The sequence below is a fragment of the Neofelis nebulosa genome, chromosome 17 (assembly GCF_028018385.1).
Source record: "Neofelis nebulosa isolate mNeoNeb1 chromosome 17, mNeoNeb1.pri, whole genome shotgun sequence".
Lineage (NCBI taxonomy): Eukaryota > Metazoa > Chordata > Mammalia > Carnivora > Felidae > Neofelis > Neofelis nebulosa.
In genome coordinates, this window is record NC_080798.1 from 59,397,642 (window position 1) to 59,537,389 (window position 139,748).

At 57.8% G+C, this 139,748-nt stretch overlaps 4 protein-coding genes and 1 long non-coding RNA gene across 8 annotated transcripts; 3 read left to right on the top strand and 2 right to left on the bottom strand.

Annotated features, from left to right (window-relative positions):
- Nucleotides 1-20,646: 20,646 nt before the first annotated feature.
- Nucleotides 20,647-67,000, bottom strand: LOC131499279 (uncharacterized). The gene is made up of 3 exons (XR_009255789.1): nt 65,907-67,000; nt 21,502-21,645; nt 20,647-20,965 (listed from the first exon to the last, which is right to left on the bottom strand). It is a non-coding gene; the product is annotated as an uncharacterized LOC131499279 (long non-coding RNA).
- Nucleotides 67,001-69,600: 2,600 nt separating this feature from the next.
- Nucleotides 69,601-72,653, top strand: FOXF1 (forkhead box F1). The gene is made up of 2 exons (XM_058707147.1): nt 69,601-70,883; nt 72,321-72,653. The coding sequence occupies exons 1-2, from the start codon at nt 69,728-69,730 to the stop codon at nt 72,479-72,481; spliced, it is 1,317 nt and encodes a 438-aa protein (XP_058563130.1). The 5' UTR covers nt 69,601-69,727; the 3' UTR covers nt 72,482-72,653.
- Nucleotides 72,654-84,610: 11,957 nt separating this feature from the next.
- MTHFSD (methenyltetrahydrofolate synthetase domain containing) lies at nt 84,611-110,057 on the bottom strand. Of its 4 annotated transcripts, none has more exons than XM_058707149.1 (8): nt 109,432-110,057; nt 105,433-105,536; nt 103,861-103,974; nt 100,843-100,956; nt 98,565-98,655; nt 96,113-96,225; nt 95,723-95,848; nt 84,611-86,427 (listed from the first exon to the last, which is right to left on the bottom strand). In XM_058707149.1, exons 1-8 carry the CDS (start codon nt 109,445-109,447, stop codon nt 85,918-85,920), a joined length of 1,188 nt encoding a protein of 395 aa, XP_058563132.1. In that variant the 5' UTR covers nt 109,448-110,057; the 3' UTR covers nt 84,611-85,917. The 4 variants fall into 4 exon arrangements, with proteins under 4 accessions (XP_058563132.1, XP_058563133.1, XP_058563131.1 ...); XM_058707150.1 differs by lacking the exon at nt 103,861-103,974 and adding an exon at nt 103,715-103,828 and having other exon boundaries at nt 105,433-105,642; nt 109,432-110,039; XM_058707148.1 differs by lacking the exon at nt 103,861-103,974 and adding an exon at nt 103,715-103,828 and having other exon boundaries at nt 109,432-110,037.
- Nucleotides 110,058-121,582: 11,525 nt separating this feature from the next.
- Nucleotides 121,583-123,343, top strand: FOXC2 (forkhead box C2). Its single transcript, XM_058707431.1, has one exon. It carries the CDS (start codon nt 121,702-121,704, stop codon nt 123,238-123,240), a length of 1,539 nt encoding a protein of 512 aa, XP_058563414.1. The 5' UTR covers nt 121,583-121,701; the 3' UTR covers nt 123,241-123,343.
- An 8,632-nt stretch (nt 123,344-131,975) lies between these two features.
- Nucleotides 131,976-134,945, top strand: FOXL1 (forkhead box L1). Its single transcript, XM_058707426.1, has one exon. It carries the CDS (start codon nt 132,596-132,598, stop codon nt 133,688-133,690), a length of 1,095 nt encoding a protein of 364 aa, XP_058563409.1. The 5' UTR covers nt 131,976-132,595; the 3' UTR covers nt 133,691-134,945.
- The last annotated feature ends 4,803 nt before the right edge of the window (nt 134,946-139,748 follow it).

The following is a 139,748-nucleotide window of genomic DNA, read 5'->3' on the forward strand; positions in this document are numbered from 1 at the left end:
AGAAGGCGCACGGGGCTGGGCGCTCGGCCCGGGGCAGGGTCTCACCAGCACCCACCCGGCCCGGGGCCTGAAGGCTGAAAGGAAGCGTAAGAGATCGTCCCCAGGCAGCGTTTATGGGACACGGCGCACCGGGGCCCTCTCAGTCAGCGCTCACGGTCTCAGAAGGGAGCGGTGGGGGTGGGGGTGGGGGCGGCTGTCCGGATTGGCGGCCGGCTGGGGGCCGCTGCACCCCAGCACATGGAAGAGGTACCAGCCTCTCCGGGCAGAATCCTGGACGGCTTATCTCCGGGCTCCTGACGGGAAAGGGAGGTATTTACAAGGGGCGAAGTCCAGCGGCTGGCCGCGGGCCAGCTCACATCCTCCGCACAAGGCAGGTTTTTTCAGACTTCCATGTTCTGTTGAGCTGAAGAAAAGCACTTCTTACACACAAACGTAAATAAATAAATAAATAAATGCGAGTAAGAACAGTGACTTTAAGAATCAGGTTAGCGGGGTTCGCGGGACCGGCCCGACCTCCTCACAGGAGGGGGAGTTAAAAACACCACCCCGCACACACATGAGCCCTGAGTCCGTAGGTCTGGAGGCCCTTCTACACCTGTGAGATCGGCCACCATCTCAGGCACGAACACCCAGGGCCGGCGTGGCTGCTGAGGCCCGTGGCCTGCCGCGTGGCTGACGGGGCCGTCGGGGGTCACGGTCCACTGGGAAAGGGCTGACACGCAGGTAGGAAGAACTACATTGATCCGGGAAACCCTTACTTCTGGAGATGTTTTCTGAAGAAATAAGCGAATGAGGAGAGAAAAGTTTGCAGGGGTGAAGACGTCCGTGCCCACTGCTGTGTAATAGAGAAAACAGAGAAACCTAAAAATCTCCAGCAGCGAAGGTGCAAAGCCCTCGACCGGATGAGATGCTAACTTGCTTCGAAAGCAGAAAATAAAGAGCCGCGCAACGCCTACCATCTGATAAGAGACGAAAAGCATTAAAACATGGTAAGAGCAAAGGACGTAAGGAAACAAGGTCGCATCCAGGACGCTGGTTCTGGAGCCAGCGCGGTCAGGAGTCGACGATCAGCTGTGGTATGAGGTCATCGACATGGCTTACGGATACCGAGTGAACGAAGTTAGGCGAGGGCCGTCGCACGCACGGGCAGAGGACTGTTAGAGGAGCAGGCCCCCAGGCCAGCAGGCATTCGCTGGCACCTCCTGGTCCACGGTCGGCATCGGTCGTGCGCGTGTGTGCACGGCTCAGTCCTCACAACACCGGCCCTGAGGTGGCCGGGCCTGGGCTCACATCGCGCTCAGCCCGTTGCCAGCCGCACGACCTTGGGCACTCACCGCCTTCTCGGCTTCTCCACCTCCCTATGCTTAACAGCCCCTTTCCCATGGTAGCCAATCCCGCTGCCCAAATGTGTTACCCATGACTCGAGACCTTTGCAAAAAAAAAAAAAAAAGGTCCAATATCAACTCTCCACCTGACATACCACTGTGCTTTTGAGAAAAATTAGAAATAAAAAAAAAAAAAAACCCTCCATTTCGGATGGGAGGCGATCTACTTGCCGGGAGGCGGGTGCTGGATGTCACGCCCCCCCCCCCCAGGTGCCACAGGGGCTCCGCACATCCCGGAAGCCAAGGCCGAGGGTCTGCTAGCTTTTCCACACAAAATCCCTTCAATTGTGTGTCTGGCTTGAATGCAAAAGCATATGGCCTTCCCACTTGCAGTTTAACAACTTGTGGGCATTGTCTGGCTTTCAGCCCTCCATCCTCCAAAATCTCATGTTGGGTGCCCATAAAAATGCATAGGCACTAACTTTCCTGTTTTTCCAGGCACAGGCTCTCTCAGGAAATGCATCACTGAGTGGGTTTTCACTGCGGTTCCCAGGCATATGATGGAAGCTCCCATCGTGTCTGAGTTTGCAGCCCCAGCTCACTGGGCCCAGACCTTTATTCTCTGGGGGGGCCGGACCTTGACCCATGGGGCTGCCCAGGAAATTACCTGAGGGCAGGGCTAGCGAACCATCCATGTGTCCATCCAGGTGCCCAGACACCACACGTTTACTAGACACACACCAAGGGCCAAGGATTCTGGCCTCCAAGGAGATCCCACTTTGTGGGAGAATATTCCAGCCAGCTGGTGTTATGTCGCAAATCAGCCCAAAACCTCATGGCTGGAACAGCAAGCATTTCATTTTCTCCTACATTCGCTGCGGTGACAGAGTGCTGCCAGCTGAGGGACTTGAACGACAGAAATACACTGTCCCACATCTCCGAGATGTGGGCAGGTGGGGGCTCCTGCTGAGGCCGTGAGGGAGGCTGTGCTCCAGGCCTCCCCTGGCTTCTGGTGGTCTGTTGATGATTTCTGATATTCTTTGCCTTGAAGAAGCATCACCCCGAACTCTGGGGTGGCTCAGTGGGTTAAGCGTCCGACTCCCGCTCAGGTCATGCATGATCTCACGGTTCGTGAGTTCGAGCCCCGCGTCGGGCTCTGTGCTGACAGCTCAGAGCCTGGAGCCTGCTTCGGATTCTGTGTCCCCCACCTCCCCTTCTCTCTGCCCTTCTCCCACTCATTTTCTCTCTTTCTCTCAAAAATAAATAAATTGAAACAAAATTAAAACAAAAAAGAAGTTTCGCCCTAATCCCTGCCTTCGGGTTCACACGGCTTTCTCCCTGTGTCTGAGTTTCCCTCCCTTACAGGGACACCGGTCACGTCATTTCACGTGGATTACTTCCATAAAGCCCGGTGTCTGAGTAAGGTCATACTCTGAGCCGGCGGGGGTTGGGTCTCCCGTGTATCTTCCGTGGGAGGACGCAGGTGGGTCAGCGGCGACTCTCCCCGGTGGGGCTGCCCAAGGGGTGTGGCTGGCCCAGCCCACGTGCTCCGCGCGGCCTCCCCGTGGGGGTGGGCTTGGGCTTCCCCACAGCGTGGCCGCCAGACGCTTCGGGAGCGGCCACCCCAGTGAGCAACAGAGAAGCCGCCTTGCCTTTCGTGACCCAGCTCTGGAAGCCACGTAGCGTCACTTCTGCCATCCTCTGGGGGCCCCCTCGGGCACCGACACACGCCGAGTTTCAGGGGACAGGGAGGCAGGCCCCGCCTGTCGAAGGAGGGAGGGTGGAAGGCACGTGTGGGACGGGGATACTGGCACCGCGCTCTCAGCACTGTTGGCGGCCACAGGGGCACTGGAGCAGTGAACGCGCACGGCGGGTGCCGGTCGCTGCTTCCAGGCAGATGTGGCTGCCATGGAAACACGGCGCCTGGCCACGGGGCCCACGTGAGCAGCCCAGAGGGCTTCCCAAGGAGGTTACACTGAGGTCCGAAGCGGGGTGAGCACTAATCAGCTCGACAGGGTGGGGGGCAGAGGAACCCGTCTGTGCCAAGGCCAGGAGGCGGGGGACGGCGTGGGCCGTCTGCAAGAAGCTGAAATTCCAGGGGCACGCGTGCCCCCCCAGGGCCCCCCAACAATTTCCCAAGATCCCAGTTTCTTGCACGGAAACCCAGAAGACCTACGTTTTCTCCGGACTGGTAAGTGGGTCCCGAGACACTTGGGGCCCCTGATCCGTTCATGTGATTCTGTGGCAGAGTCACTGTTTTGAAACTGATCGTGTCTTCGTCTCCGTCAGGGCTCAGTCAACTTTTTCCATAGGAGACCAGATGGCAATATTTTAGGCTTTGGAAGGCACATGGTGACTGTCACGGCTGTTCACCTCTGCCACTGCAGTGCAAAAGCAGCCCTAGGCGATACACCAATGGGCGGGCCTGGCGGCGTTCCAATAAAACTTTATTTATAAAAACAGGTGGCGGGCTATTGTTTGCTGGCTTCTGGTCTAGACTGAAGTTTGCTCTGGTCAGAATGTGAGTCCCAGCTTCCAGCTCTCACCGGATGTGACTCTGACTGCGTCATTCAGCCTCTCTGAAGCTGCTCTACCTCCTCTGAAACATTTTAGGGTTAACAGGCGATGCTGTCTCGATCCCAGCGGCTCAACTCCGCTGCCGTGGAGCAGCAAGGAACCCCTCTGTCACCCCCCGGAGGAAAGGAGACAAAGCTCGCGAATGTATGTGGCCGGAGGTGCAGCCCTGGGGTCAGACTCGGATGTTGCCAGAGCAACCCTGACCCGCGCCTCCTCGCTGGGGCCTTGGGCTGTTGGGGCTGCCTGAGCCTCAGGTCGCCTCTTGTGGGACAGGAACAAGTGTGGGCCACCCAGTTAGGAGAGCACGGGTGTGAGTTCTCTAAAGCTGCACATTCAGGGTCCGAGCGGACATCCCGTTTGGGGCAGCTGGCTACGCGGCCGGAAACCCCACGCGAGGGTGCGGCAGCCGCCTCGCTGAGTGGGGGCCCGGGGGGGCTGCGTTCGAGGCAGCCCCTCGGGGCAGATCTAGAATCCTCTGAGCGCTCAGCCTCCCGGTGTCCGACTTCCTCAGTTCTAAGATGCACAGTGATCACGTTTCCACATTCCCGAGACGTTCAGTCCACACTGACACTTGCTGAGGCGGCCGCCGAAGAAAGGTGGATCTCGTGGCCGGTGGTATTCGGGGACGGAGGCATGAGGATACAGAGACACGTCGCTCCCAAATCCGCTCAGGGATGCCTCCCTCCGGGCAGCCTCGGGCAGCGGCCGGCTGGAGGGGGACGGGGCCCCGAGGCCCTCGGAGCCGGAGTTGGGGAGCAGGGATCGCACACCAGACACCTACTTCCTCCGCGGGTCGGGCGCTTCCTAGCTCTCAGCGCAGAGGCCGGCCCCTCCCGCGATAAGGAAAACAGGGTGCCAGCCCCCGCGTGCAGAATGTGACATTCTTTCCAAACAAGCCAGTTGTTTTACAGCCCTGCCTTGGAAGACTTCAAAAACATACAGGGGCCAAAATCAAAGGCTTCCTGTTATAAATTCATTTCTGCACCTCAGGTACTCGGTGGGTGGGGGAGGGAAAAAAATGAGATTCAATGAAAAGTGGTTGAAAATGCTCTAAAAATACCCTGCTTGGGGAGGAGAATGGCCCGGCCTGTCTCCACGGCAGGCGGACAACCACTTCAGGTTTGCCTGCGGTTTTTGAAGGCATTTCACGCGCTCAGAAGTTAATATATCTGTTGTTCTAAAACCTTTGGTGTCTTAAAAAAATTTTTTTTTTTTTTTAATTTCCAAGACTTGAAAAAAATATTAAGATGCAGAACGGATCTTTGCAGCCGGACCTCTTCGCCGTCAAGATGAGAAAATGCAGGCCAGACGCTGAGGGGCTGGCCGCGGTCGCAGGCTGGTTCCAGACAGGACGGGGCGAGCCCTCGGTGCTCCTGGAAGGTTCCAGGAGGTGAAACTGGACCCGTGGACACCACAGGACAGACTTCTCTTGCTCTTAAAGTAAAAATCCTGATCACAGAAGCGATGTGTGTTTATGTGAGAAAATCCAGAACATTCCTAAAAGCCAAAGAGGACACTTGAGATGGCCTGTGACCTGACACCCACAGACAGCCCCTATGGGGTTGTTTCCAGGAGTAGCGGCCCGTCCACCCAGCGCCCAGCCCGGACCCCGGCTCTCTCCGAACCGCCCCTGGGCGCCCATGAGGGAGGCTGGGAGAGGGAAACAGGCCCTTCCAGCCTCGACAGCAGAGGCCGGCATGCGGGACAGGCATGGGGCAGTGACAGTGCCACGGGCTTTTGGCAAGGGTGGCGCTGGGATGAGAGCCGGCTTCGGAGAGACCCCCAAACCGTGACGGTGGGGCCCCATCCTGGGGTCCCCTCCCCTGCTTGTGTTTTGCTGACACCTTGCGGGCTCAGCTCTAGCCAAGCTCCCAGACTGGGCGCAGGTGCCTTGTCTTTCCCAGGCCCAAGGGCCACGTCCCCAGGAGCACTAGTCACCCTGCCCTGGGCCTGCCCCCCCCCCCGCCCCTCCTCCTTCGCCAACACTGGCTATCCTTGTCGACGTCTTCATTGTCTCCATCCTGGCACGCGTGTGGTGTGACGTCTTTGCTGACGGAGTCTGCCCGGCCCCGCTTTGGGGAAGCGTCGGTCTGGGCCTACCCCGTACTTGGCTCGCGGTGACACAGACCCGGGACGACATCAGGTCGTGCTCTCGTTCGCAGCGCGAATATTTCCCATCACTCTCTTGCTGTTCACACGCCTGTGCGCAGGAGCTGAGACTGTGCTCCGAGGACCGTGAAGCAGAGTGTATACAATCGCAAGGAAGATCACATCCGCGACCATCTTTCCGCTGCCCCTCCCAGGCCGTGAGCCCGTGCCCGACAACCGGACCCGAGATCCAGGTGAAACCTGAACGTTGCCGACAACCCTCCCGTCTGCAAAGGGCCGGATGTCTGGCCTCAGGTGTCCCAACCTCTCTGTGCCGGGCTGGATGTCTTGCTCGTCAGTGTCAGGTTTCGTGTCACGGAGACAGGAGCTCCGGGGAGGACACGCCACACCTCACACGTGCTCCCGAACGGCCGTCCCCACAGCGGCGCGCCTCCCTGGGTCATCGGACCCCGACGGGAGCAGAGAACACGGCAAGCAGGGACGAGGCTGGGCGGGTGGGAACTTGTACCCGCTTTCACAACCTTCTGCTCATCGTCTGGGGACCGTGCACGATTCGGGCAGTAAAGCAACAGTCTCACACACGATCGGGGTAAGTAACGTACAGATGTCCAGCGTGGGGAACAGAGTCGACAGCATCGTGTTAACTCTGCAGGTGACCCATGGTGACTGGGCTGCCGGGGTGACCGTTTCCCAGCGTGTGCAAATGTCAAATCGCTGCCTCGGGCTCCCGCAGCTGATAGGGTGCTGGTCAACGGTGCCTTAATACATTTTTACAAATAAAAGAAATAACACACGAGCAGAGTCTGTCCACGGCCAGACGCGCAGGCAGCACATACATATGGTTTCAAAATACAGTTGGAGCCGCGGCGAATAAATGGAATTTTGGAATGATTTGCTTTACAGTTCCCTTAAGTAACATTATCTTGTTAAAGACATTAACCTCGGGCCTTTGCTGTTATATATTTGCTTTTATTGTTTTCATCCTGGGAGCAACCTGTAGGAGAGACACTCGTCAGGGAAAGAGGGGTCAAGGGTCGTGAAAACATTGATTTTCAAGGTGGCTGAATGGCCGTCTGGGGAACGCTCGCCAATTATGGAAAACAGACATCAATTTTCAGAACCTCTTTTACGATTTGAAAAAAAAAAAATTTTACGAAATCTCAAACATTAATAACTATTTCATTGTTTGTCTGGCCTGAGGGAGGCTTGAGGAAATGCCTCCTCTCATACGACTTTTCTTGGGAGAAAAGGCGACAGGCAGGCGTTCGGCACCAGGGGCCGAGGCTGCCCCCCCCACCCCCCACCCAACAGCGCGGTCGCATCTGGGGGCTGAGCCGCAGAGCTGCCCACACCCCCCCAGCCCCGCCCCCCTCCCCCCCCCACCCCCCCACCCCACCCCGTGCCCTGGGCAAAGGTGCAGCCCCAGTGCCAAGACTTGCAAAACACATCTCCGGTTCCTTCTGCGGGTTTGCTGGGTGGCCCTCCCGACAGAGCAGGGGTTGGGGTTCCAGCTGACCCCTGTTCGGAACCACCAGACCCCCGTGTCCCCATCTGTGAGGCGGGGTATTCGGTGAGACCGCCTTGCCAGGCAGATGCCGGATGGCAGGACGAAGGGGCCGTCTGCCACTGAAGTCATCATCACCTGCGGCCGGCTTGGGGCCACGCCTCTGTTCTGGGCCCCATCCTTTCCCTTCTCGACCTCGGACCAAACGCTGGCACAGGGACCATCTGTGAGCACCTGGGGTCCAGGCACCGGGAGATCAGGTCCCTCCGGTGTCACAGCCCTGCAAAGAGCAGCTGAGCTCCCAACAAGGGAGTTGAGAGGTGAGAGCCCTGGGCGGGGTGGGAGGGGGCAAGGCAGTCCCACCCCCCAAATCCAGGGTCCCCTCACTGCCCCTCGCTGCCCTCCACTCACCTATTCCAGTGAGCTACTGGCTCTTGGAAAACCCCCTCTATCTGGGGCCCAAGTTGTCAGCAAGCCTCCGGGGGTCCCTGGATGAAAAGCCCAGGGAAGTGCGAATGGTGGTGGAACCGTGGGACCCTCTGGGCTGCCAGGTCGCGGCCAAATGCAGGGGTGTGGGGGGGAAGGTGCATTCCGTTCAGCGTCCTTTGCCCGCCCTGCCCCCTGTCCCCACCAGGTCTTTTCCACGCCCCTCCTTGCAATCCCCTCCGAGGCTTTAACACAGGCTTTGTGGCTGCTGACCAACAATCCTTTCCCAGCAGCCACAGAGCAAACCCTCCCCCTTCCTTATAAAGGCTCGTCTTGGGCAGGACCAGTCTGGAGGACAAAATACGTGGCAAATGAAGTCTAAGGGAAGGGACTTTCTCAAGAAATCTGTGCAGGATGGAGCTTCCCATCCTGCTTCCCTCCCCGGCCTTCCTTTCCTGCGTCACGGATTCACGGCCCAGCTTCCTAGGTGACTGGACTACTCCTCCTTGGAACACAGCTGAGGTCTTGGTGGCCAAAAAAGCCTCTAAGACACCAGAGCCCTCGTTAAAGAACGATTTTCAAAACCTCGTTGACCGTGCTCAGATACAGAGCAAATGTGTTCAGCTTTTCTGGAAGACGAGTGGGAAGTATGTACCCGAACTGCAAGTATGAATGAACAGTGACCTGAATCCCCCACTGTTCGGGACTTACGGACAGGAAATAATTAAGGACGTGTGCAAAGACATTTAAGTCTAGGACGTTCGCTGCGGCCGTATTTTCTAGATACCCAGCACCGAGAGACCGAGTGAGGAGGCCGGGCCCCAAGGCGCAGGGAGTTCTGTTAGTGAAACAGAAGTACACCCCCCTCCTGTTACTACAGAAGATTCTCGAAGCTGCGTTCAGCTTCACCTCCTAGCGTACGTGTGTGAGTGAGTGTGTGGGCACGTGTAGGTGTGTGCACGAGTGTGAGCGAGCATGTGTGTCAGTGTGAGCGTGTGTGTGTGGATACGAGGGCGTATGTGAGCACGCGTGCGTGTGTGGGTGTGTGAGCACGTGGAGGGGTGGGACTGCGCATGTGTGAGTGCGTGTGCACGAGCGTGGGCGTGTGAGTCTGAGTACACACGAGTGTGCGCGCGGGTAGGTGTGAGCACCGTGAGAGCGTGTGGGTGCACGTGAGCGTGCATACATGTTTGAGTGCACGCGTGCGAATGTGTGTGTGCAAGAGTGTGCGCACAGGTGAGCACGCGGGCTCGCCAGCGGCTAGCTGCGTCTGAGTCACGGCCCATCGCTTGCCGCGTGTGGCTCAACGATTCCCGTCTTGGTCCGGCGCACGGGGACCGTAATCATGCCCAGAAGCACGTGGTAAAGGACGGGATGAGGTGGCAGGGGTTCCTCTACTGCAAAACATGTTTCTGAGACACAGCAAAGGCAGGAGAAGGACACTGAACTATTCTAAGCAGTTATCTCTGAACGGCGGATGGCCCGCAACCTTCTTCGTGCTTCTCTGATTTTCCTGCTGAGAAGCCTTACCCTTAGGTACCAGGAAGAGTAAGCACTCCTATCCGTCTGTGCACCCAAGTCCGTGAGCAGAGTAGGGCAGGTAGCGGTCAGTGTGGGGTGAGAATGGCGGGTGTGTGTGGCGGGTGAGTCGGGCTGGCCAGCGTGGCTTGTGGATGACATCAGAGTGCGGTCACCGGCCTCCCAGGCCCCGCGCTGGTAATCGGCAGGGCCGGGGTCAGGCACAGTGGCAAGCCTCCCCGCCCCCCACTCCCTAGCCACTAGGCTGCACTGCCCCTCAACAGAGCACGGGGCTCCGGGCAGGGCCTTGGGACTCCAATCCGAGTGTGGGTTGGGTAAATGTCCTGACATCTCTGGGCTTTGGCTTCATCATCTGAAAGATGGGGAGACAGGCAAGCCGCCCACGGAGGTGACGTGAGGGTTGAACGAGCCAGGTGAGGCAGGAAACAAAGCCAGAAGGCGCCCCGCCCTCAAGGAGCGTGGATTCGAGCATCCAAGGCCACAGGCCATCACGTGATCACCCAAATCCACGTAAACATCAGGCTCATCTGTTTCAGAAAAATTCGCTAGTGCCTGCCCTGTGCCAGGCATCACGCCTGCGTTGGGCACACAGTTGCGAGTAAGAGAATCAAAGTCCCTGCCTCAAACCTGACGGCGGGGGAACTTGTGTTTGTAAGCATATATCCAGAAAAAAAACTGACGTCAAGAAATCCCCACCTTTCCAAATGTTCCTAACTGGCGAGTTTGCATAAAGGGCCCATGAGTGTTCACGGGAGTAATCTCTCAACCGGAGGGTTGAAATGTTTTCGAAATTCCATGTTGATTACATCTGCAAAGACCCTATTTCCAAATACTGTCACCTGCACGGGATGAGAACTTCAACACTTGTTTTTGGGGGAACACAACTGACTCATAACATTTCTTAAATCAGTCGACACACTCAAATCCTTGTCTGAAGGTCCAGTTCTCGGGGGGTCCAAACTAAGACAATGTTCCTCCTTCTTGTGTTAAAAGCACGAAGCCCTCACCCAACAAGAACCCAGAGAGGAACAACTGGGACATGTGTTGATATGAAAACACACACTCATGCTCTTGACCCCACGGTCCACACAAAGGGCGCCGGGAAAGTTCTGGAAGGGCCATCTCACAGCAAGGTCAGCAGCGAGGCAAAGAGCCCTTCCGTCTACACTCTGGCCAAGCGCCCCGCGACCACGCCCGCAACCTCATGTGTGCGGGGCTCGGAACGTTACTTCAGATACAGAACGTGTCAGGACACGTTCCTGACAGCACAGGCTGTCGGCAAATATTTGCAGAGCCCAGCACGGCGTGCCAAGGCCAACCTGCCGCCATGACTCCGGGTGGGAAGCATCGCGAACAAAGCCTTTCAAAGAAGTCACACACACACCAATCAGGTAAAAACAACCACACGAAGAAGATCTTCCTTCACGAGCTCACAGAAGGGCTGTTCACTTCCAAAGCCCTACAGTCAAATCGTTTAGGGGGACCACATCTGTACCGAGGTCCACTTGTGGGTGTCTTCTCCAAGCAGGCGAGAGCGACCCTCGCACACTTCCAAACAGCAGGTGCCAATGCACGCTTTCGCACCTCCAAGAGCTGGCCTGTACGTGGTCACAGTTCTCCGGCCCCGGGGACAGACGGACTTCACTCCACAGAACCGCTGAGAAGAATAGTCCTGAAGTCAACACCACCGCCACCAAAGCTACAGGCCCACGGCTTCCACGGTTTCTGCACACACAGTACAGCTGTGCCTAGCACGTAACTCCCATGCCTAGCATACAGTCGGTGCTTAATAAATGTTTCCTGAATGTGTTTTCTCACGTTAGTAAGTAATTCATATTAATTTATATCAAATACAGAGGTGCCTCTATGATAGTTAATGAATAAACCGATCAATGGATGGATGAACGGGCAAATGCTAAGCCTCCCTTCTCAGCCACCGTGCGGCGGGGAAGTGCAAACAGCCCAATGGCGGGGCCACGCGGACAGGAGCCAAGACCGCCGCTGACGGCTCCCGCCGAGTTCTGTGCGGACGGTGAGCGGGTCCAGTCGCCGCCTCAGGGAGCACACGCTCTTGGATCTTCTGACCCCCGGCTGAGCCGACCCAACGGACGCCACGCGGAGCAGAGCCTCCCCCACCAAACGCAGCGCAGATTCCAAACCTATGCAAGATAAACAATCAGCTTCAAGCCACTAGAACTCGGAGGGGTCTGTCCTGCAGCAGTAAATAACCGGACGGCTTGCTGCCACGGCATCTCCAGAGCTCACTGGGACGGCGGCCCACGGCAGTTTGGAGAGTCCAGCACGGGGGCTCCTCCAACAGACCGCGGCCTGCGTGGGTGCGCTCCCGGCGGGATGAAACCTACCGCGTTCGCTGTGCCATCCTAGAGAGACGAGGGAAAGCGGGTGCACATCTCACTGTGCGATGTGCACTCCTGTCGCCAGAAAGTGTGCTTTAGCTTGTAAACGCAGAAGATTTTTCTGGAAAGCTGGCAAAAGCAAAAACAGAACAAAACCAAAACCCCAAACAAACCAAAAAAACACGTAACAATGGTTTCCAGAGGGAGGATTAGAGAGAAGCATAGGGTCTGCAGGGGAAGGGAGGTCACAACCTTTCATACTCTTTTTGGGAAAAAAAAAAATCCATTTCTTACAGTTTGTTTCCTATTTACATTATTGTACAGGTGGGAGAAGCTGGGGCCAGAGGTTCGGGCCCATGGGTTCTGGTCCTGATGCAGTGCTGTGTGACTCACAGAGGTCACTGCGGCTGGCGAACCTCAGTTTCCCCACGTGTCTGAGAGCATGAAGACATCACCTACTTTACCGGCTGCTTGTGGAGATCGGGTGAGCTTCTGGCACTCGGCTTTGGGCTCATGCCCCTCCCCGGGACACACAGGGCAGTGTGCTGGCAGGCCAGGGAACCTCAGCACCACGTGTGACACTGGGCAGATGGGAAGGCCACTCTTCAGATCCACGTCTGGACCGGGCTCTCGGGAAGCAGGCTCGGATGACCCGGCTCCAGCCCAGCTCAGAACTGAATCAGGCAGCGGGACCCAGGGAGGCCGGGAGACCAGAACTGGGAGACCCAGGCCCTACCATGAGCAAGGTGTCCAGGGGCAGGGTGGCATGGTGGTTAGGCACCCTCTGATCCCCGCCTAGGTGGCCTCTGTCCCAGCAACCTTCCTTACGGCGTGGTCGTGAGGTTCAGGAGAACTTTCTCCATGGAAAGTTCTCCTTAAACAGGAGTTATTCCTACTGTCCCAGGTCTCCAGACCCCCTCACGGCCCTCTCCCTTCCCCTAGCCAGGCCCGAGATGCCAGGACGGTTCGTTCAGTGTGGCCCAGCATGGTGGTGGGCCAAGGCTCCTGGGCTCTCTCACTCTTCCTAAATGCGTGAGCATTTAGGACACGCATCGCATGTGTGATGTGCACCCTGTAAGAGGCTGGGGACACGAGGAGGAAAAATGCAGCCCAGTCGAGGCCTCGGTGGGTTCACTTCTGGCAGTAAGGACGCCAGGGCCAGGCCCTGCTGGGGGTGTAAGAACACAGTCGGAGCAGGGTGGAGGAAGTCGGGAGGGCTTCCTGGAGGAAGAGGCATCAGAGCTGAATCCCTCAAGGTTCCTGGGAACCAGCCAGGCATGGTGGAGGAATACAGGGCCTCACGATGCCAGGAGAAGGAAGAGTAACCCCAGGCCATTCACTCTGAGACATTTTCCCCATCACGCTGAAATATGTCCAGTGTGGACAGGAGAACGTTCCAGCTGGAGGATGTCCCTGCACACCCTGGTGAGTCAAGGCCACCTGGAGTGGGCAGCGATTCATCACCCCCAGTCCTAGCTCCAGGGCACTCATGCCAAGGGAGCTGCCCCAAGTGACGGAACAGTAGCGCTGTGACACCAGGCTGGCAGGTGCAGGAATGGGGCTGGGCTGGGGCGGGAGGGGACAGGGCTGCAAAGCATCAGCGACAGCAAGAGCTGCAGTGAGGGCAGGAGATGTGTCTCCTGGCTGTGCAGCTTCCAACAAGTGGCTTTGTATCTCTGAGCCTTGGATTCCACTTCTGTAAAATGCAGACAAGTTGGGGGCGCCCGGGTGGCTCAGTCGGTTGAGCGTCTGAATTCTGCTCAGGTCATGATCTCACTGTTGGTGGGTCCAGGCCCCGTGTCGGGCTCTGTGCTAACAGCTTGGAGCCTGGAGCCTGCTTTGGAGTCTGTGTCTCTGCCCCTCCCCTGCTCATGCGCGCACGTGTGCTCTCTCTCTCTCTCTCTCAAAAATAAACATTTAAAAATTTTTTAAAATAAAAAAGTAAAATAAAATGAAGACAAGATTAATTACAGGGCGGGGGGGGGGGGGGCTGCTGCACAAAATCAAACAAGATACTGTGTTACTCGGGAGTAGAGCATGATGGAAAGACCCCAAAGAACAGTGTAGACGTTTTCCTCTCACATAATGACCTGGAGACAGGTGGCTCTTCCCAGCTGACCGTGGTGCTCCCTGCGGACTCTGGTCTCCAAGGCGGTGGCATAATCACCAGCCATCAAATGAATGTCCAGGAAACACAGGGAAGAGAGAGACCGACTTGGGGGTCCTCGGAGAGCAGACTCTGACGGGAGGTTGGTTGATGACTGCCCATTGGGTCCACCCGTGGGGACGGAGAGGTCGGGCTGGGTGCAGCTGATCCCATTTCGGGGGGGGGGGGGGGCTCTGGAGCTGGGACAGCCCCTCTGGAGCTTGCGCTGTCCTGAGTTGAGGCCAGGGGACCGAACTCTGTCCCATCGCTGGATCAGTCATTTAATGGGGACCGCCCACGGAAGAGGCGCAGGTGTGGCCCACAGCAGTGCCCACAGAGGAACTCAGCTGGGAGGCGACGTCCGTCGGCTGCCCCGGCACCAGGGAGGAGCGTCTCCTGCTGAAGGGAAGCCCCCGCCGGCCCCCGCGGGACACTCTGTTGCAGGGACGTGGCTGCAGAGTCCTGTCTATTCCAGGTGCTTGGGCGGGGGGGGCGGGTTCCCCCAAATGAAAGACGGGAATGTGGGTGCACAGGCTGGCCAGCACGGGCCAGCCTTGTCAGCGCTGAGGCTGAGCCCGGCACTGGTGAGAGCGACCCGGGGCGACGGGCGAACCAACCCGTATTTGGTGGTCGTGGGGCTGGCTGCACAAGCGTGGTGAACACACCATGCCCGGCACTCGCAGGGTGTCACGGTCAGTGGAGGAGCGTTCACACCACAAGGTGTCCGGGAGAGGCACGGGCCAGGCCGGAGGGGACGTCAGAGGCGGCACCGATCCCGGCACCCTCGTGCGGGCTCGAGCCGGGGGTGTTTACCTGACGGTTGCCGCCCTGGACCTTCTCCAGGCCTGAGGCTCTGGGAGGGCACCCACTTCGCACACCGGGCGCAGCTCGCGAGACCAGCCGGCCTGCGAAATGGGCCCGGGAGGATGGGCAGGTGTCCTGGGGTGGAGGCCGCTCGGGGGGTGGGGGGGGAGGGGAGGCCTCGGCAGAAGCAAGGCTCTGGCAGGAGGCCCGAGCGGGGTCTGCGGGGGACCTCCAGGCGTGTGGCCGGATTCTTGAGGAGGAGCGGACGCACGGGGGCAACATCCAGGTGGGGGCCGCACGGAGGAGGGCCACGCGCGTTGGCCTGAACCTGGGAGAGTGGAGCCCGCTGGCCGCTGATCCCGTCGGTGGTTCTGGAGTCAGACACCGCGGGTTAGAGACCCAGCTCCTGCGCTTCCTGGCCACACGCTCACGGGCAGGTAGCTTAACCTGCCCGAGTCTCAGCTTCTTCCTCCTCATTCAAAAAGGGGCCGACCACAGCCCCCGCCCTTTGGGGCGGTAGAGGGGCTTAAATGAGATGGGACATGCCGCGAGCACGCCAAGCCTGCGTCACCCTGACGGGTGCAGCCTCAGCGGAAACACCTGCACTCTGTGTAACAAATCACCCCAAAACCCAGCGGCTTCGAACAGCAAACGTGTATCTTAGCTCACACGTCTGTCGTTGGGGCAGGGCTCTCCAAGCAGGCTCGTGGTCCCTGCTCCACGAGGAGGCAGCTGGGGCAGCCAGACCCCACACTGAAGGGTCCACATCCAAGACGGCGCGACGCAGGGCTGGCTGGCAACTGGGAGTTCAGCCCGGCTGGCGGCTGCCGGCCTTGGTGCCTCGCCACGTGGGCCTGTGGGCTTCCCCACATCATGGTGGCCAAGTTCCAGGCACGAATGTCCCAACAGGACTGTGCAGAAGCTGTACCTCCCCGTAGGGCGTGCTCTGGGGACTCACAGCGCCTTGCTTCTGCGATAGTCACACGCCCACTGAGGCTCAAGTGAAGGCCAACACAGACCCTCCCCTACGAGGCGGGGTGCCTTCGGAAAAGCATGTGGGCGGGAGATCTCGTTGCCGCCACTTGGGAAAAGACGATCCGCCGGATGCTTAAAGGAGAATCTGAAAACGAAGACAGTGGTGTTGGACACACCATAAAGCCACCACCCTGCCTTCTCTCCAGCGTGGCTTGGGCTGAGCCGGGAGTCGAAATCACTCTCAGCTTCCAAGTCGGTGCCCGTTGGGAAAACGGTGAGAACAGAAGCACCCCCGAGGGGGGTTCAGCCAGACATACCCAAACCATTAATAGGGAACTTCCATTAAACAGATCCTACAGGTCGTCCAAAGACTCGGGTGGCTGACCTCCTGTTTCCAGAACGGCTCATCTTATGTGACACGATATACCCAGACCCAAAGATAGAAGACCAGCCTCTGAAGATTAACATTTCCGGGTTGAGTCTCCCGCTCAAAGTCATCAAGGACGGGGTAAAACAGAAACACAAAAACTAATGAGGGATGAGTTACTCTCGATTTTTTTTTTTTTTTTTTTTCCTGCACGGACTTCCTGCTCTCCCACTGCCTGTAATCCGAATGTATATGGTCTGTTTTTAAACAGAGAGGACACCCAGGGTAGTCGTGAAGTAAGAGCTATAGACGCAGGCAGCCGCCTCGGGGTCCAAGGCCGTGTGTGCATCCTGACCTGTGCGGATGCGGGGAAGGAGTGCCCAAGGAAGGGCTCTCTGCCCTCCCCAGCAGCCCCCGGGCTTGATGAAGGCCGTGTCACTTCAAACTGGTCATGAGTCAACGGAGGGCTCCATTTCTCCTGACGTCCCTCCATTTGGCCCCTAGAACAGGTGTTTGCCGAGCTCAAGGTCTCTCTGCTTACATAACCCTTGTTCCATTTGGAAGGATGAAAAATCTCCCTGGGGTTTATTGTAAACAGGCTTATGTTCACCCAAACACGGAGAGGAAAGGTCATTGGATTATTCATGCGCCCTCTCTCTCCCCGCCTGGAGCTCTCCGCCCCCACCAACCGCAGGCACATCTCCCCACCCCAACATCTGGGCAGTGGCCGGGACCTGTGCCCAACCTCTCCACCAGGCCATCCGGGGCCCCGTGACGCCGACCAGGGCCAATTTGGCAGCCCTGACGTTTTAATGGGCCCTGCTTTGGTAAGCATCTCAAACGGAGGCCAGGGGGAGTGGGGGAAGGGAGCGGGAGAAATTTCTTGACAAGCCGCCATGAGTAGAGGCTTGCTCATGGAAAGACAATCTTTTATGATGACAGAAATGAAGCCAGGAACTCCTGGTGAGGGGCCAGCATGCTTCACGCAGGGGAGGGGGGGACCCATCTGCCAACTGGCCACTATAATGCCAGTAACACCCATGCCCTAGCTTGATCGTGCACAGTGTATGTGGGGTATGTTATACACGTGACCTCATCCGAGGTGGCACTATGAGGCCATTTCACAGAGGAGAAGCTGAGGGTCGGCTCAGCAAGGAAGACTAGTCTTAGCTCCACATGGCCTCAGCTGGGGCAGCCTGACCCAACTCCAAGATGGCACAGGGCTGGCATGTTGGTGCTGGCTGTTGGCTAGGGGCTCGGCCCGGGTGAAGTCCGGGAGCCCTAGATGGTTCCTCAGTTGGGGCCTTATGTGACAGCCCCACTCAGAAATCACTTTGTTTTGGGGACGCCCGGGTGGCTCGGTCAGTTAAGCATCCAACTCTTGGTTTCGGCTCAGGTCATGGTCTCACTCACTGTTGTGAGATCGGGTCCTGCGTCAGGCTCTGTGCTGATAGCGCGGGGCCTGCCTGGGATTCTCTCTCCCTCTCTCTCTCTCTAATAAATAAACGTTTTGAAAAAATGGTTTTGTTTGCCCAGTGGTTGGGGGCCCAAGTTAGATACGCTGGGCACCTTACAGGCAGGGCCGTCTGGCCCAAAACACCGTTAAGAAAGTCTGGTGGGCCAGTTACTGGGTGGGTGGCTCTCAAGGTCTGGCCCCTAGGCCTACAGCAACGGGGTCACTTGGGAACCTCTTGGATAGCCCATTCTTAAATGACCCTCCCCTTGTGAAACTCCAGGGATGGGGGCAGGAGGGGCGGTGCAGGCCCGACCACCTGTGTCTCAACACCCCTTCTGGTGCTCCTGAGGCCACAGATCAAGTCTGCGAGGCACCGCCTCGGGCCAGGCCTGCCAGCTCCTACCCCACAGACCAGGCCAACAGCCTGAGGCCCAGGAGGGTTGGGCGGACCCGGGCGCCTCCTCCAACAACCGGAGGGGGCAGACGAGCAAGCCCACCCCCCACCTTGGTCCTGGGGGTCTCTGGGTTTAGTTCCCATCCTGCCCAGACACGCACAGGGGTCAGGCGACGTTCTGAGGCTCCTCGCAGTTTCTGGCTGCACCAGAGGGACAGCGCGGTGGGGCTCAGAACCCCACGTGGGCATCCCGAGGGCACCCAGCGGACCCGAGGCTAATGCAGGTGGGAGCCACGGCGGGTGGGAGGGCCCAGACAGCTTGTGGGTGTGGGCATCCGGATCACGAGGGTGGCTTGGGGGTCATGGGAAAGGGCAGAGGCGGGATCTTGGGAGGGCTGCCCACGCTCTCCCCACCGCTGGCAGCTGGGGGCAGATTAGCAAACGTCCCCCAACCACGGTGTCCCCACCTGTGAAATGGGGGGACCAGCCCTTATTGGGCACATGAAACAATTCATCCAGAGAGAGGCTTTACTGAACGCTTCCCTGTGTATCACTTTCCTTTTGTTTCTTTGCTTTTTGGAGTGAAGATGCCCTGACCTCCCACTGGCTTCCAAGGGAAGCACAGAACAAGGAAGCATGATACACCTGGGGGCACCCACCCCGGTCACCATGGAGACGGGGCCTGGGGCGCCTGGGGGTGCGGTGCGCAGGGAAGGCAGGGACAGCTGAGGTAGTTGCTTGATCTACATCATTATGACGCCTACTGTCCCCAGCAGGCAGGCAGGCACCTGGGGCTGCCCATGGATGCCCTGCTCCAGGCAGGCTGGGCCCGGCCAGAGGAGGGGGGCTAGGAGGGTTGCTACCCACAGACTCAGCTGAAGAGGGTGCAGGGAGGTTGCCCGGCTCAATGTTTTGTTTTACTTGTTCTCTTGGGGGGAAGAGAGAAGGTGCAAAACCATCCAAGTGGCTGAACACGCCCCACCCCTTACCACCTACTCAGACGAGAGCTGGGCAGTCTGCTCGCTCTCCCCAGCCTCGGTTTCCCCATCTGTTCGTGCGATTTACGAGCCTTCACCAATGGAGTGAGCCCCGCCTGGGATTTAGCAGCTGAGATATTTAGATCCAGACAGCCCCTGGTTCCGGCGCAGGCTCCGCCCCTTACCCCGTGGCCGGCACATGACTTGGGGAAAAGTCATTCAGTTCTGCAAGCCTCAGTTTCCCTGTCACTGCAGTGAGGATGACAATGACCCCTGCCTCAGAGAGAGACGACCAAGTGCTTGGCCACCGAAGTTACTCAAACAGCAGCAGTCGCTGTTGTCTCCATGGCTCCGATGATGGGTGATGGGCCTCACCCTAGTAACCGAGTGCCCACCCCGAGGGGTCCCCAGCCAGGCTCAGTCCCATCACAGAGCAGGCTCCTCAACTCCTAAAGGACTCGCCTCCATTATCTCAGATGGCCAGTCCCTCCAGGTCCTAGGGCGCCCCCCACACAGCCACGGCCCAGCACCTGCCCCTGTGCCCTCTGCCTCACCCTGACTTACTTCCTGGGGTGGCTGGTCCCCTTGGAATGTGCCTGAGTAGGGGTGACCTGGGTCTCCACTCATCCTACACAACATCTTTGGTAAACACAGGAAATGCGGTTTTGTTCCCAGACACGGCTGCACGAGACTGGTTAATGGGGCTTTTTCCAGGAAAAGGCCCTAAATGCAGTCTCAGACCTGACCCTCCCTGGATTCTAGATGCAAGCAAGGCCAAACCCCAGCTCCCCAGGAGGGAAACTTCCTGGCTTGGGGGATTCTCTAAAAACTTGGGGGGCAGTGATGTCACACTCTGAGGTGGTAATTACACAAACAAGGAAGCCATCGCCCACCTCCATTCTTGCCCATTCAGAACTGCCAGGTCCCTACGGGGGCATGGGGGTGGCAGTCAGTCCCAGGCACTATCGTGGGCAGGTCAAATCCCAGCACTGCCTGTGAGAGCTCTGTGACGTTGGACAAGTTGCTGTGCATCAGTTTCCTCATGTGTCCAAAGGAGATAATAACAGTTGTCATGGGATTAAATGAGGGTCATGTGACTAACGATGATACTCTGGGTGAATGCTTTTTGCAGAGATAGATGTTTGGATGGATAGGTGGGTGGATGGGTGGATGGAGGGATAGATGGATAGCTGGATGGATGGATGGGTGGTTGGGTGGTTGGGTGGTTGGATGGATAAATAGAGAGATGGATGGACGGATAGATGGACAGATACATGGATGGATGGATGGATGGACGGACGGACGGACGGACGGACGGATGGACGGACGGACGGACGGATGGATGGATGGATGGACAGACGGGTGGGTGGGTGGATGGATGGATGGATGGATGGACAGATGGGTGGGTGGGTGGATGGATGGATGGATGGATGGATGTGTGGATGGGTGGTTGGATGGTTGGATGGTTGGATGGATAAATAGAGAGATGGATGGGCGGATAGATGGACAGATACATGGATGGATGGATGGATGGAGGGAGGGATGGATGGATGGAGGGAGGGATGGATGGATGGACAGATGGACAGATGGATGGGTGGGTGGGTGGGTGGGTGGATGGATGGATGTGTGGATGGGTGGGTGGATGGGTGGAGGGATGGAGGGACGGACGGACAGATGGGTGTGTGGGTGGATGGATTAATAATATTACAAAAGGGTAATAAAAACCTGCTCAGAGTTTTTTTTTTACTTTTTGTTTTATTTTCATGCTTGAGAAAATGTAGTTTTAATTCTTGGAGGAGACAAAGAGGTGCAGACAGTTGGAGGCACTGGCAGTCCCTGCAGAGCCGCTGTCCCTAGGAACTGCCTAACCGCTCATGGGCGTGCGTTTTTATGAGAGAGTTAGATCAAGAAGAGCCATTTGCATTTCTGTACGGGCTCCACCTTACCGAACCCTTGAAGAGAGACGTTACGGTAAAATAAGTCAGCCTCAGAAGAAAGCCATCTGATGTCTGCATAAAAAAATAAAATGGGATGAAAGTTGATCTATGAGTGGTGGACAAAGGGACAGACAGATGGACAGGTACCAGAGAAAGCAAGAATAGCAAGGCGTAAGCTGGAGAATGGGGTGGGGGGGTGGCTATGGGTGTCGGTGTGGTGTTCGCTCCTTTCAGCCTCCCAGTTTGAACATTTCCATAATAAAAGCTGGGGAACACAATGACTCCCCACCCCCACCCCCCTGCCGCTGGAATCCACGGCCTATCTTTTTCACAAAGAGCAAAGACTAATTTCCCCACAAGTCCTCTGGATCCTGGTGAGGGGAGTTGCGGACAATAGCACCCAGGAAGGGGCCAAGGACGGCACCCAGGGGACAGCACAGCCTCGGCCCCGCTCAGGGGCTCCAGTGAGCCCACTTGGTGCCAGACCCTGCAGAGGGGAGGGCAGGGTGAGTGGGATTCAGCTTCTCCCCGGGCAAGTCCAGGCCTTTGTGGGGCAGCTCTGCTCCTGTACCTCCCTCTCCCTGGAGACCCCCAGGGTCCCTCTTTACCTGCCTAGAAATTTCTGGACTCTGACTCTGCCCATCAGGTTACCAAGGCAAGGCCAGCTGCGTTTCTGTAGGTGCGTTGCTAAAACCTTGAACGGAGGCATTTGGCTTAACAACTAGACGGACCCCAGAGGTGAAATCTAATGTCTGCAAAAGAAGTTAAAATTAAACAAGCTGTTTAGAAAGGTGGCTAGAGGGATGGCCAGATGAACACAGGCCGGTTAAATTAGCCTCCTGGGCACTCACTGCTTTAGGGCTGCTCTCTCTGGCTGAGTCCACTTTAGATTTAAAACAACCCATGTGGCGTCATGGTGAGGATTCCCTTTCAACACGTGGGGAAACTGAGGCACGGTGAGAAGGTTTTGTTTGTTCTCTTGGTGGTGGTGGTGGTGGTGGTGGTTTTCAGCAACATGTGAGGATGACCAGTGGGTCTGGGCTGGAGCGGGGATTTGAACCTGGGCAGTCTTGCCCCCCGCTCCAGATGCCTAGCTTCGCCCAGTATTTGAGGCTAACTCAACTTCTCTTGCTGAGGCTTATGGCTGAGCAAAGGGCACAGTCTGGCCAAAAGGCCTGCTCGGTTTCGGCCAGAAGCAGTGGCCCCAGGTGACGTCAGCTCCCTCCAGAGCTTGGTCGCCCCTCCCCCCTCCTGCCTAGCACTGAGCTAAGCTCACCAGAGAGGCTGACACCATGCTCCCTGCATGAAAAATCAAGACCCCGGGGGATGGCGGTAGGCCGGGCCTCCAAGCGGCCTGAGCCCAGGGACCATGTCCCCGGGGAGACCCGAGGTCCGCAACCACCCTGACAAATCTTAGTGGCAACACAGACGTCAGGGAGACTTCCTCCTCAGGCAGCGAGAGGAAGGCTCAAATGTGGGAGGTGAGTCACCATAAAAACCCATAGCAATAATAATGCCAGGCATGAACTCTCCTCTCTGCCAAGCCAAACAAGTGGCAGGGGTGGGGCGGGGGGGGCGTGCTGTTATTTCAATTTATGGGTCTCTCAGCCCGTTTATGAGGCCGCGTGGTCTGTACCCTAAGTGGGCAATATGGTCAATTCTATTATATCTGGGTCCCTTCCAGGCCTCAGTGGTTTGAAGGAAAAGACAACCTTACAGAACAGTGGTGCCCTGCCCAACGTCCTCACATACAATTTTCTTCGATGACTCCCGATCTACCCGCTTTTCTGATGGCCGTCCGCCCCAGGGCTGTCCATCAGCTACGGCCTTCCGCTCGGCCGCTGCGTGGACACGACTCAGCATCCCTCTTAGCGCTGTTGGGGTCTCTGCTCGGGGATGGCCCTTCAGCTCACACCTTCTCGAGCCTGGCGGTACATCAGCATCCTCCAGGGAGCTCTAGGAGCTGGCGACATGCCTGCACTGACTGGCGGGGGTGTTGAACTCCAATGCTGCGGGGCTGGGTGCAGGGACGGGGATTTAAAAATAACCCCTCCCAAGCGGTACTAAGTGGAGGGGGCGGGGAGCGGTCCTGACTCATGGGCCACAGAGTCTCCCGGGAGGGGGGGAGGACCAATATCCCCACCCCTGGCCGACCCCTGATCCAGCAGGTCTGTGGTGGGGCCTGGAAATCGACACCTTTTAGAGCAGCGTCCGTGCAGGTGCAGGCACAGCGTTCGGGAAACACCGCCTGACCAGCGCGCCCTTCCCCGGCACTAGGAGCATCCCCTGCAAAGGAGGGGACATAGTCTGGTACCAGCTTCCTTGCTCTCACCCTAGGCCTCCCCCGTCGCCCTCAGAGGAGGGTTTCCAAACGAGGTCCCTGACTGCAGCATCGGGGGCACCGGGGAACTTGCTAGAAAGGCCGGTTCGTGGGCCCCCCCAGAACCTACCAAACCAGAAACTTTGGGGGTGGGAGGCAGCCTTCCGTTTTGGCAAGCAAGCCACCCCACTACCACCAGTATATCCGGAGGCAGGCCCCAGTTGGTGAAGACCAAAACCTGGATTTTCTGAAGACGCGTCCCCACCACCAGCTGTGTGATCGTGGATAGGACGTTTACTGTCTCTGACCCCATTTCTGTAAGAGAACATTGCGCTTTGGTGGGTGTATGTAGCCCTTCAGAGCTGGTTCCTTCACCACTTTGACTCAAGGTTTAAGAAGCTGAAATCCAGGGACGGGGCAATGTGGGTTTTCTTATCCCCTGTCGACTTCAGTGAGGAAACTGAGGCTCAGGGAACAGCAACGTGACCTTTCCGGCCTCACCATGCCCCAGGCCACAGGAAGTGGGTGGAGACGTCCGAGGTCCCCTGACACCAGTGGCTAACGTGCTTGCAGCCCCCGAGCTACGCCTGGAGGTAGGGCGGGAATTTGGGCTTTTGCCTTCAGTGGTTTTCGCTAGGATGTTCACGGCAGTGGATCAAACAGGGGTGGCTGACCTTTGGGATGGGGCCAGGCTCTCCTACAGGGGCTGTTCGTTCCCACCACATCCACCGTGGGCACGGGATTCCAAGCGCAGTCGCCTCACGGGGACCCTGGCAGAAAGGCCACCGTGTCGTCCTGCTGGGGGATGTGGGTGGGAGCGCACCTCCATAATTATTTCCCTGGCCCGGGCGGCGGCCGGGTAAGGCAAGTGGGGCCTCAGGTCCAAAATTTAAATGGATGCTCCAGAACTCAAAAATAATACCCCCAAAATCCACGACGAACAAAATACCGAATTTCAAGTGAAGGCAGCATCTGGTCCTGAACTTGTGCAACACTGCTTCACTCACCCCACCCTAATCTTGGCCCCTGGTTCCAATAAAACTTTATTTATAAAAACAGGCCAGGCAGCAGGCAGTAGTCTGCTGGCTTTTTTTTTTTTTTTTTTTTTTTAATATTATACTAAAATATTAGCTTACCTGGCTGGATTACCCAGAGTTTTGGCATTCCCTGAAGTTTCGCACCCAGACCTGCCCCTGCCGCGCACGCTCCGATGAACCTGCCCTGGCCTGAAACGTCCCACTGAGACACGCTCCTGAGCCCATGAGCCAGAGTCTCAAGGCGCTGGGCGCCCCTGCAGCCCCAGGGAGCCCGGCTGCCCTGGGAGGCTCCCCATTTTCCCCTCACTTGGAGGGACTGCACACTCACATTGCTGCTGACGGGGCAGGGACTCTGCCAAGGTTATTTGCATCAAGGTCTTTTCAACTTTAATGGTGTATGACATTTTTGAGACAAAATACGGTTCAGCTAATCACATTTTAATAGTTCTACCTTTATAAGCAGCCTGACTTGGAGTGCATACAGTAATATTTTAATTTCTGAGCCCTGATGAACATCATTCTAACCAGGTATTCAATTTCCCCACTTATAAATTTTGCTCTCAGATGCTGGATGCCAGGGAACTCTACGGAACAACTATACAAATATAATATTTAATATTGGATGTCAGTTTGGGTGTTCCACTCAATTTCCTGGAAAGAGCTCGAAACTCCTCTCATTTTGGGCACAATATCCAATCAGTTCCATACTCCGAGACCCGGCCCGGGCTGCCATGTAATACCACATAACTAAGTTCTCTAATTTCTGAAATGCAAATTTGGAGCAGATGTAGGGAAAGTGTGTCATTTTTTTCCAAACGCAACAGTTATCAGGCCGAGCAACCAGGAGGGATAATTAGCAGGGGCCGGGTTCAAGAGCCAGCCCCCCCTCGACCAGGGTACTTGCTGGGCGAGGCACCCTGTCCCAGCGGGAAGGCATATGGGGGCCGCGGGCTTGTGCCTCGTGGGCAGGTGGGCAGCACGCGGCCCCACCCCTCGTCTCAAACACGAGTCCTCTGAAGCTCAGAGTGGGTCTGCGGTTACCCACGTGGCCGTCCCGGCTGCAGCCCTGCCTCACCCGCTCCCTCGGTCCAGCTCGCTCAGCTTGGGGACCACTCGGTCCTTGGAGACCCCAGGGTGACGCCTTCTTAGCGGCCCTGACGTGTGCAGGCAGCTGAGAAAGAGCTCCAGGGACGCGGAGGCCGTGCGGAAGCAACGCCACGGGCAGTGAGTGCCCAGGAGCAGCCTCGGTGGTGCCAGGGGAGGGACCTCTCTGGGCCGGGGGGCGTCTTTTCCGCGATGACCCTCACGGACTCCCCACCCCCCACGATGATGTCAACAGGGAGGAAGTTACGAGACAAGGTACTTCGGGCCTCCCGTGCCTGACACCGGGGCACGTGCCATTTTTGGGGCAGGCGTAAAGGAGGCAAAAGGACAGGCCCTTCTGGGGGACCTAGTAAGGACACCAGGGACGTGGAAGGCAGGAGGCCTCGGTCTCGACCCAGCAGTCCTGGGACTACTGGCAATGCGTGCCCCCGCCCCCAGCCTCCGTTTCCCCTTCTGTTGGGGCAGGAGGTTGGACACTGTCGCTGCTAAGTCCTTCCAGCTCTCAGGGGAGTTCTCTCTGGGCTACCAGGGCGCGTTTGGAGGTGCAGACACAGCGGGGGGCGGTGAGGGGGGGTGGGGGCGGCGCGGGTCCTTTGCGTTCTTGGGCCCCAAGTAGAGCTGAAGGGACGCCATATGGGGGGAGCGTGTGGGTGGTTCCAGCCTTTCCTGCCTCTCCCGTTCCCCGTCCGGCCAAGTACAGGAGCATCTTCCCTCTCCCTCTGCCGCAGAGTGCCAAACCCCTCCCACTCTGCCCTTGCCTCCTTCCAGACGCCCAGCAGCCAGACCTCCACTACACGGAGCCTCGCTGTGGGAAGCAAGCCGGCCCAAGTGCCCCTGCCGCCTGGGGGGTCTTCCGCTAACTGAGTTGTAGGAGATGATCCTGCCACACAGCCGGCTGCAAGGCTGGGCCCCAGGGACACGGGATCGACGAAATGCAGACGGCCAGGCGGGGTTACCTGCTGAAACTCGGCCAGCCCGGACCCGGACCCAGACCCAGAAGTGGGAGAGGGCCTCGGGCACCTAGAGGGGCGGAGGGCAGGACAGGCAATCGGGGAAGCCCCCCGGACCCCTGGTGGGCTCCCGGGACCCTGCCTCCCCCGCAGGCCTCCTCACGCCCCGGCCCCCGTGCGGCCCTGAGGGCAAAGCTGCCAGACCCTCTTTGCCCTTCCGTTGTGAAGAACGCTGCTCGCCAGCAGCTCGGCGGCAAGGCCCGGCGGGGGGGCCCCACCAGAGGTGCACCTCGCATCCAGGCCCCGCGGCCGGCGTGCACTCACTCACTCACTCCAACATACCTACTTACTGAGGACCTCTGACAATCCTGGCTCTGAACTGAGCATTAGGAGAGCACAGACCCCCTCCGGTCCCCCATGTCTGCCATCCCCCCCCCCCCCCACCGTGGGAACACGACCCATGTTCACTCGGGTGTGTGACCGCCCAGGATTAAAACCCCACCCCCAGCCTCCCTTGCAGCTAGCGGTGGCCATGTGATTACGATCTAAGCAGAGTGTGGTGGACCCTCTGCCCTTTCCTCTCACAGGTCTTCTTTTCTGCTGGCTGGAATGCAGATGTGATGGCTGGTGCTGAAGTGGCCATCCTGAGCAAAGGTGGCTTTGGGCCATGAGGCAACACGCGGTGGATTAGAGAGAAGAAGCCATGTCCTGAAGACATTTTGGAGGAGACGCACTGCTACTTCCCTGACCTGCCTTCCCCCAGACTTTGTCGTGAAAAAGAAAAAAACAAAACAAAACCTAGGTTTCTCTTGCTTTCACCTGAACATAATCCAAACCCACACAACAGGTAGTGACACGACATCGGGGAACATACAGGACTGGCTGTGCAGAGGGGCCCCATGGCCTGGTCTGGGAGGGGGACCAGAGGAGGCCTTGCCCAGGAGGCTGCTCGTGTGTCGGCCTGGGGAAGGCAGGTGGCGGTGGCATTTCAGAGAGAAGGAAGGCCGGAGGAAGCGCGTCATGTTTGGGAAGCACTGGGTCCTTCGGGGAGGTGGGGGACCTCCGCACGGAACATGTGAAACCCAAGGGAGGCCTTAAAAAGATGTCCTCCTCCACTCAGGGAGAGAGGCTCATCGCTCGTAACACCACGCAAGGTCACGTGGCCTCCAGGGCTGAAGCTCCGCCTTCTGATTTTGAAGACGGCAAACACGTGACAAGGGCTCACGGGCAAAGTCACAGCTGTCGAGGTCAGCCTCCGGGAGCGCCTCTCGGGTCGGTTCACGTCGACTTGCCTCCTGCCCCCTTAGCCCTGTGGTCCAGTGTCCCACGGCCGGATGGATGGTCAGCACCTCCTGTCCTTAGGTTCGGACAACCCCACTGCCCAGCTGCGTGATGCAGACGGGAGTCCTCAGGCACCAGATGTGCTGTCTAAGGGGAGCGGTCCAGCCCGCGGGGCCGGCGAGCCAGCTGTGGAGCGGCAGCAGACTTCCCGGCCCGTGTGGTCACCCTGTGTCCTGTGGCCATGCCACCTTTCTGAGCAGACAGCACTCCCAGAGGCTGCCTGCGTTCTCAAAGAAACGCGGGTGGGGTCCGCTCGCGTGGGAAGGCTCGCTCCCAAGTCTGTGGCGCGGGGTGAATATGAAAACCTGGGCTGGGGCGCGGCCACCCCTGGGGGCTGAGGTGGGCATGGTCATCGTTTCACAGATAAGAGGCTGCCTCACGGCCACCACGGGCCACAGGCAGACGCTGTGGGACTGAGACCCAGGCCACTACCTGCTGTGCCAGAGCGGGACTCTACATCACCCTGTGCATTTAAACACGGGGATGACTTGGGGCGCCCGGGTGGCTCAGTCGGTTATGCGGCCGACTTCAGCTCAGGCCATGCTCTCGCGGTCTGTGGGTTCGAGCCCCGCGTCGGGCTCTGTGCTGGCAGCTCGGAATCTGGAGCCCGTTTCCGATTCTGCGTCTCCCTCTCTCTCTGCCCCTCCCCTGCTTACTCTCTGTCTCCTTCTCAAACAGTAAACATTAAAAAACATTTTTTTAAGTGGGGATGACAATGGCCGGTGCATGCTGACTCTCACCGCCAACGCGAAGGTGCCGCCGGGGGCTCGCCAAGCCTTGCTGCTCTGTGAAATGCCTCTGGAGCCCACGGCCTGGGAGCAAGCAGTGGGGGCTGTGTCCTCTGCGGCGTATCACGCCCTCCCGCTGGAACGAGGAGATGTGATGTGCAGCTCCCCTCGCCGGGACCCGATCTCACACATGCAGGGAAGCTCTCACAGGGGACGTGGCGCCCAGGGAACAAGTAGCTGAAATCTGGAGACACAGATGGCTCTGTGACACCACCCGGCACCTGGCACCCACCCATCCGGCGACATCACCGGCTGCTGGCACGCATTCCGTCACTCAGACAGAAGAGAAGCTCCCTGCATACAGGACTCTCTGGTGCCGCCTGGTTTCCCGTCGCGCGTTCTGGTTCTTGCCAGAGAGCAGAGCTCAGCACGGGTAGGACTGGAACGGTCACTCGCGTGAAGATGGGCGGGAGCTCCCACGAGTTCGCCCAGGCCAGCAGGCAGTGGCCAAGCGCCCCGAGGCTCCCGCACCGAGGAGGCCCAGAGGGCTCAAGACGACCGCTGCCCCTGAAGCCCTCCCTGGCCAGAGCGCAGCTCCGCGGGCGGCCGCCCCAAGACCCTCTCCGGTGAAGACGTGATCCGGCACCGTCGAGAAGCAGGGACGCATGGCTGAGCTCAGGCCACGAAGGATGCATTTTTCCTTTCGTGGATCATTAAATTACACGCATGTTTAACCAAAGACGATGATCTCCTCGGCTGGTTTTGGACGACGTATTTAGGAGAGGTATTTCAGTTCCGCTGACAGTTCACAACGAAAAATCCAAACATCATTTTTGATGTTCAGGCGGTTTCTTCCGCAGAAGAAACACACTGTGGTGTGTGACAATCATTTCTCTGCCATTTGTGCTTTCGATGTACTTATAGGTGGGTTTATTTGGTTTTCGAGTACTTTTTTTTTTTTTTTTTTGCTGAAAAATCAGGATCACATGCATAATCTCCAAGGGCGGGATAATCCCAGCTGGGATGTAACTTTGGCAAACGTTCCAACTGGTTTAACATCAACAGATGTGGCATCCATGGTGGGGGGGGGGGGGGGGGGAGCGAGGGCGGTTCGCAATTTTATACTTTGCAAAAGATAGCTTTTTGTTGTCCCCCATATTGTTAGAAACAAACTACTTTTTTATTTGAAAAAAAAAAAAAAAAGAAAAAAAAAAGCCGTGTCCTTTTATGGGAAAACTAGCTCAGCTCTGTGTATATGACTCCACATGAAAGCAGTTTGGCCTTCATTTGCGGCTGCCTGATTACAAAGACAAGATCTTTAATTAAAATTGGTTTGGTTTGTGTATTTCTTTCAAAGGAAACCATCGAAATAGCATTTGTGACTCATTACCTTCTTAACAGGGATGTTATCCTATTTGCCTCATTACTTAGCCAGTTTTGATGGAGACGCTGACCTTGAAATACAAGGAGATGTGCCAAGAAGGAGCCTGGTCCGCACCCTGACGCGGGCTCGGGGGCCCTGGGACCTCAACCTGGGGAGCGGGTCTTGGTGAGATCATTTTCCGAGGGCATGTGAACCTCTGGGTCTTACCCGAGTGCAGGAGGACTGGGCTGACGTTTCGGCAGACCAGCCGGCATGTTTTGGGTGGGCCCGGGGCTGAGGCATCGGGGCTGCTGCCGCTGGGCCTGGCTGCAAGGCGACAGAACGCAGCAGCGGATTTCCTCATTACCCCACAAGTCCGGGGTGTGTTTGGGATCACAGGGCTTTCGGGAACTGTTTCCAGCCGAGGAACAAGACTGCCTAGATCCGAAAGGCTGTCTAACATGTTAGCAAAATTAGTGCTTAGCAATATTCTTGAGAATTCTGTGGTTTGGGCATTTTGCGTTTTTCCCTCTGCCAAAACAAGCTTGCTAACTCCTCTGCTTTGCTCTCTGCTTCAGAGAAAAGCAAAGGGACTCCAAGCCGTTCGCACATCTCATGCTGGCGGCGTCCTGTGTCAGCACGATCCCGGAGGCACGCGGGTAGGAAGCCAGGCTGCACCTCGGCTTTTGTTAACAGGGTGACCCAGCCTCCCTCCTCTCTCGGCGTTTCCCGCCTGATCCAGCACCTGCCTCTCCCACGGACCCAGCCCGTTTGCAAATTGCACAGGGTGAAACGGAATCTCTGATCTTTCTGAGTGTGCACGGTATTTTCCGCCTAGGCAAGGCTAGCTGCACTGCAGTTCCAGAGACAGGTAATGACGGCACCTAGGCTAACACCTGGTGAGCACATACCAGGTCCCTGTCTGAATACGCCGCGTTCACGGATGGGTTTAATCTTCACGATAACCTGGAGCCAGACTGATTGCTGGGATTGAACGCCGGCTCCCCTGGGCTGTGTGACCTTGGCCAAGTTACTTAACCTCTCTGTGCCTCAGAAAGATTTACCACGGGGAACATAATGCGACCGATCGCGTCCCGATGTCAAGCAAAGGGGATTAAACGTGCAGAGCTCTTACGAGTTGTGCTGAGGACAGAATACGCACCAGCTTGACACGTCAGCTGTCACCACCCTGACGCCCTAAACCACAGTCGTCACCCAAAGGCGCACAGTGAAGCAGTAGAGCTGGGAGCCCAGGCGGCGTCTCGCTAGACCGCGGGGCCCAGCACAGAAGCCGCAGCTGCCTAACGCCACCGCCGTTCGCAGGGTATTTGCGCAAAAGGCCTCCTCGCGCCCATGTTGGCTGCCGGGCGGCTGGGGGAGGCCGCATGCGAGCGTCGCGAATCCTGAATCTCCCGGAGGGCAGGACCCGCGTCGGAGGCCGGTGCCTGCAGCAGGGGGACAACGTGAAGTGAGGAGTGTTCGTGGTCTAGCCCCCCCCCCCCCCCGCCCCGCGCAGGGAGAGGCAGCACTTTGTAACGGCCGATGGGGGCGCCGGCCCAGCATCCCCAACGGGGCTGGCTGACCTCACAGGCGCGCCCCGCGGCCGTCCCAGGGGAGCCCGGCCGCGCTGGCAAGAACACAGCACCGAGACAGTGTCGTGGGGGACGGTGACATTGCACAAGAGTGTACGTCAGGCGCTACCCTAGTGCGGGGGCGGGGGGGAAGGAGAGGGAACAGAAACATGTATTTGCACTTTCTCTTATGTGCACACAGAAGCCCTGGAGGAATAAAAGGGGCTCTCTTGGGGGGGGGGGAGGTGATACAAATTGGACAGACGGGGCACAGAAATGGGAGCAAGCCGTGCGTACACATGTCGTGTTGGTATTTATACCTGCGGCACACAGGCAGTACGTACGCATTGCATGTTGCATATGCAGTAATTAATATATATACACACATTTATTTTAATCTTTGTGAACGCAGAAATGTGTCCACACCGGATAACAGTGCTTCAAAACATCGCGAGGCAGAATTTTATAGTTTAAAAAAAAAAGGAGTGGAGGAACGGGAAGCCTCTTGCACTGTTGGTGGGAATGCAAACTGGTGCAGCCGCTCTGGAAAACAGTGTGGAGGTTCCTCAAAAAATTAAAAATAGACCTACCCTATGACCCAGCAGTAGCACTGCTAGGAATTTACCCAAGGGAGACAGGAGTGCTGATGCAGAGGGGCACTTGGACCCCAATGTTTATAGCAGCACTTTCAACAATAGCCAAATTAGGGAAGAGCCTAAATGTCCACCAACTGATGAATGGATAAAGAAGTTGTGGTTTACATACACAACGGAATACTACGTGGCAATGAGAAAGAATGAAATCTGGCCTTTTGTAGCAACGTGGATGGAACTGGAGAGTGTTAAGTGAAGTAAGTCATGCAGAGAAAGACAGATACCATATGTTTTCACTCTTATGTGGATCCTGAGAAACTTAAGTCTATGGGGGAGGGGAAGAAAAAAAAAAAAAAAGAGGTTAGAGAGGGAGACAGCCAAAGTATGAGACTCTTAAAAACTGAGAACAGGGGCGCCTGGATGGCTCAGTCGGTTAAGCATCTGACTTCAGCTCAGGTCACGATCTCGCGGTCCGTGAGTTCGAGCCCCGCGTCGGGCTCTGGGCTGACGGCTCGGAGCCTGGAGCCTGCTTCCGATTCTGTGTCTCCCTCTCTCTCTGCCCCTCCCCCGTTCATGCTCTGTCTCTGTCTCAAAAATAAATAAACATTCAAAAAAATTAAAAAAAAAATATTTGAAAAAAAACCTGAGAACAAACTGAGGGTTGATGGGGGATGGGAGGGGGAGGAGGGGGGGTGATGGGTATCGAGGAGGGCACCTTTTGGAATGAGCAGTGGGTGTTGTGTGGAAACCAATTTGACAATAAATTTCATATTGGAAAAAAAGAAAAGGAGTAACAGAAAGTCCATTGTCTTAGTTGGAGATTCAAGAATCCCACTCTCAGATAGAATGAGTAGGCAAAAGAAATGAGTAAAAACATAAAAGGTCAGAGCAAACCCGCCACCAACTTGACCTAGCCGACCCTGTAGCATACTCAGCAGCAGGGCGCACTGCCTACTTCTGGGCGCACAGGAAATACCACCCAGAAAGACCACGCGCCGTGCCACGAGAGGAGCCACAACAGCACACCGTGGGGAGCTCAGCGTGCAGACGCTGCTCCCTGTGTCAGTGGGATTTGAGTAGAAACAAACCACAGGAAGATGCCTGGGGAACAATCACAACCCACTTGGAACTCAAGCTCAAGGAACACGCTTCCAAATGATCCAAGGGTCACAGGAGTCACAGGGGGGATTACAAAATTGTTTGCAATGGAGGGCGATGAAGGTGAGCATGGTACGATCGGCAGTGTGCAGCCAAAGCGACCCTTAGAGAGAAATTCATAGCTTCGGTGCCACAGTCTGAAGTTACTGGCCTCAGCATCCATGTTAGAGGGCTAGATAATGAGAGGCGCCTGGGTGGCTCAGTCGGTTAAGCATCTGACTCTTGATCCGAGCTCAGGACATGATCTTATGGTTTCGTGAGTTCAAGCCCCACATCGGGTTCCATGCTGACAGAGCCTGTTTGGAATTCTCTGTCTCTCCCAATCTTTCTCCCCCTCCCCTGCTCATGCTGTCTCTGTCTCTCTCTCAAACAATAAACTTAAAAAAAAAAAACAAAACTAAAAACAAAGACAGCTAGAAAACGAGTAAGTTAAACACAAAGTTAGAAGATGAAAATATAAATGAGAACAGAAATCAAGAAAATGAAACCAAGTAACGTAAAAAAAAAAATCAAAACCAGAAGTCTTTTCTTTGAAAAGATAAATACAATTGATAAGCCTCTAGCTCAGTGATCAGGCAGAAAACAGACAACGCAGAAACAATTGATATCAATTATTAGTAGTAAATAATGATTATTAATTCAGTGGGGGAAGAACGGTTGTCCTAACAAATGCCGCTGGAACTGGATGTCCTTAGGGAGAAACAAGTGACTCTTGACATCTGTGTGACCTCAGACACGGATTGTATCTGAGATGGACCGTACACCTGAACGTAGGCAAGTTCTGCACACGGCGTAATTTGGTAGAGAGGACACACAGTGTCCCGACGAGGGATTTATTTTTGTTATTTTTTTATTTTTTTAATTTTTTTTTCCATTTGTTTATTTTTTGAGAGACATAGAGAGACAGAGCACAAGTTGGGGAGGGGCAGAGAGAGAAGGAGACACAGAATCCGAAGCAGGCTCCGGGCTCCGAGGCGTCAGCACAGAACCCGATGCGGGGCTCGAACTCACAAAGTGTGAGATCATGATCTGAGCCGAAGTCAGACGCTTCACTGACTGGGCCACCCAGGCGCCCCTCAACGGGGGATTCAAACATTGCTAAAGTACAACTTACAACTTTTGCTCACCCAGAGACACCATTACGAAAACAAAAAGGCAAGTTCCAGATTGTGAGAAAATGAAGGACTCACCCCCGGGACACAGAACTGTTACCACTCCATAATTAAAAGGGCAGACTACTCCAGTTTTAAGATGGGCAAGCGATTGGAACAGGCATTTCATAAAGGATGGCACGCAAGTGGCCACTTACCACGTGAAAAGATGCTCAACGTAACTGGTCACCGAGGAAGTACAAACAGATGCCATCCTGGGATAGGAACGCGCACACCAGAAAAGCTACAATCTATACGACCAGGCGCCAGCAGTGTCTTCTTGAATTAAAGCACACGCTCGCCCTTCAGCCCCGATCTTCCGCTCCCGGGCATGCACCCAAAGGAACAGAAAACAGATGTCGCTAAAAAGACTAGCACTGCAATGTTCGTAACCGCTCTCTTCGTAGCAGCCGAGTGTCCTCAACGGGTGAGCAGACACGCACCACGTGCCAACAACATGAGTTGTTGAGGAGGGCACCTTTTGGGATGAGCACTGGGTGTTGTGTGGAAACCAACAAGAGTTCTCAACAACAAGAACGAGAGGCAATTAAAAAAACAAACAAAAAAAAGACTATTGATGTGCACCATTTGATGGATGACATTCGAGAGCATGTTGACCTCTGTTACACGGAGCCCAAGGACACACACGCTAAACTAAACACTGCCTTCGTGGGGGCCGAGGGGGTCCGACCACACAGAGGCACGGATGAGCTCTCTGGAACCACGGGGAACCACGTGGCTATATAACTCGTCACACTCACTGACCTGTACATGTAAAATCTGTACATTCTGTTGTATGCAAAGTCTATCTCAATAGAAAAAAATACGAGTAACGAAAAGACTCCTGGCGAAACCCTTCACTCCGTATTTTCCAGCGGGTAGGGACCAGGGACGAGGTTGGGAGGGAGGCGAGTGTGGTTATAAAAGGGCAACACCCCAGACCCCTCCGTTGCTGGGACCGTTCTGTATCGTGACCGTGCTTGGATGCCCAAACCTACACAGGTGACTAAACGACACAGGAAATACACCCGCATGGAGTGCAAGTCAAGCTGCAGAAATCTGAACTATTGGCGGATCGTGACAAATGTCAGCGTCCTGGTGGCGATGCTCTACTGTTGTTTCCCAAGGCGCTGCCATCGGGGGAAGAATGGGTAACAGGTACACAGAATCTTTTCTTCTCACACCTGCCTGTGAATTTATAAAAAGTTTAAAATTAAAAAAAAAAAAAAAACACCCCTTTGTCCCTCTTCATCCTTTTCTCTCCTACTAACTGGAATATCAGTGAGATGGCTGGAGTTGACACAGCCATTTGGGGCCACCACCTGGACCTTGGGGATAGAGGCTGCTCCCAGTAGAGCAACAGGACGGGAGGGGTCAGGTCCCTCCCTGAAGGCTTCACGACACAGAGCGTACCAGGACCAGACCATCTCTCACTGCTTCCATGAAAGAGACATTGTTAATTCACTTAAGCTCTTCCTGCTCAAAATGTGGTCCACAGACCTGCAGCCTTGACATCACCTGGGAGCTGGCTAGAAATGCAGCTATCGAGAAATGGCTAGAAATCTAGCTAGAATGGCTAGAAATAGCTAGAAATCTCGGGGCGCCTGGGTGGCTCAGTCGGTTGAGCGTCCAACTCTTGGTTTCAGCTCAGGTCATGATCCCAGGGTGGCGGGATCGAGCTCTGCATTGGGTTCTGAGCGGAGCACGGGGGCTGCTTAATTTCTTAATGTCTCTCTCTCTCTCTCCCTGTGCCCCCTCCCCTGCTCATACTCTTTTCTCTCGAATAGAATAGAATAGAATAGAATAGAATAGAATAGAATAGAATAGAATAGAATAGAATAGAATAGGAGAAAAGAAAAGGAAATCTCAGGCCCGACCCCAAACTTACTTCTGCAGATCAGAACCTGCATTTCCAACAAGATCCCTGACTGATCCACGCAGATTAGAATCTGAGAAGCACAGACAGATTTTAGCAACTGCCATCGCGCACCTGTTCATGTTCAGCCGATCCTATTGTAGGTGCCTTGCTGCTAATCCCCATAATCACCCTCCTTAGAGATTTAGCGGTTGTCGTGCTGCCCGAGAGCTACTTCTCTGAGAGGAGAGTTGCGAAGAACCAGCATCTTTTAGGCATGAACATGCGGGGAGGCGCGGTTGGCACATCCTGCCAGGATCCCCTCGGCCAGGTGAGTTTACCTGCAGCAGCAGCTTCCCCTCCCCAAGCACCCGTGTCTCACCCTCCCCACCTGGAGGGGGTGGGGGGCCAGTGAGGATGAAGCGGCCCTCCTCCCCCTCCCTGGGCTGACTCCCCAGGGGAGGGAGGGTCTCCCACGGGATCATGCCCATCAGGCATTCATGGGCCCTTCTTTTCTTTTGCCCCTTCCCCGTCTTGCCCTCTCCCCGCTCCCTCATTCTTACTTGCTGGGGTCTCCCCCCAGGGAAACCCCCATCTGTTTCTTCGGACCCCAAACTTAGATGCCGGCGGATGAAGCGTCACGAGCCCAGCTCACAACACGCACCCACAAGGACATGGGACCAAGCCCGCTGTGACCACGGGTGAGCGGCTTCAGATTCGGGGAGGACAGGCTGCCCTTCGGGGATTTTGCTGGGAAACCACACGAATCCCCGAGAGACCCTGGAGAGCTGGCACGCCTCAGAGGTCACGGTCTCCAGGAGAGCGGCAGCCGACGCTGGGACCGCGCGCCCGTCTTAATGGAACGGCCACTGCGCCCTTCCCGGCGGAGCACCGGGATGCTGAGATGACCTCCTTGCAGAGGGACCAAGAGCTCAAGCCAGATGTGGGGATTGCAAACCCTAAATCTGCACTGTTGAATTCCTAACAACCAATCGTGGTCAGAAAACAGCCCGTGTCATCCGTGCCAATCTCACAAAGAGGCCAAACAGACGCCAAGAACGGAGAAGACGGGCAGAGCCTCAGAAACCAAACCGCTGCGTTTTTATTCCTCGTTGAAATGGCAACTAGCAGGAGAATATCAAGGTGGGCCATGACCGATCTCCCCTTCCCACCTGTCCCTACCCCTACCCCTACTCCAAGGTAACGTGCATCTGTCCTGTGCCCTTGTGTGTCTGCACCCACTTTCCTCCCTGCTGACACAAATGCACGGGGACAAGTGGGGTTTTCCTGGGGTTTGTGTCTACAGAGTCGAGGTGGGGGGGTGGCACCAGAGTGTAGCTGTGCATCCTTGGGCAAGTTCCTTGGCCTCTCTGTTGCCTCTGTTTGCTCATCTGTGAAATGGGACCGATAGTACCCCACCTCACGGTGCTGTTGTGCGGGTTGTGCACATCACTTAGCACAGTGTGGGCAGATGTTTGCTATTTAATTCCCACGGGGTGATTTTCCTTTCTCACCAAAGAACACATTATGGCCATTTCTCCCAGGTCAGCGGATGTCACCTCGTCACACACATCCCTCTCCAAGCCGGCAACGTCTCTCCACGGGAGATGGGGGTACTACCCTTATTGTACACGTTAAAAAATAAACTGGCTCAGAAAGGTTAATTCATTTGTCTGAGACCACAGAGCTAGAGGCCACTCAGGGACCAAACAATGGAAAAATAGAGAAGACATTTGAAAACATTTTGAGAACATTCTGAAGTATGTGTGACTGCCTCTTCTTTTTTCAGTTTGTTTTTGAGAGAGAGAGAGAGAGAGAGAGAGAGAGAGAGGGAAAGTATGGGAGGGGCAGAGAGACTGGGGGAGACAGAAAATCCCAAGCAGGCTCCGCATGGTCAGCGCAGGGCCTGACGTGGGGCTCGAACCCACCAACCACGAGACCACGACCTGAGCCGAAACCGAGAGATGGATGCTTAACGGACCGAGCCCCCCAGGCGCCCCGAGCCTCTTCGTTGCTACTCTGTGAAGGGACACACGTCCGGGTCTTGCCCCACCCCACCCCCCACCCCACGTCCCCTCTCAGAGGCTCTCCCGGGGACGGCCATCCATCCCCTCTGGTTTTCATGGGAAGAAGGGTCAAAGCCCTATCACTTCAGGATCTCTCTCCCTCCCCCGGCACTCCTGTATCTCAGGTCATTTTTGCCGTTATTCTGGGGGCTGGGGAGGATCAAAGAGCCGGGACACTCGTGTCACCAGCGATGACAGACTGGCTTTGGTGCGTGTGTGTCCTCCACTGACAACCAGCACGCTGGCCCACTGGCCCAGACGCACGCGGACTGGCGTTGTTCCGGGGGCTTCTCCTCCTCCCGGCCTCCCTCCTCGGGCCCCGCAAGGGCCGCCGGCCCCGACAGATGGACAGCAGCCGCTGCCCCTTCGTCCCGCTCCGGGAACCACTCTGCCCAGGGCGAGCGGCACGGTCACGCAGAGAGCCGCTTAGATTCTGGGGGCCCGCAGCTCCCCTGGCTTCCTGCACGGCGGGGCCGTGTCTGCGGTGATGCACGCGGGGCTCCCCAACGCAGGCACCCCGCCCGCGTGCCCCCCGGCAGCAGCCCGCCCTCGGAGGTGCCTTCCGGAGGCGAAGTCATTTTTGAATTAGCTGTTTGCTCAGCTGGGTCCACGGCCCCGGGTCTGGAGGGGAGAGCATGAAGGGTCATTCCCCACCTCCCCTTCTCCAAGCCGCAGAGCTCCCCAAGCACAGCCAGGGCTGTCTGTCTGTCTGTCTGTCTGTCTGTCTGTGTCTCTGATCCTTCTGAACTGCTGACACCATAAATCTGCCCATCCACAGGTAGCCTTCCTTCCAAAAGGAAACAGCTTTTCCGAGAGAGGGCTAGGAGAGCTTTCTGGATCAGCCTGTCTGCTGCCTTTGGGAGGGCTCCCCCCCCCACCTCCCCGCTGCAGTCAAGTAAAAGGGTTTGTCTCCAGCAAGGTGGTTCCAGGTAGAGCCCTGCGGACCGTGGCCACTGCACCCAGAACCGCCTAATGAGCAGGCCGGGGGTCCCCACCCTCCCAGATCAGCCGCCGTGAAAGGCCCCCTTTGTGACAGGGGAGTCACAATGCTCTCTTGTCAGAGGGCCTCCTGGAGCGGCCGTGAGGCGGGCGGCCGGCGGAGCAGAGCAGAGCAGAAGGAAGAGAGCAATTTCGAGGTGGTTTCCGTGGCCCCGTGGCCCAGTGGCCCCAGTGGAGGCTCTCACGTTTCCAGGCCCGAGCTGGAGCGTGGGCTCCTCCCTCAAGCAGACCCAGCCTTGGCCGCAGGGAGGCCAGGAGTGCGAGGCCCAGGGACGTGCCAGCCGGAGGGGGGCGGGGGACGCTGGGAGGCGGGGGGCCCAGGAGGGCGTGATGGCCGGGATGAAACTCAAATCTGCAGTTACAGGCGATTCCCTTCTTCCTGTTATTCTAAAGCCAAGTGCTTCACACGTTTGGGAGGTATTATTAAATACGGGTCTGCTGGATGCTCTATGGTGGAGCTAATTTCTTCCAGTTTGCGGAGCGTCTAGTCACCTTCCACAGCCCTCGGCAGGACCTGTCAGAACGGCCGGGACCGCGTGGACGTTTGGCCTGGGTCCCCTGCCGCGCGCCCGCGCCTCGGAAACCGGCGAGGCGCGCCCTGCAGAACCCCTCCCCAGACCTCAGGGCTCTCCCGGGGGGCACGTGGGTGTGAATTCCAAAGCGGTGGCACCATGGTCACCAGCGCCTAATGCGGGAGTTACTTCTGTTCACCCCAGTGGGATGAAAGTCTGGGATTTTAGTTCGTCTCAGATTTGCCCCGAAGGCAGGTGTACAACTGATTAACAACAAGGCTTCTTTTGACAGACACAGATTCTCGGAACATTCCAGAGAAGACAGAGGGGGACTATGCCCCGTTGTGGGTATGGAGACGCGCTCTTCGAGAGTGGAAGGAAGTTCAAATTTGTCGAAAGAAAATTCGGGCCAGGGTTCAGACCCTCAGGTGTGTGTCCCGTCCCCGAAAGTGACATCCCAGGATGGCGTGTGCTCTCCCAAGAGAAGGGATTCTAGAGCCGCAGGAAGTGGGTTCGAATCCCGGCTCCTCCTTGCACTAGCCACGTGGGCCTCAGTTTCCTCACCTGTAAACGGGTGTAATGACTGTATCTGGCTGTCCGATTAAAGGAGTTAATAATTACAACATGGTTAAAGGTTCCTGGTGCATAATAAGTGCTCAGTAAACGTTGCTATGGTTACGCTTCCTTCCTGCACGTTTGTGATGGCTCTGCCGTCAGCCCCCAGGAAGGGCCCTTTCTAATGAGGTGGTGATCCACGTGTCTATCTGCCCAGGGGCAGAAAGGCCAGCAAATGGGCACAGCTCTGATTTTTTTCTGTCCACCTGACAAACGCAGACAAGGTTGGCTGAAACCTTATCGGCAGATCTCTTAAGATCGTTCTCAGTGGCTGGACTGAGCACATGGACCTGACAGAAAACAATGGCAGACCGGCCCACAGCCCTGCCTGGAACCCTCCCCAGATCCCAGGCCTGCCAGGAAGAGTGACGCGGCCAGGCTGCAGGGCCGCTCACTCACTCTAAGGCTCATCTAAGTGTTGCTTCGAAGGTATCTGGTGAATGTGGGCAGCGTCCACGGCCAGGTGGCTTTAAATAAAGGAGATAAAGGTGGGCCTCGTCCGATCAGGTGAAGGCCTGACAAAGCAAAACAGGTTTCCCAGAAAAGAAGAAATTCTGCCTCAAGACCACAGCAACAGCTCCTGCCTGAGTTTCCTGCTGGCTGTACAGATTTCAGGCCCGCAGCCCCCACAAGGGTGTAAGCCAATTCCCTGACGTCTCTTCGTGTATCTTACATATGCACACGCACACCACATATGTATCTCCTCCGCATCGCTCTCCCACATGCGTCACATTTATGTCAATGACTCTGTTTCTCTGGAGACCCCTGGCTGGGTGGGGCAGGAGGGGGCCCTCTCATCACTGTCGCAACAGTAGGATTACTACCACTGCTGTTCTTGAATGCTGGACTCCGTGGATCCCCTCGTCAAAGCCAGCCAATAGCTTCCTGTGTTTCTGAAAGTGTCCAGGTAAGATTCGGCTGCAGCAAGGATGCACGCGTCGACAATTTCTGTTTCGAGAAACGTGACTGCTCGGGGACCCCATGTAAGGGGAACCATACAGCGTCTGTCCCTTTGCGACAGGCTCCCGTCACCGAACGTGACGTTTCAGGTTGGCCCAGGTTGTAGCGGGTGTGGCAATTTCCCCCTTTGAAGGCTGAATAACAACCCGCCGTGTGTTTTCTCCACATTTTGTTTACCCGTTTATCCGTCACCTGGCTGCCTCCCACTTCTCGGATGTTGTGAATAACACTGTTACGAGCACGGATGCGCAAAGATCTCTCCGGAACCTGCTCTCGGTCCCTTCGGAGATACACCCGGGAGTGGGGCGCACTGATTTTCTTGACCGGCATTTCCTCAGGAACCCTCACGAGGCTGGACCCACCTTCACACCTTGTAGGCCAGTCCCGTCGTTTTCAACAGGACGGCTCCAGGGCTCACGGTATCGCGTCTGTGTGTGTCCGGCCGCAGGGGCACAGGCTTGGCCACGCAGATGACACGTGGTGAATCGTGGCCCCTCCGAGGCACTCGGGACACGGCACTCACCTGTCTTTTGCTAAGTGGTTGCAGGGAGAGCTGCAGGGGGCACAAAGGAACACCCCACACCCCACGAAGGCCGACTTCCCTTCCCACGACCTCTGAGCCTCTCAGGGACGGGCTGGGGAAGTATTTGGCTCTGGGGTCTGGCGGGAGGCCCTAAACAAGGGGGACACGGCCGAGGAACGGAGGTGGTCCTGACCGCCTGCGGACATAACCTCACCGAGCCCGCTGGGCCACACGGCGACCCTGAGCAGAGCCCTGGGCCGGCCGCTTTGGAGGGGTGTGAGCGCGGGGATGAGGGGGGGACGGCTCCTGTGGCCTCTCGACAAACAGTACCGAGGCGGGGAGCGGCCGGCCCGGAAGCGCAGGCCGGTGAGGCCCCACGCCCCCAGGGCTGAGAGCGGGGCGGCGTCTCCGGGGACAGAGCCGGACCCGCGTCGTGCTGGGGGTGTGAGACGGTGTGCCCAGGGACCCAGGAAAACGGAGACGCACGGGGCTTTTCTAGGCAACGACTCATCAGCTTTCCTCCAGCTGAAGAGTCAGGGAAAGCGGACCGTCCTCTCAGAACGCCAGTCCCCTCTTTGCAGAGACGGTTGCCGTCAACGGTATTCACCATTCGCCTCCCCCTCCCTCGTGTTCCACCCGGCCACCTCCGATCCGGAATGCACTTCGGGACTCCCCTGCAGCCAGCGGTGACCACGTGACCGAGTGCGGGCCAACGGGATGTCAGCGGAAGTGACGCGTCTCATACCCTCGAGGGGAGGGGGGCGGGGGAGAAGCCAGAACACTGAAGGATCGGTACAGACGGGCCCTGCGAAATCAGAACGCACGCCGACCACAAGGAGCCCCGCCGGGCGCCCAGGAGATCACCTCCTCTCTGCCGAGGAGCGTGTGGTCCCGTGGAAAAGCACGGGGCGCGTGGCCCGAGGTTCCCGTTGCCCTGTCTGCACACACCGCCCCGCCCCGTGGAGGGCCGACCCCCTCTGGCCCACACCCGGGGCGGCCTCCCTTCGCTCCCCGGCTTTCCCTTCTCAGCGCCCAGGGCTCGGGTGTGGGCAGGGAGTCCCTCCGCCAGGGGCTGCTCGGCCTGCCTGGGGGGCCTGCCTGGTGACGTGGGGAGCTGGGGTGGCTAGAAGGTAGGGAACCCTCCCGTGTCCTCAAAGCCTCTGGACTGCAGGGAGGCCACAGACGCCGAGAGCCTGACTTGGAAGTTAGGGCTTTCTCTCTGCATTCCGACCATGGCATCCTAATCCCCTGTGGCGGACTGCTGCTTCTCAAGGGAACGCAGAAGGTCAGAACGGACACGCGTAAAGCTGCTGCGGCAAAGCCCTCAGCACAACGGCTGGGACAGACAGCCTCAGGGCCTCGCGCTCACAGGCCCTGAGAAGTCCACGCGAGAGGGTCCCGGGAGGGCACGGAGGCGGCTGGTCCTTGACCCCTCCGCTCGGCTCCCCTTCAGACACCGGTCTTCACGTCACAAGACGGCTGAGGATGTGGAGAACGGCAGTGACAGCTTGCCCTGTGCCACATACATCCCTTGTCCCGGCCCCATCAATCCCCGTGCCTCCTCAGAGCCGGCCCCGTTTTACAGAGGAGAAAGCTGTCGTAACGAATTAATTCTGTCCTTTCACACGGCAAGACCTACAGGCAGGGTGACTCCACGGTTTGTGACAACACCATAAGGGACTCGCTCCTTTTGTTGTTCTGCTCAGCCAGGAGTTGGTCCTCAAGCTCACAAGATGGTTGCAGCAGACTGGCCATCACATCAGATACGAGCACACCGGTCAGGATGAGTGCATGCGTGTGCACACACACACACACACACACACACACACACACACACACACACACACACTCTTCCCAGAAGCCCTTCAGAAGGCTTCCGTCTAGGGTCTACTGGCCAAAATCAGGGCACATGTCCTTGCTCTGGCTGCAAGGGGATCTGGGAACTGAAATACCTTCTGACGTAGAAAGCTCCTAGCACGATGCCCGTTGCCCAGTGACAGGTCAGGAGAAAGTGACGTGATTTCAGAGTGTGTGCTTGGGGGCCGACAGACCCCGCCGTCCACACTGGCCGCCAGAGCTGTCATGAGGCGCACGGAAACCACGCTGTGGGGCGTGTCTTTCCAAGGACCTCAGCTCCAGGAGCACCTGCTGGCCGCGGGCAGAGGGAAGGCGGCAGCTGCGTTCGGACCTACCTGATGACATGGCCTAATTTTTAAAACCCGTTTGCCAAAGCCCCACCAAAACACAGCTCTGACGGGATACGGTCTACCCCTAACCTTCTGTATACACATGTATCACTTTTAGAAGCCGATGCCTTCACGTCAAAAGAAGTCTGATACCTTACCCGGCTGGGATGATCGCAAGGCACGTTTACCACGACATGGAACTGATTTTTACAACGTGTGTCTTTTTTTTCTTTTTCTTTTTTTTTTTTTTTACAACGTGTGTCTTAACACGGGGTCCATGAGATGCAGAGGGAGGAAAGAGCCTGTAAACCACAGGGTGACTCCTCTGAGAGATGAGCCTTTCGGCTCCTCCTTCGGTCTCCACCGAGAAGGTACACGCTCTTTCTCTTCTGACGCTAAGGTACTGTCGTGGTCTCAGCGTTCCAGACACAAACCTTCCGGAATCTCTGCCCTTGGTGTCCCCCTCACCCCGCACGGGCCGAGGGAGCTGGTGAGGGGCCATGGGCCCTCGCACCCGTGGTTGTCCTGCCCCGTGTACCCAACCTCCCGCAAGAAGTGTCTTGAGGTGACAGGTGTTTGTTTGGTTCACAAACCTACGGTTTCAGCAGGGCTCGGCGGGGAGGGTCACCAGGCGCAGGTGGGCCCGCCCCGAGGTGGCACACCCATCTCGTCCCTTCTGCCGTCCCCTTCTGGCAGGACGGCAAGGCCAGGACAAGCACAGGGTCGGGGAGACCGGCATGCCCGCTCTGCCCCCGCGTCAGGGAGCCCCGGGCTCGGAGCCCAGCTCTGTCGTGTCTCAGCTGCACGGCCTCAGGCAGCCTCCTGAACGGCTCTGAGCATCCGTTTCCCCAAACACAAAGTGGGGCCACTATGCCGACCTCTGGGGGAAGCCGGGGCACGAGCGTGCCGGGCCCGCTGTGGGTTTCGTAGATGCCGGTGTCCTCGTCATCCCCACCGAGATTTTCACGGCGCCAGAGCCAGACTGCTCTGCAAGTGGGCAAGCTCCGATACGATCACGAACCTTTGTTGTGATTCCATTTCATGAGCCAGACGGGGCTCAACAGGGAGCAAACGGAGGTCTTCCCTTTCTCCTCTTAACCGCGCTAAGCCCTGTCGGACCCCGAGCCCTCTGCTCCTGGACGCACTCTCTGTGTGTCTGCTGGTTCCCGGCCACTCTGGCCCCGTACGAAGAGCCCCTTAGCCTTGGCTCGGTACGTCCTGCTTGTGGGGTGTCCCGCTTGGGTGGCCTCGCCTTGTGGGGCGACCTGACATGTCTGGCCTGGTTTCTGGAGCCCCTGTCCAAACCTCAAGACAAGACACGACGGCAGCATCCTGGGAGCACCACCCTGGGAGGACCACCCTGGCCCCCTGACAGCAGCAACAAGCCTTCAGTGCGTTCTTACACCTTCCCACCCTCCAGGCCGGACTGGGGCCTCAGAGTCGGGGCACCCGGCTTTCAACCCACCTCTTATTGTGGGACCTGCCTCTCCACGCCAAAGTTCCTCATTAAAAAATTTTGTTTTAATGTTTACTCTTGAGAGAGAGAGACAGAGAGAGAGAGAGAGAGAGAGCACGCGCACATGAGCAGGAGAGGGGCAGAGAGAGAGGGAGACACAGAATCCGAAGCAGGCTCCAGGTTCCGAGGCATCAGCACAGAGCCCGACGCGGGGCTCGAACCCACGAACCGCGAGATCACGACCCAAGCCGAAGTCGGACGCTTACCCGACTGAGCCACCCAGGTGCCCTCCAATTTCCTCATTTTTAAAGCAGGCCGATGGTCATATTCTCACCAAGGGTTCCAGTAAGAGCCACGTGAAAAGTGCCTGGCACAGGGTGGGTGCCACACAAATGTCAGTGGCTGTTGGGACCACTGTGCACCCGTTCTGTCCAGATTCCTGAGGGCAGGGCCCGATTTGCTCCTGTGCCTCCGTCAGCACCACAGGGTGAGGGGTGTTCCTTTCCTGAGGATGCAGGACGCCAGAGCTGGGCTCTGTGTGGCTGCAGCAGGAGAGGGGACAGAACACTCTCTGCCCTCAGGACACGGCGGTCCCAGAGGGGGCGTCAGATGGAAACCACATCACACGACCGGACGGTGAACAGGGAGTGAAGACAATAAAACCCAATCGTGTGCCGGCGAAGGCTGGGGCGGCCCCTCCATGCAGGTGACGTTTGTGCTGAAATGCGGCCTGAGGACAGGTGTGGGCAGGACCAGGGGTGACCCACGGGGGCTGTTCTGAGCCGCTCTCCACCCGCCACCCCTCCCCAGGCTTCTCACCTCCCTGGAGCCACGGGTCGGGTGGTGGGCACTGTGGGCGTTCAGGGACCCTGGCCCTGCGTGTGCCACTGTGGGAAAGTGACTCAGCCTCCCTGCACCTCGGCCCCCCCACCTGCAGAGGGGAGGAGGGCCGAGGGGATGGCAAATACTGAGAGCACGACTCCCGGCGTGTGGCGATCCCAGGAGCACTGGTGTGTCCCTGGGGGCACAGGCGCCATTTACCCCACGCCGACAGGGGGGCCACGGGAGGTTCCTGCTGGCACGTCACCGGACTCGGGGGCAGACGGGGTGGCCAAGGGTGGACTCCTGTCCCTGAGGGCGGGAGCTGGGATAGGGCAGGGCAGCCAGGAGCTCCACACCCCAAGTGGGCGGCCCTGTGAGGGTTTCTCGGAAAGGGTTCCTGCTCTGTTCCCTGGAAACCGGCCGCACGCCACAGACCTCACCCACCGCCCCCCCCACATGCCGCATAGACCTTAACACACGTACACACAGACACACACACACACACACACACACACACACACACACAGGACGCCGCCTGGAGCCCCGGCCGCTTTCCACGCCGGCGGGATGGTTTACCCACCAAAGTCACTGAACCCTTTCTGTTTGTTTCGTGAAAAAATGGTTCTGTTTGCTTTAGCCACATTGTTGTTTAACGGAATGAAATAATTAAAACAAGAGGAACCCTCCGTAGGCTTGGATTTATATCTTTATGAGCACGTAAAATGCACGGATAACGTGTCAGTCCTCTTTTCTCTACCAACGACTCCGTGAATCGCATCCGTGGCCCCACTGACTTACAAGGCTGCGTCTTTTATGTAACAAACGCGTCCTGTGGACAATCAGATACATAAATCCGCATCGGCGCCCCGGGGCTGCCAGACCAGAGCACCACCACATGGCAGGCGTGAAACATCAGCTCTGCTGGCCGCAAGCCTGGAATCAGGCTGTGGGCAGGGTGGGCTCCTTCTGAGCGATTTGGGGGAGAATGGCTCCAGGCCTCTCCGGGGGCTGGCGTGGCCGGCCTCGGCGCCCCTCGCTTGCGCTGCCTCTCCGGGGCTTTCCCTGTGTGTGTCTTCCTCTCCACCTTTTCAAAAACTACTCTGCTGGCCCATCCTTGTCCATGCTGGATACGAGACACGGGATGACGGGCACGAACCTGTTCCGCCCCAGAATATGCACGGTCAGCCTCGCCCTGTGCTGCCTCTGCCGGCCTAGCTCTTGGCCGGTAAGCAGGGGCGCGGGGGCTCCCGCACTCAGGCGGCACCGGGCACCCTGCCACGCCCCTCTATCTGCCACCTGGCCCACCCTCCTGCCTTCATGTTTCTGAGGGCCTCAGGTCACGGTCAGCGGGGGAGGCGGGCATCCAGACCCTCACATCACAGCCCCAGAGTCTGAGCGTGCCGTCACGGTGGGCAGCCACCTGTACCCGGTGCTCAGAATCCGTTCCCATCTGAGCAGAAAGGAGTGCCAAGGTCGCCGCCCCCAGGTGCAGGCTCCCCAGGCCCCATGCGGATGAACACCCCAACGGTTATGGACACACGTGAGAGTCGGTTCGCGGCCATGTCGGCGGTGACCTGCAGGATGTGTGTTTGTCCGTCAGGATGCAGGCCAGGGGAGGTGCTGACACGCCCGCCCAGTGCTCACACCCAGGGGCCCCGAGAGGGCAGACCCTGAGTGCAGAGACTGAGGCAAGGGTGAGGAGGGCCCTGACATGACTCTTGAGTCCTGGCGGATCCTGAGCCACAGTGCACTCTCCACGGCCACCGGAGTCCTCACTGCTAGGCTCCAAAGACGGTCCCCCCGTGACGTGCCCTCCCATCCAGAGACGAGCCCTCCCCTTGAACCCGGGCTGACCTTCCCACTGCCCTGGACGATAGAAAGGTGACTTGGGAAGGCGGGAAGCCTCTACTTCCTTCCTCCTGTGTCATCAACAGCCGAAGCCACAGGACGAGGCCACCAGGGGGAGAGCGAGGTGCTGTCCTGCCGAGTCCCACCTGGGCTCCCAGCAGCGGCCACGCCAGCGGCCGGCCAGGAGAGCAAGCCAGCTCCCGTACCTGGCCCGCTGGTGCAGGTGGGTGTCTCGAGGAGAACTGCCCAGCTGAGCCGGGCCGTCCACAGAATCCCCAGAAAGAAGAAAACGGTTGCTGTTTTAAGCCACTAAAGTCTAGGGCGCTTCCTTACGTGTTACGAGGCATGGAGACAACGTCCAACAGAAATGCACACGTATGTTCACCCAAAGACTGTACTGGAACATTCCTAAAGGCAGTAGCACCACCGATGGGCGTCTCCAAAGCACAAGGAAGGTCAAGTCCCTCAGGAGCAGGACCGAAGGGTTTGGGTCGCAAGACGGAGCCCGCGACGGAACGTTACACGGCGGTGGGGACGGACGCCCCGAGGCTCCCTGTAGCCGCCTGCGTGAGTCACCTACGCACGGCACGGAGCAGAAGTCAGCCGGTCGCACTCTGTACGATTCCATTTACACAACGCTCACCGAGTGAGGTGGACGGTCACCCCCGGTATGGCGTAGTTGGTTCAGGTGACTACAAGGAAAACACACCCCAGCCCGGGAGCTCAAACACAGACACGGATTTCTCGGGCCCTGGAGGCCGGAAACCCAAGGCCGGCAGAGTCAGCGTCTGGTGAGGACCCGCTTCCTGGTTCACTCAGGCCGCCAGCCGGCCGAGGCAGCTCTCCAGGGCCTCTCCCAAGGGCCAATCCCACCGTGAGGCTCCACACACACGCCCTCGGCACCCCTACGGGCCCACCTCTGATCACACCGGGGGTTAGGATTCCACACGGGAATTCTGGGGGAGACAGTCACAGCAGGGGCGCGGCTGGAAGGGGGCGCGTGGGGCTTCCGGGGGGGCTGGGGAGGACGGACCCTCACCTGCTGGCCTTTGGGAAGACTCATCGAGCTCACGGGCGGGCTTCTCTGCACGTGTTCTGTTTCAAGGAAGAGTGTAGTCGTGAGCGGACGTCAGACTTTCCGGTTATCCGCTGCTACGTAATAAATAAATCACGCCTAAAGAAGGGGCTGTGCTCTTTCCCGCGGCTTCTGCGGGTCAGGAACTGACGAGGGGCTGGACCGGACGGCTCTGGCTGGGGGTCTCTCGTGTGGTCCCACATGTGGGGGCCGGGCTGGGGTCATCCGAAGGCCTCGTCACGCACACTCTGGCCTCCTTCCAACATCGCGTCTTGTAGGTGGTTTTACCTCCGTCAGCACACGTCGCCGGAAGTGAGCTTTCCTGCCGATTCGCCCTTCTTTGCTGCTGATCGTCTGCCTCTCCCGGCCAGGATGGACGCGCCTCGCCACGGTGCGGGCAACGCGTGGTGCCCGGCGAATGTCTGTGGAGTGACTGTGGGTAGGCAGGGAGCGGCACGAGCGTGTGTCCCTTCAAGCAGTGCTGGGGATGGGGACGGACGAGCCGCAGGGAGGCGGTGAAGCGCGCGCTCGCTCCCGCCACGGACACAGCCCTCTGCGTGCGCCCTGGGTTGCGGGGTGTCACGCACGATGGGCTCCCGGCACCCGCTCCCCTCTTCTCATGTGGCTCCGGGTCTGGAAAGTAAAAGAACTACATTTCCCAGACTCGCGGTGGCCAAAGCGCAGGGAGGAATGAGATCCAGCCAGTGAGGTGAGCTGGCCAAGACCCGGAGGCAGAAGGCAGGCAGCCTGGAGCCTGGAGCCTGGAGCCTGGAGCCTGGAGCCTGGAGCTGGTCCCAGCTCCCGGCCGCCCGGGCAGGTGCGCAGTCACGGAGACTCAGGGTTTCAGCAGCAGCTGGCTGGCGTCCAGTCCCCGCCGTGGGGAGCCCGGAGGCAGGCGGCTGGTGACTTCCTGATCCTGGCGTGCAGACACAGCCGTTGACCCCGAATTCAGCAGGTCTGGGGCTACCTCCCGCCTCCTGTTTCAGGTAAACACGGCGGAGAGCACTGTTCTGCACTGTCCGAGAGTCCGTTCTGGAAGGCTCGGCTACAGCACACTCCTCCAATCTGCCTGATGGTTGTGGACGCCCCTTACCTCCTGTGTGAAGTCCCACTCCGTGTAACAAGGGCGTCCTCACGTCACTTGCCGTGGCCAGAACGTTCTGAATGCTGAGAATTCCTTTCTAGTCTCGTGTGAGTGTGTGTGTGCGTGTGTTTAACGTGTCCTTACGGCCAGTGAACGCAGCACGGCTCCCGGTCCCAGCTCCCACCCTGCCAAGTTGGTCCCTACGAGGTCCAGAAATGCTGTTTTAATTTCCTAAAATGTTTCTACCATGGGAAGTGCACACAGTAAGGAACACACGACAACCTCCGCCTGCCCACTGCCCGGCCCTGACAACGTCTCAGCTCATGCCCGGTCTCGTCCCGTCCCTGCCCCTTGCCCGGAGCCGTGGCTCACTGAGTCTCTTGCAGAGGCCAACGCGGAACTGAGTTTGCGGGCGGCACAAGTGTCGCTCGGATTAAGCCTTCGGCGTCCCCACCTCGTCTTCGAGCCTGGGTCACCTCGTCACAAATCCTGTTTGGAAAAGCGCCCTTATCGAGAACAGATGCTCCAGATGTCTCACAGACACGGACACAGATAAAAACATCTCCCCCCCCCCCAACACACACACACACACACACTTTTTTTTTTTTTTTTAGAACATCAGGAGTGACTCCAGGGTGACCTGAAGCCAACTGGTTTTTAGAAAACTATGAACCTGATATGGAAATTGGGCAATTCATTTTAACTCCTACCCACACGGGGCCCCAAACTCCTGCTCTGTCACCTGCAGAATTCCCCGCCCCGCGTCTGTGTTCGGGTCCGTGGTGGTGACGAGTGTCCAAGCAGGGCCTCTAAGGACCGAGACTCTGGGGTCGGATGCCGAGTCGGCCCCCCACTTTACCCCTCAGACATGTGTGCCTGTGAAGTCACGACTTCCCTGGGCCTCCGCGACCTCGTGAGCAGAACGGGGATCACACTCTGGGGATTCACGGGTAAGAGAACACACGCGCGGGGCCGGACACACGGGAAGGGCCCCCAACACCACCGTCCTGCCTCCCAAGCTAGGGGAGGGCTCCCCAACACCCGGCTCGCTGCAGGCCGGCCGTAGGCACTGGTGCAAAGCTGACACCACAGACCCACACGTGATCCCGGAAGGGAAACGTTGTGTTAGTTGCCTGAGCCTTCTGGGTCTTCTGCCGTTTCCACCAGCGCGTGAGCGAGCCTCGCACAAGAAAGTCATTCAATGTCATTTTCAAAGGAGAAGAAAACATGGAAGGAAACACACACACACACACACACACACACACACACATATTTCTTTTTTTTTTTCCAACTTTTTTTTTTTTTTTTAATTTATTTTTGGGACAGAGAGAGACAGAGCATGAACGGGGGAGGGACAGAGAGAGAGGGAGACACAGAATCGGAAACAGGCTCCAGGCTCCGAGCCGTCAGCCCAGAGCCTGACGCGGGGCTCGAACTCACGGACCGCGAGATCGTGACCTGGCTGAAGTCGGACGCTTAACCGACTGCGCCACCCAGGCGCCCCGACCACACATATTTCTTAACAGAGAGAACTTGGTCTGTGCAGGAGCCATGATTCTGAGGCCCCGGAGGACACAGTTGGAGCTTTGTGTTTGGGACTCCTCGCCGGAGCAGCCGGCCGGCTGGACAGTAAACACGCTTCTGATGAAATAACTGTTTTGGGCAGGGATTCTCTCGCCGTGAGTAACGGGCGGTGTGCTTCCAAGAGTGTGTCAGGCTGAGCGCCTTCGTCACGTGGGACGGGAGACCCTCCCAGCAATGGAACAACCCGAACAGTAGCGAGGAGGCCAGCGCTGGCGGGGGGGTGGGGGTGGGGGTCCCCCTCTCGGACTCAACCCGCGGTTCGTCCAGGCCGGTGCCTCGGGCCCACCTGAGGCCAACGCGTGGCCGCAGCCAGCGGCACGTGGATGCCTGGCCTGGTGGCACCATTTCTTCTTTCCACCCGGAGTTGTTCCCCAGTGAAACGCTGTGCAGCCAGAGACACTCGCACCCCTGACGCACGCTGCTTTTAGAATAAACCACCCGCATGTTTCTATTGATCAGCCAACTAAAGTCACCTCTCGCAACACCACGGACTAGGGACTCCATGTGACCACATCTGTCGAACGTCTCTCTGCGCCCCCAGCCCGGCCCGGAGCCACCAGGAAAGCCTGGATCCCAGAGCCACCGCGGGATCGAATGCCCGTAAAGCACCTGGCGTGCGTGTCGTGAAGAGGGTGGGGTGGATGATGCCCCAGAGAGAGACAGGCCAGTCACGTCAAGCAGGGTCACGGCATCCGGTGTCACAGGCGCCTGGTCTCTGGCATGCCCAGGCAGAACCCCCATTTCCTGGGGGAGATGGCACAGGGCCAGGGGCAGGAGACGGCAGGGGGTGGGGGGGCAGGACACGGCCTGCCAGCACCAGCTCGGAGTCACCGAACCGTCCAAAGCTTCTCGCCACGCCTGCAAACACCTCCAGAGGCAGCCGTGATGCCCAGAGGCCAAGAGAGGCTGTGGCACCCCTCCCCTTGCCAGGGCCTAAGACCAGAGGGACCCCAGGACTCCCTGAGGTCTCTGGACAGTGCAGAAGGAGGGGGGTTAGCACCCCAGAGCAGTGGGGAGGTTGCCCTAAGAAGGCAGGGACAGGGGTCTGGTTGTGTATGTGTGTGTGTGTGTGTGTGTGTGTGTGTGTCTGTGTGTGGCAGGGGGATCTACTCCAGCCCCAACACAGCCTGTACCTATCTGGCAGGAGCTCCCAGAACTGCTGGCTGGGATGTTCGGGGGAGGATGGAGGCTGGTGTTCTTACAGCCCAGGAAGGTAGGCCTGGGGGGAGGGGGGCGGGGGTATCTGCAGCCTCTTTCCTCTAACACACACCGGCCCTGCCTGGAGGGGCCCGTTAGCCCTGTCATTAGTTTTCCCCCACCTCGGGGGCCACGGGCAGGCATCTAGACCGGGGGGCTTTGGTCATTTGTCCAAATATTTGTAGCGTGTGGGCCATGTGGTCACTGTCCAGAAGGCTGAATTTGGGGTGGTTATGGACCAAACAATCTCCCTCCCCCCAGCACTGCGGAGCTGAGCGTCCCCGGTGGGTCTGGGAGCTCCTGGGGACATCCGGAGGCTGGGGAGGAGAGGCAGGGAGTGAGACAGGCGCGGGCTCCTCCTCTTACGCGCTGCTCCACGCTGGGGACCCTGCCGCTGCTCCGCTACCCGCAGCCACCCCCCACCCCAGGCAGGCAGCGCTCTAAGAGGAGGGCCCTGGGGCCGAGCAAGCTGGTGGCACCGCTGGGGACGGCCTGAGCCCCACCGTCTCGGCCTGTCTCCAGTCTCCTCCTCAAAGGGCTTTCCTTCACCACCCAGACCAGCAGCTCAGAGGCCTCTATCATCGTGAGGTGGCCTCTGGCTGCCACGTACTGAACTCTTCCCCAGATCAGGAGCTGGGCTGCAGCCTTCATGTTAATACCGGATTTAATGTTCCGGAGTCTCCTGGAAGGGGGTCCGACTTCTCCTCTGTGTTACAGATGAGGCTACTGCGGTGCACAGAGGTTAGGTAACCCACCCAAGGCTGCACAGCAGAAGCCGAGCCACTCTGGAAGCCGAACGTGCCACACCCGCCATGCTCCAGAACACTCCCCGGCCTGGCTGCACGCTACCCACCCCCCTCCCCCACGAGGCTGCCATTGGCTTTCAGGGGGCAGACCAACGGGCTGGGGGCGCAGAACTGGAAGCCTAGACCGGACACGGTGGCTACCGGGCGCCCCTCGTTGCCGAGAAGCAACATTCCTCCCCAGTGGTGCCCTTCTGGGCCTGGGGAAGTAGCGCGGAGGCCACACGGGTGCCAGGCCGGGAGCGGGGGTGCAGGCGAAGCCGGAAAGGGCCTGGAAACCCGGCTCGTCCTGCCTGGGGTCGCCGGGAAGCCTGAGCCTGTACTTAGTTCTCCCTGCTAAATAACAGCTCTGGTTTCTGCTAAAAGGATTCATTCCCAGAGCACAATAATTTTCATCTCCTCCTTGCTACAACCCGTAGTTTATGGCTAAATATACGCCATAATGAGCCGCTGGCCTGATAGTGTCGTTAAGGAGATATTTGACCTCAGGTTTAATTGCAGGATGGAATAAACGGCTAGGCCCGCCAGCTCGCAGGCAAGTTCAGGGCTCCGCATGCATCTGGCATCTGCTAGCCCGGAGGACAGCCCTGGAGAAAGTGATGCGGGCGGAGAAAGCGGCTCCTGAGCCCCCCGCCCCCCCCCCCCACTCCGGGGCCCTGGGCCGGACAGCGGTGGGTGCCTCAGGGCTGCCTCTGGGCCGTCTGCTTGCCTGAATGAACCAGGGCGACCGTGGACCCCTGAGAACAACAGTCCACACGAGACTAGCACCCCCTCTTTTCACCTGATCCCCTGCTTTCCAAAGCCCCTCGAGACAAAAGCTGCCCCCACACCCTTGGGCAGAACGCAAGGCCAGCTGGCTGGGCGCTGGGCTGGAGATGCTCCTCACCACCAAGCTCCACAGACTAAACACGGGTTTGAAGTGTCCCCAACACAACCCTCCCGCATCTGTCATCTGTCGGGCTGGCTCGGGCTGGCGAGGCGCGAGGGGAGCTGGGAATGAGGACGCTGACACCTGCAGAGAGCGCGTGAGAGCTCGCTGGTGCTGGGGAGGAGCAGGGCCACGGGGAGGAGGGACTCTGCAGCGCCTGTGAGCCCAGCACCTTCTTGGAGAAAAGCGTGGCCTGGCGGGAGCTTGTGACCCCGCCCTCAGCCTGGAGGACAGGGGTGGACTGGGGCTGCAGAAGCTGAGGGTGCTGTGCCCCCTCGCGCCCGCCGGTCTCTCCTCTCGGAGTTTTCCCTCCGCTGCACAGTGTCAAGGCTACAAAACCCGTCCAGGGAACGTCATCCGAGCGCAGGGGCTTGACGAACGGCAAGTCTTTGCAAGAATGGGCCAGGTCTGTTCGGAACGGGGGTACCACTAACTGCAACTGAGGCTAGGTTTGTTGGGCCTACTGGTTCTTACCTGGGAGGGAGTGACAGCTACGGGTTGCTACTCCCAGATGCACCCACACACCTAGTTGGCACCTGCTACCCGATCCTTTGATCCCTAGTTAAGAACACCCCCCCCCCCCAGCTTGAACGACTCCTATTTCCTTTGTCCTTCCGGACCTACACACAGATACAACCTCCCAGCCCCACTTTCTGGGGGTCGGCATGGAGCCCCGAGGTGGCAGATGAGAGAGGGGGGCACAGTGTCCTTCAACACCCGTCCTCCACACATGGCACACGACCTAAAACGGGGAAGTAGGATGAATCACCCCAAGAGGAACTCTCCTGGCGGAGGGACAACTAGCTCACGGGCAGACGTCACTTCTCAGGTAGTTACCCCTAGTTTTCCTCTTCCCTTACAGACTGGCGTTTCTTGGGTTCCCTGGACTCCTTACTGCTTGGGGGCCAGGCGGATCACCACGTCAAGTCGGGGCGGGGTGGGGGGTGGGGGAGCCCGGGCTCCAAAGCGTTACTGAGTAAAGCATCCGCTTTGCGGTGATGGGGAGACAGACAGACGACAGACGGGGAACCCGGTGCTGGTGGGCCCAGCTCACCAGAAAGGAAGCGCAGGCTGGTGTGTTCCCCGGGCCTCCACCCGAAACTGAATCCGGAACTGCAGTGACGGGAAGGGTGGGGAGCAGCGTCCTCACAAGCACCGGGTGCTGAGAAGCCGAGAAGTGTGGGGAAAACCAAAATCTCCCCTGTCCGCGTCCTCTCGGGAAGTATGAAACAAGGCTTGAAAGTGTCCACTGTTTCACTTTGCCGGTGGAGTTTCCACAAGGAAGCACGGGGGCACAGTGCCCCCTCAGCCCCGCTGGCCTCCCCTCCAGGTTAGGTGCCCTGGGGACTGCAGCTGGCCAGCTGGCTGGCCGCTCTCTCCTGCTCGGTCTTCTCCCAGTTCTCACTGAGCTAACCGGAGGCACCGAGGCCTTTCCCAACCTTCCCAACCTGCGTGGGAGCAGCTGGCCCTGAGAGGCAAAGTGTCCTGGGATGGGGGGACCTGCGGCTCACGGACAGCATGACAGCTTCTCCCCAGAAGGAAGTCCCGGGCCAGGAAGCAAACGGAAAAAGTTGGGGCGAGTTACGTTACTTTTCAAATAAAGAGGAGGCAAGGGAAAGCCGGTCGCTGCTGGGAGAAGGGGGCTGAATTTATCCCCCCACCAGTGTCCCACAGGGGTCAGTGGGTGCATTTCTTAAAAAGGCACCGCAGGACTTAAATTAGGGTTCTCCTCACCCAAAAACCTGATTGTGCTACTGCAGATTGGGGGAGCGAATGATTGCAAACCGAGAGTTCCCGATGCGGGGGGGGGGGGGGGGGGGGGAGGTTCTGCGGGGGGCGGAAGGGGCCCGAGCTTGCCCTTTGATTGGGCCTGGGACTGGGGCACCGCAAGAGCCCGCGGCCCGCAGCGCGATCGGCGGGCTGTTTGTAATCCCATCCTGTTTTCATTAACATAAACACCACTTGAACAAAAATATACACGGCCACCTACTTCGCCAGGAGAGGCAGCCCCAGCGCCCACCGACCCACACTTGCCCACCGGCACGGCCGCTGCCCCCCCAGCGGCGCGCCCGGGCACCTGGGTCCACGCAGTCCACGCTGTGTGGGGCTGGCCCAGGCCGCCTTTGGATGGCTTTGAAGCCTCAGGCCCCCCACAGTTCAGCCTGTCACCCCCGCCGGGCCGGCCGGAGCCCCGCAGAGGTGCTGAGCTGTCAATTCAGCCTCGGGGCAAATTGGTTCCTCTTTACCTGCCGCCCCGCCCGAGAGCCGCCCTAAGTGCAGCCGGAGCTGGTCGCACGCGGCCCAGGCAGTGAGTTGAACGGAGCTGGAACCCGCGTGGTGGTGGCTCAGCTAGATGCCAGGCAGGGTGCAGGTCGGAGCTGGGGGGGCCGGGGAACACGCTGCCTGGGACCTCCGTCCTGGGCTTGGAGGCCTCCTGCAGGGGTAGGCTTTGGTGGAGAAAGAGTGACAGTAGGGGTGGGGTCTCTGCCGTCCACAGAAGTGGCAGCTCTCTTGGTGCCCCAGCCTCCCGGGCTGCGTCCACACAGTCCCGGTCTGGGTTCCAGGCACCACCACCACCCCCCCCCCCCGAACCTCGCACACGCACGTGTGCATGTACATGTTCCTTGGGCCTCTGCGGGGATCTCCTCCCAAAGCACAGCTTCCCAGAGTCTGGGGCGGTGGTGGGGGGGGGGGGTCCTAGGTCTGCACTTTGCCCTCTTCTCCCGCCCCCCCCCCATTTCCACTCTGCTCCCAGACGGCAATCAGCCTGGCTCCCCATGATCAGCTCCAGGCCGGTCTAGTCGGGCAGAGGCAGGTGGAGCCCGGAGCCAGTTTGCTGGGTAATTCCAGCTGCAAACAAGGTGGCCAGAACGGTCCACGTAGCAGACCTTCTGATGTCCTTTTCCTCCTTACTTATGAACAGTCTTCGGTACCCGCTGTTTTCCACCACCCTATAAACGCGTCCCGGGCAATCCTGCAGTTTAAGTGCACTTCCCGGTTTTGCAAGAGGAAAACCCCCCCATCCGGGACACCCCAGCTGCGCGGACCTTGGTTCCAGTCTAGGCGTCCCCCTCTAGCGGCGACCTGGGTTGCGTCCAGAGTGCAGCGCTGAGACCCTTCCCCTCCGCCCCTCTCCCTTCTTACACCCCAGCGGCCGCAGGATCCGGGACTGGCCAGTCCCACCGCGGCCAAAGCGGGGCGCCAGGCTCTGAGATGTGCATGCGTAACTGGTTTCCAGAAGGCGCCCCTCCACGAGTGCGAATGAATCCTCGGCGTGCCCCTGCGCCCCAGGCCCCCAGTCTCTCCCCTCAGAGGTGCACGCGCGCGAGGGAGAAGGCTGAATCCGCCCCCACCGGGCCAAGCGAGTGAGAAAGCCAGGCTCACTGCTCCCCAGACCCCTCCCCGACTGTAGCGTTTCCAATTTGCAACTCCAGCGTCCCCAGCCCAGCGCCCAGGCGCGCACCCCCTCCCCCGGGATGGTCGGAGTAAAATAAACATCGCGATCACGCAAGCAGAACCCGTCATCAGCCCAAACCAAGGTTAAAATAATTGCTTCGTTGCAGAAGGAGAGCGGCAGGAAGCAGCCCGGTCTGCCCAGGACCCTCCCGCCGCCGGGGCCCCGGTGGACTCGGAGCCGCCTCTCCGGCTGCCAGCCAGGACGCGGAGTGGGGACGCACCCAGAGCCCCGCGGGGGCCCAGGGCCGCGCGAGAGACACGCGCTCCCTGCTCGCTGTGCCGCGGGTGCAGCGCCTCGGCCGAACGCCAGCCCCCGAGAGTTCTTTTCTGGGAGGCGACGTGAAGAATGCTGGAGTCAGACTCGCCAAAGCGGAGTGAGTCTGGGCTGCTTCAAAGGAGAGAGACAGAGCGAGAGGGAGGGGGAATGAGGTTAGGGGCAGATAGGTGTCGGTGAAGGGCTTCAGAAAATGCTCCTTCGCAAAAACCCGGAGAAAAACGTGGGCACGGTGGGCGGTGGGGGTGTCAGGACACTTATTACTGGTCTCTTTTAAAAAGAGCGATTTTGATTCCTAATTGAGTTAGCTTTCATGGAAGCTGTGCCTGCCCCCCCCCCCACGTGGGCCTAACTCGTTCGCAAACTTTCACAGCAACAAGGGCGGTGGGAGAAGTGAGATAAAAGCATCGACTTTGACCTTGGGAATATAACAAAACGTTTAAAATATTTTCAGATTTACGCTTTTAAAAACAGCAGAGCTTAAGACCTCTTCCCATGTCAGGAACAGAATCTTTGCAGGTAATTGCGAATTAGTAAAACACACACACACACACACACACACACACACACACACACACACACACGGAAAGATTAATCGGTGCCTGGGTAGAGAAAGGAGGTGCATAGTGGAAGCCCAGACCCCCACGGAACACCCTGAGCGCCAGCACTGTTCAAAGATTTGGAGTATTTCAGGCATTGAGAAAATCTGTTTCAGAATAAAAGGACTCGAAGCTTTGACTGGCTACTTTGTGGTTTTTTTTCTTTTCCTCCGTTGGATTTTTAAACCCTGTAGGGTAACAGCTGCCCCTTGGGAACAAGCTCAGGGCGCTGAGAGGCCAGAAGCAGTAACAGTCAAGAGGAACAGTCAAGCGTATTTCGGGTGAAGGAGCTCTGCAGGCGGGCGCGGGAGGCAGGAGAAGCCGACGCCGGACGAGGGCAGCGCTCTGGAATCTCCCCTGGGAAAGATCTGGTGCCTGGGCCGGTCGGGACCCCACTCAGAGGAATCCCCTGGAGGTCCGCTCCTGGGGGGAGGGACCCCTTGGCGTCCCAAGAGCTGAGCCGGGGCCGCTCCCTTGCCAGCCTCGCCCCAAGTCCTCTGCCCGGATTTCGTGCCTGCACAAACGGGCCCCTACCGCCAGCAAGACGGCCGCCCTGGCAGGGCGCTCAGGCCGGGCGCCCTCAGTGCCGGGAAGCGGGGGTGGGGGGACCGCTGCAGGAGGCAAGGGGGTCTGCCCCCTCCTGCACTCCCAGGTTTGCCTGGGGGTGGGGGCGGTTACAGGGCAGGGATCCCAAGGCGGGAGGCTGTTATTTTGCTGTTTGGGGTGGTGGAAAGTGGGGGTGGTGACGGTCTCCCCTGTTCTTCCAGATTGGCCCGTGGAGCCCAAAGTTGGGACCCCATATGTGCCCTCAGGGGAGGGAGGGAGGGGTCCTTTAATCAATGCCACATTTACGGAGCCCTCACTGTTTGCCTGTGCTGTGCCTTGCTTTCCTGTCTGTGAGATGGGCTCCACGGCCGCATCTCCTCAGCACAGCGCTGGTAAACAGTAGGTGCTCAGCAGTTTCTCTGCTCTTCCCACTGAGTCTCCTCTGGGGGTAGATACCTTATTCTCACCGTCATGCAAATGTAGAAGGGGGCCGGGGAAGTTGAGAAACCCCCCTGAGGTCACACCGCGGGCTGGCTCGGCAGGGAGGCGGGGCTGCTACCCAGATCTCCAGCCACCGGGTGGCCGCACCCTGAGGGCAGGGAGCCCCTGAGGGGCCTGCTGACTGCAGAGGGTGCTGGCGGTGTGGGGAGGGACGCCCCCCCCCCCAGACCTCATCACTGCTGTGGATCAGAAAATCGGCCCCCAGCCGTCAAAGGGCCAGAGGCAGCTCCCCTCCAACCCGACGCTCTTCTCCCCAAGTGGGTGCCAGGATCCCGTGCACACTGCCCGGCGGGGCCCGTTTCAGTGATGGCAAAACGGAGCCGGCAGGAGGAGGAACCCGTCCAGCCACGTGGGCTCACTCCCTACTTTGTGTCCACTCCACCAAGTCTCTGGTTCTGTCCAGTCACGTCGCTAGGCTGGGGCCCCACAGCCTTTGGTGACCTCCACGATAAGGGGACAAGGAATCTCGACCCCCTACTTCCCAAACACCAGGGAGGAGGGAGCAGGGGTGCTCCCACTAATAACGACCATGGATCTAATCTTCTCAACTGCTGTCCCTGGTCCTGCTCTGCAGGTGAGGAAGCCCTAAGCACAGAGACGAAGGCCACCAGCACCCTTGTCACAGAGCAGTGGACCCAAGTCTCAATCAGGCACGACTCGTACTCCCAACAGCTCTCTCTGCCTTGGTTCTCATTCAGGGGGCCCCTCACCTCACCCCCAGACCCCGCAAGGACCCTTCCAGGCTTTCTCGTCTGGTCCTCAGCCAGCTCTGTGGATGGGCACTGACCTCATCCCCTTTCAACACGAAGACAGACACTGAGGCACCCAGAGATTAAATCATTTGCAGAGGTTGTCTGTTCTGTTCACCTGCGGCCGTCTCCAAACGGCCCCAGGGACCCCAAAAGGGCCCCCCAAACGACCCTCCCCACTGTCCTGGGAAAGCCCCATTCCAGGGCTAAAGGGAATGAGGTCTGTGACCCGCTCCCAGGAAAACCGGACGACGCAGAGAAACTTCCATGCCCAGTGGCCACTGACCGAGTGCAGGAGAGAAGGGGAAGGGTGCCCCAGCCTCTCGCCCTCTCTCCCTCCCTCCCCATCTCTGTCCCTCTTACACAACACTCCTCACTGCCTTCTGCGGCTCCCTGCCTGACCACCACCCCCCCCCCAAGGCCCAGGGCCACTGTGTTCTAGATGCCCCCCTCCCTAAGCAGAATCCATCCGTCCACCTGAGTTCTGTTTCTCTCTCTCAACCTTGGCTTTGCTCTCAGTCTGTTCCTGTCTCTCCGCGTGTGAACCGATTCTCCCGCAATCGGAATGTCTCTTGAAGTCTTGCTCTGTGTCTCTGACTCCAGGTGTCTCTGGGTTCTGATGACCACATGTCCTCGGGCCCTTCTCTGAGGAGGGGAGGGTGTCCATGTGTCCCGGGCAACTGCACCTCCCTGCTCTACGTGCCGAGGCCAGGCTGCCCGGCACCCCACGCGGCTCTGACTGCCCCGGGGACCCTTCGTGCAGGCAGCAGGCCCAGGAGAGCCCTGTGCCTTCCACGCGCGCCCACGCACAGACCTCTCCAGGGTCCCCGTGCCAGCAGAGTTACAACCCGGCTGGGACAAAAGGACCCGGCCAGACCGCGGGGGGGGGATGCATTCGCGGAAGGAGGGCGTCACCTCCGTTTTCTCAGCAAGCCTGGGCTGCGGGCCGAGCCCTCAGGCTGGTGAAGCCCCTTCCCCCGTCCCTCCCTTCCAGGCGGTGCCGCTGCTGGGCCCATTTTGTCGTCTCCCTAAAAATAACGCTTGTCTTCACCACTGCCGATGCCCCGAGTGGGGATGCACAGAGCACCAGCAGCTGTGGTGGAAGCCGACAGGCAGGCACGTTCTGAGGGCTCTCTGGCGGCTTTCTGGGAGCAGACGGGGCTGCTTTGGATTAAGGAGCACATCTGAGCACTGTCTCCCTTCGTCTCCCCACCTGGCCTGGCCCCCAGCGCCTCGACCTCATTCTTCTGACGCCCCCTTCCCCACTGGCTGTGCTGCGTGGTGTCTTAGCACTCCCTAAATCCCGAGAAAATACAAAATACCTGGCCCTTGAAATTTAATTTATATTCTCCTCTGGGTTGTCTGTCTGTCTGTCTGTCTGGTTTTGGAAACTCATACAGAATTCATTTGCGTCCTCCCACCGCACTGCCCCTCCCGTCTCAGGAGGACCGAGCTCTGCCGGGAGCCAAAGCCCCTTCCTCTCTGCTGCACCGTCTGGCTTCCGTCTGCCCCCTTCCGTGTGGGTCCTCTGTTGGAAAACTAAGCCTGGGAGGCACCCCGTCCCCCTCCCGCGGGTGCACACACGCACGCACGCATGGGAAGGAGCGTCTTCGCCCCGTCTTCCTGAGCACGGCTGCCCAGCAGCCAGGGAGGCCTCTGTGGGGAGACCAGGGCTGCCGGCAGGCCAGGCATCCGGAACAGAAGCCCCAGGACGCTCCGCGACCCGGGAGCGGTCTCTGCTTCGGGGCGCAGCCTGCATTGCTGATGCCAGAGAACCCCCAACAATCTCGCAGGGAACAGAGCCGCCAATTCCTGGGCGTCAGTGTTGTCAAATACCTCACTGAGGGACGTCATGGAAAACGCGCGCTCTGGGCTCAAGTGCCCACACTGGGGCAAGCTCAAGGCCGTGGCCCCAAGCCTCAGACTGTTTTCTTCTTCTTCTCTTGACCAAAATGTGAGCGTCGGCGGGGGGGGGGGGGGGGGGGGGGCTCTGTGTGTCCCCACTCAGGGGGAAAACTACCCGCCAGGAGGGTTGGGTGTGCCGACCCTCCCCACGGCTGCTCCCCCGGCACGGCCCTGGTGGTCCCCGTGGGTGGGGTTCCCAGGCCCCAGCTGAGTGGAGGTCAGAGGGCACTGCCACTCTCTCCTCCTCACCTTGGGGTCACCGAACGTCGCGTCTCGGAGGCGGGGCCCAGAATCAGGCTGGCTGCTCACCTGAGAGCAACACAGGGCGCTGGCGGGTTTGGAGTTTGGACGCGCAGAGATGGGAACAGGTAGGGGAGAGCACCCCAGAATGAGGTGAGCACTGCGATCAGATCAGCTTTCCCGGTGGCCCCAGCACGCCCGGGGAACCGGGGCTCCCGTGATTCAGGGCCCCCCTTCCAGGGCTCCTTCCACACGGCCCTGAGCCCACAGCCTCTCCGTGACCAACACAGAGGCACCTTGTCCCCACACCTCCATCCGCCCACCCTTGCCAGGACGACGGCACAGAAAAGTCACTCTGTGGTCAGAAGAATAACGCAGGAGGGTCACTTCGCTGCCCTGGGACCTGAGCCGAAAAGAGACTCCCCTTCCAGAGTTACGGCTTTGCTTTGCGAGCTAGCGACTGGCCCGGGCACACAGGCCTCAACGGTGCTGGCGGTGTGGTCACTGCAGCTTCGATCCGTGCGTGAGCTCTCGCTCGGACCCCGCCACGTCCTTCCGTTCACGCTGCCTGGGTCTCCCGGGCACGTGCCACACCAACCCCTCTCCCACGATGGTCTGGACACGTTTTACGTGTTCGCGTCCACGACCCATGAGACCATACACACACCCCGCAGCAGTCTGTGAAATTCTGTATCGCAGGGTCCAGAGAGCCTACAAAATTCCATTAGATTGTGTGCACGCCCCGGACTGGTGTGTGTGTGTGTGTGGGGGTGTGTGTGTGTGTGTGTGTGTGATACACATCTTGTAATCGTCTGTGTGCGGAACGGCTCACGGCGTAGTCAAATACTCTATGCGCGTAACGAGCGCTGTTGACTGAATCTTACGGCCCTCGTTACTTGGGGAGCTACTGTACTCACATCCTGTGATGTTGAGACGGGAAACAAGTCACACGTGCAGCCCTCACCCTGTTCTGTGCACACAGACCTTGTGCCATACACCTGCCTGGCACCATAGTGCCCACAGGACACGTCTCCGTGGGCCTCCTCTTACCCTACTCCCTCTCGATGTCTCGCGGGTTTTTTTTTCCCTTTTTCAGTCAACTCTGTGCCCAACGTGGGGCTCCAACTCGCGACCCCGAGATCAAGAGCCACGTACTCCACCGGCTGAGGCAGCCAGATGCCCCTACTTCCTGTGGTTTTTTTTTTTTTTTTTTTTGCCTCCTGGACAATATCCTGCATATTGGCCTGCTACGTGTGCACATCCAGCATCTGCGGAGAAATAGCCCACGTATTTTGGACACAAATCATCCTATAAGGCAGGGAAGGGGGGGTGCCTCTCTCCTGACCCTCACATTTCTCCCCACAGTCCCCAACCCCAGGGCCACATTTTCACCCACATACCCCACCACTGCCCCCTCGGGCCTCCCTACTGACTCTCCCAGGCCAGGCAGCTTTCCTGACTGCCCAGCGCCCACCTCAGGCCTGGGGTCCAGCCTGCCCTACCTTGTGTCGCCTTTGGACATCATCCGGAAGGGGTTCGAGGGAGCAGGGATGAGGGAGGCTGGGGGGGGGGGGCCCACGCTAATGCAGAGCAGGGGTAGTGGGGGACAGGGCGGCTGCCCTCTCAGTGGGTGGTCGGCTGCCGCCTCCGCCCCTGCCCCCTCCCGCTCAGCAGGCCCGGCACAATCCGAGCTGGATCTGGTTCCCTGCTCGGGTTACGTGTAGCGCACTCTCACCCCCCGGGCGGCTTCACTTAGCAATTAGCCAGTAAAAATACCTTGGGCTTGGGGAGTGGGAGACAGCACAGGCGTGTCTGTTTTTACACGGGGATTCCTGGGGCCAAAGCTGGGGTGCAGATTTGATTTGGGATGGAGGGGGGTGTCTTTCTGGATCTTTAAGCTAACTAAGAGCAAAATGCTGCGCTCACCCCTGTCTGTATTTCCTCCCCCTGTCCCATGGGCCCTGGGGCTTCTGTTTCTGTCTCTACGACAGCCTATGTCTATGACTGCCCAATGCACACCACAGCCCTGAGAAATAGCGGCCATTATTTGTACCCCTTTTTAGATGAAAAACCTACACCTCATGATGATTACATCTAATAATACTGTTTCACATTTGAAAACGATAAGCAACATATTTGAAGGTTGCTAAGAAAGTATATCTTAAATGCTCTCACCACACAAAAGAAATGGTAACTATGTGACAGAATAGACGCAGCCCCCCCCCCATCATTTTGCAACACATAAATGTATCAAATCAACACATTGTACACTTTAACTTTACACAACGTTATGTGTCAGTTACAGCTCAATAAAGCCGTTAAAAACCAAACGATCAACCAACAAACCACCTCCCCCCAGAAGAAACTAAGGCATAAATAGTTTAGGCAACATCCCTACATGGTGAATGCTGGATTGGAATGTGGCCCATGATCATCCCCGGTGTACAGGCAGAGAGAGGGTCTCTCTGCCTTTCCCGCTGCAGACCCTTGCCCTGTGGCCTGGGGCTTAATTCCTGGTTCTGCTGTCAGACCTGGATTTGCAGCTGGGCTCTGCAGGATGACCCAGGACTCAGAATAACCTGGCGGGACCCGGGGGGGGGGGGGGCGGGGGGGGGAACCTCTCTAAAGGGAGGGATAACGAGGAGCTGGTAGCGGCTTCTGTGAAGGTTAAACAGGTACCTTTGAGGCATTTAAGCTGTGTCCTGGGTTCATGGGTGGGAGGTCGTGGGTTCACGGATAGGCTCCGGTGTTTGGTGGGACCTTGAACATCATTCTATGAATGTCACTGGTATGTGCCTTTTGGAGCGGGGGAGGGTGGATAGGATACAGTTTTCAGTAGTTTGTCAAAGGGATTCACAGCCCTTAGAAAGGTTAAGAACATCCAAGGGGGTGTTTATAAGGTTGGGATCAGCACCTGGAGAGAGCCAGCGGTTGAGAAGTCCTGATGTTATCACTGTGTCGGTGACAGCTGCTACTCTCTTGTCATCACCAGATTCCCAACTGGTCCCTGGGCCTGTGCGCCTGGGAAGCAGGGGCCGTGGGGCCACAGAAGCATTTCTAAATTCATTGTCTCCACTCTCGGCCTGCACTGAGGCGGCTGCGGGAGGCTCAAATGCAGTGATGGTCTGTCTTGGGGGGTAGAGAGAAAAGATGGAGAGGCGTTCTCCTGGCAGCGCTGGCTGATCCAGGCCAGGGCCTTACTGGGCCTCGGTTTCCCCACCCCAAGGCGCAAGGTCAAGCGAGGCTTCTCCCGCCAACGTAAGAGTTGAGAGGCTAGTCTCCGGGGCATACAGAAAAGCCTTCCTTGCTATGGATGTGGCTTTCCCTACAACTGGGGGGTCCCCTCCAAATTACAGAGCTGGGGGCTCATTTCATCTGCCCTCTTTCTCACACCCCCACCTTTGCCTCCCTCCTGGGTGGAGATTAGGGAGAGCCTCCATCTGCAACATTCCTGAGGATCCCGCCACAGGCCCCCTCTCCCTGGGCAAGGTAACCGCTGCGCTTTCCCTGCAGAGTCCAGTTTGCTGTCAGAGTCTGAGGGGTAAGTGGAGGCCAGGTGGGGCCCCAACTCCACACTTCCTCCCCGGGAAGGCATAAGCTCCCCTACCCCAAAACACCCCCAGAGCCCCCGGAGGAGCCAGTGAAAGATCTTGATTTGCAGGAGGGGGGAAATGATCGGCGGGGTCGGCCAAAGATGGCATCTGCAGCCCCCTCCCAACTGGAGAGCACCCGGGAGGGAAGGGGCTAGTGGAAAAAGTGTCCCCCCCCCACTTCAAGTTCTATAGACCCCCCTCTGTGAAGGCGCCCCATCAGCAAAACAGAGGCGTTACTATCGCTTTCTGGGAGCCGCTGGGTTCGCGCTGGCTGCACCCCTAGCTGGCTGGGGAGTGTGACAGCCTCCCCCACCGGCCTCTCTGCTGAAAGCCAGATGATCTCCCAGCAGCTGGCGGCAGCGACCCCTTCTTGGGAACTTCCCTCCCCGCACCGCTAGGGCCTCCTAGCCTGCGGCTGCTGTTTGGTCCAAAAAAAAAAAAAAAAAAAAGAAAGAAAGAAAAAGAAAAGAAAGAAAAAGAGAAAAAAAAGAAAAGAAAAGGAAAGGAAAGAAAAGAAGAAAAGAAATTTGATGGAGAGAGGGCCAGAGAGAACTAAGAACTCGTGTGCACGCTAATGGAGGGGCTGCGCGAGCCACGGCGGGTGGACACGCGGCTGGCTGTGCGTGGGCAAATGCGCAGCGTAGGGGTGTGTGCACTTAACGGAAAGTGTGTCCTCTGCGGTGGGCAGGCCTGTGCGTTGGTGCGAGGGTTGGGGCGCCCGAGCTGTGCGAGGGATGTTGGATGCCCAGATGTACCGGAGGCTGTGCGGGATGCTCAGGGTACCCGTGGCCTGTGGATGTCGGCTGGGCTGAGTTCAGCGGGGGTGGGTCTGCCTGTGCGCGCCCACCTGCGCAGAGGTACAACCACACACAAGGTGGCCACGTCCCCCACACCCTTCCCCTAGGCCGGGGAGCCGGGCGGGCGGAGACGCAGCACGGAGAAGGGGACTCTCTCCTCTCCCGCGAGCGCCACTCGGCCTGGGAAGGCGGCGACCGCGGGGCACGCTACGCCTGCGAGCCCCCAGCTCCTCGCACGGAGGTGCCAGGCGCCCCGAAGGCGACGAGGAGGCGTCTACGGCCGAGGCTGAAGGCGTCTGAGCGAGGGGGGGGGGGGGTGGACAGCGGGGGACAAGGAAGCCAGAGGAACCCGAGAGGACGGCGGGCTTTGAAAAGCGCCGCGGGGCGGGCGCACTCCGAGCCCGGCATCTGTCTTTGGCCCCAGCTCCCGCCGAGGCGAGGCATCCAGGCTCCTGGCGACGACCCGTGAAAAAACACCCCTCACCTCCCTCCTCTCGGCCCAGGGCCCCGGCCGGAGAGGCTGGGCTCGGCGCCCCGCAGTCAGCGCGCGAACAGCACTCACCTGGGTCCCCGCTTGCCGTGTGCTGCGCCCAGCTCCTGCGCGGTCCCAGGCTCGGCGCCACTGTTCCCCACACCCCCCTCCGCCCCCGGCCGCCCCCACCAGCCCCAGCCCCCACCCCGGGACTGGGAGGGACAGCGTGCGTGTGAGCCCCGTGCGGCGGACAGCCTGGCGCGAGAGGGCCGCCAGGGCCTGTGCTCCCCGCCCGCCCGCGCGCAGGCTGCCTTCCGGAACCTGGCCTGGCGCGCAGTGTCAGAGGCCCCGCGGCGGCGGCAGGCCGACCCACAGGGGCGTTAGGCCAACTCCCCCCCGCGCACGCGGAATTCTCTATTATTATTAAAGAATCCCCCAGAACGTGTTTACGTTGAGCCGTATAAACTTCCTGCCAGGGCCTTTACCATCTACGAGAAATCGGAACCTGTTCTTGGAAAGCGGAGAACACCGACGCTGCGGGGCCAACCAGACGGATTTTCACTGTGTGCGTGTGTGGGAGGGGGACCCCTAGGAAGCATGTGGGTTCAGACTGGAACTTGGCTAGCGTACACGTGAGCGAGAGTAGGTGCGAATTTCAAGCCCCGTGGGCCTGGTGTGTGTGCGCGCGCGAGCGAGCGAGCGAGCGCGTTACTTGGGTGCGCACATGCCTGAGCAAGGTGTGCGTGAGTGGGCGCTCACGAATGGGTGTGAGTTTGCACGTCCGGAATTCTCATTTCCAGGGTTTGCACATGCACCAGTGTATGCACGCGTGTGCCTGAGTGCGTGGATGAGAAATGAGCGGGGCCGCTTTTTCGGAAAGCCTGTGCGGTTTTGGTCCCCGCAGGCCCGGCAGCTCTCACTCGCTCCGGCCGGGCCGCGGCGCCTGAGACAAAGCGGCCGCGACCCGCCCTGCGCTTTCGTTTTCCGCGGCTGCCCGCCTGCTCGCGCGCTTCTGGGCGAGTCCAAAAAGTCCCGGGCGCAGCGCAGTCCTTCCCGGGGCGGGGAGAGCGGGTAGGCGGGCCCTCACGGGAACGGACGCCCGCTGGCCGCGGGGACCCGTGGCTGAGCCGGCTGCGTCCGCGGTGGCCACGGCCTGGTGCCCGCTGCCGCCGCCGCCGCAGTCTGCGATCTGCCGCCGGGCTGTACGCATCGGGAAAGGCCCCGGGTGCCCGTGCCTCGGGGCCGGGAAGGCGGGGGGTGGGGGGGTGGGGGGTGGGGGGGGGGGCTGCGCGCAGCGGGGCCGAGCCGCGGGGCCGAGGGCGCATTAACACTTGCTCGCCAGGTTGGTGGAGGCGGGGCGGTTCTGCCGGCGGCCCCCGGGCGGCGAGGGTGGGGGCCCTTTAAGCGCCCACCAACGCGGGGCTCGGAGGGGGGCAGGGAGGGGAGGGAACTCCTGGAGGGTCTCGGTCCGGCCCGCGGGACGCCGCGGAGAGAAGATGCAGTGAGGGCGGCCTGGCTGGAGCCGTGGAGCCGAGCGCCACGGGTGGCGGGGGCCGGGAGCTGCTCCCCGCGGGGGCGCACGGCCGCAGGCCCCCGGAGGTGGTGCCTCCCCCCAAAACACGGGCTGGGAGGGGGCTTCCTCGCGGCCTCTGCCGGGGCTGAGGCAAAGAGGCTGCCCTCAGCCTCCGCTCGGCTCCTTCCCTAGTGGGAGGGCGAGAGGGAAAGAGGGAGGAGAGAGAGGGGGGGAGGAGGGAGCTGGAGAGAGGGGGGCCCCCCCGCGCCAACCGCCGGCGGATCCAGCCGCTCCTCGGGGAGGACGGGCGGGCGGCCGGGGGAGGGCGCGCCGAGGCCCGCTCCGGAGCAGTGGCCGCGGATGACGGCAGAGGCGCAGCCAGCCCCGCGCGCGCAGCCCCCTCCCCCTCGCCCTCCTCCCCCCCCTCCTCTTCCTCCTCCTCCTCCTCCTCCTCCTCCCGGCTCGTCGGCGGCGCAGAGCAGCGGCGGCAGCGGCGGCGGCGGCAGCAGCAGCCACCCGATGTCTTCGGCGCCCGAGAAGCAGCAGCCACCGCACGGCGGCGGCGGCGGGGGCGGCGGCGGCGGCGGCGGGGGCGGCGGCGGCGGCGCGGCCATGGACCCCGCGTCGTCCGGCCCGTCCAAGGCCAAGAAGACCAACGCCGGCATCCGGCGCCCCGAGAAGCCGCCCTACTCGTACATCGCGCTCATCGTCATGGCCATCCAGAGCTCGCCCACCAAGCGCCTGACGCTCAGCGAGATCTACCAGTTCCTGCAGAGTCGCTTCCCCTTCTTCCGCGGCTCCTACCAGGGCTGGAAGAACTCGGTGCGCCACAACCTCTCGCTCAACGAGTGCTTCATCAAGCTGCCCAAGGGCCTGGGGCGGCCCGGCAAGGGCCACTACTGGACCATCGACCCGGCCAGCGAGTTCATGTTCGAGGAGGGCTCCTTTCGGCGGCGGCCGCGCGGCTTCCGAAGGAAATGCCAGGCGCTCAAACCCATGTACAGCATGATGAACGGGCTGGGCTTCAACCACCTCCCGGACACCTACGGCTTCCAGAGCTCCGCGGGCGGCCTCTCGTGCCCGCCCAACAGCCTGGCGCTGGAGGGCGGCCTGGGCATGATGAACGGCCACTTGCCGGGCAACGTGGACGGCATGGCCTTGCCCAGCCACTCGGTGCCACACCTGCCCGCCAACGGCGGCCACTCGTACATGGGCAGCTGTGGTGGTGCCGCGGCCGGTGAGTACCCGCACCACGACAGCTCCGTGCCGGCCTCCCCGCTGCTGCCTGCGGCCGCCGGCGGGGTCATGGAGCCGCACGCGGTCTACTCGGGCTCCACGGCCGCCTGGCCGCCCTCAGCCTCTGCCGCGCTCAACAGCGGCGCCTCCTACATCAAGCAGCAGCCCCTGTCCCCCTGCAACCCCACGGCCAACCCCTTGTCCGGCAGCCTCTCCACGCACTCCCTGGACCAGCCGTATCTACACCAGAACAGTCACAACGCCCCAGCCGAGCTGCAAGGTGAGTGGGGGGACCAGGGCTGTCCCGGTCCCGGGGGCCTCCGACGTCCTTTCGGCGAGCTGCTCCCGAGAGAGCCGGCGCCCAAACCGCCGACCGCCCCGGGCGAGAACTCTCGGCCACTTCCGTGGGGTGCCGGCCCCGGTGCTTGGGGGAGGCAGCGGCTGGCCAAGCTACGTCTTGGCCGGACCTCCCCCACTTTGAGGGGTGAGCGCAGGGGGGAGGGCAATTTGGGCCACGATAATTGTTGCTTCTCATTTTCGGTTCCAACTCCCCGCTGCTGGTAGCCCCCAGTCTGGCCAAGTAGGCCCCTTCCTCGCCAAAAAAGACTCAGACCCCGATGTTTTACATCCCTTTGGGTCCTCAGCCCCCTCACACACCTCAGCAAGTTCCCAGGATATGGAACGGGAGCCCGGCCCTGGCCGCCTGGCTCCGTAGTCCCCACCGGAAAGCTGCCTGGGCTCACAGGGAGAGTTAGGCCCCAAGCTGCCTGGGCCGGGTGTTCAGAGGCCCAGCACGCTGGGCTCCTGGGGAACCAGGCCTGGCCTTGGGAATGTCGGGTTGGGGCACATTTTGTGGTGACAGAGGCACACAGGGGCTGTGGCCAGGCCCAGACCAAGAGTTAGAGGTGCAGGCCCCACAGACTCTTTGTTTCAGAGCTCTGGGCTTTCTGTTCCCCAGATACCCTCCTCCTCATCCCTCCAAGGAGGACGCCTCCAAGGAGGAACAGTTTCCCGCCCGGCACCCTCCTCTGGCACCCGCCAGCCTCCCTGGGTCTGGTTCTGGAAAGGGCTCGGAGGAGCTACGCGGGGCCTGTCAGGGCTCAGCTGTCAGCCACCCAAGGGAGGCAGGAGCCAGCCTGGAGGTTGGAGGGCCACCCCTCGGCGGGGATCGCCCTGCTTCAGACTCCTGGCTCTGACTGCCTCTCTTCACCCCGAGGCAGGGGGCAGGGGGCCCTTCTCCAAGGGGCTCTTCCCCTGGAGAAGCCTCCCGTTGTGTACCAGGGCCTCGCAGCCTTTGGGGTTGGGAGGCGGGTGCCCCAGCACCGGGCACAAGCCTTGGGCTGGCCCTGGAGGTGGAGGCCAGGCTGTCCTTGCGGTCTCCTGGCCCGCGGCGGCCCCCTCACCCCTTCCCCTGTGGCCTCAGGAAGCCCCAGCCCCGGACTCGGTGACGGAGGCGGAGGAGGCCCAGGCCTCCGACACCCAGGAAGCAGTGGTTGTCCCTGGGGTCCTGGGATCTTCTGCTGGAGCACAGAGCCCGGCCCGAACCCCCGGGCCGCCTGGACCCGCCTGAGGCCAGAGCTCTGGGACTCTGGCACCTCGGTGGGGCGTAGGGAGGCAGTGGGCCCCTGCGCCCGGGCCTGGAGGCGGCCTTCTCCTCCTGGAGCCCTGGGCCCCATCCTAACGCTGTGCTCCCTGCTCTCCTGTCCCTCCTCTGCAGGCATCCCGAGGTATCACTCCCAGTCGCCTGGCATGTGTGACCGCAAGGAGTTCGTCTTCTCCTTCAACACCATGGCGCCCTCGTCCATGCACTCGGCCGGCAGCGGCTCCTATTACCACCAGCAGGTCACCTACCAAGACATCAAGCCCTGCGTGATGTGAGACCACAGCCCGCGGGGCCCTCTGGGCACGGGCGGCCTGGCACGGGGACCCGGAACCCGTCGCAGAAACTGCTCTATTCTTGAGGTATAACCGTAGGCAGAAGACAAGGGTCTGACCCCTACCCACCCGGATTATTTGGAAAGGAGTCCCCAAGGCAAAGAAAGACCCAGCTCAGCGGTGGTCGGCACCTCCTCCACCCACTCCCTCAAAAAATTAACAAATGGTGGCTGAGGGGCCTGGTCTGACTGCAGCTGTTGGTAAATAAAAATCTATTTTTGAACCAGTTGAAGCCGGCTGAGAAGGTGCTGTGCTGGGGGAAACCCTCGACACCCAAACAAGAAAGCAGCTGAGGTCTCTCCCCGCCTTCCCTCCAGCGGCGAAGGTGGGGGAAGGCTTTCGGAAGAAAGGCAAACATGTGAGACCATCATTATCAAATACTTTTATATTTTGGTTGAGGATTTATCTTTTTACTTTTACTTTTTTTTTTTTTTTTTTTTTTTGGAAAGAATGTCTTGGAACACACAAGTCTCCTCTCAGAGCCGTGTTTCCAGGGGTGGGGGGGGGGCAAGAAATCAAGTCTCCCTCCCCATCTCAGAAGCCCTCTGGCGACCGCAGGTGGACCTTGGTGCGGACTTGCATTTCTGAAGCCACTGTTCTTCGTACAAAAGGAAACCAGAAGGAGCCCGATGCAGGGCTCGGCCCATCCCCTCCGCCCTCCTCTGCCTTCTCTACAGTCCTTTTGGTTTTGTCTCGAGTTGCATTTCGACTTTTTCGGCGGGGGTTTTTCTCACGAGACCCGACTGTCTCCTGATCTCTACGATCTCTACTGTACTGCCTGCCCGGTGGGAGCGCGAGGGGAGCCCGGCACGGCGCGGGGGCAGGGAAGGCCGGTGAGCGCACGGATTCAGGATCGCGGTGACACAGGAAGGTTAAGGCACTTTTTAAACTATAGCAAAAGGCTCATTCTGTTATTTATTCTTCTCTTTTCCCTGATAATCGAAACACCGCATAGGCTCCTCCGTTTATCAGTATTAATGGTGTAACTTTGTTGGCAATATTTGCCGCATAGAATTTTTTTTTTTTTAGAGATCCATTGTAAATTTGAAACAAAGTCCGATCTGTGTAAAAACAAATTTCCATATGTTTATATAAATATATATATAAAATGAAGGACTACCCCTCCTTTTTTTTTTTTTTTTTTTTTTTTTTTTTTTTTTTTTTTTTTAGTATTATGGCTGCTGGGGTGCAGCATTTGTGACCGTATTTTAAATTTCCTCCTGCACTGTAGAAAATGACAATTTGAGGATGTTTTGCCTTTTGTGTATTTTTTTCCTAAAAAAAGAACAAAAATAAAAATGTGTAACATTTGTACATGGCCTTTAACATTGTATCAACCAGAAATAAAATCGCATGAGTATTTTATCGGGATTGGGATTGTAGAATATCTTCCAAACCCCAAAATCTACACAGAAACCAGCCTGGAACCTCTAGACTTATTTTGTATTTAAAATATGGGGGATTCTGAATACTTTCCCCCCCCTTTTCTCTCTCTCTCTCTCTTCTATTCCTCCTCTTTCCATCCTTCACTTCACATTGAAATGAAATCTGGACACGAGGAACTATTTTTCTTGGCCTCTGTTTTTAAGAAGAGCCTCTCCGCTCTAAATGTCATTTCTCGTTTTAAAGAAATAATCAAATGTTGAAAGAAAAACTGTACTCTTTCTTCTTCCCCCAGGGAAAACCATATATATATATATATATATATATATATATATATATATATATATATATATGTAGATCTGTGATATGTTGGGTTTTGTTTTTTCACCTTTTTTTTGCCACCAATGAGAGTTTTACTTCGAGTGTCAGACTTTAATGTTCCCATAGTCAGGCTGTTATAAATTGTGAGACAACTTTAAGGCTTTTCGTAGGGCTTTTGTTGTTGTTTTTGTCTTGTTTGGTGTTCTACACTTGGTTTTCCCCAACTGAGAAGTGAGTAAAATTTAAGCCAGAAAAGGGCCATTGCTGGGAGAGCAAGGTGACAAACATTTCCATTCGCGAACATTCCCCCTCGAGTCACTGGGGGGTGGGGAACACTGTTTAAAAACCTGTGTCTCCAGCCGACCACCCTCTTTCCACTGCCGTCCCTGCCCACCTAAGAAAACAAACACAATAAAGTCCCATTGTCGGGCGGCCATGCCAGGACCCACCGCAGTTTCTGCGCGTCGTGGGGTCGCGAGCCTCTGAACCTGGTTCTTCTCAAAGTTGACATTTTGGACGTGAGGGTAATTTCTCCAGTGCTCGGTTACATCAAAATTATCAAACTCGCCCAGGCAATTAATGTCCCAAACGAACCGCTGTCTATAAAATGAGATAAAGGGTACAGAGGAAAAGGCCGGCGACTTCACCCTGGGGCTCTGGTGGGCCAAAGCGTCGGGGTCGGGGGTCTCCCCCGGCGGCACAGCCCTCTGTCTCCAGCACGCGCCTGGCCCTGCGCTGCGGGAGTGGGTGCCCAGAGAGCAGAGAAGGCATGGTCCTCCTGGGCTGGAGGCCACTGGGGCAGCCACCGGTGCCTGAGAAAACGAGGCCGGGCCGGAGAAAATCCCCCGGGCCTCCAGCGCAGGAATGTTGGGCTGCGTTCACATCCAGGCAACTTCCGCAGGCAAGAGCGGGTCTCGTCCTCCCTCCCGCGCCGCGCGCCGTGGAGACTGCGCCCCAATTAGGACCAAGGCTCCGGGAAGCGGGGCTGATTAGGAGAAACCCAATGCCAGCCCAGCCAGCGAGCTCCCCGGTCTCCGGCCGTGTCTCCAGCCTCCGCGCCCACTCATTTGGTCCCTTGGTGCGCCAGAGACCTCGTGCGCGCCGGCTGTGCTTGGCTTTGGCGCCTCTGGGCCAGAGGCCGGGGCGGAGGTGAGCCCCGCTTCCTGCTCACCTCCCCGAGGACACCTGTGTCTCTACAGGCCCTCCCAGCGCTCCCACGCCCCAGGCTGGCTGCGGGGGAGGCACGCAGAGGGGACTGTGCAGGAAAACCGGCCAGGGAGCCCCAGGATGGGGCCTGGCCTCTGTCTCCCAGTCTGACCAAGGGCCTGGGGGTGAGAGAAAAGCCTTCCCAGCGAGGAGAGCTTGGCCCAGAAAGGGCCTGAACACTGCAGCAAAACTGTCTCCAGACCCATGTTCGAGACTGCACACCGCCCTGCTGCTACAGGTGACTCACGGAACGGGCTTGCTTGGCATCTGTCCCCCCCGCCCCCGCAGGGCCCATTTCAGCCCCGATGTGCACAGGGGCCACGGAGCTCCCACGTGCACCCCCACAAAAGCGTGCGTACGCAGGTTACAATCTTCAACTGCAAAGGCGTTTCTGAGCCTGGTGTCAAACCACCCCCGCTGCGCATGTAAACAGCCTCCTGGGTAGAATTAATCCAGACGCCCCTGAAGCATACCTCAGAGGGGCGGTCCTGGACCCTAAGTGCATGAATTCCCCCCAATATTAAAACACCTGGACGCGGGGAGGGGGCAGGGATTACGCCATAATGTTTCTGTTTGTGGGTCACACATCGCAGGGACTCCAGGGTTCTGCTGGGGGGGGGGGGGGGCTGGCGTCCTGGGCGCGCCCAACAGCCTCCTGGCCGCCCGGTCCCAGGCAGCAGGAAACTGCAGGCCCAGCCGGGCAGGCGTCACCCCATCCCTGGAGCTCGCCTCTGATCCATATCTGGCCCCCGGCCTGAAGGCACTCAGGTATGCGCTTCTGATGGGGGAAGGTGCCTGGCCCACCAAAGCCCATCTGTCCCAGTTTTCTCTTCCCTTTGGGGCTGGACAGCTGGGGACAAGGAGGGGGTGGTCCACAAGGGCCTGGCTCCCCAGGCTTCCAGGCTCCCAAAAGCCATCAGGCATCCCAGAGGGAGCGGACAGAGAGAGCTAGAGTCCCTGTTCTGCCACCATCTAACCCGGGCAAGGTGCATCGCCTGTGAGCCTCAGTTTCCTTATCTGTCCTCACGACCCATGAAGGGCAGTGGTTGAGGAGATGATGGTCCTCGGGAGCAAACGGACTGACCTCGCTCTGTGGTGCCCAGATGGGAGTGACCACGAGACCCACGCGTGGCTCGCCCTGCTTCCTAGAGACCCGGGGGGCAGGTGGGGGTGGGTGCCACTCAAGATGCAAGAGTCCGTACTTCACAGGGCCCTCTGCTCAGGGGTTCCCATTGAGCACTCCGTTCGGGAACCGCTGAGCTCCCCATCTTCCAGCATGCGCCCCAGGACGGACTGTCCGCCCTTCCCACGGAGGACCTCCTAACCTCCAGGCCAGAAGACCCCTGAGCCCTGCGACTGCATTTCTGATGGAGACTGAGTGTGGAGCCGCCCTCATCAGAAACACTTGGGGTGTCTGCTGAAACCACGGGTCGGCGGGTCGGCGGGGGGCGGGCTGACACCCACTCGATTCGACTCTCTGGAGGCAGGACCCAGGATTTTCACAGATTTCCAGGGGGTCCTGGCGAGTGCCGAGTCTGAGAGTCTCCTCTAGTGTCTCTGGGCTCCTGAGAAAAGCCTCGGTGAGGTCGGCTCAGAGTGGCCTCTGCTGCCCCCTCCTGCCCCGAGAAGGCAGCGGCTCTGAGCCCCAGCAGCGGTGAGGGCCGACGGCCGACGGCCGAAGGCGGGAAGCGGAGCCCAGGCAAGCAAGCCCCCTTCCCACACGCGCCTGGTCCTTCTTGGGGTTGGAGGTCCTAGGACGACTCCTGCCTTGCACAGCAGAAACCGGTCAGGGGGCTTGCTCCAGACCCCGCTGACAAGAGCTGGAATCTGGACTCAGACGCAAAGCCCACGTCCCTAAAGCACCGTGCTCCATGGCTCCCGGGCACCCACTTTCCTCCAGCCCCCAGCCTAGTGAAAAGGGGCGAGTTGAAGTGTGGTCCGTAAGCAGCCTCTGCTGGGGTCTCGGGACACCCCGTGCCTGGCGCTGGGGGTGTGGGTCATGCGGATGGGGTGGGGGGAGACTGGCCCAGCAGCACCAGCTCACATCTCTGACATCCAACTCCCTTCTGGTGTAACAGACTTGGATCTCATGGGTTTCCACCCCGCACCCCCCACGGCAGCCCCCTTCACTTCCCTGGCCCCCTGCGCTTCTCCGCTCTGCTTCTGGAATCTTCTGGGCTGTTTCAAGGAGGGAGGTCTTTGCTGGCCGCCTCCGGCAGACAAGCCGGTCTGTCTCCGGCAGACAAGCCTTGCCCACTCATGAAGGGACACGGCTGGATTTCAGGACTGAGGCAAACCACAGGCCTTTCCCAACGTTGACGCGTGTGCTCCAGGGATGGGGACGTCTACAGGTGTGACAGGAAGACCACCACAGACACTGGGCACCTGCGTGTGTCTGCCCTCGCCTGGGGCTAGATTCAGTGGCACCTACACCCCGGTCATCACGGGTCCGCAGCACCAGGACCCTTGGGGTTGCGTCGACATCCTGAGGAGATGCCACCAAGGCCGGGGCACCCCTGGGCCCCGAGCGGAGGCAGGAAGCCCCCACTGTGAGCACAGTCGGCGAGGGGCCCGCTCCAACTCTCAGAGTGTAGGCTTTCTGCGTGGTTGTGCAGCGAAGGTGTAGGCCATACCCGGTGGCCTCGGGACAGTGGTCTGGGGAGAGGCAGTGACAGGCCTCTCCCAGCATCTTATTAAAACTATCACGCCATGGCGGGTGCAGGGACCACGTGTCCTCCCGTGTCTGGGGCTTATGGCCACAGAGAAGCGAGCCAGGTCCTCAGATACCCTCTGAAAAAGGGTAAAGACGCTTCTGTATTGGGAAATCCCCCCAAAGCAAGCCACGCAGCAGCACACGTCTCTGGGCCCTGCTGCAACCCCACGTGGTCACGGCTCGCGTGCAGCAGGGAGGGCTGGGCCATCTGTGTCCGAACGGCCGGAGGCCCGGTGAGGGGGTTCCGGCTAGCTTTCCGGGGGTCTTCGCCAGGGTGCCTTCCCCAGGGGGAGGGTCAGGGGACCCTCCTCGGAGAGGAGAGGCGGCCGCCGGCCCCAGGAAGCGACCCCTGACCGTTTCTCCACCGGGCGGCAGCGCCACCTGCCGTTCACCGCGCAGAGTCTGTGTTGGGACAGCAGCCGGCCTCCCGACAAACCCACGGAAAACCGATGCCACCGGATCGTGGGCAGCAGACGTGCCCCCATGAACCCGATTTCGAGGAGTCAGGCCCTTTGATCTGTGTTAAGGGGGACCTGGCTTTGGGGAGGAAAGGGCCAAACTAAACCAAGGAGGTCTCTTCCTAATCACAGGAGTTGTTTAAAACCAACCAACCTTGGAAAGGTAAAAAGAGGGAGCCAACGCCGCCTCAAACCCTACCCCGAAACGGCTGTGCCGGTCCCGAGAGAGGGCCCTGTACGCACAGACCCCAGGGCTCCTGAGAAGCAGATGGCGAAGGCTGTGGCTGAGAGGGCGGGAGTCAGAGGGCCTGAGTTCAAGTCCCGACGCTCCCTCTTCCCGTGAGCGCCGGCAGGCCGGCAGGCGCTTCTGCTCCCCGTGCCTCAGCCTCCCCACCCGTGTGGCGGGGGTGCTGGTAGGAGCACGTCTCTCGAAGCCCTGGTGGGCAGCTTAGGTGAACTAAAGGCCGTGCAGAGCTTCCGGTGACGGAGAGGGAAGGCGCGTCACCTGAGAAGGCACAGCTGCGCCACGTCAGAGCTGCACTCGCTGCCAATCCCGTGGGCCCGGCTTCACCCCCACACGCCTCAACCATGAAGTCATCTCTCTGGGGTCCCCACGAGCCACCGTGGCTTGCAGTCCCCCCCGGGGCCCTGCTGGTGGCCAAAAGGGGATCCAGCAGCGTGTCCCCAGGGGACGCGTCCGGCCTCGCCCTGTCTCCCCGGCCCGGGAACGGGGAGCCTAAGGGTACACGTCTCGTGGGGTCCTTCCGAGGGCCGAACAAGTTAACCCGCCCTCTGAGGAGGGGAGGCGTGTGTGGTTTGCTCAGAACCCGGCACTTGGGGCCTGAGTTTATTGCTTCCAAACCATCCACAGTGCAAAGCGTCCATGTTACATGGTCACAGGTCAGCTCCCATTTTAACCTTTGTGATTTAGGGACACCGAAAACAAAGGGCTCCATCCACAGGAAGGAATCCTGGCCCGCCAGAGGCACGGGAGTGTGCGCCCGTCTGCAAGGCCGTCCAGGCGGTCTCTGGTGAGAATCCAGACGACGACAGGGACCGGCCAAGTGGCCGGGGCCCACGGGGGCCGGGGGGTCCGGAGGGGCTTTGCCGCACACCAGCAACGGGCCGCTGCTGCCCTCTCACCTACCAATGCCGCGAGGCACGGGCGACTCCGGGCAGCAGAGGCCGCGCTGGCTCGGCGCCCATCACACCAGGGGCTCGCCACGGGTGGGGGGAGCTGCTTAGCGACGCGCAGATGGGCTCCGAGGGCAGCAGGAAGTCTGGACACAGAGGCACGGCACCCGGGCCCGCACGCTTCCGGACTGAGCAGGCCTCCGGCATGCCGCGGGGAGATCACACCTCCCCCGTTCCCCTTCCGGAAAACGCCTCTCGGGTGACCAGGCGAAGGCGGGCCACAGGCACGGAAGACGCACAGAGGGCGCTGGCATAGTCTGTGATCAGTGCCTAAGACCCCACCTCACGACCGACCAGCGCGGGGCTGAGGGCAGGTGGATTCCGGTCTGTGAACAGGGGCCCCCCCAGAAGCGGTAGGGAGGACTTAGTGAAATTCGGCATTCGCTTATCCACGCATGTAACTTGTGTTTGCGGATTTTACCTTCGATGACACGTGTGAATACGTAGAATCTATATACGAATATCACAATACGAACATTATACAACTGACTACTCCGAACAGCAGATCACCCTCCAAACTTGAAGCGGCAAAAATCCCCCGTCTCGCTCCCGCCTGCGATTTGGGCAGGGCTCAGCAGAGCGCCCGTCTCTGCCCCAGGAGACGACAGCTGAGCCGGCGCATCTGGGGCCGGGGGACCCCCTTCCAAGGTGGTGCACCCGCACGGCTGGTGAGGGGGTGAGGTCAGTTCCTCTACGTGTGGGCCTCGCCCTGGTCAGCCGGGGACTTCCTCACCGCATGGTGGCTGGGCCCCGACAGCCGGTGTCGGCCTCCTCCTGCAAGCTGGCAGTCACTCCTGCCACAGCCTATTAACCACGCTGTCCCAAAGCCTGGACTCAAGGGACAGACACAACGGACACTTCTCTCAATAGGAGGAGTGTCGGAAAAACTCGGGGCCACATTTTACAACTTTCACAGCATTTAAAACAGCTCAATATGGGGCTCCTGGCTGGCTCAGTCGATAAGAGCGTGTGACTCTCGAAATTGTGGTTGTGAGTTCAAGCCCCATGCTGGGGGTAGAGATCACTTTTAAAAAATCCTAAAAAAATAAATAAATAAATAAATAAATAAATAAATAAATAAATAAAAATAAAACAGCTCCATCAATTTGAGCCATTACTAGGAGGGCAACGACAGCAGACAATATAAGCCAGTCTAGGTGAGGATGCTGTCCCCTTCCTCAGCTGGGAGAGAAAAGGGGGAAGGGGGACAGGTAGGCAGCAGCCATTGAAGAATGACCTTGGGAAGTGATTGTATCTTCACCTACCCAGTAACCTCCTCCTCTTGCTTTTGTCTGGGGTTGTGTGTAGGATTTATTTTGAGGGTTCCCTTGGGACCCCGCCGCCTTCAAAAATTGTTTTTGAAAATGGCTAGAGTCCTTAAGTGTTAGGACTATTTGGGACACTGGTTGGATTAGACCCAGATAAAGGGGAAGGGAGTTTGGCAATCCCTATTTCTGCTGGGGGCCGGGGGTGTGAGAACCAGAATAAACATTTTGGAAACCGAGTCAGGTGCAAGCCAGGTGCTTCCTGGGGCCGCGGGGTAAGGCAGACGAGAACACTGCTCCCCGGGAAGATTAGAGGTGGCAGAGGGAAGGGAAGGAATCCTCACTTGCGCTCCACTGTCTCGTGCCCAGTAAGATCATCTGGCCCTGGCCGCTGGTGTGCAGGGGGAGGTCTGCCGTGGTGCGAGCGCAGACGGAGCGGCGGGCCCCAGGCGGACCAGCCCTGGACCTGGTTAGCGGTTCTCTCTGCTCTCTCCTGACGTGTCTTCCCCTCTCCAGCGTCCCGTCGCCTGTGCTGGCTCCTCGGGCTCATCTGTCCTCAGCCCTCTTACCTGCGGTCCTGTGTCGTCACAGGTCTCCTTCCCCTCAGGTGGTGTCTGGGGTGAGGCATGTGCGGGTCACGGGATGACAAGCACCGAGGGGCCACGTAAGGCCCTGGGAGGGTGGGCAGGCCCCTCCTCCTGAGGGCTGGCAGGACGGGCCGCTGCCCAGCGACCGGGACACAAGCCGCACTGTCCTAGCGACTTCCCTTCCCCTTTTTAGAAGTAGGACGAAGTTGGGCGTCTGCCCCCAAACATCACCGAAAGGCAAAGAATCTTCTGTTTTATCAACTCCGCTTGGGGGCAGCTGGACTCACGGGCTTTCGAGCATTTAAGAGGCCGTCTGGCAGCCTTACAAAAGCTACTCCTACTCAGTAAGCATGGGTTGATCTTGCACTTGGAGGAGTACTCCTCAGAGAGCTCCCGGCGGACGGCGCGTCCGGACTCTGGACGAACCAGGACCCGGCACCCCAACTGGGAGCAGAGGAGTAGGTTCCTCCTTCCACTCGGGGTCTGTCTCTTAGGACGCCCCCCCCCCCCCCCATCCCGACACTACGGGTGGGAGAGCACACTCTCTTGAATTACCCTCGGACTCTCTCGCGTTTCCTCCCACGTTTACATCTCCGACTGGCCTGGGGCTCCCTCGGCAGGGAGGTGCGCCTTCGAAACCGCATATCCTACGCGAGTCCTCCCTCCCTCTGCAGTTACTCTCTCGCTGCTGATTCCCACCTGCTTCAGAACTTTCTGTTCCGCTGCACTGCTACGCAGACTCCGTGCTGCTCCCCTCCCCTCCCCTCCCCTCCCCTGCCGGGCGCCATCAGGGACAGGATATCTCGCCAGGGGGAGAACTCTCTTTATACTGCTGAACCCTGTAGCTATAGCACACAGCGTGTCCTTTTACTCAGACCTCTCCTCTTTCTTTCAGGAACCTTTGAGAATTTCGTCATCTGGGCACTGGACGGCTCATTAGGTGTGTGCCAAGCACTTTGGTTTTGCTGCTGCTGCATCGAAAGGCGTTCAGGAAGTCACGGTCACTGTGGGGGAAGGCCACGGATTTACATGCCTCCGTTGGTTTCGCCTTTGAAGACTTTCTCCAGGCGAAGTCAAATCTTTCTTCAGCTAAAGAACATTTCGGTTTATTTCTCCCACTGTTTCGTACTTCCCTCCCCTGTTCCCTCTGCACTGGTGTCAGGAGAGTCCCGTGCCTTAACCTTCCGGCTCGTGTGTGCATCTATTCTGACCTTAGTTGGACTAAGCTTATGATGTTTTCATTGCTAAGAACTGTTTCTTGTTTTTTTTTTTCCCCTTACCGGCTTGCGGGTTGTATCTATCATCTATCTGTCTGTCTATTTAAAAGAGGGTTCACGCCCACGGAGGAGCCCAGCTTGGAGCCTGAACTCAACACCCTGAGATCAAGACCTGAGCTGAGATCAAGAATCAGACGCTTAACTGACCGAGACACCCAGGCACCCCCAGTTTATTCTTTTAACGGATAAGACGGCTTTCGAACCACCTTCTGATTCCCGTGCTGGCGGTTGTGGAAGGGCTGGATGCGGTTTCGAGATGCCGACCACCCGCAGACCACCGGGGCCTCGGGCACATGTCATCTGTGTCGGCCCCCTCTGCTGGAGGGCGCACGTGCGGCTCACCTGAGCGGGGGCTCCTCAGGCGCCCGGGCCACAGCCTCTTCTCCTGTCCTCCTGCCTTCTTGCTGGAGGACTTTCTCCTCCAGGTCACGTCTTCCAGCACAAAATTCAATGCTAAACCAGGTGTCTGCACTTTTAAGAGACATCTTCACCTGTCTCACTTGAGAGCAGAGCAGAAAAGGGCAAAAACTGACTCGACTTTTTCAAAGGAGCATGGAAACCGTTTTCTCAGATCTCCCAGAATGGAGCAGGTGCTGCCTGGGACCCGCTTGCTTCGCGGAGTGAATCTGTCCTTCACACCTCACCTGTCAGGTCCCTCCACGTGGAGACAGCCTTCCAAAGGCCCTGTGTTCATCTCTTTATTCACCTGAAGTGGATCTCAAACGGGAGGGACTGTTCCCAGCTCAATGATCTGGTCATCTGGAGGCTGGGGAGGGGCCTGGCCATGGCTTCTCAGGCCGAGGAACATAGGTCGCGCGTGCCTTCCTCTGTTCCAGGGGGAAGCCCGTAAGCCAGGGCCAGGGCCAGACCACGCGACAGCTGGCCGCCTCCGGGGCAGAAAGAGCTGCTTCTCCCGGGCCTTTCTAGCTGCTGTGCCCAACGCCCCTCACAAAGGTGCTCTCCGGCAAGCTCAGTGTCGCTGCCACCCTGCCTGCTTCCACTGGTCTCAGCATCCAGGACTGTCGCCTGGGATGGCTCCTGGGACAGCTCTAGGGCCGTCGCCACCATCACTGATACCCGAGCCTCGGGAACAAGAGGCTGGGACACTGAGCACCCGCCTTATACTCTGAGTGCCCTTCCTGGTGGCCCTGAGAGACTGGCACTGCCAGGCCTGCCCTCAGCAGGAGGAGGAGAAAAGGCGTGTAGGCTGCTACGTTCAGGGTGCTTCTATTTCAGGGTGCTTCTTTGGGTCTTGGGTTTTGCTTGTACTGATCTATTTCCCACAAATATAAAAATGGTGAACTCACTTGGATTATCTGCATTTCAACATATCTGGATTATTCTGGATGCAACGGACAGAGAAGCCAAGCAAGCTGGCCTAACTGGGAGGGATGATGCCATAGCCCAAGGCAGGCTGGTGTCCAATTGTTGTGATCAGGCACGTTCCTCCCCCAGCCCACCATCCCCCCCCCCCCACCCCCCGTTGGCTCTGACGCACCCATGCCCGTATCCCATGTTTCCCAGGCTGCGTATCCACCAGCTGTCCTCACGGCTGGGACACAGCACGGGACGAATAGGACAGCCACAAGCTCAGCTCCTGGTCTCCTGGAGCACTGGTCTAATGGTGACAGATCGACGACAACAAAGTCCACGAGGACTAAACGAGAATATGTCAAATACAGGGAAAATTTATGGAAAAAAGACAGGAGAAACAAGGCAAAAAAGCAAAACAAAAAACCGTGAGGAGTCAGACGACCAGACTGCTGCTCTGGGTGAGGGGGTCAGGTTCAGCCTCTAACATCTGAGCCGGGCGCCGGGTGACCAAGCAAAAGGCAGCCACAAGGGTGGGGTGGGTGGTACAGGTGGGGAGAGAGAGCCCAGAAGATCTTTCTGCCCTTTGTTTGATTCCTGACGCCTTGGGAAAGGAGCCTACATTTACCGAGCAATCTCAGGGCAGGCTTTTCCGACGTCTCCACGGTATTTTCGTTGTAAAGCCAATGAGAAAGTGTTTTAGCGAGGGAGACCGAGTGCCTCAAGGTTTTCTTGAAAGCACACGCAAGCCAGGCCCTCCTGAGGTGTAACAATGTGCTTGCAACGTGCCCAGTACGACCTGCTGGTGAAAAAACTAAAATTTCTCACGTGTATACATTAAAAAAAAAAAAAAAATCTCCATGTAAATGCTTTCTTTGACTTTTTGCCCAGGATCCATTGCAAAAGTGCTTCTGTTTAGAAAGCATAGTTCAGCCAAAATCCAGTTTGCTTTTTAGGAAAAGTGGAGAGAAAAAACCAAGAAACGTGGGGCATGAGGCAAATCGGCATGAGCGTCTGTCACTGTCTGTGACACAGGCTGGGACAGCCCATTCTCCATGGCGGGTACCTCCTACAAGACCATGTGGAGTGGAGGGTGTTCTCCCGGACGGAGGGGTGAGGCCAGAAAGGCAAGGAGGGCAGAGCAGTGAGGGGTGTACCACCCTCCAGTCACACGGGCTCTCGGTCACGGACACCAGCGCCAAGTTGTGACAAACCGCTGCACCCAGGAGATCGCGCTTGTTGGCTTCTGCGATCTGAACACAGCTCTCCCCCTGCGGTGGTTCCAGACCCAGGATCCCAGGACAGCAGGGCGTGCACCTGCCCCTGAGCCCCGCCAGGGCCTCGCCCCTTACTCCCCCTCCCCCCAACCACAAACCCCTGGCTGTCACCGTTTACTCGGACTCGGTCCCCTGCGGCCTCTGAATAACCAGAGAAGCCAGTGTGGTGGCAACACCCAGCAGGTTACGGGACGCAGACACAGCAGGGCTGGGACATGTCGGCCGTGAGCTACTGGCTGACTCTCTACTCGTCAGGAGGTCCTGGGCAGTGACACAAGCCTGGGCCATCCTGGAGAGGCCTGGGCCCAAAGCCGCTCACACAGCAATGCTCTGCCGAGTCCTGCTGCCACGCCCCTCAAGTTCCACGGGGACCGGAGCAGCGCCCCATCACAGGTCGGCGACGGCCGGGCGACAGTCAGGCTGTGGCTCCTGCACCCGGCCTCCCGGCAGGTCGCTGGCCCTCTGCCGCCTGGCCAGTGCCACGGTCAAGGTGGCCGCCCCCAAGCGCAAGCCCTGCAAGCGGGAGACGGCCTGCTGGGCGGAGGCGGGGGCCTGGTAATGCAGGAGGGCCCTGCCCCGGGGACCCTGCCAAGTGAGCCTCTGGGGGACCGCTCCGAGTTCTCGGAGGGCTCTCTTCAGCTCGCTCACTCGGGCGTCCCGGGGAAGGTTCCCGACGCAAACGGTGCCAGTGGGCCCGTCCTCCCCCTGTGCAGGGCAGGGTTCTGGCAGGGGTGGGTCCCGGGGCCCCCGGACGGCGGTCAGGTGAGCTGGCTGCTGGCTGCTGGCTCCCAGGAGGCGCCGGGGCTCGTCCCGGAGGGTGACGTCTTTCCCAGCCTGCTTCTCTCGGTGACGAAGGCTTTGGAGTACTGGGATTTTCCCCATCACCTCCCAGCTGATCTGAAAGAGGAAAGCAGTCCCAGGTGTTCTCCGGGGGTCCCAACACGGTCACGAACGGAGGAGAAATCGAAGTCGCACGGGGGCCTCTGCCACACACGCTCAGGTAAGCAGTCTCGGCCATGCTGCCCTAGGGGCCCACCCTGGCCCTCTGGGAAGCAGGACCCCTCGGTCCCCGTCCTGCCCCAGCTTAAGTGAAATCTGGGACCCTGAAGCCACTGCAGACCGTGCCCGACGTGCCACGGCAGCTGGCAGGAGTGGAACGGTTTTCTCTACTCGGGAAGCAGAAAAGCAAAGGCCTCCTATGCAGAAGGGATAGCGGGGAAGGTCAGTGGAAAGAGGGTGACGGGTCACAGGTGGCAATCCCCCTGGTGACCTCCATGATAATCGGGGCTTTCTGCCTCCATGCCAGCCCCTCCTCCCAAGTCCCCACCCTGTGGGTGGGATGAGCTCTTTAACGGGGCTCCCTGGGGCCTCCCCCTTCTCCCCACTCCTCCACTGGAGGAGCGTGCCTCAGGGACCGAACCTCTCAACGTGTTGCCAAAAATGCAGAAGCAAGGCAAAGCTGAAACAGAACGCCACTTCTGAAAACACTTTCTAGCAACGGGTTCATCAAGCTACAAAGCAGCTCTACACAAAACGCTAAGCCTCAATGAACAGGATTTCTACTTTGGCTCTTTGGGAAGCTGCAACAAAGGAGGCTGTAAAAGCACCCCGAGACAGGAGGCAGGGCCCCCCTCAAGTACCGGGATGGACAAGTGGAGTCCGCGCACAGAGGGGACTGACTCGAGCCGGCTCGCCGCATGGCAGCCGACGGCCCCTCCCTGGGGCGGCCCTTCAGTTTAGGCTGAGCCTGAACGACTGAACCCGGGACAAAACCCGTCTTCTGTCGTTTAAGGAATCACATGGCAGAAAAGGAAGACAAAGGCACTGGTGAGCCCTTCTTAGCAATCCTCAGCCTTTACAGATGCGTTCTGTCCTGCGTTAGGACACAGAGCTTGTACATGACCAATTACAGGGCGTGGTGGGCAACGGTCCCAACACGGGACTTCCCACAAACGTGGGTACGTCAGGATACATATCAGCATACGAGCTGGATAGATGTAACTTCCCTCTACAAGTAAGTAGCCCACCTAGTAACCATGTTCTCTTTCCATTCAGAACCGTATGTCACTAGAGTAATGGTTCTTATCCTCGGCAGGTGTCAGACACCTTGGGAGAGAAGCCGGGGTTCCTTCCCAAGGAGGAGTCCCCGGCAATTCTGTGCGCAATTTCCCAGTCTACTCCGGGGTCTCCAAACCGCAAGGGGCACGTAGGCCCCAGGGTAAGGATCAGCGATTTCGAGAAAGGGTCAAAGAAACTCAAATACCTAAGAACGGTCGAGCCCCTCCTCACAAACTTCAAGGCTGCTGGTCCTCATTAATTTGGCACCTGGTTCTCTCTCCCAGCACTAAGTGGACAACACCCCCACCTTGGCCCACCTCTCGACTGGCTCAGATCCCTCTCCAAACGGACACCACCCTTGCTCCCGGGCACGGCCACGTCAGAAGCCTCTGTGCCCGGTTCTTGCCCACTCACATCCTCAGAGCAGCACAGAGACTCTCAGCTGCCTCAGAAAGACCCTGTCCTGAGAAAACCTCCCCCTAATGTTTCCCAGTGTCGAGACACAAAGAGACAAGCAAAAACCACGTCTGTGCCATGGACACATGCATGAGACGTAGCTTCTCTTCTCTAATCAAAAGGGATCTTTCTTCCACTGGACTCTCTGCAATTCTCCCGAATTGATTCACTCAAAGGCCAGTACCCTGGAGGCTCTGGTCCCAAGGGGTCCTGAAGATGGTCTGGTCCAGCAACCGTCCCTCCCATGCCTCCATTCTACCTTCTTAAAGAGTTCACATTCCTGTGTCCTTTCAGAGTACTTAAAAACAGATTTAAACTGGTCATAATCAGATTCTTTTTAAGTTTATTTTTTAAGGAATCTCTACACTCGATGTGGGGTTCGAACTCACAACTCTGGGATCAAAAGTCACGTGCTTTTTTTAAAAAGTTTATTTATTTTGAGAGAGGGAGAGCGTGTGCCGAGAGTGAGCAGGGGAGGGGCAGAGAGGGAGAGAGAGCATCCCAAGAAGGCTCTGCACTGTCTGCCTGTGAAGAGTCCCACGCGGAACTCAATCTCACAACCGTGAGATCGTGACCTGAGCCGAAATCGAGTGTTGGACACTTAACCGACTGAGCCACCCAGGCGCCCCAAGTCACATGCTCTTCCAACGGAGTCAGCCAGGGGCCCCCAAACTGGTCATACAGGTTCTTCAGGATGTCTTTAAGTTACCAGATCTAGTATTTAGAAAGGATGATCCAACTCAAAGTTGCAGTTACAGTCGGAGGAAACGTGTGACTACGTACTTCTGTGGCAACGCTGAATGTCGTTCCACCCAACACCCGCGAGGCCAGATCTCCTGGTGACAGCACTTGCGCTCCGAGCGGTCTTGGCCGGGTGATCACCCCACGTGCTGAAACCCCCACGTGCTTCTGCCCAGCGAACCACGGGGCTCCCTCCGGCAGAAGCGAGCGTTCTCAGGGAACCTGACCCAGGGGGCGAGGTTCCACGCTCAGGCAGCAGAGATCCACTTAAAAACGCGTCACGTGGGGCAAAAGCACACCCGCTCTGCACCCCACAGGGGGGCGCTGTATCCCAAGCAGGCACACGTACACACCGCGAATGGCTGAACAACAAAAATGTTTTCACTGGGTACGCATTCTGAGCTAAGCCTACAGCACCGCAAACACACTCAGACACACACACACACAGACACACACACACACACACGCCCCTTTACAGAGGGAAATGCCACCTGCGTCACTGTTGCCTAAATCTGCTGGTCTCAAGACAGGATGGTTTCGGGTAAGGAAGGACAAAGCTCAGTGTCGGCTCATGCCTGCACGCCCACACGTTCTCAATGGAAAAATCTCCCCGACTAAGAGGTGGCCACCTTTGCCACTTTCCCAGCTGCCTGCCATTTCTGTGCTCTTTGCGGAGCGGCTGGGGCCGACGGCTGCCCCACAGCTGACACAGAGGCCTCTGTGCGCCGGCTAGACGGGCTGGCTTCACGCTCAGGACAGTCCACGCGGTGCTACGCTGTTTTTCCTGGCTGGCCATTAGGAACATTTGTTACATGTGTGAGTGTGCCATGTGAAACGGAAGATTTTTGCCTATTAACCAAACATACAAATACATTTCTGCCTTTCAGTAACTAATCATTCCATTAAAAAATAGTATAGCGAATTTAACTTTCTTTTATGCGCCAAAACCATTCTTCACTGACGTTTTACGAAGATCGTGTATAAACATACATTCTCTTTAAAGATTAAAAATTCTGTCCCCTAGAAATACATGCTAAATCCAATACAGATCAGCAGCCTAACTCTCAAGGCACCTGCGGCCAACTCAGAAGGAAGACTCCGTTGCCTCCACCAACCCCCGGCTTCAGTATTTCACACCTGTTGCTTTTCCTGACTCTCCCTTTACTTGAGCAGAAGATACAGAGAGTGGCAGGGAGGATCCTCACGCTGAAATGCTAGCACACGTTTGAGCAATTGCTGGCAAAGGAACAGGAACACCATACGTATTTCTCATGTGACATACAATGTCCACAAAAACTAATACTGTCACACATGAGACCAACACTTGTCATTCGTGGATCGAGAATACTTTTATTTAAAAAAATTTTTTTAATGTTTATTTATTTTTGAGGGAGGGAGGGAGGGAGGGAGGGTGACAGAGCATGAGCGGGGGAGAGGCAGAGACAGAGAGGGAGACACAGAATCCGAAGCAGGCTCCGGGCTCCGAGCCGTCAGCACAGAGCCCGACACGGGACTCGAACTCACCAACAGTAAGATCATGACCTGAGCCGAAGTCGGAGGCTCAACCGACCACCCAGGTGCTTGGATCGAAAATTCTTTCAAATATGGTGCTTTCAAATGAGCAAGGTGAAGTGACTCGAGTAACCAAGCATGCAAGAACACAGCACAGCTAATGAACGCGCTGTCTTCCAAAGGCCATTCCTGCCTTGCAGCATCTGTTGGCTAATTATAGTGTCTCCTGATTATAACAGGGCTCAATTGGTAAGTCTTTTTGCACAGAGATGATCAAAGGTGTCACTTAATAGAAAAGGCCCCACAGGGCTACTCCTTTATAATTATGCTCTTACTGTGGGTGCTGAAGGACCAGGAGGGCAGTGACCGCTCCATCGCACGCCACGCCCACAGTCAGGAAGAGATGGGCCGTTTGGGAGTGGCCACAGAATCACTAAGCAACACGGGGTAAAACGGTGTTTACTGGCTGGAATACATGATCACCTCCAACCCGTGCCACACATGCCGGCTTCTGTCCGCACACCTCGGTGCCTGCCCGTCCTATGCTATTTGGGGGGTGGGGACAGCCTGACAGACGAGCCCACGAGCGCAGGGAGTCCCCTCCCACCGGGCCAGTTCGGAGCCGGGTGTGGCACGCGTTCCTGCCAGGTGGCTCCGGGCTCTGCTGCGCACCGGAGCGTCCGCCGCGCGGGGAAGAGCGGGGCAGGTCGGCGTCGCCCCCGCGCACAAGCACAGGACTCCTGAGAACTGGGGCATCGTCTCAGGCGCCTGTTCTTACCCCCTGGGCGCGCGGCAAAGGGAGGCTCGTTGCAGAACTGGAGGCGAGCGCCCGGGGAGAAGGCTGCCCGCGGAAACTGTCTCTCCTCGGTAGTGCGGACGGGGCGGGGGGGGGGGGGGGGGGGGGGGCGAGCACCCGCTGTGGGGAATTCAGAACACGGTGAACAGAAATCGGAATCCCCCTCTCGGAGACGGCTACGGTTAACGCGCGGGCCTACCCCCGCCCCTTCCTGCGCGGGTTCCAGCGCCACGGGCTGAGGACACACGACACCGCAGAAGTGCAGAGACGCGCACACTCTGCCCGTCCACCCGGCACGTATCACACGAGCGTTTCCTCTCACCGTCAAATATTCTCAAAAGGCTGCGTGTACTGTAATGACAGGGTTGGCATCTGGGACCCTGACGCACCTCAGGGCCCTGCATCATACGGGGTGCAGACATCTCTACCTGAATTTCTAAGTATTTCTCTAGGACAGGTTCCTACAAGTTCAATCACTGGGACAAATACAGCAAATCTTTTTAAATGGAAGGATCGGCCTCAGTCCCCGGCCCCGTTGTAGGTGTGGCTTGGCCCACATCTGGCTGTTACTTGCAGACAACGCTGTGATGTGGGATCGGAAAGCGGGCGTCTGTGTCCCGGGACGGCTGCTGCTCGCAGAAGAGGTCCCTGTCCCCAAACCCTTTTCCTCAAGGCATGTGCCATTCTCAAGAAGTCAGTCAACCGGCATGGTGACCATCTGGGAACAGCCCTCCCTAACGGCTGTGGACGCTCCAGAACTTTTTGTTTCTTTGAGTCTGTATACAAGGGCAACCCTGGCAGAGCCCCATTTCCTCAGGGAAGGACAAATGAGTTGATCCGAGAAGGACAACCATCCAGACGTCGGTCAACACAGTCCCACCGCTCCCCTCCGTAATCAGTGATAACACCTTTCCCACAATCACTGCAGGGAGCAAAGGGGCTGGGAAGCAGTCTTTTGACCTGTGGCTTTGGTGGCACGGAGCAGTCTCGCGGGCGCCCTGGGTCTCTCTGGAGCCGCAGCCACACCCCGTTGCCTGACCATGTCTCCAGGGTACCCTTAAATAAGTATCATACCCTCCGCCTACCCCATTCTAGCTCAGCAGACGTCAATAAAGGCACGGGTCTCGCTGTCCCGAGGTCCAGTCCGGTGGGGCCATGCGAGGAGAGCGGAGGTGTCAGAGACAACCCGGAGCCCCACACGCAGAGGGCCCCGTCCTGCTTTCCGGATGCCCGTCTGGGTCTAGCGGGCAGCCAGGCTCTTGGGCAGGACACTGCACTGCCCTGTCGTGACCCGCCACCTTGCAGCCCTGGGAGCGGACGGGGCTGCGTGGGGGCTCCGGCCAGAGCTAAGGCCTGCAGGTCACCTTGCACATGGCCGTCCACATCTGCCTGGAGGTTCGGGACCCACCTCAATGGCCGGGTCTCATACCGTCCACCGGCCAGCTGGGCAGAGACCCTGGGAGGAACACCTCCTTTCACCGGGTTGGACCTGCTGGGCCGGGGGGCTCAGGGGAGGCAGCTTGTGGCTGGAGTGGGGCAGTCATGGCACCTTGTAGCTTAGACAGGGAAAAGTCCCCTGAGTTCGACAGGTCAGCAGGTGAGAGGCCACCCTGAGGGAACGGAGGAACCCACGTGAACAGAGCAGACGCACTTTCCAGGAGGAACGTCTCTTTCTCCTTCACCGAGAGGCAGTGAAAGGCACACGGTGATAACGCACAGCCATGGAACGACTCGGGCCAGGCCCAGTCTTGGCTCAGTGAATGTCTCAAAGGGGAACCGCGAGGACTCTGCCAGCACCAACAGCGTCCAGGCACGTTTCTCACAATTACCGACTTCCATTTCGCGCCTGTGACAGCCACACCGGCGACAAAGGGCAAGTTTAGCCGGTGGTTCCGTGCTCTGCCTGTGGGGTCAGCACCGATGCTCTCCACGCTACAGATAAACTAATGGGGGGCAGGGGGACCTGCAGAGGGTGCACCAAGGTCACAGATACAGCGACTGAGAGGCCCTACGGTGGCTGCTGAGCTCTCCAAACTACTGCGCCCCCTGGTCACCCGTCTTTAAAATCACAAAGCACTTGGGGCGCCTGGGTGGCTCCGTCGGTTAAGCGTCCGACTTCAGCCCAGGTCACGATCTCGTGGTTCGTGAGTTTGGGCCCCACGTCGGGCTCTGGGCTGACGGCTCGGAGCCTGGAGCCTGCTTCCGATTCTGTGTCGCCCTCTCTCTGCCCCTCCCCCGCTCATGCTCTGTTTCTCTCTCTGTCAAAAATAAATAAAACATTAAAAAAACTTGAAGTCACAAAGCACAGGCAGAAAAGAGGACAAGGTGGGTCAAGGGCCCCCCCTCCCCACTGCCCAAAGGAACTACAGCTGGACAGCAGAGTCCATACCCGCTGGCCCCCAAGCGGGAGCACCACCGTGCCTCTCTCAGAAGGTGGGGCAAAGGCCAGGGGAATCGAATGCTGCACAATCTTTGTGTATTAAGAACAAGTGAAGAAAAAAAAAAAAAAAAAAAGAAAACGTATCACACTTTGTACTTATTTCGTAACCTTCATCTGGGAGGTCTACAGTGTTTAGAAAAAAACTGTGATTCCAGATATTCCACAAAACAGACGAGAAGCAAACTCGGGGATTCTAATACCCACACGACAACAGTCTACGGGTAGAATATCCACAGGAGGATATGCCAGCGTGTATCTCATAGTCCATCTGAAATCAAACCGTATCCTATGACTGAACTCCCCCCCGCCCCCTTCCCAAATCGTCAGTGGAATTCAGGGGTTCCCAATGTCAGTGAAAATTCCTTCTGGCTGCACACAAAGCGAGGCCAGAACAGAAGCCCCAGGGACTGGGGAAAGTTGCTGCTTTCACATGACCCCGTGCAAACATGGTCTCACAGTTCGTGAGTTCAAGCCCCATGCTGGGCTCTGTGCTGACGGCACAAAGCCCGCTTGGGATTCTCTCGCTCCCTCTCTTTCTCTCCTCCTCCCCTGCCTGCACTTGCTTTTTTTCTCTCTCTCAAAATTAACAAACATTAGATAGATAGATAGATAGATAGATAGATAGATAGATAGATAAAAGTTTGCGATTCTTGGGGCACCCAGCTGGCTTAGTCGGTAGAGCACACAAATCTTGACCTCGGGGTTGTGAGTTCAAGCCCCACGTTGGGCGTGGAGCCTACTTAAAAAAAAAAAAATAGTAAAAATAAAAAATAAAAGTTTGAGATTCTTGCTCAGGCCTCATTAGCAATCGATCTTCCAGGAAGGGGCTGAAACAGTGGGGGCGTCAAAAACCAGTAAAGGCCCCAACGCCCTACATACAAAGTATGGCTACTTCTTTGGAATCTCTGGTTCATTTGGTTTTCTTTACACACGAGGAGTTATCTTCACCTAACACGACCAGTAACATCACCTGTTGATATTTTTCTTGTTAAAATCAGCAGAATGTGACCATGGCTATTGCCCAAAACAACACATCTTTGTTTTTCTTCCTGGAGAGGCCGCCCAGAATCTTCCTAATGTGGGCTGCAGTCGGCCTTCCGTCTATGAAGCGCTGTCCTCCAGGGGACCTGTAGCCTTGCTGTAGTCAGCCTCTTGTGTAACCTGCCCCGACTCACATTCTCAGCCGGGAGCAAAGGCCACCTTGCTCCTGTGACCTGTGTATCAGCCTCCACTCAGAGCAGCTGTGGCCCCGAATTCCAAGGTAAACCCAAGTTCTCAGGAGAGACACCGAGGGACATCTTTATACTCACTAAGGGTGCCACTGGCTTCCCCACGGCGCTCAGCAAGCACTCGGACCCCCACCGGCCCACTTTCAGGTCACGCCTGCCTCTCCTCTCTGCTTTCGTCAGGCTAACCTAGAAGGAGCCCAGAACTGCCTGGCCGTGGCGTCTGTGGGAAGGCCCACTGGGCCGTAGCATTTCATTTTGGTGTCAAGCTTGGAGGTGGAGGTTACGGGGTCTCCATGCCCAAGGGGAGGCTGCTTTCCAACTCTGGACAATTCGGGTTCCAGGGATGGAAGGTGTGGAACAAAGGCTTCAGTCCACACCAAGCCCAAGCTGTGCCCGTCTCCTCAGTAGCTCTGGCTGCTTGCCGGCAGGCGGGGCCCTAACCTGCAGGCTGGCCTCCGGGACCAACTTCCTACCGCAGACTATCGTGGCGTGTGCCGTGCAAATGCTGCGGATAAAAGTCACCGAGGCATCAGCTTACGAAGGCCACGGGTACCGCGTGGACAGCCAGGTCACACGAGACAATCTGGGACTCCCAGCGAGAAAGCCGATGAGGCAGCAGGACGCTGTGGCCAGGACGGTGGCACGCAGCCCTGAGATGAGACCCGCCAGCAAGGGTGTCAGGGCATCGGCCCTCCGAGTGGGCAGCTCTTTCTGCCATGGACAGCGGGTGCCCTGTGGCGGGAGACCTTGCACCTGCCTGCTTACCAGAATCCCACAGGATTGCAAAGTATATTCTTGGGCCCATGCCGGGAGACAGATTCAGGAGCTCAACTGTTCAAAAGCTCACGGGTGATTGTAACGCACAGACACGCCAGGCCTGGGGACAGCTGCCATGCCAAAGGACGCCACACAGGAGGGGATGCCTCTGAGCTACAGGCCACTGCCGGCCACGGCACCCACCTTGGACCACAAGATTCCCGTTGGCTTTGGGCGCTCACACCCCGTGGCAATGACTCTCGTCGGAGTGAGAACGTAGTCCACGGTGAGGTCGTGGTCCTCGAGCAGCGCTTCAGGTATGTCGATGACCTGGTCAAACAGAAGGGGGTGAGGTGGCTGGCGGGCACACGGCTCCCGTGCTCACCGCACACACAGCAGACGCACGTGCCAGGCCCGAAGGGAGAAGGCCTCACCGCCATGCTGCCAAACAGATCCGGCCCCCGCTGATCGCCACCACTCGCGACAGCCGCGGAGCGAAGGCAGAGACCACTCCGTCTCTGTCTGTCTCCCTCCCTCCCCTCCCGCTCTCTCGGGTGTGGCAGTGGCTCTGCTGGGCCCGTTCACGGGCAGCACCTGGCAGTCGTGGACGATGGTGACCACTGGTGTCTCCGGGCTGACCGCTCCCATCGACACCATCATGGCATACTCCAGATCGGCATAACCTTCTCCCTTCCCAATTCTCCAACCTAAGAAACACGCAGACCGTCATCAGTAGTATCTCCGGAGTACATGTTTCATTAGGTCACAGTGGAAGCAGAAACTTGGACTCGATATCCCCGGCCCCTCCTCAGAAACTGCCACAGTGAGCCCACGGGCGGGCGGTCCCCCAGGAGTGGGGTTCAGGGGACAGAGGACACTGCCATGCACAGCGGTCAGCACACAGTGACGTGAACCTCGAGCCCTTGAAACGTGTTACCAGAGGAAATGGAACCTTGTTTGTATGAGCGCAACTCATGTTTAAAAGTATCGAAAGAGCAGTTTTTAAAAAGATTAAGAACAAATTTCCACTAAACACAAAATCTTTTTAAGCTATTTCTCTTGGAAGAGAAATAAAAACCAAAATGAGGGACAGGCGATTTCAGACAGCATCACTTTGTCTTGTGAAAAGCGCCACAGGAGGGCGGGGCCGGCGGCCCTGGTCCCAAACTGCAAAGTCCGAGGTGGGGCGAGCGGAAGGCTGAGCCCGAGGCTGGACGAGAAGCTACGCGGCAGGAAGGAACGCGGCAAGACAGGAACCCGGCTCCCAAGAGGATCGACACCGTGCCGTTAGGAAGCCCGTGACAGTGCAGAAATCCTGACTTCTGCACAAGCTCAGCATCAGCATCATCACAAAGAGCATCAGTGCTCATGGGTCTAAAATGCTGGTCTGTCACGCGACTCTTACAGTCACCAACGTCCAGCCATGCGTGCAAATACACGAGACAAAGACAGTTCCACGCAGAGTTGTCTGAGTCACAAAGGATGTGAACAGTCGGCACAAAGAGACAGGCAGGTGAGCAGCAAACACAAGAAATGACCACCTTCGCTCACCACGGAATGCAAATCAAGCAGCAGGTGGCACACGCCTGCTCACTACGGGACGGGTCAGCACCAGAGTGTGGTTATGCTAGTCACTGGCACTGGAGCAGGGAGGGAGGCGAGCTGCACAGGGCTGGGGATGTGAGCTGGGTTATGTGGCTACAGCCACCAGGGTTTAAAGTCCACCCTTTGCCTCGGCAATTCACTCGCTAGGATTGTGCCACGGAAAGCCCTGGAAGGCACCACAGACTCAACCCCAGGACTCTGGCTCCCTTTAGTGTTATCTGTAAGGGAAAAGCCAAAACCAAACCCTGGTGACACCTTAAGTGCCCATCAGTCTGCAGGGACGGACACCATCCGGCAGGACACACAGTGCCGTACGTGCTGCTGCCCCCTTCTGGGGAAAAAGAGTCAGCACAAAGCACCCCACAGAGAACGCAGGACACGTGTGGACTCACAGGCATCTCTGTGTCGACAGAAGGAACTACGGACGGTGGACGCCTGGGAAGGGCACGGGTGATGCTTTGAAAAGCGCCTGATCATCTCTGAAGATAAGGCCCTGCTAACTGCCCCTTGCCAAGAGCACGGCCCCAAGCCTGTCCCGGGGCCTCGCGGCCTCTGGGAAGCCAACCCCGACCTACCCAGGGCTGTGCTGCCCCTCCTCCTCCCCTCTCCTCTCCCGCTGCGCCCACCTCCGCCACCTGGCCCATAAGGGCCAGCCCTGAGGTCGCTTCCCAGATGATGCCCAGCTCGAGGCCTTAGGGTCACTCTGCTTGCTGACCCTCGCCGGTATCAGGGCTCCCTTCCGTGTCTGGCACCGAGCACATCACGCCACGGTTCAGCCGCTGTGTCTGCTCTTCCCAGGCCCTGCGGCCCAAGGCAGAGACCACCCAGAGCTGGCCTGACACGGGGCCCACAGCAGGCACCCGGGAGACGTGTGCCTCTGGGGACCCATCCCCAACGACACAGACAGAGCGCGTAACTGGAATACAGAGAAAGCAAAAGCGCGAGCGAAGCACCACGACGGCTCCCACAGTAGGGCAGAGTGAGAGACAGAGGCGAGCCCCCCGCCCCCACTCCCCGCTCCGAATGGCAAAGCACCAGGCCTCCCGGTCAGGCTCGGGACAACACGCGTCGCCCAGAGGCCGCTGCTTCCCAGCGGAAACAAAGTTTAGAGCCTGACGTTTTCCCATTCACTGGAGGTTCTCCAAAACCAACCACCTACTGACGCACGACACCCAATCCAGCTCTGCTTCCAGGAAGCTTAAGAACAGAGGAAATACCTCTCACCCCCTCAACAGAGATGATGTCACTTTACTCTCCCTGCTAAGAAAGATGAAAACACTGTAAAGGTACTGAGCGTGAGGGACAAAACGAACGAGAGAGACAGTGGTTGCTCAGAGGACAGGAACGTGTCCAGAAACTGAGATTACTTACCGTCAGGGTCTAGGAGACGGACGGACGGCCGAATGTCAAGCTGCAGGTCAGGGTGCGATTTTAACCTTACCTTTTTCAGAAACGGCGACGGACCCCACCACCACCAAGTCCACAAGGACCCTGGAATCCAAGCCCACGGGGGTGCTGTAGTTGCGCACGCCCTGCGAACAGAGACGTGGGCCTGAATGCTTCCCGGGCGGCGAGCAGCTGGCCCCCCTCACAGTCCACGGGCGAGGGGCTCGCAGGAGGCAAACTCGTGCCCTACGACAGGCACACGGCACCGTGGGAGCGGCGTTTGGGATAATTTCCCCCAGTTTCTGCCCCAGGGAAGATGGCGCTTTGGAAGGGACAGCACAAATGAGTAAGGCGGTAATTTCACGATACGGAGCAAATCAGAGGAGTGCCGTGGTTGGAACAGAGCGGGGGAGTCACACGGAACCACGTGCAGACCCCTGTGCGCCCCGTGACCTCAGCAGGAGGAAGCCCTCTGACCTTCGGTGTCGCCATCCGTAAGGCAGAGGCGCCGCCCACGGCCTCGTCAGGCTGGTGTTGGAACGGAAGGAGATGGCGGAGGTGACGCACTTAGTGCACGACGTGGGGCCAGCAAGCGTGTGGGGCAGACTCATTAAGCGTGAGATGCGGGGGCCGCCACTGGCACGCAGAGCGTGTTCACTCCTGAGCCGGGACTCGACCCAAACCCACCTAACGTACACACGTTTATACTGAGGGGGCCCGTATTTCAAGAACAGGGGGGCTGATGTGGTCCTGCGTCTCGGACGTGAAGGGGCACAGATCAGTCCGGCAACCAGATCACGGCCCCGCACGGACCCACGTCTGTGTCCCGCCCTCCACTGCTGGGCAGTCGCCACCGCACGGTGACAGCCGTTCTGCCACTCGGCTCTGGCAGCACAGATAATCAGCGCACCATGACCCGCATCCGTGCACACGCGCGGCCGTGAGGCTCTCTCCACGTTGCCATTTTCCCCAGCCAGGAAGAAAAGGAAAACCTCCTTCTCGGGTTCCGGTGCGTCATGTTGTAACAGAGCCCGAACTCGGCCGTTCAAACCCTACTGAAGCTCAGTCACGAGTGCTGGCCCGGCTCCGCTCGGGGCCCAGTCACACTTTCAGGGGCGCGTGTGAGGGACCGGCCATCTGACCCGGGCCTCAACCCCAGGACGGGAACTGCGCCTACTGTCCCGAACCTACGACTGCCGTGCGGCTCATCACGCTCCCCGCCGGCTCTGGGAAACGTGAGCGCGTACCCGTGGCCCGTGCTGCCAGCCGCGGACCGTCCCACAGGGTGCATTTCTGAACACCAACCAGAAGCACGACCGTCTGTCGTTTTTCTACTTTGAATTTCCCTTTGCACTTTTTTCGACACGTGTTTTATTACCGTGCTCTATTACACGGGTTTTTGTAAACCACATCAGATTCTATTTTTGGAATAAAGTTATCGATAAGTAACCATAAGCGTTCAATTTTTAAACATCAGACTTACGCGGAAAATCTCTTTTAAAAAGGAATATCTCTTAATTATACACCTGGCAACAGACACAATTAGCCCACGGTCATACACCAGGAGGAAAATCGTGTTTAGGTGACACCTCTGCAGCCTCCACTGAAATGCCCCGTGTCACAGAGCTGCTGACACACAGCCTTCAGCCAAAACCACTGAAGGAATGAATTCTACACCATTTATTGTACGATTCACATTTGACCAGCATTATCTGGACAGGTGATCATCTTACCCTGCTTATATTAAAATGATGCGATGGAAAAAATAAATAGGAATATGCTGATGCCTTGGTTTTCATTCCCAATAGATTAGGAATCAAAACGAGCAGGGGTCTATCCCAGGACTCTGAAAAAAGTCACCAAATTCTATTTCTTCATCTGCAAAACACAAGGCAAATCCCACTACAGGGCAGCCTAGGATAGTATTTACACACTTCCGTTTGACTACACTGTGAGACACTCCGGAAAAGGCCTTCCCTGAATTACTCAAGTTGTTATTCAGAACTGCTGAGGCAACTTCCAACTGAAGGGTTCTGCAAATCCCTGAGTCAGTTCAGAAGTTGCTAGATACCAGACAGTGACAGGTCAACACGGGGAGGTGTCAGAGGCCAGGTAACTTATTTCCTCTTCCTTTTTTTTTTTTTAACAGGAACTTCACGATCTGCAAACCTGTGCGAGAGAGAAACCAAGCAGCTCAAGTGGAGCCCGTGTACCTGTGGTTTTTCGACGTGGCTCCTGTATCACGGGACGGCTGGATGCTTGTCCACTTCTGCTCATCTGGCTTTGCGGAAAATGAAGTTCAGTTCTGTGGGGCACTTTGCGCCCGCACTTACCTGAGAGGTGGCGCATTTTCTCAAGACGTCCTTCGTTGCGCCGGGCGGCGGCGTGATCTTATTAAATAACCCCGTTCTCAGCCGTGGTGTTGGCACCAACAATGTTTTTTTGCTCTTTTAAAAGAAAGACAATCAACGAATCATAAAGTTAAACCCAGGAACTTCTTGTGTGCATTTTTAACGTTTCAGGCGCAGAGGCAAGTTGCTGTTACTGGCATTGCTGGGGAATGACTTCTTTGCGTGCCTGATTCAATACAAAGAGTCACTCGGGCCACCAGCCCACCCCACAGCTCGTCATCAAACACGAATTCTAGTCTACTTGCCACTCAAAATCGCCAGGCAATGACGATGCAAATGGGCACAGAAGCCCAAGGATTCCAACCAGGCCTTTCCTGTGGCCCCTCCCCAGTGTTACACACTCTGTAGGTACAATGCTTTCACTGGGCACCTGCTGCCCGGCCTGAGCCTTCTTTCTGCCCAGCAGGTTCCAATCTCAGATCAGGGCTCATTATAATTGATATTTTGGATTGACCTGAGTCCACAGCCCCTTTTCTTCTATTTAGCTCCCAAATGCCTTGGTTCTCCAAGTGTGGTCCCCAGCCAGCAGCGGCCCCTGGACGCCTGTGAGAAATGACCGGAAGCTCAGGGGGCAGGCACACAGGTGACTCTGATGCCCAGGATGGTTCCAGAACCACTGCCACAAGCATCCCTGCAGATTATGCGGGGGCAGCCCATGAGCCAAGTGTAAACTTGTAAAATCTTTGGTGTACAAAGAGTATATTTCAGTCTCTGTGCAGGAGAGGACAGCCTGAGACCAACACAAGACCTATAAAATCGCGGGTCGGCATACTTAAAGCCACGACAGAGGAAATATTTCAACACAAGTCGTGACCACATGCTCTTTTCGAGTGTGAAAGAGGTCTGGGTTCATCTGTAGTCTGGAGACGCCAGTGTGCTACATATTATTCTGGCTACTCCCTCTTTTCTGGAAGCTTCTCACCTACCAGCTCCGTGGCTCTCAACCCTACCTGCGCTTTAAAACCACCTGGGGAGCCGTCTAAGACTCAGCCAAGGCGCAGGGCCACTCAGAGCCTCTCATTCAGAAGGTGAGCTCGGCAATGACTAGTTTTCACAGCTCCCTGGGTGGGGCCGACGCGCGGCCGGTGCTGGCCTGGCCGGCCGCTCTCAAGGCACCAGTGGGGTATCCGTTAAAAAGAGGCTCTAGAAACCGTCTGAAGGTCTGGGAACCTGTGTATCCCCGAGAGCAGGCCTCCGCGTCCCCAGGCACCAGCTGTGGCCACGTGCGCCACCGTCCCCACCGGCGCTCAGGAGGTGTCGCAAAGCCCGCCGGTCTACCTGCTTCCCCGGTGATCCTTAAGCTACTGAGTTTGCAGCAACAGCGAGGAGCCGGCGGCCCCAGAGCCCCAGAGCGCGGGGAGCACACGTGTCTTTTTCACCATCATATCGCCGTGCTCACAACCTGGAATAGAGCAGCTTCTCCAGCGTGGCCGTTTCTCTCCCCTGAAGAGAGAGAGACGTGGAGGATGCTGCTGCTCCGTCCGCCACGTGGCTGCGCTCCTACAGGACGCCGGGACTAATCTGCAACCCACTCAAGGCTCTGACCCTGTGCTGAGGGGCCGACGGGTAAGAACCTCGCACACGAGCAGAGCTGGCTCCGCAGTCGCGGTGCGGGTCACGATCCCAGCCCCACCACTGCCAACGTGGGCCTCGGCCAAGTCACCTGACCTCCCAGGGTCCAGTTTCCTGTGTCACGAGGAGCGGGGATCTCCCCTGCAGGGCAGCTGGTAGGATTTAAGGAGGTGATACAGCCAAGTGTTCAGAGAGAGCTGTGCCCTTGCACACGGCGGGCACCCGCTGCAGGCCCTTCTCTGCTGCTGCTGCTGCAAAAATTACCTCATTCATTACAGTGAACTCTTGTCCAGGAAAGTAAAGCTGGCAAGACAGAACGCTTCCAGAAGAAGAGCCTAAATGGGGGTCTCCCCCTGGGGCTGACCCACAATCAGCAAACGTGAGGATTCCTCACACGCGGGCCTTGGAAGGGCCAGAGCAGGAGCCCCGCGGCCCCTCAGTCCCCGCAAAATCCCCTTCGGGTGCTCCCTTCGCCACAGGCTGCAGGGCGCCCCCAGGCCCGAGGCCTCGCGGGAGCCGCGGGAAAGCCGGCCTGCCACAAGGGGCACGGCTGCGCAAGGAGCTCCGGAGATCCCTGTTCACGTTCTCCACGGCGACTGGTCTCAGCAAAACAACAGCCGCCGTCACCTTGAATCGGTGAGGTTACTACCGCTGTTATCCGCGTGTTACTGCTTCTACGGTTTATACTTAACTTACACGTTCACTTTGGTTTTAAGGTTGCGTGGGAGCTATGAGCGTTTAAGTTTATACCGTTCTCTGTTTACACGTACTGAGCTAGTGAACTGACAGCAACCCTGGGGGAGTTTTTTGTTTTTGTTTTTTTAACAGGGGCCTACATATTTTAGGAAACGCTGTACTAATTTATATATTCTGGAGATGCCATCAGATCTCTCACTCACGGGTTATCAAAAATGTCAAAGAATTATGGTATAAAAGCAGCACAAGTAAATAATCTTTCTCTTCTGACGAAGCGCATCCGATTTAAGACTGCTCCAGGTGACCGTTCTGAACATCTGTTACCTGTGGATTCAGGAACACTCGCGACTTCCGACAGACAAATGAAAGACCCGTGGACCGTTCTCAAGTAAAACGCCCAGGGTGTCCTGCACTGGAGGGAGTCAGAAGCCCCATCTTCCTCAACAGAGGCTTGCACACGTTTGCAGGCACCTGGAGCCCGCACTGCGCCAGCGGCCAGGGCTCTGGCTCAGGAAAACGGGGTTACCTGCAGCGCCAGCAGCCGGACGCCTTCCAGCGGTTTGTCGGGGTCCACTTTGACTTCCCGTGTTCTGGCAAAAACTTCTAGGTCTCTGATGTTTTGGCAAGCCAGATAAGAGCCCTAGTTAGGCAAACAGACAGAGGTGCACTTACGTCGAGGACGAAGAAGCGAGCGTTTGTCTGGGGAGCGTCAGGATTGACCTTAATGGTTCTGGCCATTGTGAACGCCTGCAAGCGTGGGAGGTGCTCGGCGGCACGGGAAGCACCCTGTTTTTAAATGCAATTGCACATTACCGACAGGACGGCCGGATCCTGGGGCCCACAGCACGCGCGAGCGAGCGACTGCTCTAGCTTTTCACCCAGACAGGCGGGGGTGGGGTGGGGTGGGGTGGGGTGGGGTGGGGGGGCACTAATTCTCAGGCAATATCCAGGAGTCGCCCAGAGAAAAGTCTGGGAAAGCAGTCAGTGTAGAAAGGAGCTAAAAAAGCCAGGCTTACCCCAATTTATTTATTTTTATTTTTTTAATGTTTATTTTCAAAGACAGAGAAAGCAAAAGGGAGAGAGAAAGCGTGTGCCACAGGGGAGGGGCAGAGAGAGAGAGGGAGAGCGGGAAACCCAAGCAGGCTCTGCCCTGTCAGCGCAGAGCCAACGTGGGGCTCGATCCCACGAACGGTGAGATCATGACCTGAGTGGAAATCAAGAGCCAGACGCTGAACCACCCAGGCGCCCCATCCCCAGTTTATTTTTAACTGAAATAAGACATACATTCCAAAAAGGCGTAGACATCGTGTATAGTTTGATGAATTTTCACAAACTGAACACGCCTGTGTTTGCTACCGCCTAAACCAAAAAAGAGCGGATTCCCACCAACTCTCCAAGTTGCTTCCTTTTTAAACATTTTTTACTGCATCTGTGCACCTTTCTCTTTCTCTGTACCTCACGGCAATTTCTCTCCCTGGGAAAACAAGCACTAAAACAAAACAAAGCAGCAACACAAATCATACAAAAAGCACGGGTTTTCGAAGCAACAGGGGCTTGTTTCCAAGAGGCCGGGGGTGGGGAGACGAGGTCCAGCCAAAATGGAGGAGGACGGCAGGAAACGGCCACACACGCTTTGGGCTGACGGGGCATCGGTGTGTTTTCAAAAAGCGCTTTGTCTTTCTTGTGGAAAACGAGCCAAAATTATGAGCTGTGTATGTTTGCCCGTCCAAGTAAACTTGTTTCCTGTGAACACTACCACACACAGGCCATCTCGGATTAGCTCCTATTCTGCACACGGGGAAACTGAGGCCTGGCGTCACCGGGGGCTGCTGAGGCCTTCCCCTCCAAAGAAACCGGCTGGGGCTCCCCTCTCAGAGCGCATCACTCGCTGCTGCTCTTAAGGAGCCACTTGTGAAAAGGCACCACAACGACATGCTTGCAGCCAGGACAAGTGTCTTGCTCCCTGTCGAGGGGTGAACAGGCGCCGCAGCATCAGCTCGTGACAAGACGCCACCAACCGCCACCCCCGCGCAGAAGGGCCAGCGGCCGCGAGAGCGAAGCTTAAGTGACCGGGATGAGGGGCCTCTCAAACCAGAGGCCAGGCCAGCGGCACGGATTTCGCACCACTACTCACTGCCCACCCCACTCGGATCCACCACGAGGCAGGACAGTGACCGCATGACTAACTCGCTCCCTCGGGACTCTCCTGTTTTCCTTCTGAATGCTCCAGGAAGGCTTCAGTACCTTGAAGTTGGGAATCCTGTGATGAACAGGCCGGGGAAAATCCGCTAAGTTTCGTGATTCCATGTAGTCCCAGATCTGTTCGCGAATGTCCTGTTTGGAAACACCTATGGCAACAGAGGGTGGGGGGGGGGGTTAACGCGGCAGAAGGGAGTCCCGCAGAGGTGCGGCCGCTCCAGCACCCTCGTGCCAGGCCAAGCCAGCGCTTGTCATCTGCACAGCGAAAAATCAGGGTTAGTGATAAAGTCGCAACAGATTGCTAACGTCCGAAAACAGTGTAAACTCAAGACAACCCAGGTGTTTAATCCGGCCCTGCTGAAAACAAAACGCAATCCAAGCCCCACACCCTGTCCTCGCTTGGAAATGCGCGTGCCGCTGGGTCAAGGCATGCAATCCTCAGTCTGTCCAGCTTTCCCATGGCCGTGATTAGTGCGCTCGGGCTATAAATCCAGAAGGCTTGTCTTAAACCTAAGTGCTTTGTAAACCTATTATTTTGGATTACCAATTACAACGTCCGTTATTAGCGTAGGAATTTCTTTTTTCTATATCCAATTTAGGAAGGTGCATTTTTGGCAACAAATACTCTTTATTTGAGCAGAGCAGTGTTGATGAAATTTGCATTAACCACGTACTCTTCCTAAGAGTTAAGAACCGTAAGCAGCAGTTTCCAGTTAGGTTCCAGCACCTTCCTACAGGCATATTTTTAAGTATTCACTTAATTTCCATTTTTGTTGGTCCAAAAGGATATCCTCGCACTTGCTCAGAAGTCTGTTTCAAGTCACTTTACCTACTACTTGATCTGTTTTCTTTTCTTTAATATTTATTTTTGAGAGAGATACAGAGAGTGAGCAGGGGGAGGTACACAGGGAGAGAGGGACACTATATCTGAAGCAGGCTCCAGGCTCTGAGCTGTCAGCACAGAGCCTGATGCAGGGCTCGAACCCACGAACCGCGAGATCATGACCTGAGCCACTCAGGTGCTCCGTTGTCTGTTTTCGTAACAATCTGTTGTGCGGCCAGCACCGCGAATCATGAGGCAGGGGACTCCCCATGAGGTCATCTCCTTCACGGGTATGCTCTCAACACCAACCTGCCCTAACTGCCAACGAGGGGGAGTGCTTCCTACCCTGTGCCATCTGAAAGTCGCCGCAGGGACACACATGCATGGTGTTTAGGGAACATGCATCGCTGTAGCTGGCAGCGAAAGCCGACCTCTTCTTTTCAGAGAACTTAGATGGTGTCCCTTACAGCTGACAGGAGGTGCTACAGTACTGTGTGTGGCTGGGACACCTCTCGTCACCTTCCTGGGTGTATACGTGGGGCAGGTACAACTTCACGGGTCCTGAGTCTCCCTTAAATGAGTGCAGGCTATTGAGAAGCGACCCAAGGGAGCAGCCCAGGATCAGAGAGAACGGGGAGTTGCCTGGATGGGTGGTGGGATGGGGCTGGCAGCTGGCTTCCCCCCATAGACATTTCTGAATAGTGTGGCTTTGATTCACGTGAATCAGTTACACTCCAAAAGTTTATTTTTCATACGTGGACACTTTTAACGCAGGCAAAGGGAGCTAGACTGACAAGCCCCTCCCCTGGCCGCCTGCTGGCTACCAGGTCCCCTCCCCCAGGGCGGTCGGTGCACCCCTTGTTTTTTCTCCTGAATTCTTCCCAGGTACGTCTGGCCCCACACAGGAGCCACTTCCTGTCACCACCTCTTCCTAAGGCGGCGCATTACGCAGACAGCCCACACTGCCCCGCACACTGGTGTTTTTGCCGGACAACTGGCAGACAGGCCCATGTGGTATACGAGAGCGCCGCTGTCCTCATGGGAAGCCGCACAGTCTTCCACTCTAGGGACAGGTCAAAATTTACCCAGGCAGTCTCCTTCTGAGGGGCAACGGGTGGTTTCCAACCTTCGGTTACTGACGTGCACTTCGCCACCCGCTGCCCACTTTGCCCCCACGTGTTAACCCCCCCACGTGTAGTTCTAAGGGGTAAGGGCCACGGCCACAGGCTCCCACTAGCCTACACCGTCTGGCTAGGCCTAGAACTCCCCAGCACGGCATTCGGCCCAGTCCCAGAGCCTCTTGGGGCCACTGCAGACGCCGTTGGTGCCTCGTGACCCCAGCTGTGCCTCTGGGCCGCTCCAGAAATCAGCGCCGCAGCTGCGGGAGCACTTCGGGGCCCGCGTCTGTAAGACGCAGGCTGAGCTCACGCTGCTGTCAGCCTGGGTGGGGCCACACAGCCAGTTTCCAGCACTTGGCTGGTCTTTCCCGCCGGGAGCTCTGTCGGCAAGTTGGCTCAGCTCTGGGTCCCTTGGGCAGACCCTCACTCTTCAGGCCTCAGCTTCAGCACCACCTCCAGGAAGCCCCCCCCCCCCGCCTTCCACTCTGCTCCAGTGTCTGGGGATCTCTTTGTCACAGGGTCACAAGGAGCTCTGGCCTGCGAAGCCTTGCTGCGCACTTCAGCCCCATCTCCCACTATTCCTCACTTTGGGTTCAAAACGTGGCTCAAGCATTGTTGGTCCCTGGTTCCACACACCTGCCCACCTCTCTGCCTCTCAAGACTTGGTACCTCCTCTCCCTTCAGGGACACACCACATCCCCCTGGAAGTATTTCGAGGGCCCAGTCACAGACAGATGTCCCTCCTTCAGGAACTTGGAGCACCCTAACTGTCTGGTTTTTTCAAACACAATCACATTGCCACAACTATAAGGTTACTACACTTAGCACTTTCACTAACAACCCACAGGTGCTACAGTATCCCCAACACCGTGCAGGAGACTGTGTGGGACGCAGGAAATATAAGAAATTGTGACCCTTGCTCTGGGGAGTCCATCACAAACATCTGAGTGCCTCCCATTTAGAAAGCAATGGGCTGGTTGGGAGGTGCAGGGAGCCTGGAAGGGCACAGGTCCTACATGTGGAAGGTTACAGAAACATGGGAGATGATTAGGATAAGGAAAGATGACACATATTTATGAGTGACGTGCCCGAACCCTGTTCCATAACTGCCTATTTACTCCCCTCAACAGGTTGTGGGCCCCGTCGGGTGAGCTAGGGTCTCACTCATCCTCTACCTCTGGCTCTGAGCTCAGTCCCGGCACCTGTTTACTGGGCTCTTTACATACTGCACACCTGGGAAGAGCAGAGGTTTATTTATTCCCTGACCCTGGCTCACTGTGGGCTTCAGTATTGGGTGTTATCTTTGCCAAGGAACCCTGCAACCATCACCAAAGCTCTTCTCCACTAGAGGAGCCCAGGGGCGATGAACCAAGTGTCCCCAGTGCCTGGACGGGGCCTGGTACAGTGACACCTCAGAAAACATTTAAGAGGGCGGTGATTTTTTTTTTTAAGTTTACTTGTGGGGGGCGGAGGGGAGGGGCAGAGGGGGAGAGAGAGAATCCCAAGCGGGTTCCGTGCTGTCAGCGCGGAAAGAAAGGGGGGCTTGAACCCACGAACTGTGAGATCGTGACCTGGGCCGAAATCGAGCCGACTGAGCCCCCCAGGGGCCCCTACGAGGACGCTGCGAACCAGCGTTTAAGATACATTGCTTTCCAGCCCCGCCCCTGCCCCTGGAAACCAAGTTAAATTGGTTTCCGGTGAGCCGTAAGCGCAGCTCTCACAGGTGGTAGTTACGACTGGCACGGGGCCCACCGACACCACCATGTGCACAGCAAGTAGCCCTCTCTCTCTTCTCCCCATTATCTTTACTCCGCAAGACAGCGTCGGATATCAGAGTCGGAGACCACCGCCGGGTAGACCCCCCCACGCCCCGCTGGGACTCCTCCGGGTGCCCCCGTCTCTCCGGTGGTCCCCGACCCATCCCCTCTGGCCCCGCGCGCCTCTCCGGTGGTCTCCCGGCGGCCGCTCACCTACTCCCCACTCGGACAGTGGGTGACCCGGCGGCCCCTCACCCGCCCGCCCCGTGCCCGTCCGGTGGCCCCTCACTCGCCCCCACGCCTGCCCCTCTGGTGGGTCCCGCCCGCGTCTCCAGCAGTCCCTCACCGGTCCTCAGCTCCATGACGACGCGGTCGGCGAGCGACGCCTCCAGAGGCGGAGTCGGCGCGGAGTGACGTCATCCGCCCGCGCGCACTCTCCCCGCGCCTGCGTACTGACCGCAAGGGGGGCGGGGCGTCGCCGCGGAGGCCTGGTGTGGAGGGCACGGAGTGCGCATGCGCGTGCGTCTCCGCGGGCGGGGTGGAGGGACGTGCGCGGAGAGCCTGGCTGGGTTCCCGGGCTGTCATTTGTTCACGGAGCAAGTCAGTGTTGAGCGCCCGTTCCCACGGGCGTTTGCAGGGCGCTGGCGCTACCGAGGTGAAGAAGCCCCCGGCCTCTCAGAGCCCACTGCCGATTCCAACACACCCGCCTTCTTTTCTGTTCCCCCAGAGGCCGCCTCCTCTGAGAAGGCAGCCTTGATTGCTCCTCCAGGATGTGATTCCTCTTCTCTGAGGACATACCGAGGGCATTTTAAGATGTCAGGTCGCTGGAATGGGACCCACTGCGGGTAGGATCCGACCCAGCCCGGCCGCTGAGGGAGTCCGATGTGCTCCCTAGGGCCACACTTCGGTGAACACCCCTTGGTTTCACCGTGCGTGGCCTCTGGATCTCTAGAGACCGAAAGAACGTGGCAGCCTGCCTTTGCTCGGCACATAGGGTGTGTCCGTCTAAGGGCCAGGAACTGGCTGCAGAGACGGCCAAGACCGAACCCTCTCTGGGCTCCACCCCAGCGGGACCGAAGGAGGGTCAGTTGGCGGGGAATTCAGGCTTTAGGAAGACGACCCTTCCCAAAAGGAGGCCGTCCCAAACCAAGTCGCCAGTAGCCACCTCCCGAGTGATTGCACAACCTTAGCAGTGCGCCTCCTGCATCATAAGCTCCAAAGAAGGGGCGGCTACTTTTCAGAAGTCTATACCCAATACTTGCTAAGATCGTGGCAACTGGCAACACACTTGCAAAATAGGCAAAGCGTTTTAGCGTCCACCTCCAGATGCGGGAAGTGAGGTTCTGGGTGTTCCAGAGAGTTCCTCAAGCTCCTACAGAACGGATCCTATGCTCTTTGCCGTCATCAGAGAGAACATAATTGATGACAGTAGCAAACACTGCTCCAAATGTGCCAGGCTCCAGGCTGAGGGCTTCCGAAGTCACACCTGAATGCAGTCCTCACAGCAGCGGTGGGCAGCCGAGGCGGCATCCACAGGGGAGGAAACAGAGACTGGAGATTTTAAGGAGCCTGGCCCAGAGTCGGAGCCGGGAAGAGGCGGCACGTGACGTGACCCCAGTGTGCTTAATTACAAACCTTGCGGCTCCTGGCCACACCTCTGCCTTCCTAGCGGGTATTCGTGGCATTAATACACAAAGACATCAGCAGCCCTTCGTGCTGCGTGGGGGTGGCCGTGTCTCTTACCGGCTCCCAAAAGGTTATAAAGTACAGAAGGTTATAAAATAAAATCTCTCAGGGAGATTGGTGTCTTTTCCCACTTTCAGGAAAACACCATAGATCTGTGGAGAACATTTTATGCAAACTGACCCGGCCCCGGCAGCGGAAATGTGTGCAAGACTCGCTGTGCTCAGAGCAGTGACCAGGGTGCTAAGGCACAGCCCAAGTCCCTCAGAAGGGAGGCCTGGAGCATCCCCCAGGCAGTAGCAAGCCACGGGGAACAAACTCCCTCCCTGGAAGTTTCAGAAAGCAGGTAGCACTCCCCGGGCCATTCCCCTTGGCTCCTTTGTTCCATGTTTCCAAATTAGAAGCGCCCCCAAAGCCCAGGCACTTGAAAGAACAGGCAGTTATGAAAGAGACACCCCTTAGAAGAAACTGGCTGGCTTTCCCGTGGAAAGGTATTCTAGAACTTTGACCCAATGCTTCAGACTCAATCATATATGTACACTTGCCCCTGGGTCCCTTGACAGTTTTTAAAAATAGACCTAATAGAGCCATTTTGGGTTCACAGCACAATTGAGCCAAAGGTACAGAGAGCGTTCCATTCCATACACTCCCCACCTCCCTCCACAGCCCCCCCCCCACCAGGATCAACATCCCAGTCACAGCAGTGCCTTCACCATCACCTGTGACTCATCATTATCACCATGGACCGAATGTCTGTGCCACCCTCCCCCCCCCCCATATGTTGAAGCCCGATGCCCCATGTGATGGCTTTCGTGGGCGGAGCCTTTGGGAGGTGACAGGTCATGAAGACAGAGCCTCCTTGGTGGGGTCAGGGCCCTTATATAGGGGGCTCCAGAGAGCTCTCCCCCCACCTTCCGCCGTGGGAGGACACAGAAAGAGGACAGGCATCCGTGGACCGGGAAGCGGGCTCTCACCAGACGCCAATCTGCTGTGACCCTTGATCTTGGACTTGCCAGCCTCGAGACCTGTGAGAAACAAAGGCTTGTTTAAGCTGACCAGCCTGTGTGATTTTGCCATAGCATCCCGACTGAAGGCACACTCAGAGTCCACAGTTGACGTTAGGGGGTGTTCTTGCTGGTGGACATTCCATGGGTGTGGACAAACGTATACCCGTGGACCCGTCCACTGTGGTATCGTACAGAATGGTCTCACTGCCCCCATCCCGCCAAATCCCCTGCGGCACCTGTTCGTTCCCCCTCCCTCTCGTCCTTGGCGGCCCCTGACATTTTACTGTCTCCAGAGTTGTGCCTTTTCCAGAATGTCATAGAGTTGGAATCCTGTAGACGGTAGCCTTTCCAGATTGCCTGATCTCACTCAGTAATACGCACTTAAGGTTCCTTCATATCGTTTCAGGGCTGGGCAGCTCTTTTCTTTTCAGTGCTGAACATCATTCCATCATCTGCACAGACCACAGTTTATTCACCCCTCAGCTACCGGAGGATACCTGGGCTGCTCCCAGGGTGTGCGTGGGCTCGTGTAAGGGTTGTATAGCTTGTCACAGCTTTTCCTTACGTGTTCTCTCGACCCCTTCGAAGCCGGCCAGAAGGAACACATAGTGAAAAAGGCAAGAGCATGGAGAGCTTGGCCATGGATCTCCGAGCTGTGTGACTTAGGGCAATCCACTCACCTCTCTGGGCGTCTGTTCCCTTTTCTGTAAAATGTGGGGGAAGGGATTCCTCCATTGGAATGGGTGAGAGGTCAGAGCGGCCGGGGACGCGGGGAGTCTGAGCACACGCAGCCCGCAGCAGGCACGCTGTCATCGTCCCATAACCATCCTGCTAGACAGACAAGGGAGGCTGTTGAGAGATGAGATCCACTGATTCACTGAGGTGCCGGGGTGTTGACAGCCAGCCCTCTCCCCGTGTGCGCCTCTGAAACGCCAACGCCTCCAGCCTAAACTTTGCGGTACGGACTTCAGATATTAAATGCCACATTCTGCTTTCCGCTGCCCGACCTCCCCCCTGCACCGTATGCACACACACACACAACTCCTAAAGTGCTGGAAACAAACACAAACAAGCAGAGATAATTCTGATAACAACAAAGACTGGCTCCCGGGGAGCCAGCAGGTTCCCTTCCCCCTCCAGGCATCCCTCGGTTATCTGGCTCTGCTCCCGAGTTATGCAGTTATGCGCCCTCTCCCACCCTGGGATCCGCTGAGGCTGTCCGTCAGCGTCTGGCATTTCAAGGCACGTTCTACCAAGGCAAGGCGAGGACGCCCGAAGTGTCACAGCGATGCCTTGCCACCACTACCCAGGTCAAGGGTGTGCCACACGATTCAGACTGCACCCGGCTCCTGTCTCCCAATTCTGTCCTCCCCCGGTGTCTGCGGCCACTGCCTCCTCCCTCCCTCCTCTTCCTCTCCTGCCCTCCTCCTCCCCTTTCCTCTCCACCTCCTCCTGTCTCCTCCCTCCTCTTCCTCCCCCTCCCTCCCCCTCCTTCCTCCTCCTTCCCTTCTTTCCCTCCTTCCTGTCCTCCTCTCTCCTCTATCTCCTCCTTCCTCTCCCACTCCTCCCTCCCCCCTTACCCTCTGTCTTGCCCTCCATGCACCTGCATTCCCCCCTGCATAGCTTCCAGCTGTGACCTCATGAACACACTTCTCCACCAGCCTTCCAGGCCCTGTGGGGTCACCAGCTTGCACACTCAACCCCCTCTGTCAGCCAGACTTCCTCTCTGTCAACTCGCCTTGGTCCTTCTCCTTCCTGCTTTTGTGGGTGTCTCTCCCATCCCAGAAATGCCCTCCCGCACCCCAATTTGGCCCAGTGGCTAGCAGGTGGGAAGGGTGGGGCGCTCAAAGAGACTCCTCTATCAGAGCGGGGATGGGCCAACACCGCAAAGGTCCCTGGTAAGGAGCAGGGGACCGGCACTGGGTCTAAAGCTGGAGATGCGGAGGGTGGGCGGAGTCGTGCCCGCTCAGAGCTCTGCCAGCATGGGGAGAACCCAGATGCTAACGCGAAATTTACACGCGGCTGCAGTGACGCCCCAGGGACAACCGGGCGCCGTTTGGGTCACGGTTTAAACAGCCCCCTTGCACACGGGAACCAGCCGGCGTCTTCCAAGTAAACTTACTACCATCTTTAAACACAGAGCAGGGAGGCAGAAGATCACAGCCACCCTCACCGAGGAGAAAGCCTGTTTTCTCGAGACAGTGGGTGGCTGAGCCCAAGAAGGGGCTCGCGGTCTCTGTGACTGGGGAGCGGGATGGCAAGAGGCTGCTGTTTGCGGGTGGTGAGCCGTGTAGTGCACGACGCGCACGCCTTTAAAAAAGAAGTATAATTTCTATCATACGCGGAGCTCCAGAAATCCTGCCACCTTCTCCTTGAACCGTGAACGTTAATGGCACGTGGTTAGTCGGCAGCTGCACCTACTGCCTCGTGGATGTAGGATCGTTTAATAGGTAAGAACTGAAAAGGTCTGCGTGTGTTTTTGCCAAAACAGAAGTTTCAGCCTGTGAGCCCTTTTCCAGGACAGCCGTGGAGCATTTGACAATGCTTCCCGTTTGCTAGGCAGCCTCTGCCTAGAATAAGTGCCAGTAACTGTTGGGACTGAGTCCTGGGTTTCCGCCCCTAACTGGGGGACGAGGCCTGTGGTCCCGGCAGGAGAGACGGGGTGTTTCTGAAGCCCGAGGTGACCTCTACCTGTTGAGCTTACAATCCCAGAGCGTGGATTCTGTGCCAGGCACAGCAGTGAGGTGTGGGGTGCAGTGGGTGCACGAGGCAGACCAGGTCTCCCCCTGCTCTCCCGCTGCTTGTATCCTGGCAGGGGGGGAATCCTGTCAGAGGATCCTGTCGGGGAGGGGGAAGCGAATCAGGATGGGGGTGGGGTGAAGGACGGGAGAAAGCGGATGGGAGGAGGTCTCAGAGAAGGAGGCAAGGCAGCAAGGAACTGAGGACAGGGGACACAGGCAAAAGGGACAGCACGTGCAAAGGCCCTGTGGAGGGTCCAGGTTGGGCTGGCGTTGGGAGTCCCCGGTGTGGACACTCATGTGCAAAGGCCGGGGTCCAGCAGGGGAATGTTCTTTGCTTTCATGGGATTCCTAAAGGGTGAAAAGCACCCAGGGCCAGCCACGCTCAGACTCCTTTGGGGGCACAAGTCTGCACCCCGGACTCCATTCAGTCCTTTAGAGAACGCCTGGGGCCTCCCTCGGTTACTGCCACCATGAGACCCCACCGTCACTTTGAGGCTCTGCTCAACGCTGCCCTGCACGGTGACCCCAGTCTGGCTTATTCCCTGGGGCTCACCCCACAGGTGAGAACCAGTCACTGCCTCCCTCTTTCTCTCCCTGCCCTTGTCCACACAATCAAGCCCTGTCTGCACCTCCCAGAGAATAGTCCGCTTTTCACAGGCTCCGATAATGAGTCATTTACCCCACAGGGTTAATGGCAGGGTTTCCCGCTGGTGATATAAAAAGGCAAAAATTTCAGGGACATTGAGTCACGTGTGTTCAGAAGTCGTGCCTTCGTGCAAACACTACTCACCATGTATATATAGTTATAAAATTATGCATCTATTTGTTTCCATGTAGACTATTTTTATATGTATATAGAAGTTCCTAGTTTAACTTTTTAAGTCTCTTTTGACTTCCAAGGTCCTGACCCTAATTCCAGAGTGGCGGGCTGAGAGATTCAGTCCTATCACTTGGCGGTTACAAGACCTGAGTCGATTACTTAAGGCCTCTCGACCGCGCTCACCTCCCGTGTAAAGCAGTGATATTAACAGTGCCCACCCCAAAAGAGGATTAAAGGAGCAGTCAGGGACCCATCGTCCAGCACATAGTACGCACACATTAAATTTTCTCCTATACAGTAGGCAGGAAAATCTTGAAAAAGTCCTATATTCATTCAACAAACATTCTTACGCACCTGTTACGTGCCAAGGTGTCACGCCAGGCACTGGGACTGCAGAGAGGAATTAGGCGGCCACCAAGGGCCTAGAGAGGTAGGACACGTAAAGCTGCCCAACCAGCGTTGGCTCCGCCCACCCGCCGGGGCACCGGGCTGACCGAGCTTCCAGTTCTCTGGGGGCGCTGGGGCCATGTGATCGGCTCTGGCCAATGAGCTGTGGAGGAAAGGGATCCATGGCTCTTGAAGGCTGGACCGCTTCATTCCCAGGGCAGGATCTCCCTGTCTTGCCCCTGGCGAGGTGGTAGGAGAGACAGCTCTTGAAAACTCAGGCTCCTGAGTGACTGGAGGAGCAGAGCTCCTGTGCCAACCTGGGACTGGCCCAACAGGAAGTCACTGAGACTTGGGATGGCCTCTCACTGGGGCTACACCAGCCTCACGTGACTGATACACCCACTAGGCAAATCAGTCACACAGCAATCTGGCTAAGGGCGACTACGCAGAACTTACAGAGAAGCATGTAACGAATTCCTTTGCGAAGAAACGTATGTATACCTTTACATTTTTTTAATGCTTATATATGTTTGAGAGAGAGAGGGGGAGAGAGGGAGAAATGGAATCTGAAGCCTGCAGGGCCCAGGCTCCGAGCTGTCAGCACAGAGCTGGATGTGGGGCTCGAACCCATGGACCATGAGATCATGAGCTGAGCCAAAGTTGGACGCTTAACCCACTGAGCCACCCAGGCGCCCCATATGCATATCTTTAACATCCTGTTTGGAAAACATCTATAGGACTCTACTGGATTTCTTGCATCTTTGTGTGAATTTTGGCAATTCATTGTGGCTTGAATTATAAGGCAGAAAAGCTCCTTAGAGAATCAGCTTTTTTTTTTTTTTTAATGTAACGACCACAGGTAATGTGATTAAGCCCATGGCTGTTGACGATTATTTTTCAGAAACGTCCAGAACGCAAGGAGAAGGGACACCAGGGCCAAGTTGGTCCCCACATTGGGTCTTGCGACTCCTTCCATGGAAAGGTGTTGGCTTTGTGGCACTTTCCTTCTTAGCTTTTCAGAGTGACAGGCGTGTTTCTTCCCCATTGTTTGTTTTCACTTTGAAAGATTTCAAGCTTACGGGAAAGGTGCAAGAGCAGTGCCCAGTGAATCCCCACGCACCATAGGTTAGAGATTTTGCCTCACTTGCCATTTGAGATGGGTCTCCCTTTCTCCCTCCCCACCCCCCCCCCCCGCAGTTCACTGTGTGGTACCAGTGGCAGGAAGGATGACACGAACCCTAAACACTTTGACGTGTACCTTCCAGAAACGAGGACGTGTCCTCGCTTGGCCACATGCGGTGATTACCCTCGAGAATTTTAACCCCGATACAAGATTATTCTCGAACATGCACTCCAGATTCACATTTCCCCAGGGGCTCTCGAAACTTCCTCTGTTTGCTTTTGAAGTTTCCTCCGTTCAGGATCAAGTACGGCCCGTGGTTCTCCGGCTTCTTTTGTCTTCCCACCAGAGATCGCCCTCCCCCCTGTTATTTCGCATTGTCCACGGTGCCACGTGGACTTCAACTCCTGAGAAAGGCCACGCTCTGCGAAATGGGCTCCGAGAGTTTTCATCATGGACACACCTGCTGTCCCGGAAAACAGATAATTGCTAGGAGCCGGACGATGATGGATTTTCAAGCAGCACCACGGATTCTGCCCATCCCAAGGGTTCATCAGGTCCCAGCTAGATTTGGGAAGCCTGGGACCGCTCTTATCCCGGGTCCCTTGCCTTAAAACCCAAGGCGTCTCCTGAGCCCAAGGGGAGACTTTGAAAGGACCTTGGGACAAATGTCTTGCAAACAGAGAAGGCCCAATCTCCTTTCGCTTGTGGCCTCTTTGAATTCTCTGTTGTGCCTCAAAGGCAGAAGCTGCAGACATGTTTAGGACTCTCCCTCTGGTTAAAGCCGATGCTGTCCGCACACCGTCCGGGACAAACGTTTTTCCGATGAGTCCCCTGAGATCCGCACCACGCCTTGGGCAGGAGGACAGCTGCTATGGGGAGACACAGTTTGTCCAACAGCCCCGGGGTGGGGGTGGGGTGGGGGGGCCACACGTAAACTTCTAGCCACCCGAGAGGCAAAGACTTTTATTTGCTCAAAACCTCAGCGAATCTCTTGCTCCTGAGAAGTTTCAGAGACATTCTCTGTTTTCCCCGCAGATCGTGTTCTTGACACATTGCAAAGCTATGGGAAACGTTTTCCTTTTCCTTTTTTTTTTTTTTTAATTTTTAACGTTTATTTGTATTTTGAGACAGAGAGAGACAGAGCATGAACGGGGGAGGGACAGAGAGAGAGGGAGACACAGAATCGGAAGCAGGCTCCAGGCTCTGAGCCATCAGCCCAGAGCCCGACGCGGAGCTCGAACTCACGGACCGCGAGATCATGACCTGAGCCGAAGTCCGACGCTTAAGCGACTGAGCCACCCAGGCGCCCCTGTTTTGCTTCTTCTTAATCCACCGGCGGCGGGGCACGCACTTTATTTTCAGCGTCTCTCTGACTCCACAGGTGTTTGAAGGCTTCTACTCCCGCGCTGCAATGCTCACGTGCATCCAGACGGTGGCAGCACCTCCATTGCGACCAGAACGCCCGGGTTTCCTTCTTCTTTTCCAGAGTAGTTCCCCGGTTGGCCTTCAGATGGCGCCAACACCACAGGCCCGCGGCGGCCGCCGCGTCCAGGAGCCCAACGCGCCCGGGCGGGGAGGCTACGCGGTCGGCTGGGGGGGGACGGAGGTGGGGGGAGTGGGGCATGACCCGACTCTCGCCCGCCTTCATCGTCGCTCATCGTTCTGGAACCACACACGGCCCTCTGCGGCCCGATTCCGCTCTGGGCTCCGTGACCACTACGTGAGCAGGGGAAGCAATCAGCCATGAGTTAGGAGCCCCCGATCCAAAATACGCTGGCAGGTTAAAGCAAAGATCGGAAACATGGTTTTCGCGAAGTCCAGGTGTGTGGAAAGTGTTGTTATGATAACCTGTGCAAACATCTCGCCCGGAGTCCTACCGAGCGGAGAAGAAACCCAATTCCAGGGGCAAAGGAAAATGTCTCTCTCACCTTTTCTATCTGGATTGTAAGGATTTCTTTCCTCCCCACCCCGCTTTTTTTTGGGGGGGGGGAGGGGGTGGGGGGCAATAATAATTTTGGCCACTCAAGCAGGGGCTTTCCAGATGACATTATTTTAAACCTGGACACGCTTATAAATACAAACTCAGACAGAAACTACCATTTTTGAATCTATTTTCCATGGTCCACAGTTATTTTGGGTTTAGTTCTGTGCTGTGATAAAGCTTTTTTTTTTTTTTTAAGGCACCTCATAAAAGCAGAGGGAATAATATTTCTCCAGGAAGCCTACAGACCGAGGAGTGTTTCTTGGTCAATAGTTTGCATTTCCGGTAAAATTGTGAGAAATCGAAGTGCCTGGCAGGCCGTCCGGGAGGAAGATGTATATATACACACATATATATTTATTTTATAAAATGGAGCTGAACATATTAAAAAATAATAAAGTCAAATCGTTCACCTGTGAGCTGAGGACTGGGAAACTTTATTTTACTTCGTTGCAAAAAAAAAAAAAAATTAAGTTAGAGAAAGACTCGGGGCACCCATAAAAAATATAGTGTTTCAGAAGCAGAACTATTCAAGAGACTAGGAACCTGGTTTGTGCTTTGCCTCTGATTGTGAATTCATCAGGAGAGCATACCATTCATAGATGACGCACACAAACACTTTTCTTTTGTTCCTTTATTGAAAATGAATGGCACGTCTCCACTGCCTTCTCTCGCCTCCCCAAAGCTGAGCGCCCTCGGATTCTCTCACACCCCTTTCCCGGGAATCAGGCAAGCGCCTGACGGAACAGGGGTACGGTGGGGGCCCAAACCACGCAAGTTTTATCTTTGTTCTTCCCTACCCAACCGAGGGACGACCTCCAGAAGAGTTCTGACCAGCCTTTAGCCCTTCTTATGAGCGTCCTTCCCCTTCCAGGGGAAGCGGGTAAGTGTGATCCGATCGCCCGAGGTGTTGGGGGAATAAATATTCAGTCCACGGATGAACTGACTTTCCGGGGTACCCAGAGGAAAGGGGAAAGCTTTGAAGGGCGCCGACCTCGGGTCGCTCCAGGTCAATATCTCGACCGTATCAGCTCTGGAGGTGTCCCAGCCGTTTGGGATGGCTTACCCCGTCCTCCCACGGAGCCCTGGTGCCCCAATCACCTTATCAAACGCCAGCCAAACAAAAAGGACCGGCGCAGAGTAAGCCAGCCTGGAGAGTCCCCAAGAGGCTTTGGCGGGAGCGGGAGGTGGGCACTGCGCCCCGGGGCTGGCGATCCAGCGGACGGGGCTGGGGGCAGCTTCCTCGCCCCGAGCGCACCCGGCCCCGCGCCGCGGACGCGCGTCTTGGGGCGCAGCCCCCGCGGGAAGCAGGCTCGGGTTTCCCCTCGCGGGCTCTGCCTGGGCCGGGCGGCTGGCTGCATTGTTCCCGGCTTCGGGGAGCGCGGGAGCCGGCTTGTCCAAGGGAATTTATCTCTGGGAAAAGGGAGAGACACTGCGCAGCTGGACGTGGGGGCCGCAAGCGTCGACGCGGCTGGGGGATGCGGGAAATTGGCGGAACGAGGCCGCTCTGTTTCCCCGAACCCCACAAAACTGCTCACGGGGCCGCCGACGATTTGCCGAACCCGCGGCGCACTTAGAGGATTAAATTCTCAAGGTATTTGCCCCTTCCCCACCCGGACACTCCCCTGCAAGCCGGCGCGGCCTGCCTCCTCCGTGGAGGCGAGGGGCATTCATTCAGTTTCCAGAAGTTGCCTCGAAAAGCTTTACAGGTCATCTTGACGGCCCAAACCTGCAAACTCTCTGTTGATTATTAATTATTTGCTTCAATGATGACAACATCCAGGGGCGGGGGGGGGGGGCTTGCATTCCAATCCAGCACTCTCGCTTAGAATCCATCGCACCTGGGCCCCCATAATTAGGAAATCTAATTATTCGCCTCGTCACTCATTAATAAGGAAAACAGTCCCAGGGTCTTCGCTACTTACAAGGTCTTGGGGGAGATATTGGACTACATTAATCGATTCGATTTTATATTTCAGATTAACTTTATCTGCAAAGGAGCGTGGGTGTCTTTCCTCCCACCACCCCCCCTCCCCGGGGCATGCTGGCCCATTAACCAAAATGTGATAATGAAATAAATTTTAATAAGATATCACTCTTTTTAAAAAAATCTTCTCAAGTTGAGCCTGAACTGCAGGAAAGTCTGGTTCGGCGCAGCTGGGTCTTAGAGCCGACGGATTCCGGCGCTCCTCGCCCTGATTGGTGCCGACTCCCCACAGCTGCCGCGTTATTGGTGCAAAGTCCCCGGAGGGGGCGTGGCCGGACGAAAGTAAAAACTTGCTTTCAGCAAGAAGACTTTTGAAACTTTTCCCAATCCCTAAAAGGGACTTTGCCTCTTTTTCCGGGCTCGGCGGGACAGCCACTCTGGACCCCGGCTCGCTGACCCTCGGGGCTGCCTCTTTGCTGGGGGGCTAGGAGAGCCGCCTTGCCCCCGTTGGCGCCGACACAGGGGCCGTCCTCGGTCCGCTGCGCGCGTGGCGTCTCCACTGCGTCCCCGCCGCCCGCCCCGGCTGCCACCCTCCGGTCCCGAGAGCCAGCGAGCGAGCGAGTGAGCGAGCGAGCAGGGGCCGGCGCTGCGCTCGCCGGGGCGCGCCCTCCAGGATGCCGATCCGCCCGGTCCGCTGACAACTGAGCGCCCCTTCTCCGCGCGCGGGCGGGCGCCCAGCGCCGGCGCCTCCCCCGCCTCGTCCCCGAGGCTTCCCGGCGCCCGGGGCTCTCCCCTTCCCACCCCCACCCCCACCCCCGCGCCCCCGCCCCGCCACCCCCGCCGGCTCCCTTCCTCTCGCCCTCTCGCTCCCTCGCTCTCTCTCGCTTTCGCAGGGCCTTCCCCGCGGTCCGTGCGCGCAGGCGGCGGCGAGCCGTCTCGGACGCAGCATGCAGGCGCGCTACTCCGTGTCCGACCCCAACGCCTTGGGAGTGGTGCCCTACTTGAGCGAGCAAAACTACTACCGGGCGGCGGGCAGCTACGGCGGCATGGCCAGCCCCATGGGCGTCTACTCCGGCCACCCGGAGCAGTACGGCGCGGGCATGGGCCGCTCCTACGCGCCCTACCACCACCACCAGCCCGCGGCGCCCAAGGACCTCGTCAAGCCGCCCTACAGCTACATCGCGCTCATCACCATGGCCATCCAGAACGCGCCCGAGAAGAAAATCACCCTGAACGGCATCTACCAGTTCATCATGGACCGCTTCCCCTTCTACCGCGAGAACAAGCAGGGCTGGCAGAACAGCATCCGCCACAACCTGTCGCTCAACGAGTGCTTCGTCAAGGTGCCCCGCGACGACAAGAAGCCGGGCAAGGGCAGCTACTGGACGCTGGACCCGGACTCCTACAACATGTTCGAGAACGGCAGCTTCCTGCGGCGCCGCCGGCGCTTCAAGAAAAAGGACGTGCCCAAGGACAAGGAGGAGCGGGCCCACCTCAAGGAGCCGCCCCCGGCCGCGGCCAAGGGCGCCCCGGCCGGGCCCCCTCTAGCGGACGCCCCCAAGGACGTCGAGAAGAAGCTGGTGATCAAGACCGAGGCGGCGTCGCCGGCGCTGCCGGCCATCACCAAGGTGGAGACGCTGAGCCCCGAGAGCGCGCTGCAGGGCAGTCCGCGCAGCGCGGCCTCCACGCCCGCCGGCTCCCCCGACGGCTCGCTGCCCGAGCACCACGCCGGCGCGCCCAACGGGCTGCCCGGCTTCAGCGTGGAGAACATCATGACGCTGCGAACGTCGCCGCCGGGCGGCGAGCTGAGCCCCGCGTCCGGGCGCGCGGGCCTGGTGGTGCCGCCGCTGGCGCTGTCGTACGCGGCCGCGCCGCCCGCCGCCTACGGCCAGCCGTGCGCGCAGGGCCTGGAGGCCGGGGGCGCGGGGGGCTACCAGTGCAGCATGCGCGCCATGAGCCTGTACACCGGGGCCGAGCGGCCCGCGCACATGTGCGTCCCGCCCGCGCTGGACGAGGCCCTCTCGGACCACCCGGGCGGCCCCACGTCGCCCCTGAGCGCCCTCAACCTCGCCGCAGGCCAGGAGGGCGCGCTCGCCGCCGCCGCCGCGGGCCACCACCACCAGCATCACGGCCACCACCACCCGCAGGCGCCGCCGCCCCCGCCGGCGCCCCAGCCCCAGCCGGCGCCCCAGCCCGGGGGCGCGGCCGCCGCCGCCGCCGCCGCCGCCGCCGCGGCCCAGGCGGCCTCCTGGTATCTCAACCACAGCGGGGACCTGAACCACCTCCCGGGCCACACGTTCGCGGCCCAGCAGCAGACTTTTCCCAACGTCCGGGAGATGTTCAACTCCCACCGGCTGGGGGTGGAGAACGCGGCCCTCGGGGAACCGCAGGTCGGCACCAACGCGAGCTGTCAGCTGCCCTACCGATCCACGCCGGCGCTCTACCGCCACGCCGCCCCCTATTCCTACGACTGCACGAAATACTGACCTGCCTGGCCCGCTCCGGCTGCGCCTCCCACACCCGGGCCTCTCGGGCGGTCCAGGCTGCAGAGGCGCAGAAAGAACCAAAAAATATGCCCGCCAGCTTTTTTTTCCTCAGACTCAGGAGCAGAGAGAGCTCGCACCCGGCCTCAGTCCTCTGTGAAGCTTCAGGTAACTTTAATTCGCTGCCCCGGTTCCGAGGTCCTAAAAGAACCCCCCCCCCCCCACAAGGGACGCGGCCCGGCGAAATGAATATTGAGTTTTAAGCCCCCCTCCCCTCCTTCCAGGATGGTTGTGCTGAATGCTCCAGCTGGGGTTTAAAAAAAAGTTAAGTTACGGACCAAATCCCAGAGCGGCCCGGTAATGACTCTCTCTGTAGAGACCCCCATAGGTCTATGGGGGGGTGGGGGGTTTCTATAGATCACGTCTGTGCTGTGTGTAATTTTAAATTTCTCTAACCGTGCTGTACAAATGTGTGCATTTGTAATCAGGCTATTTTGTTGTTGTTGTTCAGAGCCATTAATATAATATTTAAAGTTGAGTTCACTGGATAAGTTTTCATCTTGCCCAACCATTTCTAACTCCCAAAAGGAAAATTTAAGAAACCTACGTGGGTTTTTTGTTTTTTGTTTTTACCGCCCTGTACACTTATGAGGCATAATTCTTTTCCCGGTGGTAGGTCTTTTACAAAACAAGGAAATAATTTATTTTGTTGTTGTTGTTGGCGGATAAAGAAGTCAAGTATCTGATACTTTTTATTTACAGAGTGTGATGGTTTTGTATAGTAGATTCCTCCCTGAGCATTCCTAAAAGAAAAAAAAAACTTTAAAAATTTAACTTCACCTGTGTTTGTCTTATGTGGTCTTAATTGTTGTACTTACCTTAAAATAAACCCATGTTGTTTTTCTGCCCCAAGTCCGGACAGTGTGTTTGTGTTCTCGAAGTTTTTAAAAACAAGGTGTGTTTGCAAGTCCACCTGTTTTGATTATATTTGTTACGCAGGTGGGTGAACGCATAGACGTATACAGATGCCCGCAGGGGACTGGGGACGCTCCCCTGTTGTCTTGTTAGTGACGGAAAGGTTTGCTAAATGCAAAAAAAAAAAAAAAATTGCCAACTGTCAACACAAATAGTACCACCATTCCATCTCAAATCCAGCGATCCCCAGCTGCGGAAGCAAAAGACAGGGAGGACCCAAGTTTTTCATTAGTTAACTACGAACCTGGGGGGAGTCCTGCTTTCCCTCCGATTCCTAAAATGCGGACTTCCTTCCCCATCGTAATGGCTTTCCAGAAAAGAACGTGCAGTGGGCCGGAGAGGGTCCAAAGGGGATTGATTCTGGTGGTGGTTAGCTCAGAGGTGGATTTCAGACCCCTTTACGTCTTGATATGGTCTCTTAGTCTTTACCCTAGTGCAGTGAAAAACTGTAGAGGCTCTTCGGCCTTCGAATGTAACTTACAATGCTTTTGGAGTTCTAAATTTACCAACTCTTTCAGGACTGTAAATCACAGGGAGAGGATTGCCTTTTCAGTTTTGATATCTTGTCTTTAAAAATTTTTTAATAGCAATGAAACCATTTGTGGGGTGTGGCTGGGGCGGAGGGCGGGAGGGGGGTGAGGGGATGATTTTATTATCTCTTTCACTGGCCCAAAGGCACAATTCCCCCCCCCTCCCCCACTGGTCTCTGAGTGCGAGTTTTGAGGCCGGGGCTCCAAACTGGGGATTTGTTTCCCACCCAAGGAGGTGAGCTGTACTTTGCTTAGGGCGAAGCGGGCTTAACATTTCGGGTGATGATGATTTTTCCAAAAAGTGATTTTCCTTGGTGCAGTGGCATTGAACAGAACCTGGTTTTGTGTTGTTTTAACCATGGCAGTTTGTCTCCAGGTCATGCTGATGTAGTGCTGGGGGAGGTAGGAACGTAATAAATTTCCCCATATGTGCCACACAGATTCTTTGGATCTGTGGCCCCAGAGGTGACTAGTGGTTAAGACTTAAATGCTGCATTTTGTTCCTTTTCATAGTGCTCGGGATCGGGGAGCCCCTGCGCTTGGTGTCTGACCTCCAGCAGGCTCCCAGGCCCCCTTGCCTTGGTTGAGTAAGCTGGACTAGCCGGCGAGGAAAGAGAGGGAGGCCAAGAGGCCCCCCGCTCCCAGCTCCCAACGGCAGCAGAGGCCGGCCCTCCCTGCCCAGCTCCTACGCTCCAGGGCCATTTCGTTCCTGTTCTCCAGATGATGCTGCCACTGGATTCCAGGAGGGTAGTCCAGCCGGCTTTCTCCTTCCCCAGGCTTTTCATAGAGTCCGCCCTGAAAGTGCGTCCTCCTCTCAAGATTCGGAGTTCAGCGGAGGTTTGAGAGACACGCAGGAAATAAAGGGGAGAGAAATGGGAAAGAATTCGGCGAGACCCAAGCTGCCACTGAAGCCACACCAGGGACCTTCTGTCTCAGGGAAGGCCCCTCTGAGAGCAGTGCCTGTGCCGGGGCGCTGGCCCAGTGAACAGCTCAAGAAGGGACCCCCGCCCGCCCGGGAGACGAGCACCCTTCCATTTCCCTAGGAACATGGGCAGCTCGAGGGATTGTGTCCGGGGCTTTCTCCAGGCCTCTGGAGGCGGCAGAGGGAGGGGTGTGTGAGGCCATGGCACGCTGGGACGCCTCGGAACCCGGAAAGCTTCCTGACCCTGAGGCCCAGGGGCCAGGGTAGGTGCGGGTAAGCTCCCCCAGAAGGCCGGCCATGGGAGCTGGACACGGTGCTCAGAACTCGCTGGGCTCAGCGCTCCTGCCTCAGCAGCCCCGCTAGGACCTCGGGCCTGGGGACTGAGCGGCCTCGGGCGCCTCCCTCGGGGTGGGGAGATCCAGCAGCAGCGGAAAGCGAGCATCCCGGTGGAGGCGGTGGAGGCGTCTGGGGCCGCTTTGCCAGTTCCCGCTGCCCTGGGCCGTCTGCCACCCAGCGCGCAAAGACGCAGAGACGGCGCCCGGCCCGGGCTGTCCTTGCTCCACGTATCCGCTCCCCTCCCCTTGCTTCGGCCGCTGGGTCCTCGGGAGGTCCAGGGCCTTTCAGGAAAAGGGGAAAGGAGGCCGACGATGGAAGGGCCGGAATGTTGGTCGCGGGCTGCTGGGACTCCTGGCGGGCAGCTCTGCGGTCCGCCGAGCTCACTTAGCACGAAGCCCCGTGCAATAGCCACGTTCCCTCCTGATCCAGTAACGTGGAACCAGGCAGGTCTCAGAGCTGCTGTCAACAAAATGGGAGCAGCCCCAACACCACAGCAGAGACCGCTTCCTACAGAGTTAACCCTGCGTGCCCGACTGGCCTTGGCTGCCTGGACCGGTTCTACCCGGGGTCCAGTTGTCATAGATACGGGCCGCTGGGAAAGACTCCCAGGCTTCTGACAATCCCGAACATTCCCAGCCCCATAGAGGCTGCAGCTCGGAGAGCCTCTGCTTCCTGTAAGACATGCCCCACACTCACGGCTCTCGAGGGGAGAGGGACGTGTGGGGTGTGGCCCAGCCCAGGCCCCTCTCCCGAGGCCAGAGCTGAGCCTGCCACCAGGTGGTCCTCATCCCCTGGTTCAAGTAGCCTGTCCCCACCCACACCCAAATCATGGTGACACGTGTCCCCTAATTGCCTGAGCATTGGCCTAGGAATTCCACGACCACATGATGCCAGGTGAACAAACCACTTCTCCTGGCTGGCCTCAGTCTTCTTACGTGTAAAATGACCAGGTGGGAGTAAGGGCGTTTGGGGCAGCCCGGCACCTTCCTTTCGGGCGTAGTCAGGCTCCTGCAGCGGGCCCTCACTTATCCCCCTCTCCTATCTGGCTGGTAAGAAATGAAGATCAGAAGTGAGAGGGAGGAGCAAATGTCCTGGGGTCCTGTGAACTTTGGTGCCTGGCTCCTAAATCTTTTGGGGCCCATCTCCTCTCTTTTACCCCAAGATTGCCTGGGGTCGCCTTTGGGCCCGGGAGAGGCTTGTAAGCTGCATTCAAAGCAGAGAGCACGGAGTCCCCAGAACACCCCCACGTCCCCTGTGGAAACTAACCCCAGTGCCTGAGTTCTTGCCTTCTCCCTCCTCAAATCCACTCCAAATCCAGAACACTGCGCGGGCGTTGGCCAGGAATTCACTGATAACCATAAACCTGAGGTGAGTGCAAAGAGAGACCTGAGAAGAGACCCATTAATTAACAGGGAGAACTGACTTTCTCCGGAATGCGCTGGGGGTCTCAGCACCTGTGCCTCGCGCCTCAGGGAACGTGTGCCTGTGTCGTCCCAGGCGGGACGCTCCTGACTCTCAGGGCGCGGTGGACGTGGAGAAGTAGAGACCCGAGGTTCTATGCCCTGGGTGCAGCCAGGGCCAGGGTGAGGGGGGGGGGCAGCCTCCAGGTGAGCAGGGCACAGGGGACCAGTGCCACCAGAGGAAGCCTTCGGGCACCACATACTCGAAATGCTTTCCCAAACTTCGAGAAGCGTTCCCTGCCTGCCTCCTTTTTGCGTGGCCTCGGCTCGCCAAGGCATTTGAAACGTTTGCTTTTTGACATAGGCATGTAAGGGAGGCTGCAGGGTTTCAGAGACTGCAGTCAGGACGGCCACCACTGCCCTGATTCGTGCAAGCCTTTCCCGGGCTTCGGCGACATTCCTGCTTCGTGGCCAACACAGAGAGACGCAGCCCGCGTAGAGTGTGATTCTCGAATGCGTATGTCTGATGCTGGGGTGGTTCTGCCAGTGTCGGGCTGGTGGGGACTTGATCCCGGGACTGTGTGTGTGTGAAAAGCTGGCACGGGGCGGGAGGGGGTGGGGGGAGGAGGCGGGCTGACAGATGGACTGGCCCCCTGGCCGCACAGATCCTGTTAAGGAAATGGAGTTGGGGAGCATGGGGAAGGCTGCCCCAGCCTGGGGTACAGCTTTGAGCTCAGTCTGTATGCCCACCCAGGCGGGAGGTCACGGAGGCCAGAGAGGCCCCTCTGACCCCTGGCTTAGTGGCCCTTGGCCCTGGGTCTTACCTTTCCCAGCAGCCCCGTGGGGGCTCTCTCTCTGCCTGCGTGTTGTTTTTACAGGCAACCGCCTCAACGAGCCTTTCTAAGCTGAATCCACACGCACCAACTGAGGGCCTCCACACAGGCCAGCGGAGGGTTCGCGTGACCTCGGGCGTGCCCCCTCTAGCTCTCTTGGCCCATTTCTCGACTGCAAAATGGTAGGATCATCAAGCAGGGTTATGGTTGAGGACGAGTGAACCCGACACAGGTCAGGAGAGTCCAGGCCATAGGAAGGACTCACGGCTAGCCGTCAGGGTTTACAGAACACCAGGAGAACAGTGGTTCTTTGGTCTCGGCCAACGGTGTACATCAGGCCACAATGCTGATGTGCCCTAGCGATGTGCCCTGACTGCCCGTTTTAGACCCTTGAAATGACTGCTGGGAACAATATGAGCTCTAAGGAAATCAGTAATTTGGAAAATCCTGCCCTGTTCTCTGGGCTTCAGCAGAGCGTTACGTTCATGCCTCCCCCCACCCCCAACGCAGCAGGAACCTGCTCCAGACATACCTCGCAGAGCCGCTGAGGACACCCAAGGATGTCAGGCCTCAGAGAACCCACCTTGGCAGGAAAGCATGTGCATTCCAACCCCCCCCCCCACCCCGTTCTGCTCTTTGTGACCTCTGTTGTCTGGGGTGTTTGGTGCCCATCTGTAAAATGGGCAAACCCATCCCTTCCGTCTTTCGAAGATGCCGTGAGGGTTCTGGAGAGAGCTTCCACGGGGCCCTTGGCATCCACACACAGTAGCCATATTGTAATGGGGCTGTTCCCCTGTCTGCAACCCTTCCTGTTAGCTTCCTGGCCTCAGTGTCCGGTCTGCAGAATGGGAGCGGTGAGGACTTCTGTGTCTTCAAGCCAGGAGGAGGACTGACACGACCCGAGGGAGCTCTTACCCGAGGGTGCCAGCACCTAGTAGCGTTGGAGACGTTTCAGTGATTAATATCGCCCTTGTCACCACCATCTCCAGTGGGTTCGGGACATCAGGGAGGTGACCTGGCGGAGGAAGTCCTGTATCTTTCCACCCTCCGCTCAAACCTATCGCAGGTATGGTCCGATCGTTCGTTCGTGTATAGACTTCGCCAACTGTGTTGACCCGGAGAAAAAGCGGTGCCGTGTTGGGAAAGATGACACAGACCGTCCGTGACTGGAGCGTCTGATTTTCAGTTTGCTAAGGAGCAGAGGAAGGGGAAATGCCCTCCGGGAGGCTGGATGGGAGCACCTCCTCTCTCCCCTCCCCTCAGCCTTTTCCTCGGAGGCCTCTTGGGACCTGCCTGGTGCCTGGCCTCTGCCCAGCCTGTGCTAGGACTAGGGTGCTCCCTGCCCTCATCCCACACCCACCCCGACTTCTGCTGGGGCCCCAGAGTAGGAGCCACCAGGGTCCTTCCGGGAGCCTCCCTCCGCGCAGGCTGGAAACCTCAGGGCTTTGCTGCAGGCTGGGAGATGCGGGGGCACTGACTTCCGAGAACCCTGCAGCTTGGGGCGACATAAAGACTACGAGCCTAGGGAGACCTTCTGTGTCCCCGCCTGGCTCTCCGGGCTACCCGCGTCAGCCTGGCCGGCTCCCAGGCTCCTCTGCCCACCCCCCGACCAGGCCTCAGAGCGGCTCTCAGCACACCGAGCTTCCGCACGAGGGCGCATCCGCGCCCGGACGCCGAGGGCTGGTGCCCTGCGCTCCCCGGAAATATGCCCCAGCGAGGGGCTCCTTCCTACAGTGGCCCCTCCTAGGCTCAAGTTACAAACTCGTCGCCTGGGAGCCCAGGATTCGTCCCCGCGCGGGAGCCGGGCTGGGGCGCCGCGCAGGAGCCTCCCGGGGATGCTCTGCGAGCGCGCGGGGCGGGACGCGCCTCTCCAGACCGCGACTAGAACTTGGGTTTTTTGTTTTTTTGTTTTTGGGGCTTTTTTTTTTTTTTTTTTTTTTTCTCTCTCTCTCTCTTTCCTCCTTTACTATCAGTGCCCCGCCCACCAGCCTCGCGGTCTCCGCCTGCCTCCGGCCCTCGCCCAAACGGGGCGGCGTTTACGATTGTACAAATTCAAGCTCGGGTTTGCCTTGGAGTTTAGAGGGAGCGCCGCGGCGACGCGCCTTTCCGGAGAGGCAGGGGTGCGCGTGCTGGACTTCGGGTGCCGGGGAGCTCCAGGGAGGGCTCCGGGTGCGGAGGGGCGGCGCGCCGCGACCCCCGTTTGTCTCCTCTGGGTCTGTAAGAGGGGGCGCTGAGGCCGGACCTCGAGCTGGATCCAAGCTTGAACTTGCTGGGGGCGCGCTGGTCTGGAGAGGTTGGGTGACCCCCGGGGACCATGGAACCGCCGAGTTGCGTAAGCTCGGGCCTGAGGTTGTTTTTTCACCCCGGGGTTGAGAGGGGTGCGCCGGTGAGAGCCCCAGCGACGACAGCGCCCCTCCCCCTCCTGGCTAGAGGACCGTCCTCGACACCTAGGCCGGAGCCAGGCGGGGCCGGACAGTTGGCTGAAGTTAGAAATGCAGCGCCCTGGAGGGGCCTGGAGGTGTCCCAGCGCCTGGCCTGGCGCTCCCTCAAGCCGCTCCTGCACCCAAACCGGTTTTTCGACCCCGGTTTTGACTTCCTTTTGCGTGTTGTCAAACTTACCCACAGCCCTGCCGTCTACCCTGAACCGCCGAATGTCAGAGTTATTTTATGAATTCCTCATTTTGGAGTGGGGCTCTTTCCCTTGTTCCGGGGGTGACCTGGCCGTTCCTAACCAGGTGTCGCCTCTCTGTGACAGCAGGAGCGGCAGACATCCCCGCCCCTAAGGACTGTGGTGCCTCTGGCCCCCTTCCCAGAAGAGGGGACATTCCTACGCCCACCTGCGCCCTCAGCCCCCTCTCTTTTCTTTCCCCACGCGTTTCACTCAATGAGACGCTAATTCAGTGATCCCCAGTGGGGTTTTTTTTTCTTTTAAACAATTTTCAGCAGAGATCATAAACAGAAACTAGTCACAGTAATGCCCCCACCCCCGCCGAGGCTCACCGGGGAGCAGAAGACACGGCTCCTTCTGAATCGACATCATTCAGGGCTTTTTATTCAAACCATGACGTGGCTGAATGTAAAATGAGACGGGTGGGGGTGCTTACACCCCAGGGTGAGTGGGTGGGGGGGTGGGGGGTGGAGAGCAAGCAGGCTTCCCAAATGCTTAATGTAATCACGGGCCAGCTGCGTGCACTTGTAAAGTTGTTATAACCCCCCTCCTTGTTATAAACAGGAAAGCGCAGAATAGAAAGCAAGAGACCCGCATCCACAAATACCAGCTCTCCCGCGCCAGCTGCCAAACTCCCCTTTTATGGTGTCCCGGGCCTGCAACCTCAGCCCCATCAGAAAGACCCGAGTTTCTCCCCTCCGAACCCTCCAAGCCGGGTTATTCTGAAACTACGCTCAAGCAAGCCGTGTGGACCAGGTACCCGTGCCCTCTCTGGCACCCCCGTCGCCCCGTGCCTTGGCTTCCGGAGCTGGAGGTAGAGGCTTCCGGCCTCAGGATGCCAGGTCCGTCCTGAGGGTTTCTCCAAGGAAAGCTGCCTCCTGTTCTCGAGAGATTCCCAGGGCTCTTAAGAGAGACGCTCCTCTCCTCCCACCCAAATATCTAAATAAAAAAAAAAAAAAAAGAAAGACCCCAGGAGGCGTTTTATGAGACCCTGGCATCTCCCTCTCCACGCAGCCTGGGAGAAGAAAAGACCTTTTGTGGGAGGCTCCGGATTACTGGGCTCCCCCCCACCCCCCCACCAGCCAGCGGTAAAACTCACCCCTGCGCCCCCCGCCCATCTCCGCCTTGCCTTCCTGGCCCGGCAGACCCTGCCACCGAGGTCCACATCCTGCCTCACTGACTGTGTGTGCTTCCAGCGTCAAGGGGTGGACGTGATATTTCAAACATCAGATCAGTGCGTTTATATATTGGGTGCCCGGAAATTTTTCCAAATAAACACAGCTTGATTCAACTTGGGTGGGCGGACTTATCAACAGACTAATTCTATAAACAAATGAAGGAATAGCCCCGACACCGATTGGCTGGTATCGGAAAGACACGTGGAGGGGAAAGCTTGGAGTTTTTCGGCAATGAAATTTTAATTACTGTGGGTGGGCTGAGCGCACAAGGACTGTTTATCGTAGACAATTTATTTTCCAGCGCTAAGTCAACATATAATAGCAAACTTACAACAATTATTTAACATTTGTAAAGCCATGAAGGGACAGAGCACGGAGCCGCCGGGGAGAGCGGCAGAGCGGGAGTCAGACGCACCGCGGGCTCCCCGGGAGGGCCCTCGCGGCGCGGGGCGCAGTCCCTGAGCCCCTGGGTCGCCCGCGCCGTCGCGGGGAGCGCGGCGCCGGCTCCCGCTCGCCATGAGCCGCCTCTTCGGGCCCCGGCTGCCCGCTCTGGCCGCCTCGCCCATGCTCTATCTGTACGGCCCCGAGAGACCCGGGCTGCCTCTGGCCTTCGCCCCCGCGGCCGCTCTGGCCGCCTCGGGCCGCGCGGAGCACCCCCAGAAGCCGCCCTACAGCTACATCGCGCTCATCGCCATGGCCATCCAGGACGCGCCGGAGCAGAGGGTCACGCTGAACGGCATCTACCAGTTCATCATGGACCGCTTCCCCTTCTACCGCGACAACCGGCAGGGCTGGCAGAACAGCATCCGCCACAACCTGTCGCTCAACGAGTGCTTCGTCAAGGTGCCCCGCGAGAAAGGGCGGCCGGGCAAGGGCAGCTACTGGACGCTGGACCCTCGCTGCCTCGACATGTTCGAGAATGGCAACTACCGGCGCCGGAAGAGGAAGCCCAAGCCGGGCCCAGGGGCCCCCGAGGCCAAGCGGGCGCGCGCGGAGACCCACGAGCGCGGCGCAGAGGCGCAGCCCGGGGCGGGCAGCGGGGCAGGGCGCCGGGGCCCCGCCACCCCCCGCCGCGAGGGCGCGCCCGCGCGCCCCTCGCCCCTCGGGGGCGGCTCCTCTCCGCCCGCGCCCCTCCGCTGGCCTGGGCCCGTGTCCCCGGCGGAGGACGTGGGCGACGCTGTCCAGGGCGCGGCGGCGGCGGCGGCGGCCTTGGCCACGGGCCAGCCGGCGCGCACGGTGGATGGTCCGGGGTCCCCTCCGCGCCCTGCCTCCCACAGCTCTCCCAAGAGCTCCGACAAGTCCAAGAGCTTCAGCATAGACAGCATCCTGGCGGGACGGCAGGGCCAGGAGCCCGCCGGAGGGGCCGAGCTCCCGGGGGGCGCCAAGCCTGCGCCTCGCAGCTGTCTGGGTGCCTCGCTTCTGGCCACCTCTGCGAGCCTCCCTCCGCCTTTCAACGCTTCCCTGATGCTCGACCCGCACGTCCAGGGCGGCTTTTACCAGCTCGGGATCCCTTTCCTCTCGTATTTCCCTCTGCAGCTTCCAGACACGGCGCTTCACTTCAGTAAAGCAAACGGTGGCGGTTCCTTCCCCTACCCTGGTCTGAGCTTGTGAGCGGCCGGGTCCCATCACCGGCGGGAAGGAGTCACGGTTTTTAAAAAAACGAGCTTTTCTTCTGCAACGTGTGGATCCCGGGAAGTGTTACCAACTTTTGCGCGCAGGTGGGCAGGGTCTCCTGCCTCCTCCAAGGTGAGGTGGACTTTCCCAGAACCCGGAGCACCTTCGGAGATTTAAAAGACCCCGTCCCACTAGGATTTGGGCATCTCAGACCTCCTGCGGAGAGAGCAGGAGACTTCCTCGACCTCAGGGCAGTCTAAGGGCATGGTCGCCCACTCCCCACCTCGGGTCCTGCGTGTCCAGAGCAGCAAGGGCCCAGACTACCCGACGGCGGGGCCCACAGATGCGGTGAGGGTGGTTTCAAACAGAACCACCATCTATCTGACGGTGGCCAGCCCCCTGGTTTGTCCCTGTGGCCCAGGTCTTGGCTTTGAATCTGTGGGGTGATGGGTGTCCACAGCTGGGTTTGTCCCTGAAGTCCCGGCGTGGGGGCACCAGGAGTGACCTCTGCTTTTCAGGTTCTTCTTCACGAGATCTAGGGCCTGGTGAGGATTTAAGACCAATGTCCAGGTGGACAGCTAAGAAATCACATTTCTGTTTTAAATAGAGAATTTCTCTCTCTTTTTTTTCTTTCTAGACATTTTTACTGGGGATATGCTATATTCTTTGGCTAGATGCTTGACTTTTTCCTACAACGATGGCCCTGTGAAAATTCTATGTTAACAACCCCTATTAAGAAAGTGCACTCTATACGATAGCGTTTTGTTGTGTTACGATAGCTTGCCAGTCAATTCTCATGATCTCCAAGACATGTTACCAACATTAGCAGGCATCCCGTCTTGTTGCTTCTGTTTTTAAGGGATCAAAAGACAGCAGGGGACACCGGAAGTGTGTGACGAGGAGGGAAGGTGTCGTAGACACACAAGATTTTCCATGTGCATGTTTTTTTTCAAGCTCTAGGTTTGGGTTTTGCTACGTTTTCCAGAATTGCGTAGTAAAGGACCACTTTTCCTTAAGAAAGTTGGATGGAAACACACACACACACACACACACAAGCAGATACTGGGAGAGATGGGTCATGCTGGGCAGAGAAAAGGAATCTTCTGATGATATCTGCTGGAGGGTGCCTCTCTGGACCCCAAAGAACAGGAGGCTCAGAGGGAGGGTTCTATCAGACATCCTCTCTCTAAGCCTCTACCCTTGGGCCTAGAGCCTGCAGCTAAATAAACACCTTATGGAGGTGACTGGAAATCTGGGGGGGGGGGGGGTGGGGAGCAGGAAGGTGGGGGCGGGGGGGGAGGTGCTCTGCAACAGAGATCTGCTTAAGAAAATGGAGATTTTTACAGCCCAGTTCAGCTTGGAACTTTCGGGAAGCGCATCTAACCTCTTACAGTACCCCTCTTTGGGTTGCGTTGGGTGGGAAACTGGGTTTTCTGAGCCTCCAGGTTACTTTAACTTTATCTGACGTGGGAAAAGGCACAATAAGTCATGAGTCCTGGAGGTAAACTGAGATAGATCTCCCAAATAACTTTTAAAATGATTTCCAGGACTTATAGAAAAATGAACACAAGCTTTACAACAGGAGAGCCTAGTGGCTAATATATTCGGAAGGACATTTCAGACGAGCGTAGTCATTTAATTATTAGTAAGCACGGGGTTGGCTTCCCGAGAATTTATCCCTAAAGCCATGTGCTACCGATGCATAAATTTCCTCGAGCACGTTCTACCCAGGTTGGTGGGAACGTTTTGGTGAGCTGGAGAGTATCCTTGATTTTAAGAACTTTGACAAGATCCCACTGTTGACATCCAGGCTCACTGCGATTAACACACGGGGCAGTGGCAGGCCCGTCTCGATATGTTGTTATCCCAGAGTCTCAGCCCCTGTGAATAAAGTTGTCTTTTCATTAACCTCGCAGTGACTGGTTCAGTGGATTACTGGGGGGAATAAGCAAACAGTGTAACAGGAGAGAGGAGTCAGGGACTACGTTTCGGAGCCCTGCCAGCATCTCCGGGGCTCTGGCTTCTGAGTGTTGGGTGCACCCGCCACACCACAGGAGCAGAGCAGCCCGGGATTAGTGCTTGCTGCCCCAACACGGATGGCAACTCCACTGTATACGCTGTGTTTTTTGTTTTTGTTTTTCATTTCTCCTCTTTGGGTCTGATTTGCTATCTCATGTGTTCTCTTAATTTATGGCGGCTGTTTTCTGGAGAAGCCAATAATCGACTACTGCCATTTTGAAAGGGTGGTATGTTCGAGTTACAATTCCAACAAGTATAAGGTAAACATTATTTTTATGGCTCAGGAAAAAAAAAGGCAGGAGTGTGTATCTGCTTTGTAAGAGAGTTTATCGTTATGTAAAGAGAGCTTCGGTTACCTAATCCCCTCACTCCTCTGGTTTGGGAGGGCTGACGGAACGGACAGTAGAGTGATGGAATCTGCAGAATCCATACAGTCCCGTGAACGTTCCTTCCCACTGAAGAAAGAGAGGACCCGTGGGTGGGTCTTAGGAACCCAAATTACAGCCTCCAAATTACAGATCAGTAAGAAAAAAAGTTTCTACTCTTAGTTAAAGCGAACTCACCTTTGTATTTAAAAACTTTTTTTTTTTTTAAATGTTGATTTAGTTTTGAGAAAGACAGAGAGAGGGCGAGCAGGGGAGGGACAGACAGAGAAAGAGACACAGAACCAGAAGCAGGCTCCAGGCTCTGAGCCGTCAGCACAGAGCCCGCCGTGGGGCTGGAACTCACAAATCGTGAGACTGTGACCTGAGCTGAAGTCGGACGCTCAACCGACGGAGCCACCCAGGCACCCCTCCCCTCTGTATTTAGTGTAAACCAGAAGCAACCTTACCGTTCTACTCTTAGGCAACCTGCAGATACACTTCTGTGCTCCCATCTAAACAAAGCGAACAGATTCCGGCTTCTGAAAAAGGTCTTTGGTTCAAGTTCAGTGTGCACACACCCACACAGACACACACTGATCGCGTTATGCACACTGATGTGCGCACTGATCATGAAATGGGGATATGGCAGGTGTGCAATGTACAAAGATAAATACGTAAGTGTGCAATAATACATGCACATGGGTATATATATGGATACGTGTATTTGTATATGTGCGTGTGTGTGTGGGCACGTGTGTACAGAATGTTCAGAAATTCCTCTTTTTCTGCATAAAAGTGGGACAGATGATCTCAGATCAAGTGCTGAATCCTTTCAAACGAACACAACTATAGATTTTTTCAGAACGATTTTCCTTTTCGGTGCAGTTCAAGCCGGGGAAAATTGGGGTTTTGCACCATTATAATGAAAATAACAAAGACTTCATTAAAGAATCTTGGCGGGCACACCAACATCGAGACCTTTACTTGTACGACTTTTACAAGGATACGAGAACTTTGCAAAGGCTTTTTGCTTTGGTTTTGGATGTTCGTTGGCTCTCGTGGTAGCTAACGGCCCTCCTGGGTCCCAAATGCCCCCTAAAGTTTTCTGGAACCAAAACAGGATGTGATGTGCCATTTTCGGATCTGATCGCATCTCTCTGAGAAGGACTCCACATTGGTCTCTCCCATTTCACGAAGCGTGGTCAGCGTGTATCCATGTGTGGGTTAAAGAATTAGCCACATGTGCTGTTATTGTTATGGCTGAAAGCCAGAGCCCGTCTGCTCAGACACTGGTAGACTAATGTTAACATCATAAACGTGGGTGACGCTTCCGGTGGCTGGCTGTTCTCAAGCGAGAGCCACGACTTTGTATACTCTTCCCGTCTTCATGGTGGCTGGAAACATCTTGCCTCCACGAAGTAGGGGTTGTTCCACAGGGTAACAAATGCACGTGAGAATAAGCAAGGTTTCTTCTTTAGAAAGAAAGAGCGTGTGTTTGCTGGAAAAGAAAAGTAAAATTCTTTGGATGCACATTTCTAGCAGTTTTGAAAAATGTGTCTGCATAGCTAAATGGCAAGGTCTCTACTACACTTGTCCTTACCCAGAGGTTCCTTACTAAGGAACCCTAGACTTGGGGTTCTTCGGGGTCAGGCAGAAACCAGATATGTGCACGGCAACGTGGTGTGGGCCAATGGGGAGTGGGAGGCCTGGGCAGAACTGAGGGGCTTGCCTCTTCCAACGGCGTCCGTGTGCCAACTGCACTGGGCAGACCACGTGAAGGGCACATAGGCCTGATGTGTATTCGAGCCCAGGCTCTACATCACGGCGGGCACAGGAGAGTGAGTACAAAATTCAGCTGTCCCCGGAAGGTGGCATAAGGAAGGCGGTAACCAGAGCCCATGTCCTACGTCCCGGGGGTGCACATGGCCAACTCAGTCGTCTTTGCTCTCCTTGGCAGCGAAGAGGGAGGCTGAGGGGAGACGGTGATGCCAAGGTTTGGTGTTAACATTTTCCCACCGGGCACGAGAACCGGTGGTCCAGCAGGAAGCAAACCCACTCAGATGGGCCAAAGGAAAAGACTAGGGTGGAGGGACTCTTTATGGGGGAGGGGGCCAGGAGAAGCACACCCCCATGGTGAGCAAGGGGTTGTAGCCACAGTGTTGGTGCGGGTGGGAGCTGAGGAGAAATTCCCCAACCCCTCTCCTCTCCCGCCTTCCAGCCCTGTGTTGATACATCTGACTGCCCGCCCCCCACCCAGAGGTCCAGCCCACAAAGGCACCCAGGCAATGCGGTACATAGGGGTGAACTTGCCAGGACAGGACGGGGGAGGATGCACTGTGGTGGGGGCAGGGCACACAGCGAGGGCCCAGCACAGTCGAGGGGTCCTTCCTTCAGGGCCGTCGGTGGTGGCTGCCCCGACCCCACTGCTGGTCCAGGAGCCAAGACTAGGACGACACGGAAAGCTGCAGCTGGCCGTCCAGGAGACCGGATTCTCCCATCTGCCAAACTTCCTACAGAGGTGACGCGAGTCCCCCATCTGAGACCCTCTGAAGTAGGCAGGGCCTGGGTCTGGACTTAGCTCCCTAGGGCCCTGTTCCTGGCCATACAGTCTCTGCCTTCACAGCTTTGAGCCTGAGTCGCTGGGGGCTGTGAATGACTGTACGCGGATATCTATCAGTTCACTGAGAATCTAAGACAAAGTCCCCTTTTACTAACAGTGTCCTGCACGTGGCCGGTACATTCTCCTCCTGTGGGATGCGTGGTCCACACGCTGGTGAGGGCATCCTCCGGCCCAAGTCCAGAGCAAGAGGGGGCACAGATGAAGCGTCTGGGCCCCAGGACAGCATCCAGGTCAAGCCTTCTTGGAAGGGTGCAGGGCCACTCTGGTGTCCACAGGACCCTGTCGCCTTGGACAACACTAAGTTTTAAGCATGACTCGGGTCCTCATGACGTGCAATGTAAAATATCAGAAATGTCGTGCCTCTCCAGCATGCTGCCGTCACACATCTTTCCCAGGTAACTGGTCCCCAGGTACTGCGTTGCATTTTTCCAGGTCTCTCTAGACACACCCAGGAGCTGGGAAGGATCCCTCTCATTACTGCCTTGTTGACTTAGTACCATTCAGTAGGTTGAGTTTGGGTGGGGGTGGGGAGGGAGGGGTATGTTACCCTGGTTAAGAGCGTGTCCTCGGGGTCCACCAGGCAGAAACTGTCAGCCCTGCCCTGCCCTTTCGTGCTGTGTGACATCGGCCAAGTGACCTACCTCTTCTGTGCCTCAACTTCCTCACCTGTACAAATGGGGATGGCGTCAGTGACTGCTTCACAGTGACTGTCCCGAGGGGGAAAGTGGGTGATGGGTACAAGTTCACAGAGCAGTGCCCGCCCCAGTCCCCGTCTCAAACCGGCAGTCATCAAACCGCCCCCTGCACAGGGCTGTTGTCAGAATTAAGTTAGCTAATACATGAAAAGATATCAGGCACGCAGAAAACGCTCAGGAAATGGGAGGTCTGCATACAGACGTAGCCTCTAATCTAAACACTTCTGTTTTATGAGCCCGTTTGCGCCTTAGCTCCGCTCACGTTATGTAATTGGGGAGGTATCAGCAGACTCCTGGGGGCTGCTGACTTCTCCGGGTAGCCTGGGATCTATTTTCGTCTCTCCGTGGCCATGTCA

Excerpts from the sequence above, each read along its gene's own strand:
- FOXF1 (XM_058707147.1), top strand. The coding sequence starts at position 69,728 with ATGACGGCAGAGGCGCAGCCAGCCCCGCGCGCGCAGCCCCCTCCCCCT. Across the intron at positions 70,884-72,320 it reads CGCCCCAGCCGAGCTGCAAG|GCATCCCGAGGTATCACTCC; the intron begins GTGAGTGGGGGG and ends CCTCCTCTGCAG.
- MTHFSD (XM_058707149.1), bottom strand. Across the intron at positions 100,957-103,860 it reads CTCGCTTCTTCGTCCTCGAC|AGCAAAAAAACATTGTTGGT; the intron begins GTAAGTGCACCT and ends TTCTTTTAAAAG. Across the intron at positions 95,849-96,112 it reads CCATCGTCCACGACTGCCAG|GTCATCGACATACCTGAAGC; the intron begins GTGCTGCCCGTG and ends CTGTTTGACCAG.
- FOXC2 (XM_058707431.1), top strand. The coding sequence starts at position 121,702 with ATGCAGGCGCGCTACTCCGTGTCCGACCCCAACGCCTTGGGAGTGGTG.
- FOXL1 (XM_058707426.1), top strand. The coding sequence starts at position 132,596 with ATGAGCCGCCTCTTCGGGCCCCGGCTGCCCGCTCTGGCCGCCTCGCCC.